Genomic DNA, 144179 nt, shown 5'->3' on the forward strand with positions numbered 1-144179 from the left:
GACTCCGGGTTTACCGTAGCTATTCGCACCTACTGCTGAGATAATTCAGTACAGCGTATACTTTACCCAGCGTGGCTGCTGCTGATGTCCTGTCCCGTACACACTTACTGCTTTCGATGCTTCCCGGACATACCAAGCAGAACTTGGGGGCTTTGCCAGATTTGTTGGTGTACATTGATTAGTTCTAATCAGCCTGTAAATAATGTTCCTAGCTTCAGTTTGGCTGATCATTAGATGTCATGTACAATATCCTAGTATTACCGACTAGTTTGCATATTAATGTAAATACTTTAATTGTTCCCGTTTGCGTCATTCTTCCTGTTGTCATGATACAACAAACGTACTGTGTGAGTTGGATTCAAGATGTCTTCTTACATGCCAAAATAACAAGTGAAATAAAACGTACTATAATTTCAGACATCGTACAATAAAGTAAGCCACAGAAAAATGTGGCTTACATTATTTTTTTTAATTTTTTTTACCTGCATCCAATACATGACAGTTCCCTGCACTGCCCGACCTAAAAAAAAATAAAAAATGTTGATATATTTAAAGGTTCAACCCAGGAAACAATGAGGTAACACAAGTCTTCCCACCACTATTAAAACCCTTCTCATCCCCATGCCTGTTTATGCCAATAATGAGCTAATATGAAAAGCAATTTTAACCAAGCTCCAACATAGTAAACACTGTAATTATGTGAAATTATATAGGAATATAGGCCACAACCTATATGCAACAAGTCAGATTACATGGTGTCTCTATAGTCGCAACTGTCAGAAAGATCAACATCTGTAATGGAACGGAGTAAAGATTTAAGACCTTAATTCATCCGTCAGTCTTTCCATGTGTCTCTCTGTCTCCTAAGCCTGAGGTGTGCTGTGGCATGCATGGTGTGAGAAATCAAGTCCTGGCGATCTGCCAAGCCTATAGTCAAACAAAGAATTGATGCAGTGCCCTCTGGGCTTTTCCTGCCCCTCACCAACGAATACGAAACCTTTTGCAGCCAGGAAAGATTACATGTCGTCTTTAAAACCTTCCTCTGTCTCTGCCAACTGCTACAAAAACACCAGGCTGGGAGTTTGGGGGAGATGTGGGTGGATGTGGGGTTGGGAAGGGGGGTGGCGGTTGGTTGGCTGATGACAAAATGCTTTGTTAGAAACACATTCGGAGTTAAGCATCATTCCCTGTAGGAAAACAAACTCCTCTGCCCCTGAATGACAATTTAGATGGGGAATGTTATTTTATAGGGGTGACAAATTGCAGGTATCTCTTGTGGCTTTGGGTGAGCGTTTCAGGGCGGCTTGCCAACGTGCTGAGGGGGGAGCCAGAGCTTTTGACTGACTGCTGCACCTGACCGTGCACAATCCCCGAGATCAGCAGCAACCACAGCCTCGTCCACCAATGAAGAAGGGTGTACGCGCAGGATGTCCCGCCCACTTGGCAGTCTCATCCAATGATGACTGCAGAAAGTATGCCCAGCCATCCCTTTTCTTCCCTCTTATGAGCCTCTTTAATGAGATGATGAATGATGTGGTATCTCCCAGCAGGATGCCCACACACACAAACCTACCACGCAGGATTTATACTTTCATTCCATCTAGGCTACAGCCACAAGTGCAGATTGTTTTTCTCTGATACTGTACCTCCTGTTTATCTACAGTTTTCCTTTCTGTCTCTGTCTCAAGTGGTGTTTTAATGTTACAGGGAGTTCTCTTTGTGGATTAAATTAGTTTCAGCTGTACTATGGAGACGGTGCAGCTGGTTATACTTGAATTACATCACAGAGACAAATTTCTGATAGTCTGTCGTTTTATGGTAAAAACTGTTTTGTTTTCTTTGGATCTTACTCTCTCTACGTAACCTATGTCCACATAAATACATTTTAGATTTAAAATGATACTCTAGCATTTCAGCTCCGTTTCAGAAGTAATCTCCGTCCATACTAACTTGAAGTCATATTGATGACGTTGTTTGACACGGGAGTTAATGCAAATCGCTGAAACAACACCTTGTTTCCAGTGCATGTAGGCACTAGCATTAAATAAATGCAGTAGGCTATTTAACTGTAGAACAGCGGATAGCATAGACAACAAGGTCTGCAATGCTGGTAATTTGATATACGTTGTTTTCTTCTGGAAAAAAGTTATGGGATAGGAGTGCAAGCAATCAGGGAAGGACACATTGTGAGGAATAAAATTGCATCTGAAAGTGAATGTGGATGTCTGCGTCATTTTCAAAAGTCTCAGTTTCCTCCCATTCAGACTAAAATGCAATCTTTGACTTTTTAAACTAAAACTGGCTCAGAAGAGTTTTCTAAAGTGATTTAGCCATTTTAGGGAGTAAAACGACAGAGTAGCGTGGATGCTAAGTGTAAACGTAGCAAAGGACATGTATTTTAAAACTAAAATGTATTTGTGTGAACGTAGACTTACTCTGACGCACGGATGAAGGATCCTGGACATGTCAGGGAAAAGTTATGGACGTAATGTTAGAATGTAAATTTTTTTTTAGAAATCAGACAAAATACTTGTCGGCTTGGTTATAACTTTAAGAAACTGTTTGCACAAAGCTGAAATCTCTTTGATTCTTTTTTTTTTTTCTCATCGTATTCGTTTACTTATTCGTGAATCTTTTTTAGATGCAGTTTTAGTTATAGACTCCTTTTCTTTTTCACGTACATTAAGCCAAAGTTTTACATTGTATTTGCCGGTAGCACACGTCACACAGACTGAAGGCACAGCTCTCACTCATGAGGTTCACTCAACAGGTTTTACATGTCAAAGTCAATTTATCCGTGACAGGCTGTAGTCCACAGCCTCTTTAAACGGCTGCATTATGTCTTCTGTGGCTCTGGAGGAGCGTTGTCAAATCAAGTGACTTCACTTGAGTAATCTCAGACTGGGCTTTCTGAACTTTTTCTTTTTTTGCTGTGCTTGCTGTGCGGCTCCATGGATGTCAATTTCAAGCTATAGTCCAGACTGAAATAAGTTAACTAAGAGTTTATGGATGGGCATTAAATATATTTAACATGTTCAAGTCAAATTTTAACTTTTTTTTTTTTTTAATGATTAAGTACCTCCAAGTTAATAGTCTCATCAGGCTAAGCGGTAGCCTACATTTAAAAAGCAGCAGTTCCAAACTCTTGCCAAACATGTTTCATAATTTGTAAAATAAGAGGTCGAGTGCTGTTTGGTTAAGTACCAGCGCACACGCATGCTTAACCTGTGGCTCCTTTCTAACTTTGTAAAACTATTGTCAATAACGTATATTTCCTTCATTTTAATTTAATAATATTAAACAATATGATCATTCGATTTTCATCAGTCGTTTTCAATTGATCATCTATAGCTTTATTGTCCAATTTCAGTCACAACACTAAGTTCCTGCAAATGTTTCACAATAAAATCCTATTTAAGAAATAAGGGGTTCCTGTCTACTAAAACGTGAAAGAACGATAATATTTTGAAATTCTTACAGAAATTGTTTATTTGTATCAACAGCGTAGTGCAGCAACTTTATCAGGGCAAACATGAAGAGCTCCAGAGAAAGGCAAACATTTTATTTCTTCACTTTGAGAAAAAAGGTGGTGAAGCATCGCCCTGGCAACACTACGCTTATGAAGTCAATGCCTTTAAAGGTCATAGTATGTTGTGGGATAATTTTTATATTTGTGTTTGTCTCTTTGTCAGCGCTCCACCTTAAAAGTAATTCTCCTTCAATGATTTAAATCACTGCATATACAGTATGCTGATATATCTGCACCCTCAGATTTGAGTGGCATCAAAGTTTAGGTGTGGTAATACTTATATGAAAAAGAGAGGATTCAGGGATAGTAATACAGTACTGTACTAATAATCACATCAAACGAAGTCTGATGAGGTTTGTTTGTGGTCTGAAAGTACATGGAACAAAAACTGTATTTTGTGATATTGGATCTGTGATTTTAGCATGACTTCAAAAGCTGAACTACTATTAAGTCTATTTGCTACCTGTGAAATGTTCACTGTTGAAACAGCAGAAATCTCCTGATAAGAACCTTCACCCGATATAAAAAAAAATATATTTTAATTTTAATGAAGAGTTTTAAAAAAAGACTTCAACACAGGCGGAATTTAATTAGAATTTAATTTATAAGTATTTAAAAATACCAAGAACAAGGGAAAATACAATCCAACAATAAAACATAACCACATTTCCTGAACTGATCAATTCCGTAACACCACAAAATAGTCACCAAGGTGAACATAAAGTTAATTTTACAGCTTTCTAAAACAGTTTCAACATTCGTCATTTTAGCTAGCTTAGTTGTAGCATAACGTATAATGTCAAACTGGAAGTTGATATTTGTGCCAAATACTAGCTGCTATAAGTTGAGTGAGTAAGAATATAAACTTGTCAAAACATATATATACTGTGTGTCTAATCATAAAGGCAAAAAACACTTCAACTGTACAGTCTTTTCTGGTGTGGACTCTGATGCGTAATCAGCAGGTCTTTATTTGTGTAAAACTCTCTTGTGTTTCTTGAGTTGCCATTTATGTGCAAAACGATTCCCACACACATCGCAACCACGTTGTTTCTCTCCTGTATGGCCGCTCGTGTGTTCCTTGAGATTCCGTTTAGCTGTAAAAAATTTCCCACACACATCACAACCAAATGGTTTTTCACCTGTATGGACTCTCGTGCGTCTCTTGAGAGGTGCTTGCTGTGTAAAGAGTTTCCCACACACGTCACAACCAAATGGTTTCTCTCCTGAATGGACTCTCATGTGCTCCTGCAGTTTGCACTTCTGGCCAAATAATTTACCACACGTGGAGCAGCTAAACGATTTCTTGCCAGTATTACAGCTTCTATCATTTACATTGGCTTCATTACTATTCAGAATGTTTAAACCTGCCTCAGGTGCACTTGTCTCTTTCCAACCGGTATCACTGCCTTCAATCTCAGGATCAGAACCTGACAAAGGACGTTGCCATTCATTATCACCGTCTTCAGCCACAGAGAGCTCTGATGACTGCTCTTCTTTTATCGGTTGTAGATGACGATGTGAATCGAAGTTCTTGGCGCATTCTGATTCTCCAAAGTCCTCTCCAACGGCTTCTGTTTTCGTGCACTCAGCTGAGCAGCCGGGTAGAGGCTCCGCCTCTTTGCTCTCATCAGTCATGACACCGTGAAGCTGCGAGGACTGAGATTTCTCTTCAGTGAATGGAAACTTGATAGAATCAGCGCGCACCAGCTCTTGAAGCTGCTTTCCTTTCAGATTGCTCCGGACTTCCTCCTCCTTTGGGTCCCCCTGGTTCAGACCTGGGCTCGGCTCAGACGGAACCTCTTCCTTCACCACCAACACCTGCTGGTCATCTGCACACACATTATGGACAAGTGAAACTTTATTATTACACAGATATGACTAATGGGGGCATTCACTCTGCTTCTATGTAAATGAAGTGAGAATTCTAGGTGACATTTTACCCATCAGGTAATGACATGATATGATCTGTAATAGGCCTGGAAATTTAGCAGGACAAAGCCAAAGCCTCAACACACTTGACATCTTGACATCATTAATTGTGACTTGTACACAACTGAGATTGACCTTAACCTCTGATGTCTACAGCACATAAATGTGTTTAAAGCTGCAGAAAAAAAATATGTTTCAGAACTTGCCTGAGAATCATCACGTTTTCAGTGTCACACTATTCCATTAATAATTGTCTACGTGTTTATATACATTATAAGGAGACTCTGCAGATAATTTGGCATATATATAATGGTGAGAACTTGCCAAAATGTAAATAATGCCAGCTAACAAAAAAGGGCTCAATGGGAATTCCAGTAACGGACATTGAAACAGACCATTTGACAAGACCCTGCCAGATTAACAAAAAAAATGTTTGTCCCCCCCCCAAAAAAGGACAAACTGCTTTTTCTGAGGGAAAATATTCATAGATCCAAAGCTGCAAGTATTACTGCAGGTAATATATGATATGATCGGCCAACATCCCCCACAGACAGATATTCAGTCTGGATGGCAGCAGTCATGCATTTGCACACAAATTCATGAACTTCAGCAACATACCTAAACGGGGAAATAAGTGAAACAAAAAGTCAAAGATCATCAAAGTTATTTCTTTAAATGTTCTGTGGTCCGTCCAATAATTCTGACAAATATCTGACAAAACATAAATGCTAGTTGCTATAAATTAACTATAAGACGTCCAAACCTGCGTGGCACAACTGATGTTCAAAATTGGCTTGCGGTTGCTGCTGTTGTCGGCCGTTGTCTCGTAGAACTGAAAGTTCCTCCTCGTAGTCTGCTATCGCTCTTTCAAACAGTTCACTGATATCTCTTGCAGCGGCAGCTAGTCGCTGACTCACTAAAAATGTCAGCATTTGTCGGTCTGACATTTTCACACAATGACAACGCAGAAAGATTTCTCCTTTTAAAAGCTATTTAGCGTCACAGCTCATCTTAATCCCAGTTCGGTAACTTTCCAACTGGAACCAACTGCTGCGGCGTTGCATGGTTACGGCGTGAATCAGCTGCTGCGGCGTTGCTAGGTTACGGCGTGAATCAGCTGCTGCGGCGTTGCTAGGTTACGGCAGGACTCAGGAATCCTGTCAGTTAGATGCCAGTTAGCATGCTGAGCTAACTTTATGCATTGCCATTGCGAGCATGCCTTTAGCAGCTCTGTCCAAGCATGCAGAGCTGCTCGCCTGGCTTTACCCCCTTTTTTTTTTTTTTTTTTTTTTCTCGTATTCGCTGTTTTAATCTGCGCACTCCCACCTTGCTGCCGAGGCTTCGTTCTGGGTGGTTTCTCACTTTGGTGTACGAGCATGGCATGCATCAGTCTCTGAGTTCATGTGGGCAAATCCTCATTCGTTTCTGTCTACCTGTGTTTAGTGTTGACGTACATTGAGGGCCTTCAACACACAGGCCTCCCCGACTCTGCTGGTTGTGACTTGCAGCTGTAAACAAAGTCAGTTTGGGGATTTTCAGTGTGTTCACACACACACACACACACACACACACACACACACACACACACACACACACATCATGGATGGATGGATGGATAGATGGATAGATATACATACTTTATTGATCCTCCAAGGGGACATTTTTTTTTTCCATTACAGCAGCATGGAAGATACGGCAAAAGCAATACAAATTACAGAATAAAAATAGAGGTAGTAAAAGTAATGTTGATGTAAAAATGCACAGTATATACAAATAAAATAGAATTAAATTAAATTAAATTAAATTAAACAACAGTGCAACAGTGTTAATGGTGAAGGACAGATTTGGCCAGAGGTGAGTTATTGTACGGTCTCATTACAGCGGGCAGGAATGATCTCCTGTATCTGTCCTTGTGACAGCGGCGCTGGATGAGTCTGGTGGAGAAAGTGCTCCTCTGTCCCTGCAGCAGGTGGTGGAGAGGTTGGTCAGGATTATCCAATATGGATACGAGTCTGTTCAGCGTCCTCCACCTCCACCACCTTTTTCCAGACTGTTCAGTTTGCAGCCAATCATGGAGCCCAGCCTTCTGAACCAGTTTGTTAAGTCTGTTGGTGTTGCCGGCTGCGATGCTGCTCCCCCCAGCAGACGACGGCGAAGGACAGAAAGCATGCACGCACTCAGTAGTATATGGTGCTTGAGTGATGTCTTGAGCCCATCTGTGTAATGAATAAACCAGAGATGTTCAGTCTGGCTTGCATGCTAATTGCCTGTGGGAGTCTTCCCCGTGCAGCGCTCCTGACTAGACCACCCATGGCGAGGAAAGGGTGCATTCGTCTCCATTCCAATAAAGCGTGTCATTATCTCCTCGTCTGTGATGTGCCACCACACCACTAAAAGATAAATGCTGTAATAATATGTGAGACATCTCTAAGGTAACGTGATTGATGTTGCTAACTTGCTGGATACACTCAGGTGTTTTGAAAGGTGTGCTGCCGCATTATTGAAAGTGTGTGTCTTGTGTTTTTCTGCGCTGAATTAAAGTTATATTTAGACCAGACCTCGTCCCTGCTCGGTCTGGCCCTGCCGGTTTTGCAGGCGTGGGGAGGATTTAGGGGTAACGCATGGTTGGAAGTAGGTGGTGCTTGATGCTGGAAAAGCTGCTGCTTGAGTGTGAGCAGACTTGCCTCCTCCTCTGACCAAATCCCTCTTTGGCCACGGGCTCTCCCCCTGTGCCAAGACCTGCTGAGAAGGGCCTGAGCTAAACCAACAACTGGGCAGCTTGATGAAAGGGATGCGCAGCAGGGGGGCCACGCCATGAACCCGGTGTCATCCCACAATCCTGATGACTCTATCCCCGGTTCCCCTTTCACTGGCACACAGTATTCACTACCAAAGCATAAACCTCACCACGGGGCGCTGATGTTCTTTTGACATCACCGAGCTAAACTGAGCAGAACTGTTGAGACCTGAGCTCTGCTGTACTGTCCGCACTCATCAACACAGTAGTGCATAGCGTGTGCGGTGTAGCTGGGAAAAGAATAATGTCATCTGACACAGAATAGGTGGTGGTGAGAGCCGTGGAAAATTCAGCAAATTAAATTCATTTTAAAAGAGGCCTTTTCTTGTGTGAGACGTGCCTTTGATGAACTCCGGGCTGAGAGCTGTTTCAGGAACTGCAGACGAGCCCTCCAACTTTCTATGTGGAAATCTTGTTCGTCTCGTTTTTCATTTGTGACGTGTGTCAAGAGGCAAGACCGAAGTCATCTTCCCCGCCAGCCCCAGTGACCCAAAACTTGACTGTCAACTGTTGAGATGTGGGTGTGGTTGGGCGACAGGAGGCTTTTTGTCTTATACAGATACAGTGTGACGTGAAGGTGTTTGTCTTCCATGCAGATCGTGTTTGTGTGGGGAAACAGATGGTTCATAGCTGAGACAAAAAGACACAACAGGGGAGATTAAAAAAAACAAAAACAAAACACCACTCACCGTCACCGTGCTGCAACGTGTGAAACAGTGCGAGTGGATAGAAGGCATAAGGAAATGTAAAGTGACCACCCAAGGTTGAGAACATAGCTGCAGGGAACAACACAGATTGTGAGCAAGAGCGATCTTGGCTCCTTGACATGTCGCCGCAGCCGGCTGGAAGACTTCCTGAAGATAAGACAAAGCGTTCCTGCAGTCCACCATAAAAGAAATAAATCATCTGAAAACCAGCTTTTTAGCCACACGTGCATTTTTGAAGGCTCCCATTTGCTCGTGCGATTCCAATGAAAGCAGCAGAAACAAACACAGCCTTGCACCAGGACACACTATTTGTTTTCCTTCTAGCGCACCACATTTTGCACTGCTCCTCGGGATGTGAGGCGTGACAGAATATACATATGATATTTCTCTGATCACGGCCTCTTTTTTTTTTCCGCCTCTCTCCTTTTTTTTTTTTTGCATATGGAGCTCATCAAAGACGAATGACTTGTTAATGTTGGGATTGCTCAGCTGGAAAGTTGTTTTCAAGCTCTAGCCCCATTGAAGCAACACAATGTAATAAAACACCAGCCGGAGCCGCTTCTTTTGAGCTTCAGAGCTTTGCCCCTCCACAAAGAAGTCAATCCTTTAAAAAGCTTTTGCTTGTGGAGCGGAGCACAGTAAAGCTTCTCTCTGCATCACCGTCGCTCAGATAAGGATCAGGGGACGTGATTGTTACTGCGAGTTCTTTCGGCGTTAGCGTGTGGGCGACCTGCTGGCCCTCGAGTCAACCTGAGCACGCAGACTGAAGTGTCTCAGTTTGCCCCCAGACATGTTTCAGCACTGGAAACTCTCAGGGGGCTGCATCATGGTGGTCTACATTTAGCCTCTGGAGGCCACTGTGCTTATGTGTAATGGCAAACTGAGACGCATTGTCCTTGGACAAAAGTGTTTGTGTCCCGTTCCCTCGGCAGCTGCCTCATCGACGCTCTTCGAGCAGATCTGCGAGCCATGAAACATTAACAGAGGGTTTTGGCGTGAGAGTACGGTTGTTGTAGGAATGCTGCTGTTGTGGGGAGTAAAAGACGAAAGCGCGTGTGCGGCTGCACCTGGTGCAAGCTGGCCTCCGCCGTGTACTGCACGATAAGCCGCTGTGAGTTTCACTGGAAGTTCTCGTTTGTGCAGCTCTGGGTGTTGTGGATAACTGACAAGGGGATTAGGGCGAGCGTGACCTGCTCTATAAACAGAACCCACATCCCCACATCGGGCTTTCGCACACGGCATACTCGGTACACGACGAGATGTGCACATCAGCACACATTAAACAGGTGTAATTACGCTTGTGAGCCCTTTTTGATTCATGGTGTGTTGCGGATTCGCACAGAGCTCCTCAGCATTAGTGCCGAGCAGCTGAGTTGCCGATTCACCGATCGTGTTACATGCTGCAGTCGGATTGTCAGACAGAGACACAGTGGGAGCTCAGACTCGTGTAGCAGGAGACAGAAAGTGGGAGGCCGACTTTCCTCTGTTGCAGCTCACCGGTCTGTTCTGGTTCGTGCGGTTTGACACAGACTGAATCCTGGGCGGTGATATATAAGTGCATCGGAGCAGTCAGTCTTAAGCACTTTTCTACAGCCAGTTTTTTTCTTGTCCTGAAATCGCTGTTTTAGAATTTGAGACTTTTAAAATAAAGCGTACGTTGTTTTTTTTTACGAGTCTGTGTTAAAACAGTTGTCAGGTGTTTATATGATCACTGAAACAGGTCTTACTTGCTGTAATCATTCCTCATTTTTATACTGGCCATTAAGAGAGCCCCCAATAATCAAAAAAAAAAAGTGATGATCCACAGTCCTCAGTCAGACAAACAAATTACATGTCAGTTATGAGTTGTGCTTATCCTTCAGTGTAAAATTCACAAATGTAAAAATGATTACAAGTGAGGCTCAAACCAGAGCTCGGATTTCTACGCTGCATACTCATGCTTCTGCACAGCCAAGTACATGTTATGAATGGCCACAAGCATTCACTCAAATACCCTCACACACACACACACACACACACAAGTCTATATACACACTCACACTCTGTGTGCAGATTCCCACTAATGCACACCATATAGGTCGTACACTCCCACTACTTTATCTGCTAAAACAGACACACAATAGATTTTTGTCCTAATGTGTCCAATTTGGAGCAGATCCACGTGACAGCCTGAGAGCAGAAAGGCACTGTACAATGAGGAATGTTTAGTTTATGAGCTTTGAAATGTTTCTCAGGGAAAGTGATGGCTGGATGTGCGTTTTTGCCAGTTTAAACACATTACTGTGAGTCTGCTGCACGCTGCCGCTCCCTCGAGGTCCCCCGCAGGTTTATTCAAACATATTATGTTTACAGAAAGACACTGACATCATTATGATACAATCTCTCTCAGGGGAAATTGCATTCACTCATCGCTCTAATGCAGCAGCTCTGATCCTCTGACACTGGTAGCACTTCTCGTGCTTTCCTGGACAGTGAAGACCTCATAGTTTTGCCCAAGGGCAGCCAAATGGTTTCTTTGTTTTTGCTTCTCTCTCTCTCTCTCTCTCTCTCTCTCTGTCTTATAAATGTTCATTAGAATATTTGGCAGCTGACTCATGACGGCTGCACTCATTCATGCTCATTCACAACGTCTTGATCGTGTGTGTATATCACCTGCTTGGATGACTGACAGGTCCGAGCAGCAAGGCTGTAATTAATCAGAACAAAGCCGTGCTCGGCCTCTGACAGCTGTGATAGATTGGGGAAGTTGCTCAAGCTGACTGGGTTTGTCAGGTCAAAGTTACGACTGTCATTTGGAATGGATGAAAAGAGGCAGTGACAGCGCACTGTACCTGCGTGATTGATCACACCATCGCTAATGGCTATTTGTCGCCCGATCTGGAATGTGTCGGCCCCGAAGCACAACGTGGTGTTTACTCACAGTCTCGACCTTTCAGAAACGTCAAGCGAGGAAAAAGCTTTCCGTTTCTGCCACTCTTTGCTTTTCCATGATGTGGCTAATAATGGATCTCAGCGGTGAGACGTTAGGCAACTGCAACGTGAGCTTGACAGTGCACTCCAGACTCATTTGTCAAACTACTTTTGATTGTATAGAGATTACATTACAATGCACCAGAATAACAAATTAAGATATCAACACACAAGCCGTGTACACTTGATAGGAAAATCTCACACCTTCCCGTCCTGTGTGATCTCTTTCTTCCACTTCGGAATTGTTCCCAAAAATAACTTCTTCTGTCTCACTCTTTCACACATTTTATTTCCCGTTAAACTTGATTATTTCTGCGTTTTCTGATTAATAGCTGTGTTTTCTTTATGATAGACTCGTGGGGGGGTTGTGTGCCGAGGAGGAATGAGAAGGGATGGGTGGGGTGGGATGGGTTGCAGTGAGCCACTCTGTGGTTCTCTGCCAAAGTTAACAGAGAGGTGATCTCTCACACCATCTGTTGTCTCTGATCTGTGACTCATGGCTTTTGGACCGCAGCCAGCAACTCTACCTGCTTGACTGATAGAAATGTGATCTTTGTTTTGTCCCACAAACAAAAAAATGAAAAACCTTTCTATGCTGAATTTATTATTATTTTTTTCTAATACGTCCATTAGGCAAGGTCTTTAAATGACAGTTTATATTACTTATGCCTAATTACAGTTGTTGTTACACTTAAAATATGTACAAATCTACTTCTGAAATGTACAAAAGTTAGATTTTCACCTATATTTTGGCTACAGGAACATCCCTCTTCTGTGTCCAGCAATCATCTGCCATCGTCGATTGGCTTTTCTACGTCCATGTGAGTGTACTGGAACCAAAACCAACTTTAGCTGATTAAGACGATTTGAAAACATATTTGGATTCGGCGTGCAAAAATGTATAAGGATCAGAGATTTTATTAATTAGGACAATTTCTTTTAACAAGAATGCCACTAGTCGCCTCGGGAAATAAACTCACAGATATGCCACAGACGTGAGCGTATTGTGAAGTCATTTAGTGGTGAAGCAGCAAAGGTTAAGAGATCCTTTGAAAACACAACAAGCATGGACCCATCTGAACAGCTCTCCTTTCTGTTCCCAGACTCAGAACTAAACATGGAGAAGCAGCGTTCAGTCTTCATCCTCCACATATCTGGAACAAAGTCCCAGAAACCTGCAGGTTTACTGAGACCTTCAGCTCCTTTAAATCAAGACTGAACACTTTTCTGTTTGCTGCCTTTCACTGAACCAGATTTGAGGATGTCTTAAAATGCACTGTAACTTTTATCCTTTTATTTTTAGCTTGCTTAATGTTTTAATCACTGTTTTTATTTTTTAATCACTGTTCTTAATGCTTATATTTCCCCTGATGTTTTGATGCTTTTAATGGTTTTATGTGAAGCACTTTGAATTGCCTTGTTGTTGAAATGTGCTTTACAAATAAACTTGCCTTGATGCATTGCAGTTATTGAAAAAAATTATTTACCCTCTGCAGAGTGTTTTTTTTCATAATGCTCAGATTGGAACAGATCAACATTTTCATGCCACAACTACCTACTAAGATGCAAAAAGTTAGCTGGCATTGATTCATTTTTTTATTTTTATGTAAATTGTAGAAATGAAAACATTGAGTTGGCTCTACTTTACTTTGGAATGACTTGTATTAAAAGGACATATATAGCTGTGGCCATCTGAAATTAGTAGGCTTCAGAGTCTACACTTCCCACAATGCAACTCGCTAGTGCCTGGCAAATACCCTTGTCTTTCAAACTCCACACTAATGAAGGCTTGACGGTATAAATATTCACTTCAGTCTCTGAGTTCAAGACAAACAAAGGGGGAAAAAAACTTGACGACATCACTATGACATCATCAAGGCTCTTTTTTTCTGGCTGTGGAAAGCTCTTCCCACACTTCTGACACGAGAGGATATTTTACCCCTTTAATGAAGAACAGTGGCAATATTCATCCAATCAGAAGGAATTAATCCTCCTAGAAAAATAATTCAAGTCACTGAAGTATGGCTACCGTTATTTGACTGTTTCTAATTTGTACACATCACAAATCGGTCCCCAACCAGTTCCACCCCTTCCTCCCCCTCCTCCACTAAATTTAACTGCCCTCCAACAACCTTCGAACTCACATCTGACTCGTAAACACGATTGCTCGAACATGAATTAGCTTTAAACATGTCTGGCCAGGTTTAGCAGCGACCCTTTAAAAACCTGAGCCAGATTTACAGACAGCGTAACGCACACTCAAGTTAAAGGGCAATACCACACAATTTGAGATTTGATGATTTCTAATGTCAGACTGGTTGCTTTTCTGCAGTTTAAAAGACTGATTATAAAAAGTTTTTTGAAGCTTCATCAAGATAAAGAAAATAAGTTGTAAAACTAATATTTTTGACAGAGAAATCGTGTGATTAAAAGAGACAGCTCATCTGATACAGGTTGTCTAGCTTTAGGTGGTCTGCAGGATGCCAACTGACATACTGTTTATTGCGTAGTTGCCGGTAAATTTTGTTGATACTTTCATCATATAATCTCTTATTGAGGCAGTTTGATGTTTGAAGCTCTAAGTTTGAAGTGTTGATATTTGTATTTCGTCTCATTTTACAGGTCCAGGTTATCAGCAACAACTGTTGGGTGTCCAGACTGTCTACATCTACAGTCTACATCTACATCTGTCTATTATAGGGCAACAGAAGTCCTGCTGAGACTTCAGGATGTGACATCGCTTTGATCACCTACACATCTGTAATAGTAAGTGCTGTGTTTATAAAAGTCTCTTTTAATTCCTTGAACGAGGAGAATGTTTTTATTTTTTTACAACACAATGCAACATCATGCAGCAGTGCACATGTTCCTGGTAGATTACAAAATATGAAATACCTGCCACCGTGATAGTTTTTTTTTAGAGTTATTGTATGTCATTGCACGGTCTCTTGGTATCTAAAAACCTTCCAACTAATTGAATTATTTCTTCAACTGGACTTCCTGGATTGTGTTTCTTTGTCTCCCTGGTACCTAAAACAACATCACCACTCCAACCTGACCTCTTGCATATTTTAAATGCCTATACCAACACACGCAGTGTCCACTCGGGATGTTGGGAATATCAATGTTCAGCAGAATATTTTTATAGTGCTACAGCTTTTTGTATATAATCAAACCCACTCCTGTGGTTGTGTTGCAGCTCAATTGTATCAGCTTAATGTTTTAGTCTTAATGTTTTATATTGTTTTATTCTTGTACATTCGTCTGTGGTCGGTTGTTTTTGGCCGCTCCAACCCCGTTTTCCTATCAAGAGGCTGAAGGCCAATGTTAAGGCCAAGGTTCAGCTGACAGCACATGTGCTGCTGCCGTGTCTGCTTTGTTCTGCCCTCTCTACCTCCAATCCTTCACACCACTGCCTTTCAATGGCTGGGTCAGCGGATGACCTCGCTGTTAAGCCACAAGCTTTATAAATGGACACGCTAGTTGAAGAGACGGAGTCGGGATGGAAACGCACGCTTCAGAGATAAACTCAGATGAAACTCAGAGAACGATCAAGGGTGGCGGTGTAGATAATTAATGATTTCTCTTTTTCCGCGCTGGAAAAAAAAAAAAATCCCCTCGTCCCCCCACCCCCTCCCGTCGCTACAGCTGACCAACATTAGTAATAAATTCCTCATGGTTTGACAACATGTGGGGTGGACTTTCTTTTTTCCCGGCTCAAACTCAGCGCTGTATAACCCCTCATTGTCCCATAGGTTTTACATTACAGTTGGGATTGAGTAAGTCCCAGAGAGATCAGGATCCCACGTTAACTCTCTGTCTCTCTCTCTCTCTCTGTGTTGCACACAAACGCACACACACATATTTTTCCCCCTTTTTTTTTTTTTCTGGCTTTGCTCCCACACACTGCTCTAAGTTAGAAAAGCTCATCTACAAATCCAGCCTGTTAAGAGAAGAAATACAAGCTGCTATTGAATTAGCACTGCGTTTGTGTTCACATCACGACGACATGTTGGCGCATGTTGTCCTCCGCCGAGTAAAACTGTTGGCCTCAGTGCACCGCCGCTGCTGAGGAGATGAAGATATGGAAGGAGAAACGTCACCAGATGTTATTTTAATGTGATGCTAATTTCCTTTTTTCTGTATCATCTGTCTGAAGGTGGTCGTGATAGAAAAATGCTGTCAGTTCAACTTGTTTACTGCTTTATTGTGTGTCATAATTCTTCTTATGACTTAAGACTTTAAGGTAAAGCAACTACATCTGTGTACAAGAAATAATAAGAAAATAACTTTTATTTATTCAAAAGATTGTATTTCAAAGATTGGCTGTAATATTATATTGTAAAATTCGGTGGTTATAGTGAACATTATTATTCCATTAACTTACTCATTTTCAAGGACGGGCACGTCATCTTAGTTGATGTTGGAAATCTGTAATCTTTTTTCCAAAGAGGCTACAGTCGATATTGTCTTTCCCACAACTTTGCTGTTCTGGTTGACTCAGCTGTCATACTGCGGGGATTTTTTCCAGCCACAACAGGAAGGTCTTTTCAGTCAAAACCCACCGTACATTATTCGCACAGCACCATCTGGCAGGCAAAGTTAGCATCTATCTGGTGACCATGGAGGAGCAACTGTATCCCTCAGGATGTAGTAGGAACCAAAAGCAGAGCTAAAACCAAGTAAAATATGACTCGAAACCTAATATTGCTCTGTGTTTACTGGTTGATAAGAAGTTTGTCATGTTAACCTAAAAATGTTTGTGAGCAACCTAACATTTTTTTCTGTTTTTCACTGGCCAAAGCACATTCGTCCCAACTGGATCGAAGTCATTTCTGAATGTGGATCTTTTCACAGTTGTACTCAAGACTCTGGAAGAAAGGAATAGCTTGTTGTTAGTTTACTGATATGAACTATATTCCTTTCTTTGCTATATCAATACCACACTGGCAGCTTTTTCCTCTGCATTGTTGAGTATGTTCAGTGAAAACGACAGAGCCAAATTCAGCCCGAAGCCACAAAGAGGCCATGAGATTGAGTCATGAGCAGAAGAAATGAACGAGCGCCTCAGTTGCCGTCATTCTCCGAGTCGTTGTCATTATCTCAGCCAGGTTTAAGAGTACACTGTTCACATTTACAACTGCAATCAATCTCTCAGCGCCTACTGAGGGAAGTGGAGGCTGCTGGGCATCCAGTACAGTAGGCTACACCACACTCTTTCTGTACCTGGCCGAGCGCCATGCCAGGCTAGCGTTGTTTTCATACAGGGACTTTATGTCATGCTTTAACTTCAAGGTGAAAGGCAATAACTACACTGTGTTTAAAACAAATGCACATGTCTATTTGAACTAAGTCGCTCTGCAAGATATCAACAGAGAAATGTCACAGTTGTTGGTTTCAGCCCGGATCTGTTCTGCTGACTTTGCTTTAAACACTGCTGCTGCCATCCTCGTCATGATTAGTTGGTGGATGTCAGTTGGGAATCTGCTTATTCTTCCCAGTTCGCGAGACAAGATAGTTTATAAGTCTTGGCCTTTATCAAACATCTGACAAATGTGAAGCTTAAAAACTCCCTGAATCTGACATTTACAGTAACATTGTAAAACTGTAATTTATGCGACTGCACGACCTGCAGCTTGTCAGAATTGGCAGAGCATCGTGAAGAGTCGTGTCACTCGGAGTTGTGCCAAGAATCTGATGAATTTAGACTCGACTGCAGCTCAGTTGCTAACACACATGTCATACAACTGCATTTTTCCCTGCTTCATTGCTGGACGGGGACCCTTTGTTGCATGTTATACTCTTTAGTGCATATAATGACTTAGCATCATATTTACTGAACAGTACTTTATCTTTCACCGCAAACTTTTCAACATTTTTTTGATTTTATGAAGCACAATAAATAAGAGTAATTCAATTTGATTTTAGAACCAGCACTAAATTGACTACTTGCATAAAACGTGCAAAATATTTATTCAGTATTTGTAAAAGCAGATTTTCACTCAACTTTCTGGAGTTTGACTGAAATTTATTTTACTCCTCAGAGTAAAAATTGACCCTCTAGATTATGCTTATTACTTGTCACTTGTATCGTTAAATTAACTACTTTATTTCCTCATTGGGCAGAGAAATGATGATAAAGAAAAGCTTCTTCTCCCATGAGTAAGTGTAAGTTGTCCTCAAGGTGAGTGAGGAGGTATATTTATAGGTTTGCCTTCATACCTTAGTGATGCACGTCAGGTTAGAAAAATAACTGCTTTCACATTGATTTGATGGATTGCCAAGAAGAGCTTCTGCTGTTTCAGTCCAAACAGTCCTAAATCAAACTTGTCACAAATTTCCGGATTTAACAAGAAGACTCAAACTGACGGAGACAAAAAAATCTGTTATGAGCTAACCTCCTCCAAAGGTTGTTTTTTAAATCTAAGATAAGGATCGAAGAAAAATGATCGCGCTGCTCACGAATGAACAAGGGGTTTGTGTATTTTTAAGATATATTTGACCTCATCTGATAAACAAACACTGTGATAATAACAAACGAATGGAGAGAATTTACAAAGGATTTTGTAGTTTTACCATGAAAAAAAAAAAAGCATTTACACTGATTCCCTCTGTCACATTTTATTGTTTTGGAAATTAAAAACTTTTCCCAAATCTTTTGAAAGGCAGACATGTTGTCTGTTATGTTCATACTCCTTATTAGAAAGCCAGCAGGGAAGAAGGTGGATGTGAATGGTTAGAGATGACCAATGTGTTTCCTGTCAGGGGTTCATAGAGGTCAAGTCGAGGCTCCTCCGCTGGATTTATAAACCAGCTGGAGGTTTTGGTTGTTTAAAACTCCCCACTTTTATTTTCACTACTAATAATCTTTTTGATTAAACACATACAGAACTTCATAGTTTGGAATGATTATGTAATGCTTCAGGAATGTAGACTGTGTTGTTCATTGTAGGCTCAATTAATTTATTTTTCTTTGTTTGTTTTTGTTTGTTTGTTTGTTTGTTTCTCTGTTTTTGTTTGTTTGTTTGTTTGTTTGTTTGTTTGTTTGTTTGTTTCTTTCTTTCTTTCTTTCTTTCTTTCTTTCTTTCTTTCTTTCTTTCTTTCTTTCTTTCTTTCTTTCGTATACTATATTATTAAACCCATATAATGTGCCCATAATGTACAGAAAAACCCACAGAGCCATATTCTAAATTCTAATCAATGTCTCTGACTTCCCAAAGATACAATACTGCATGATACAGCAATGAATGACTGAATGAAAACTGTCAGGGTCAAATAAGATCACTTTAGCAATCCTAAACTGACATTAGAGTGTTAAAAAAAACACTTGGTTAGCATTATGAAAAGATAATGGTGTTGGTTAAAACAACCACTTGAACCCTGTTATGCATTCAGGTTAAAACATCCTTAAAGTTATGCAACCTTAGTTGTCATGGTGGCAGTAAACGCGGTTTTAAATAACTTTCTCGCTCCTGTTGCTGGAAATCTCCTGCACCCAAGTCCAAATATCCACCCGACCCACTTCCTCCTCATCAGGAAAATCCCGCATTACATAGACTTCACCTGAACTACGTCACCATTGTTGTTATTTATACAATTTAAAATTGTAACTGTGATTCATAATTGCTGCGAGCACAAAAAACATATGGTGTCATTTTGTTTTAGAACAGTCTCACTTTTGAGTAAACTAAAGGGGAAAATTTGTGCTTTATATGTAATGATGTCATGCAGCAATATTAACATTAACTCTCTCAAATACACACAATAGGTTCATCTCAGCCTTCTATGTTTTCTAAGGTATTTTAATGAATTGGTTCACAAAGTTTTCATGTGAAAACTGCCATTAAAGAAAAGTTATTCTCCACATTGTACCAGCAGTATCTTTGAGACAATGAATGATGGATTTCAGATTCACTCACTGATCTGCAGCGTTTCAGAGCAGAACATCTGAAGCTACCCCTTTCTGTCCACCTGGAGCCCATCATGGCTGCCACTGCAGGCCTGGCAGCTGCAGCACTGCACCCTGGGATACCGGACACCCCGAGTGACGACTCTGATGAATCTGTCTGCTCCTTGCCCTGTGGCCCCCATCAGATCCATCCTACTGGGAAACAAGTGTGTCTGACTGACCCAGACCAAACACGCTCCGCACACACCGATTCAAACACACCCGCAGTGGCCTCCTCTGCATGCCACACCATTAATACCAATTGGCCTCTCTTTATGGCTACAAATATTTTTCACATGCTCCGAGATCATCTTGAATCGCCGTGGCCACAACAAAAGCGATCAGCTCCTTGTACTCTGGGGTGAAAAACCACAAGCAGCTCAGCTCGGGATATTTGTTAACATGATTTGTGAAAGTTTTCAGACCGCAGGGAAAAGAGTGTGTGTGTGTGTGTGTGTGGGTGTGTGTGGAGAGACGAAGTCCGATCCCCCGTTCTGCAACGTTTTGATGCTTCCTTTATTGTGTCTACAACACAGCCAGCAGGGGAGTCTGTTAAATGCCAGTCAGCTGCACACACACACAGGCTCATTGTCAAAATAACGCAGAGCGATCGAGGTGTTTGCTGTCGACACATCAACAAACAGAGCTGAGAGGACGTCGCCGCACGAACGACGACCGGCCTCACGGCACGGGACGGATCTGCAGGCGATCAATGAAATAATTACCGAAACACTGGAACAAAACGGTCCAAAAATATGAACGCGATAGGAATGATATTTATCAATTTAGTCCATCATCTAAACTTTTGCATCCAGTCTTTTGTATTGCGGCTCAGAGTGACGGTATGTTCGATATCACTGGTTACTGGGTTGGGACTCCTCATGCTCACAACAAGATAAGAAAACACATTTTGTCACTCAAATTATGCATACAAGTTTATTCTTGACCTTTTAATTGATCCATATTCTACATGTAGGCCGATATATCTTCATTTCTGCCTACTCTTTACATGTATTGCATGTCTGTCTTTTCTGGAGGAGGAACCCGACTCCAATCTTCTTGCTAAAGTTTCAACCTTCTTCTTTTTCCTTTTTTGGCTGATCTGCATCGAGGGTCTGAGGGATCGAGTGTGTTGCGGGAAACGACTGTAAAACCATTTGAAGCAAACGTGCAGTTTTTGGTTTTATGAAGCTGACTGGACTCACAACTCAAAGGCCAATGCAACTTCTGTCACGGCTTTGCAAGCAGACGCTGCTTCAGAGGTAAAAGACGACATTAGATGTTATATTTGCATGTAGAGCCGGCCTCATTGGATGAATGGGACTAACACACCTCTAGTTTCTCTGCTGTAAATCATTTTGGCGTATCCCAATCTAATTGCTAACAACAGAACAACAACAGAGCAATTATAACTCGTTAACACTTGTTCCTGTTTAATGTGTATGACTGTCTTATACAGCCAGTAATCCACCTCCTCCTCGTCCTCCTGCTGCCGGCCCCACCCCGGGATCCTGGAAGCCTCCTGGCCCCCATCTTGTTTTGAGTCAGATGGTTTGTCAGTGAGCGGGAAGCCCTGATGCCACAGCGCCGTGTTTACTTTTCACTTAGCATATTAGATACGGCTTCACTCTGCCCTGATGCTGGTATCAGCTGGGCATAAGTGTGTGTGTGTGTGTGTGTGTGTGTGCGCGCGCCTTTTTGTGTGTGTGTGTGTGTGTGTGTGTGTGTGTGTGTGTGTGTCTGTGTCTGTCCCATTTCCCATGCCATCCTGCTGCCAAGACTCACATGCCACAAGAACAGCGCTATGATGAGTTTATCAGATGGGACTTTTCATGCCAACCCCCTGAATCCCATCTCCTCTTCCTCCTCCTCCTCCTCCTCCACACAGCACGTTCATATTTACATTGGTGTCTAGCACAGATACAGATCCAAGACTGTCGCTGCAAGGTTTATCGCTTTCACTATAAGCATCAAAAAGACGCGAATACAACTATCAGTAGATGTGTGAGAAAGTCCGACACTACATGTAAACAAAATGCATTCCACGCGATGACCTCATCCGATTCTTCAGGTGCATGTGCAAGCATATGATGGTGTGGTGATATAAAAAAAAAAACAGAATCGTCAAAACAAGGAATTAATAATGTGAGATGCAGGTTATTACTCCAGCTGGGGGGGGGGGGGGGGGGGGGGTTGAAAAAAAGAAGGCAGGTGAAAAGGTTAAGTCGAGAACAAAGTTCGCAGCAGGAGGCTCGATGGGTGAGTCTGAAATGTGGTCAGGGGATGAGATGGGTCGAGGGGCAAGCAGAGGGTGTGCTGGGAGTTTTTTTTTCTTTCCTATAATGACAGGGTGCTGGGCAGCTGGATCCTGTTTTCCAGTGCGATCGGGAGCACAGCAGGCATGGACCGCGTCGTCTGTGGGCCCTGTGTTCATTAGTGGAGCAGCACTGCAGCACTGGGGGTGATTCACAAGCATATCAAGTTAAAAAGAAATGCCTGGCCACAGAGGGATTTTCCTGCTAGGCCAGGGTACGTGTGTGTGTGTGTGTGTGTGTGTGTGTGTGTGTGTGTGTGTGTGTGTGTGTGTGTGCATGTGTGTGTGGGGGGGAGGTGGTGGAAGAGCGGAGTAGGATGGGATCAAGGGGATGGAATTAGTAAACTTCAATTGGAAAACTTCCCCGCTTCCAAGGAGACACTTAAAAGTCATCGACTCTCACAGCCTTCGTTCCTGTTCTATAAAACGTGCCGAGACATTTTTGCCCGTGGATCCAGTGGTGTATTCATTTTACTTTAAGGTTATTTTATGTTTTGTTTTATCTGGCCTGCTCATCTTGTGATTATTTGGAGACCTGGGGTCCTGTGCTTGTGTATGTTTGTCCTTGTTTTTCCCCTGACGCTGCTCGCGCTGCGCCGCCGCCGGTCCAGGCACGGTGCCAGTCGATCAGGTTTCACTCTGCTTGTGTTTGCTTCTCTGACTGGCTTGGCAGAAACCAATAAACACCACACTCCCACCCCTTATACCTCCTTTTTCTTCGTCTCGCACTCAAACAAAATACCTCCAAAAAAACCGATTCTAGCCCTGCCAAAGCACATAAGGCGCAAGGGCTCGATACGATTTTCTTTTTTCCTGCCTTCGGTTCTCTTTTCCTTCTTCGTCAAAAAATTCCTTGCATACTCAAAAGTAGGCAGTATGCAACTCAACCGTTCAGAGTAGCCATTCCACATATCGCTGAAACCGGATCTACTTTTCTGTGATGCCACCGAGCCTCAGCGGTACATTTGTCTTGAGACCGCAGGGTGACTTTGGGGTGGTCGTTTCGGTGGCCACCTTCCACTGAGTGTTTGAATGTGGACATGTCTGGACTGAAGTGGTGCCCTGCCCCTCTCCCTCCCCCCACACACCCCCCCCCCCCTCCCACCTCCTTTTGTTTCATGTGGTTTGTAACTGCAGCGAGGCACATGTGGCTCATATTGTTCTGCTCACAGTCTGACCCCCATCAAACTCATTATCAGAATCCAACTCGCTTTAATCACAAGTATAATAAATAGAATCGAATTTGTCCTGATGGTATCAATGGCACCGATGTTGCCTAGGAACAAACATGACTGACACATGGTGCTAGTTTTATCACCAAAATATACAAAAGCTCCATATTCTCTTTCAGCTTCCAGGCCTGTTGTCAGAAAGAGAGAAAATGAAGTACACAGGGTTTACAAATTTGAACATGATGGCACTGATGTTGCCGCAGAAATTTTATAAAAAAAAAAAAGTATAAACTCAAAATGAAGTTTTGATTTATTTTTGACAATATATAGCCGATGTGTTTATTTATGTTGTCTTGAACAATCTGTGAATCGGGAACTTCCAATGTTACTCTGTAACCAAGAGCAACCAGTGCTGACATCAGCAACTAATCTAGTTAACCTCACCTTTAGGAAAGGAAGCCAGTTAGCCGAGCTGGTTAGCGTTCGCTTGTATCGGCCTCCACAGGCTAAACAGGACTCCAACCTGCTCCAGTTTGTAGTTTGTTGCCAAAGTTGGCAATAAAGGTTTTATCTGCTTTAGAAAAATACAAAAATTCATCCAATAGCTATAGTATTCTTATCGTAAATTGTAATCAGCGTAAGCACAGTGCTGAAGTACTTTATTTGACTAATTTCACTCTGTGTTACTTTATATTTCTACTCCATTACATTTTGGAGCCAAATAATGTACTTTTCACTCCACAACATTTATCTGACAGCTTGAGTTACTTTTCCAAGTCGGACGAACAATAGAGAATATAATCGACGAATAAACCATCATGTAATATGATCATATACTTGATAGCGTAAACTACCTAGCTGTGTGTAAAGTACTTACAACAAGCGCCTCGTTTACCTTCTGCGACATGAAAGTTATGAATTCATCCTAGTTATAACCCAAGAAGAATATAATATATGCGATTGATTAACGCAGGACTTTTACTGTGTACCTGTCCCACCATTGATAAGTTTGTACAAAAGGAGAGACGCAGAACTGATGTTTTGGTTGGAGCAGTTCAGTTTATCCTTCTGAAAAACCACCAAAACCAGAATTCAGCAGTATTGCAGCCTCCTCAGCTGGACCTCAGTCATTAACTATCACCCACTCACTTTGTTTTTGTGTGCAAGCGTTCGTGCTTGTGTGCACGCATGTATGCGTAAGTATATGTGCTTTTTTTTCCCATCACGTCAAAATGCTCATGCCTAAATGTGTCACCTCCGCACGTGAAAGGCTGCGTGCCCTCATCTTTTCTTTCTGTCTCTGTGCAAAGAGCTTTTTATCTCCCTCTTTATCTCCCCTGACAGTACACCACCATGCCTCCATCGTGGCATTTTTACCAAAGACGTCAGTGTTTTGAGAATACACAGCTACGGACCTGTGAAGCTGTGCACGTCTGCTGCAGCTTGCCATGCACTGCAGGATACAAAGTTACTACACACACACACACACACACACACACACACACACACACACACACACACACACACACACACAGAGTTAGCCTAAATAAAAATGGAACCCTACCAGTCGGACTTTTTGCTTTCTATAAGCTCCAACACAAAGAGTCTGTCACATGAAGACAGTATAGAGGATCATAGATCTTTCCCAGGTCTGGTACGGTTGCTTTATTTGACAACATGCAAACTATGTTTATCTTACTCCCATGCAGTTATGTCTGGCATTCGCAGAAGCATGATACTGACGTTCAACATCCAGCAAACCACCAGGCGAAAAAACACAACAGAAACAAAACCGTGTAGACGAATTCACTAATGTTCCTTCGATATGATTGCACGTCATAGCGGATACGAAAGACTCTTTTTTTTTTTTTTTTTTTTTTTTTTTTTTTGTCTTGAATAAATAATCCTCATTAATGAATTTTCTGGTGATTATTTAAAGGCTCACGGTAGCTCGGCCTCCTCTCAGCGTCTCATTCGCACCGTATCACCGTTCCCCTCTTCTCCACAAAAAGCCCCATAAATCACTTTCCTGTAAACAGTAGTGACACACAGCCTGATGTGTACTTCGATATATTTTTAGGAGACCACAAGGCCTGAAATCTGAGCCCGCTTGTGTTTAGGAGACAAACTGTAGGGAGACTATGGCACTCACATGTGTTTTTGAGGCCCCCCCCCCCCCCGTCCTCCCCATGTGTGTGTGTGTGTGTGTGTGTGTGTGTGTGTCTGGGGTTTATGTCGCAGAGCTATAAGTACATGCTGTACACAGATGGCATTGAGCTAATTTGTTCTTATTGTTACAAATTATGTTGTCGCGCTTAAGCGTGGTAATGCTACCAGTAACAATAACACAGATTCAGAGCGGGCCGTGGACCGGAGCAGCTGCGTGACGCCGCTCCTGGTGCGGCTCTGGCTGCGGAGAGTTCCTCAGTGGGAATGGTTCATGGTGTAAACACACTCTTGGCAGGACATATGCCACGGGCCTGAACACAAACCTACTGGAATGGTAGTTAAATAACATTCACCTCATAGCGCAAATAACTCTGAGTTATTATGCTGCTTGGTAAACATCTACAACTCAGACACGTTGGATTTTCAGATGTGGGTGATCCTTTTATCCAGACACAAAGTACAATCAGATAACACTGCAGACTGTACTGCCAATAACACTAAGTGCTGGCTCAAATACTTGCGTGAACCCACAGTAGAGAAGTCCAGGTGAGCCAACAGTTTAATTTAAAAGTCATGACAGCACTTTCGGCTGGGAGGACGTGTTAACATTTCCACAACGCTGCCAGCACGGCACATGTCTGAATCGACTGCTGAATGATTAACATGAGGGCGCAAGGTTAAAACACTTTGTCACTTTTACTTTAAGTCACTTTAATAAACCATAAAACACATGAATGAAACAGATTTCACAAATTTTTAAGTAAAATCACACCTAAAAAATACATTTGGTCTCACGGTGTGGGGCTAAAGAAAACAAACAAACAAATGAAATGAAATGATAAATATCTGCCAATAAACATACAGCATGTAAACAAATTGGAGTCCCGACAATTCAGCAAATTTCAATGGTCATTAAAAAAGTCCCGATCTTCGTGACGGAATCATTAACACAAATTCAAGCAAACTCCGCAATATTTGCGAAAGCTTGCAATTTTTAAAAATTCTCGGTTTTAAAAACTCACTTAAAACTCTCCAAATTACGTCGCAATTTTTGTGAAAATTCACCACAAAATCAAGCATTTTTTTATAAAAAGGTAAAAAAGGGGTAGTAGAAAGGTACCGTGAGAAAACATGGCGATAATAACAATATCAGCTCTATGTGGAACTTTTTCCAATATCATGTCCAAATGAAGTCGCAGCACTTGTAACTAGCATGTATGTATATCTAAATGAAATACTATCACTTTCACAGCTAGAAATGTTGTTTATTCCGTGTCTGAAAACCGCCCGTGTAGTTAATCCTGTCTGTGTGTGTGTGTGAGATAAATACCAACAGAAGCTTTTCATCGGGTGCTAGCTGGACCTGGGCCTGTGTCGCCCTCTCAACACCGGATGACAACTGGAAACCCGGCTCCTGAAACCCAGGAGAAGCACTGAAAAATGTCTCTGATTACAACACATTATTAATTGTGGGAGCAACAAGCAGAGACCAGAGAGATCATTTTTCTTTTTTTTTTTTTTTTGGGGGGGGGGGGGGGGGGGACTTTCTGTTATCTTCCTAATCCCATCTCATCCCTTTCCTGTCTGCGTTACCGAAGTATTGTTGCTCTGAGCTTGACCCAAAAATGGCAAAAAAGAGGGTAAAATAAGGGAGGAAGGAGGGTTAAGTGGGGAGTGAATAAGAGGCTGGGGACAGATTTAAGGGCCTGACTGGCGGTGGCCGTGAGGAGGTTCCCCATGGATCAGTGTTCGGCCCAGGTGCAGGGTTTTAATGAAGATGGTGGAGTTTAGAAAGAGAGGGAAATATATTTTTGAATACCCCGTCCCCATGTGAAGGCTCACTCAACACGGTGGCCCTCTTTGACCTCGGATTAGTTTCCTCTTCCAGGTTTAGAAGCAGGATGCTGACCTCCGGCTTTTCCCCGCCTCCGCTACCTGAACACGGAGATAGCCTCGTTTCCCTGGGGACAGATATCGCTGTTGCGCCTGTTGTCTGGACTGAAGCCAGCTTGGGCTTCTCACAACACCAATGGTGCCCATGTGGCAGGGCGGACAGGAAGCTTTTTTTCCTCCGTCCTGACCGTCTGTCCTGCCCTTTGTAATACAGTGTGTTCTTCATGGTAGGTTGCATGTTGCTTGTCTCACTTTATTTTTTCGCCATTTTTAAGAGCACATGTTTTTGTATTTCTAGAAACACCCCGCATGGATCACCTCCATCATTGATGGAGCGTTGATCATATCTCTCATGCATTATCTAATATTTCTAATGACCAAGTGAAACCCATCCTCTTTCCAAAAGCACAAGCCAAAACAAACAAAGATGAACTTAAACAGAGCAGCCCCATTTAGCCTTTTAATATTTAAAGTAATGTTTGCTCTGCTTGCATACTGCACATGGTGCATCCTCTTTGCATGAGTTTATCTGATGTAACCTAATAAATTAAATTCAATGCAGACAACTGTTCCAGTGTGTTTCAGAGTGTGTCACTGAGGCTGGGTTTAACTCCGGGGCATCGTCACTGTTTGTTCTACATCGCTCGCTCGTTTGTTTGGGGACCTAAACGTGTGTCAGTGAGAGACTGGGCAACGGCTGGCTTAATGTCCTGCACTAATTATGCTGGACCTGGCAGTGTGCATAGATCCACAGAGCATCCGCCCTCTTCAGATCCGAAGGGAGATAAGTGTGTGTGTGTTGGGAGGTGAGATTGGAAGTGGTGAAAGGGTGTTTGCAGGCTGAGAATGTGGCTGCGGTTGTGCAGAGTTTTTTTTTGTCTCCTTCATACTCTCTTCCTGGGTCGTTTGAGCCGCCAGCCGCTGCTATCTGTCCTCATATCTTCATTGGCTTCCTAACACCTGTTGATAAAAGACATCCTCTCCTGTCAGCAGCAGCCACCCAGACACTCGTTGGTCTGATTCTCAGAGGAGCCGAAAACATTCACCACTCTTCTTCTCTTAATTTAGCCCTCTTATTATCTGGGCTTTCTCATTTTGCTTTTTTAAATTAACATGTCCAACCTCTATGAATAATTTAGAGGAAGAGATAAGATAGATCTCATTATTATATTCCTCCGAGGGTGGTCATTGCACCAAATTTACACATAATTTTATGTTTTCATGGAGAAAATAATAATAAAAAAAAAACAACAACAACCTGATGGTATCATATTTCCTATCTCATATCAGCTTTGCCTTTTTTTTTTTTTTTTTTTAACCTAAAATTGCTTCTACTAATTGGGGTCAGCAGAGAAGGTCCAACAACAACATGCTGCATTGTGGTTAAATGTGGGATCCAGCAGTTTTACCTTTTTTATATTCAAAGAGTTTGTGGGGGTTATCAGTGGAGAGCAAACCAATAACACACCGTCATTTGAAGCAGCTTGACCGTGTTTGTACTGCAAACTGAGGTGAGCCCCCTTGTTTTTCATTGCTGGTACTTGAAATGTTTTTAAATTGAGTTCCAGTTATTTGACTTTGTCATAAGTGACACTGACAGCTGCGGCAAAATATTATTTACCCTCATTCACTTCCAGTGATGATCACATCAATTAACACAACTTCATGTGTTGTTGTTCTATATACTGTAAATTCATGCTGGCAGTGCCTTGATGCATCACATTTACCACATCAGTTCCCCACATCTTCCTGCTGAAAGTACCTTGACTACCTGTCTGTGTGGTGCATTAACCCTCAGGTGAAGAAGAGTGGAGAGAATAAGACCAGGCTGGGGGAAAAATGATCTTTTTCTCATTAGTTTGCAGGTAAATATGTGTCATGTTAAATCCCCCAGTTTTATTAAAAAGCAGCAGCTGTGTCATTCATGCTGGAATTTTTTTTTGTATCCATTCTTTACACATTTTCTTCTACTTACTTCCATCTCTTTCTGTCTCTCAACCCCTGATTCCTTTTCTTTATATATTGTCACATCCTGCAGTGCTACTTCCTCTTATAAAGAGATGCAGCGGAGCATTAAGAAGAAAGAAAAACACCTGAGAGACATCGTCAGATCCAAGATTGCCTTTTTGTGAAGCAGAGTGCTGTCGGTGTGTGTGTGTGTGTGTGCGTGCGTGTGTGTGTGTTACAAGACGACAGTGTGTTAAAGACGTGTGTCACCGAGGTGAATGGAGGTGGCAGGGTGCTAACAGCTGGAGACAGGTTGCAAGGCAGTGAGGTTACAATTAGTGTTAATAGATGCCTTCCTAAAAAGCAGATCACAATACACATTAAACACACACACACACACACACACACACACACACACACACACACACACACACACACACCGTTCCAGCACTCATTCAGCTTCGTCTCTGCCGGTCTGGAGTTGTGATGAGTGGGTTTTATGTGACAACCACTAATTGATTGAACTTATTTTTTAGCCAGCGGCGACTGAGGTTGCAGATCAACAGACATTTAATCTGAACAATATGTTGTATATGGCGTGTGCAGTGTACAGTTTGTGTTCAGTGATAAAAGTTGGGAGAAACTGATGATGCAGAGATCTTCGGGAAGGAAATAAAGATCAAACTACATACGACATTAAGCCTGATATAATTGAAAAAAAACATTTAAATGCCTTTTTATTGCAAACACAACAACCGTCAGACTCATCGAGCTCCTTTACTGCAAATTTCTTGTACGTTGATTAACGACCAAATACCTGCAAAGCTTTTGACATTCCCATCAGCCACATCTGTACTATGCATTTAGAGCTAGTCAGCAAGTGTTAGCATGTTAACAACTAAGATGGTGACCATTTAACTGTTAAACATCAGCATTGTCACTGTGAGCATGTTAACTTTCTGAAGTCAGCTTTAAGCCACAGAGCCAACATGTGAAATGCAGGTTGCTCACATGGTCGAATATGAATACGATAAACAGCAAGATATAATATTTGTTTACATCATAGTAATTAGACAAATGCAGCCGATCAACCGGAGAAAGCTACACAGTGCAATACCAGCAACAGTGTGCAGAAATATGATTCATATTTTTGGACTCATGCAGTTTTCCTTATATGTTCTTAAGCTGCTTGCATTGTAACAGCTCTCCATCAGGGTTTCACTAGTGCATGTTTTACATCAATAAGATTTTATATACTGCATATAAAGCAAATATGAAAGAAAGAAAAAATGTTTGCAGTATAAAATATGCTTTGCCTGTGAGGACGTTGTCAGAGATATACTGCTGCACCACAATAAACTGCATCACAGATGAGTGACTCCAACTTAGCTAAACAGCAGCCCAGTGTGTATCAGTCTACTGACTACAGACTGCTGCATTGTGTGTCACTGTTTCCTGCAGGTTCTGGTTAGGCGCAGCCGGCCCGGCCCGCTGCTTCGACCTGTGCAGCTGACACCCAACCACCTCTGGGAGTTGACAAATGGAAAAAGGCCCTGAAGATGAATGAAGCACAATTACCCAAGGTAACAAATGTTCCTAATGATTTATGCCCGGCTCGGGTTGCTTTATTTTCGCCTGCGTACACTTCAGCGGGAGGACAGTGGTGGTGGTGGTGGTGGTGGTGGTGGTGCAGACCCCGGGGCTGCTCTGTGCTGATGCTCAGACAGCGAGCTGCAGACATTGAGTAATGGGCTATGTGAGACCACCGCCATTGATATTTACCTCATTTCTCCTCGCCCGAGCACTGTCTCAACAACGTCAAGGCGAGCCATCATCCTTTTGAGTTTCTTTTTATAAGATGAGGTATGGGTGATGCCAGCCCCCCTCCCCCTTGCTCACTTCTCCTAAAGGCCCACCCATTGGTGCCCCAGGGCAGAGCAGGGAGAAGGTGAGAGGTAGATGAAGAGGGGAGAAGGTCAGACTTAGAGCTTCAGGCGTTGTTAAGAAACATGCACTTCTCTGTGTTTTCACTTGTCTGCTTGATGAAGTATCACACTCACTAAAAAAAAAAAAAAAAAAAAAAAAAGTTTTCACACTGGTTTTAGGTGTGATGGAAATAAATTACAGTCATAAAACACCCTCAAATATGGTTTCTGCTCACTTCTTTTGACACCTGAGATCCAGGTTGACTTGAGGGCATTATCACTGTTTCTTTAAAGGTTGAGTACCCCCATTTTGATGTTTATGTTGCATTTTAAGCATTCCTGAAAAGAGCATTCATTACTGGAATTACAAAAGCACTTTATATGAATGTGACCAAAACTGTGAGATTGGTTTTTGTAACATTTACAGGCTAAATCAGCAAAGAAAGGAAGCAATTTCTGTTGGTCATAAGTCTTTCTTTCACATGTACACTAGTTGGAGCCCCAAAGCCATGTGGAAGTTCTCACCATGCTTTTAACGTACGATTTAAGTTATTACTTTGATATCTTGGCACAGAATTATGAGATTTGAAACACGAGTTCTGTGCAGAGTTGAAAAACGATTCTCTGGTTACAAACGTCTAGCCCAGGTGGTCCCTCTCTCAGACTCCAGACACTAAACTTAACCACCATCCTGAGAAATAAGACCCACAATCCATATTTACAGGGAAACACTCAACTTCCCTCACTGGTAAGTAAACGGCCAGAGTAACATCCAGATCAGATTAATTGCAAAATAAAGCAATTATATTTTTAAACACGCTTTGCAAGCTCTTCACGGGAGGTACTAATTTCTCTGTTCAATGAAACTAATTGCCTAATTGAAAAATGGCTCCACTGAGACTGGAGTGTCAACAGAGGCGTGGCAAAATGATATAACAGATTATTCAATTGAAACCATTAACCAAAGCAGCTGTTATCATGATAAATCACGCAGGAAACCTAAACAAGCTCAGCTCACTGGTTCACTATTAATGAATATTACCCAGTTTTAACCTTTTGTGATTTATGCCTTGTTTGGTAATTATAAGAGGTGCAACCTCTGAAATGTTGCCTATATATTTAAACTTGGATCGGGTTTCTCAGAGTGTTGCTCACTGTGCTCTTTGATGGGTTAAAGGTGCCACTCGCGGCATTTTGTATTCATAAATCATGAGCACATAATTTGAGACATACTGTATATCAGTACTGGACAAACTGGGCCATTTCTGGTTTAAATGATTTACACTTAATTTTACTGTGACCTATATTGTTAGTCATATTAGTGTTGTTACAATGGGGACTGTGGTCTCTATATTCTTACTCTCTATACTGCCAAAAAAATACTGCCAATATTATGTAAAATAGAGGACATATAAAAAGAACAGTAATTATTTGGAAGTATTTATTGTTATTGATTTTATCTGTATTAATTGAGCCTGATTTTATTTGCTTTGGCAGTTTAACGTTTAAATCCCGTAAATACGATACGATACGACACGATATGATACAATACGATACTGTATGGTACAATGGGACATTTTTTCTTGGTCAAGTGTTGCTGCATTTGATATAATTCTGCATTTTGGACATAAATTTAAAATATTCTTAAGAAACATACATTTACATGTATGTGCCATGCAAAGCACTTTAAAACTTTGTTTTGAAGGTATGATCTAGTGATTTCTTTTTTTGTTGACTCTTTATCCAACATATGTCAAACAATATCAGATAGATATGATATGACATGATGTTAAATAGTACATCTATGCTTCAATCCATCCAAGTGCCACACCGCACTTTCAGGGGCCCAGTAATGACTGAAGTTAACCTAGGGTATTTCTCTTTGATATATGTCCTCAAACACACACACACACACACACACACACACACACACACACACACACACACACACACACACACACACACACAGTCCCATATGCTCACATGCACGTACAGACGCATTCCAAAATATTACACACGGCACTTACAAATAGAATTCATACATTCAAACATATTTGACTAATGTTTGGCAGTGATATGTTTCATCCGCAGGCCCCTGCGAGCAGCTGAATTGTTGGGGGACCGAGGGGAGGACAGGGAAATGTGGGTTGAGCCTCACCCGCCCTTTCATCTGCAGGTCCTGTTCATCCTCACTCCTCCTCCCTCTCCCCTCCGCCATTCGTCCGGGGAGACGCCTGTCACAAATTCCTGCCCCGCATGTCAGAGACACCCGTTTCCCCGTGCAGCCCCGGGGCCGGCCTTACAGACACGACCCAATAGTACACTCACTTTGCAGGGGCTGAAGTTGACATCTGGACCGCAGGGACAAAGGTGAAACACGGGAGAGCAGCGATGCATGCTGGGTATTGCGGCTCATTTCATCAGCAGGCACATACCGTATATAGTGTGTTACACAACAACTAAGTATAAAAGCCGACAGACATCATTTCGTCCTTTTGCTGCTCTGTAGGTTTGCATTGTTGTTTTAGAGCTGTCACATTGAAATCTATTCGAAATACTTGTTTGGGTAGTCTAATTGATGACAGACCTATTTCCAGCAGCTCCTCCTCTTCCCTTTTTCCTCCTGAGTGAGAGCCACTCATCTCCTCTCTCTGCTTCCCCTTCTCCGATTTAATGGGGGATCGAGTCGAGTGAAAGTAACATGTGACCTTTCCAGCCAAGTGAAGCAAGCCTGTGCTACTGCAATGGCTGCTGCCTGCGGGCAGTCTTTCTGTTTGTATTAAAAAATACCCAGCTTCAAGGCAAAAAAGCTGCAGAGGCATAGACAAATATTGACCATGCAGCGCCTATAAAAGTTTTACTTTGCAGAGCATCTCATGTGCACATACAGTACTTCTCCTGCCTCGTCCCCTGCAGCTACACGTGTTTAAATGAGTTCATGTGCTAGATATAATCAGATGGAGCAAATTTAGATTTATTTTCGGTCACATTTATATATATTTTTTTAAAGCTACTAATAGTTGTTTCTATTTTCATGTGGGCTGTAAATGTCTCTCTAATTCAGTTTCTTTCTGTTTTTTTTGTTGTACAACACCAGGAACACTCCTCGCCGAAAAACATCTCCTGCCCCGAGGGAAACTGTCTCAGTTCCTGTGCAAATAAATAACAGCACATGCAGTCAAGACAAAACAGCAATTATCCAGGAGAGAGAGAGAGAGAGATAATGTAGTTCACACACTATTTCCATGTTCACCGCAGTTTCTGTCTTTACATGTTCCCTGCTGCTGTTTTTCGTGGCACAGTTGGCGGCTCTCTCCTGCTGATAAATGTGCTGCGGATTTGCGTCGTACACGTCTCCCTGCAGTCGGCCTTGTTTGCATAAATACTGTTTAACACTTTGATGATCACGAGGCCTTTATGGACTGATCCCTCAGCGAGAGACTGCTATTATCCCAAAAGACAACAGGAGTTCATTTTGAGTTCTGTTGACACTAAAGTCTGAGCTTGAAAACCGTGTCTGTGTGGTTTTTCTTTTTCAGCTTCTGTCCTACGAAGCAGTCTAGGGTACAAATGCAGGCATGTTTCTCTACATGTAGGAGTCGGTGTATAAACTTACCGTTAAGCCCAGCTGACAGCACAATTTGATTTTTTAAGATGCCTGGCATGAAAGGCTCTCCACCCTCTTTTAAGTAATAAGAGATTACAGGTAATCTCCTGGTAAATGGCAGGTTTGCATTCCTCTATAGCAAGAACGTCTGAGGCCGCTGTGGGAGATGTTTAATCCTTTCTCAACATATTAATTGTTTCTTCGATCAGTGCAGAAAAGATCATGACTATCAAGGTCTGGGTGGCGTTTGTGTTTCTGTGTGTTTTTACATGTGAACATGTAATTGGGCACTTGTTTGCAGGGATATGGATTGACTTGCAAGCATGTGGACAATATATGTGCATGCATCCACAGCCACTGACCTCATGAGTACTGTTGTTTTAAATGAACATTGTATCAAACTCAATGAGGTGCATGCAATTGCCAGTTTGGTAGAAAGCAAGTTGAAGAGCTAATCAAACTTGTCACATACAGCTATTATAACGGCTCTAATTCATCTATCAACAAACAACAAACTTAACATGTTAACACGGTGCCTGAGCTAGCTGCTAAGCATGTTAACTACAATTAGACCTTTGTGCAATACAATACATAGAGGTATTTGATGTGAAGTCAGCACTGTCGTGTCTTCAATTTCTGAATAATTTGACTTTTTTTGTAAACATTTTATACTGAAAATCTTCCATATTGCACCATTCATAGCCGTCCTTCTCGTTCTAAAAAATACTCAAAGCTTGTAAGCATTTCGACTGACTTATATCGTGAAAACAATGTGCAACTCATAGTGACTGTTTTCCTGGCTACATGCTCTGCTGTGATTTTTGTTTTGTTTTTGTTATCTTAAAATGTTTTTCATCTTTTAAATCATGACCCTTTCAAATTATGTTTTATTTAATTCATTATAAAACGGTGCCATTCAAAACAGAGGCAGACTTTTTACTCGGCCACAATCAAACTTGACTCTCGGTTGTGATCGCTGCTTACTCAAAAGACTTATTAGGTTTTTCTTTGGAGGAGGACAGTCACTACTCAGAAGATCTCTCCATGACCTGTAAACAGATTTTGATATTCAAAATTAGTGGCGTTCCCCTTTAAAACTAAATCTTTTGAGTTTATCATCACAAGTAAACTTTCAAAAGTGAGTTTATGGTGGAAAGTCCCCTTGTCATAAGATGAGACACACTTCTCTCATTTGTTTGAGAACTGTTCCACTTTATTACAGTTCATTTCACAGTGGTCTTGTTCTAAAAAAAAAAAAAAAAAAAGTCTTTAAACTACATGACACTGAGCACAGAGTTTTTCTGTCAGCAAGCAAATTACCTGTTTTCTCACCCTGCTGTGTAATTTCAACTTCCCGCAACAGGTGGGCGACATGTTTTGAAAGGCCTGTCTAATGATTTGATTTAAATAGCATATTGTTAGAAAGACTGTAATAATTTCTGCTTTGGTAACCGGGATGCATAGTGGGTTATGATGATGGGGGAAGGCGTAGAAGCTTTCCAGTAAAAATGTGTGTGTGTAAACTACACAGCCTGTTTTCCACCTCATTTCCTCTCTGCCATCTCCCAGCTAACCTTTCACTTTGATGTGGCAAATCTTGAAGGAAATAAATGCAACAGCGACACCCTCTAAGAAACGTTATTGAGCTGCTCTCCTTCATATTACCTGATAATGTTTCTGTGGAGGGGAAAGCCGAGCGTTCCTCCGAGGTCCCTCCGTGGTCTCGGTGAGTGTTTGTGACGTGTGCCGAGCTGTTGTGCAAGCTCTCTCCAGTCTGGGCAGATGTGAAGGACGGATTAGCTCCCATGGCTGACAAATCAGTTGTATTTTCAGGGTCCCGAGGTGAATGGCTGTCCGCAGTTAATGTAACTCCCTTAAATTTGATTGCAGTTGCAGCGTTGCTACTTGTGAAAAAGAGCCTCCGTGACCTTTACACCACAAAAAATATACTTCCTAATGAATGGCTCCTATGTGTGGGCTTCACAACAGGAAGATGGTCACAAGCTCTCACATTAAAACATGGCATCACTGCTGTGTTTATTCTGTATTATCACGAAGGCAGTTTCAAGTCAGTAAATGTTCTGTTGTCTTTTGTGTGTGATTCACCTTAAAGGTCATAAAGCCGCATGTCCAGTCATTGCTCAGCCCCGTGCTGATTGGCTGGTTGGCTGCTCTTCATTGTTGGGTGCTTATACTGAGCACTGGGCTCGCTGTTTGGAGAAGATTTAGACCTGTCACACACACACACACACATGCACACAGCAGGTTTAAGGCAGTGGGGGTTACGGGCTTATGAAGAGGAGAAGTGAAAATTCCTGTTTGGTAGATCTGCTGAGGCTTAAGTTTCCCCATCGCACATGTCATGGTGGAAAAACTCCCAGGAGGAGGTGGGGATCGAAGCGTCAATCCCACACTAGGCTCACGGTAAACACAGAGGTATTCAGTGACCCAAATAGTGCTCGTTAGGGTTTCTTTTAGCCCAGCTTGTGTTTCTCGCTGTGTCGCTCTGAATTGTAACGTTGCCATGCAACCGAATAGCCAGCGCTTGCAGCAACAACACACCTGAGTATTTTTTCTTGACATAAAAGCCTGTGGATCATATGCTTTTTACAGTCATCGCTCACTGTGACTAAGCTGCAAAAACCCAATCCTTAGTGTAAATCTCTTTGTAGAAATGAGTCTTAAATCCCCATAAATCTACAGAGACCTCATGCTTCATGTTAATCTCAGTTTATAACAGGAGAAATGAAGTGTAGGATGAGAAGTTTGGAAGCGAGCGGTTGTCACAATAGCAGCTAAGAGTAAAGAAATAAGACTACAATTCAAATTATGCAGCGATGCCGAAAATATTTGAACCAGAATGAACATTTCATTCACCACATATTCAAATGTTGATTTCGGAGACGGCTTTATGTCGACCGCATCCCTGCAACGTCGGGGAGATAAAGCGTTATAAACAGTATCACTCTCCTCCAAGAAAAGCTTCCAGTTTTGTTTGGAGAGCGCCGCAGCTACAAGGAAACAAGCGTTACAAAGCAGGAGCACTTGAGTGACTAAGCTGGATGTCATCATCTGAGAGGGAGAGGAGAGAGGGAGAGGGAGGGAGAGAGCGAGAGAAGGAGGGAGAGAGCGAGAGAAGGAGAGAGAGAGGGGGGGGGGCAGGGGAGAGGAGAAAGGGAGGGAGAGAAAGAGAGAGCGAGCGAGAGAGAGAGAGAAAGAGCAAGAGCGAGAGAGAGAGAGACGGGCCTGTAAGAACAGAAGGAACAACAGTCAACTCACCAACGACTGTCAGCCGCACAGTCAAACTGAAAGAGGTGCATGTGTCAACACCTCCAGGAGTCTCTGCTCCTACTTCTGTGTGTGTGTGTGTGTGTGAATGTGAGAGAGAGAGTCTGTGTGTGTGTGTGTGTGTGTGTGTGTGTGTGTGTGTGTGTGTGTGTGTGTGTGTGTGTGTGTGTGTGTGTGTGTGGTCACCTGAGCGTACAGTTCAGACAGCAGTGACTGATCTGAGGAGCATGAATCGGTATGTTTTGGTGGACGTGTGTGTGCATGTCATCAGCTACAATTTCTTTGTGCGTGTACAGCAATTGACACAAGAGCACTTAATGTAGGACAAGTGTCAAGAAAGTTATCCAGCAAGTTTTGTGCCATCACCTCTCGATGTCTCGGAGAGTCGGAAAAAAAAACAACACAGACCAACATCAAGCAAGTACAACAGAACAAAACAAAAAAAAAACAACATTGATGTATTTCTGAAATAACTCTTTCCCTGACATGAAAAACGGGGGTGCAATGAGTCTTTTTCCCAGTTTACTTTAGTTCTCACACTTGCTTTCTCTCTGTCTAATTTTCTGCTTCATCATGTTTTTAACCACCAGACGCCTCTTGTGGTTTCTGCTCAGGAAATGTTGCTGCCATCGAGAGAGTGCTGCTATCCCCACACCCGAAATCTGGCCAGGAAAATCACCACAGACACGCTAAAGATTAAAAAAAAAAGAAAGCATATAATCAGAGTGGAGTTAAATTTTGTAAAATATCTCAGATTCTGACTTCCAGCAGCAGACGAAAATGTCCAGAGGTGAAAATAACCTCCATGACTCCAACCAGCACTTTTGTTAACCTTTTAACATGTGAAACATTTTTTTAAAAATACAGAGAATTTAACGTACGCCCCATTTAACACCACCGAAGCTGAACAACAAAATTCAACCACCCATGATAATATTTGATTCTGCAGCTTGTGGCAGCGGAGGTGACGCTGAGATCAGCATTCGGCATGCGGTTCCCCGTCAGGTCGGCCAGAGTTGAGCGAACGCAGGCGAGCAGAGGGAATGTTTGGCGAACGCCAGTGGCTGCAGGCGGAGATCCTCAGGTGAGGCGAGGGGCAGTCACTGGCGTTAGCGGGAGCCCCGACTCTTTGAGAATGAGGTCACGGCTCCGGCGTCCCCCCCCCTCGGCTCTTATCGAGGGGGCCCGAGGCTCCCTCACATCTGTGGGCTGTCTGACCCGGCGGCGTGCAGCTGCTCCCTCTCATTATACCTCCTAATGGATGGATCCGTTTTCCCTCTGACCTCATCCTCCCTCGACAACAACATCCCTCCGTCGCTCCGTCCCGATGTGGGTAGTGCTTCAGATGACTATTTAGTCTCTCTGGTAAAATACGTAGTTTACCTACATGCAAGTACAAGAAGAGATAACAAGCGCCTCGGTAGGAGTGTTTAGTGAAGAAACACAAATTACACTAAGTATTATTTTGTGTTTATAAAGGGACACAGTGATCTTACTAAGGGCTAAAAAAAAATCTTGTACTTTCTATTTCCATGCACGTCCTCCCATGTACGTACTGTACAAGTCCACCTACTGAGTATTTCTTTGGTCAGGTTTGTGCGTACAGACTCGTGCCACTAGCTTACATGTGGTTTAAAGGGTCGTCCGTTGTAAACTAACCAAAGTCAAACTTTATTTGTAGAGCTCACGCAGAGATTTGTTCTGTTTTACAGCAAACGCGTACAAAAGTTGCAGCCCTGCTGTTATAAACATAAAATACGTGTTGACGCACACTCAAAGACACTCGCACACATTTTCTTCTTTCATTCTTTTTTTTTTCCCCTCTTCTTCACATTTTCACCGTCTTCATCCATCGACTCTTCCAGTTCTTTTTTTCCTCGTTCACGTCTTCATCCCTTCGTCATCTCTCCACAGTTCAATCAATTACCTCAGCAATGCATAGCTGTGAGTATTTTCACCTATAGTGGCTGGTTTTGTGTTTGTGTGTGTTTGTGTGTGTGTGTGTGTGTGTGTGTGTTTGTGTAGCTTTCATCTCGTGCCAGGTCGATTTGAAAGGGGAGAAGAAAAGGTTCTCGGAGCACTCCACCTGTGTTTGCCGCTGAGTAAACAGGAGCTGTTGTCACGAGCGGCAGACAGCTTGCGGTTTGCTCTTTGGAATTGGATTTCAAGTTCCCTAGGCTCTTTTGATTTTCGCTGCAGAGGGCGAAGCCAGCCATCAACGGGGCCCTCCCACCGTGGCTTCTTCTGAGGCGTGATGGATAGAATCAGTAGTGCCTCGGTCTACCCCAGATATCTGTCTTTATCATTGACACGGACCCGCTGCGTTTGAAGGAACCTCCGAGAGGCAGCCTCTAGACTATTTATAGGCCGGGAGGCTGTTTTTCAGCGAGCTCATCTCCTCTCATCTCAACGTGGCTCCTCTCTCAACTCATCTCCAGACTTGCTGAGATGCAGATTGAGGAATTGCTCTTTTATCGTACGGCTCCTTGCGTTTATTACCGAGCGGCTCTGCTCCGTCGCTCCCGTTTGGTTAGCCGCATCTCTCAGAGCTGTCAGTCGACATGCGGGGCTGGCTGGGCCCGCTCGGTGATCAATGTCATAAGAGAGGGGAGGGAAAAAAAAAAAAAAAAAAGTAGCAGAGGGATGAAAGATGGAGAGAAAGTGAACTGTAGTTTATGACCATCTTCTCTGGAAAAAACAAAGGAAGTAGGGGCGAATAGTCCTTTTTGATTATCCAAAGGAGATCTTTGATGCATTTCAGTGATGCAGTTCCTTGGAGAGTAGTGTGTGTGTGTGTGTGTGTGTGTGTGTGTGTGTGTGTGTGTGTGTGTGTGTGTGTGTGTGTGTGTGTGTGTGTGTGTGTGTGTGTGTGTGTGTGTCGACGGTGGGGGTGTGGGGCAGACAGAAAAATGATGAAATAAAAGTGTACCAGCAAAACATTTGGTTGCCAGGCAACACAAGCAACGGTAGCATTGAGTTGTGAAGAATGGTGGTGCATGACTCGACTTCTCCGATCTGGTTTCAGGACAGTGGTGGGGAGGGGCAGCGAGTTGGGGGTCGGGGTGGGGGGGATGTCTCCACCTGTCCGGATTTGTCAGGGCGGTGAACAATGACACTGGCCAGTACAGACTGTCGGGCCCGACCCCGGAGTATCAACATGGGTCCTCAGACTGGGCTTTAGAGGTCTCTTGTTGGTTTTGGGGTCCATCCAAGTCGTTTGCACAACATGTAATCTAAAGATGAGCTCATGACATTGTTTTATCAGATGTGTGTTGGAGGGTTTATAAGCTGAGAAGATAGAAAGGCTGAAAGTTGGATATGAAGAGTCCAGCGGTGGAAGCAGTACTCGTGTCGTTTCAAGTAAAAGTACTAATTTCCCCACGTAAAATACATTACATGTAGAAGTCGTGCATTCAAAGCCCCACTTCAGGAGAATTACAGAAGTATCATTAGCTAAATATATTCAAAGTATGAAAAGTAAATTTACTCCATCTGCAGAAGATTGATCTCTGAAGGTTGTATTAGTGCCTGTGACATTATTATGTCATTTTCCACCTCGACCTTCTAGTTTACCATAATAACCTTGGATGTTACTGCAGCACCTTAAACATGTGCAGTGCTTCATAATCTGACATCTTGGAACAAAAAACCCTGGAGAAACGTTTTAGTTACAGAAAGTGTATATATAGTGTCATGAATACAAAGTGCTGCTGAGAGGAATCAATATTTGCCTTTGAAAAGAGATCCATTTCTGGGTGTTTCATTGTTGATCGGAAAAAACAAATTGAATTCACCTGACAATACATAACCTTTACTTTGCATTTTCATTTGAACAACCGTAACATTCGCAATTTCACAGTTTTAGTGTGCAAGCTGACTGATAACGTTTTTGGCAAGAAATTTGAATACGTCCTTGTTTACTGGGCTTTCAGTGTTGTCCGCCTGCTGTGGTGGACCTTCAGACATGTCCTCAGGCCACGCCCCCACAGCCTCAGAAGCAGGGGGAGACTGCTCAGTTTCAAAGCCGAATTTAACATACTTGTCGGTGTTTTTATTTGTTCAAATTTGGATGGGTAGTTAATAACACATTCTCCTGTGGTGTAAAGAACTTAAAACTCATTTTCATTTTTACTTTACACGCTCTTTAAAGCACTTTATTTGCAGAAAGTTTCAAAGCGAAACATTGTTTGCCAAAGCATCAAAATACAATATATTCAAATATTTGGACAGCGCACAATAGTTATATGATTATTAGCACAACACGAAGATTAATTAATTAATTGTATTCGATATATACAGTCTATCATATGCATGTATTGTAGCGTGAGCAATGAGCTGCATTTTGTTATTGTTCTATTTGTAGCAGCTTGGAACATTCTCACTTTGTGACATCACCGTGACATCACTGTGACATCACAACATTCCCCTAATTGCTACACAACACACAACTCTTCGTCGTAGACTTGGGAGTGCAGGGGAAGGATAGAGAAGACATACACCACTGAAGAAATCAACAGTAGATATATTGTAAGATCATTTGTGAGACGGCTCATAATTGCTAGTGTTGAGAAGAGAAAACATCAGGTTGGTAAAGTAAATTCGAGAGAAAGAGGCCATGGGGCAGAAAAACAGCGCTCTGTATGGAGAAGTTTGGGAGCTGAATAGAAATCTGCAAGAGCTGAAAAATTTTCAACTAAGCTATAATGGAGTGGAACAAGACAATCAGTCTTTAGGTGGGCCAGATAATGCTTTCCTACAGACCCCGTGTGAGCAAGAAGGAAGGTCTCAAGATGAAAAAGATAACATGACACAGCAAAAAAAGACTCTGCAAAAAGGCCTTCATCAGGCAAACAAAATGCTGCAAGAGCTGAAAGTAGTTGAGCATAACTATTTTGTTACAAAGCAGGAAAATGAGTCTTTTAAACAGCAAAATGTGTCTCTGACAGAGGAAGTTCGGGAGTTTAAGAAAAGATTGCATGATGCAGAGAAGGCCATGAAAAAAATGAAAGAGGCTCTTGGAGATCAAACTCAGACGGTCAGAAATAACATGGAAGAACCCAAAGGCTTTGAACACAGCTGTGGTGGACTGAATAAAGAAAATGAGTCCTTGCGTCAACGAAATGATGCCCTGCAAGGACAACTTGAAAAAGCCAACAGAAAGCTGTGTGATAATGATGAGGCTGCAAGAAGAAAGCAAGAGGTTCTGCAACAACGATTGCAGAAGCTTAGAAGTATTCTCAAAGACTGTCAACAAAACTGTGATCTGTTGAAGACAGAAAACGAGTTGATACACCAACGAAATGAGGTGCTGAAAAGAAAACTTGACAAGGTCAACAAAACGTTGCGTGATAGAGAGCTGGACGTACCAACAAATATCAAGGCTCTTCAACAGGACAGGCAGGCAGTCAGAGGGATACCTGAAGCCCTTGATTTTACATGCCACAATAATGCAATGACAGCACAGAATGAGTCTCTCAGGGCCCCTGTGGAGGATGATGAGGATAGCCTCACAGAAAACCTGTCCCTTACACTGAGTCCAGAGGAGCTGGCTTTTAGACTCAGGACCGTTGCCCTCTGCGTCGATGAAGGGCGCCTGGACCAGCGCCAGCAGTGGTGGATAACACGTTGGCTTCCTTCTTCTGCCTCTCTAACTGCTCTGCTACCACCTTGGACCTCCCGGGCCTACGACCCCAAACCGTAATGCTCTGCTGTCTAGAGCTTTAACATCCTCAGTGAAAAGAAGAAAAAAAAAATTCAGTGACTTCGTAGAGCAGAATGAGTCCTATCATAACTGGTCATTTTTGAACTGTCTCCCCTTTGTCCAATAAACTTTAAACTTTTGCAATATGGACATATTTACATTACCTTGTGTTTTTTATTGTTGCATTTTCTTGATACTGTTCCTGTTTTGTGTTTTTATTTTCCACACAGTGGGACTGTGAGAAACAGTTTTTCGATCCATCTGTTTGTCATATGGTGGATTGAAAGTAAAGAAGTAGAGGTTTTTCAAAGTAGCCTGTAGACTTGGGAAGTGAATAATTATCCCAGACAAACAAGGTGTTTGTCAGGGTACATGATCACAATCGCTTGCTCTTATCTATACTGTGTGAAGTATGTATCACGAAGGTAATAGTTGTAGGATGAACTCATTGTTGCCTTCGGTCTTGTCATGTCATTTGTTGACTATCAAAATCGGGAAATCCTCTGACTAATCTTTAAACAAGTGCTCTGCATGCTGCTTTCTCTCAGTTTCCATGTATTCAATCATATAAAACGCTGCCAAAGCTGACCGAGTAGCAGATACTGTACAGTCCTCCCACACTGAGGGTTCATGTCCAGGGCTGCTACTGTTGCAGCCTGAGGCCATCTGGTTTAAACAAGGTAGCAGCATTTGAGTAAAAGAGTGGGCAGAGGATCCCTCGGATGTACAGCTGAAAACCACTTCCTCAGATAGCCGTCCAAATAAGAGGTTGAGCCTTGGAAACAGTGTGCGCTCCTGTGCTGATTACAGTGACCGTGCATACCAGATGGGAAGCACACATGTTGTACTGTATCATGCAGGGTACTGCTTGGTATTTTGCACTGATCTCCAGCAGTGGATTCCAGCTTTTAACGTTTTCCTTCCGCTGAGCCTCCAAATGACAGTGTGTTGTAGAAGAACACCGAGAAGGCAGCAAATGTTTGTTGCATGTTGGCATGTTGCGCAACACTGCTAAATAATTATTAGAAGGAGGCTCGACATCCACCCGTGTCTGCTATGTGCGTCTCTGCTATGTGTGTGTCTGCTATGTGTGTGTGTGCTACGTGTGTGTCTGCTATGTGCGTGTCTACTATGTGTGTGTGCTACGTGTGTGTCTGCTACGTGTGTGTCTGCTACGTGCGTGTCTGCTATGTGCGTGTCTGCTATGTGCGTGTCTACTATGTGTGTGTCTGCTACGTGTGTGTGTGTTTGCTTAAATGTGCAGCAGAAAACTCGTATATCTGGTGAGAACACTTCAGTTCTGGTGGTAGAAAAGCTTAATGCAAATAATAGACATTTATTAATACTTATCTACAACCAATGAAATATACAACAACTTGGGTTGTTCAAACAATTACATTATTATCATTATTATAATAATAATTATTATTATTATTACCTATTATAAGATACCTGCTGTGCAAGTAACACTTAAAATGACAGAAAAAAAAAAAATTCTACTATGGTGCCAAAGCTATTAATTAATGACATAGAAGGAAACCATTTAAACAATGTTGTCATTTCCATAGCACCAAATTACATCTGATTACCTTGTCAGAAGCTTTTCCATACATTTTTTTAATCACGTCAGTAAATTCGAAATACTGAAAGTGTTAGTAAAATGTTGACAGACAATGTACTCTACTCAGCCATCATATCTGATCCTGCGGTCAAAAATATCCACTTGTAGTAACTAATAAATCATTATTCAACTATTAATAGTTATGTTTAGGCAATCGCTGCACTTAGTTAAGGTTTGGGCTAATGTTTGAATAAGGATACATGATCTTGAATTCTCATATTCTTATTTTGGCATTCAAAAAGAGGGAACGGCTGTAGTTTTCTCCATAAAGTGAACGTGGAAAGCCCTCAGTAATTTTCTAACAGTCGCTAAACCATATAAATCTGTACAGTCCGTGTTCTGTACGTCCCTCCTTCTGTCTCTCCTAAATGTGACGTTCGGTAACAGCGAACACTCAGACCTGCGTGGCATACACACAAGGAGACTGTTTCCTAACGAAAGTGAGGTTCGGAGACGGCTAACAGTTCCTTCCTTCTCTGAGTTTCTGGGCGTCTGGACGATGTCAGCGGTACGTGGCAGACTCAACACTCGCCGCGCTGACAGCATCGAGCCTTGTCTGATAAGACCAGCCTGCTGCTCGCCCGGGCGACCCCGTGCGGCTCCCCTGGCACCTGCTGCAAGCTCTTACTCTGGGACGGTGTCAAAAGCCCTACAGAGATATTATCTGACCAACATTTCCTGCCATAAATGCAAACACGTTTTGCAGGCGCGAAGCCACCGGAGCGGCGCTTTTGAGATCTGAAACTCCCAAGATGAACTGATTATTGAAGGGTGATAGCGTAGACGGGAAATCGAGGTCTTTTCCAAATGTAGGTCAGAAATAATTAGAATTATGAAAACCGGGAGTTCCCATGTCAGTTGTCTTTTTTTTTTTTTTTTTTTTGATTTGCCATTGCATGGAAAGAAAAAAAAAGAAAAGAAAAAAAAAGCAGTGTCATCCCCGAAGCTCTTCATTCTTTCTGCCTGACAGAAGCTTCACATTTCAGTTCTCCTCTCAGGTTCTCACTATCAGCGCTTCATCTTGAGCGGCTAACTGTCAAAAGCCTCAATTTCATCCATGACTGACTTTGTCAGCTCAGAGTCAGAAGACAGATTAATCTACTGTTTATTTAGCTTGCCAGGACATTCTGTCCCCTGCTCAGCAGCGAGTGACATTGGATCCTTTTCGCCGTACATACCAGTAATGCCACACTGAAACTTACTTGTCAGGTGCCTTTGTGTCCCTTTTCATTCATTCATTCACATGAACTAGAGTGAGTGTAGGAGAAGCTTCAACACCTTGTTCGGTGACATTACAAGCAGCCGAACGGGTCACAAGAGTCAAAAAGGCACAGAATCCTGACAAGTGGACGCAAACCTGATGCAAGTATTCGTCAACGGGTTGTAAAACTCGGTAGAAGCTGATGCGTCTACTCGGTTGCTTCCTTTAAGAACTTGGATGGTAACTTTAAAAATGTTATTCTTATCATTTGCCCGACTGTCCGCTTAAAAAAAAAAAAAGCAATATAATTCCCTCGATTTCAGTTTGATAGCGTAACACAAATGTTTATTGTTACTTTTATATAAAAAAAAAAAAGTGGGAGTTTGTAGTTACGGACACTTAATTGCAACTCAAATATCATAATTTTCATGTTTTTTATGTCAATATTACATTGTCTTTTAAATGAGCCTAAAAAGCTTTTATCTTGCCTCGAAATGGCACTCGTGAGCTCGAGGTGACAACACGCACAGTCATGTGCTCTGTATGCTTGGCGTTCAAGTCTTAAAGTGACGAGAACAGCGCTGCTAGGCAACAGCAACACGGCTGGCGTCTAGAAGCCACGGAGGCTAGCAACTTAGCAAGCTAGCAGGCGGGTAACATAATGCAAAAGATGAAAATACAAAATGCCAGAGGGAAAAGATGAGGCTGTTGGAAAAATGATCATTTGCCTCTTTTTTTAAATTACGAGGACTATATATGACGAAAATTACACAAGCATTAAACTCAGAATGGAGAGTTTAATAAAGGTTTCAAGTTGTATTGTGGGACATGTTGGATCCCGAACTTTATAGAAGTGCAATAGTAACTCACTGGAATGCCTATTTAAACTCCGTTTGTGCTTGAAATGTGTATTTCAGTTGATCCTTTTTGTTGTGTTTTTTTCCCCTTTTGACAGCACTACTGTAAAATCTAATTTTATATTTACCCAGCTTTTGTAACTAGATAACTTTGAACTTTGTTAATATTATCCAATAACAATAACAACTACAGGATGCCACACCTGTAAAAGAAATACCTCCGAGCAGTAAAGCGCTGCCAGCAGTGGCTGTAAATACATGAAGATATTTTATTTTTATCTGACAGCTTGAATTTGAGCCAGCGTATGTGCACATCATGAGTAACCAGGTGAGGCTCATGCTGTGCTGTGAGCTGCGATTTAGGTTTTGCTCTGATGTTAAAAGAGTTCCAGTGGAAATAGCTTGCTCTGTCAGATCCTTCTGTCTCAAAGGGTTTTGCATATAGTTCGATGTCAAGAAATGACATGCTAGCAAAGAGCAAGCTTGCTCACGCGACCACAATGATTATATCTTTCCTTTGTTAGCATTAACCCACAGTTGCTCACTTGAGGATGTGGTGGGCAACTTGTTTCTCCAGGGCAACTGGGGGACTCGACCGCAGGATATCCAAGTAAACAGTTTAACCAGAATGAAACGCGTGGTGAATACCTGGCCAGCTCCACATGTGCAGGGCTTTGCTCTAAAAGGAAAACTCCTGCTTTCAAGAACTAGGCCTCAGCTGCCAAGGTTAACAAAGACCTACGCCATGTTCCCTAAGATTAGCCAAGCGCCGACCCTCCTCACTCCAGTGCACAAAGTTGTCAGAGCGAGAGAGGCCCAGAGTGCTGTCACTTTGAATGACTCCATGAATGGGCTCCGTGCCTTTTAGAGCACGCTGTTTGGCTGTAAGCTGTTTTGACATTGGCCCTAAAACCTCGCTCACACTTGGCCAAAGGGTTTTGGTTCAGAGTCCTGTTCACGGGGGAGGAAAACTGCAGAGTTTGGCAGCTCAGACGCCGGAGTAGTGCTTTTCTGCCTGGCTGAGAGGGAATGACTGTGGCAAGTGGCCCACACAGGGCTGGACGGCTGTCAATCACTGCTGCTCATCTCCCATCTCCCACCTCTGACCATCTGCCTGTCGATCTGTCAGTCTGTCTGGCGTCTGACTGACTGTCGGTTCTCCTTTTGCAGATTCTTATTTCCTACTTTTGATCGCTTTCTTAAAGAGAGTTTTATGACAAATCTGGTAAATACAAGGATAATGACTAGAAACAGGGTGAGCCTGGGACTGTCCAAAGGAGAACAATCTCCTGTAATTACACCTATTGTACTTTTTACTGTTTGTTTCATCCATAGAAAAACAAAAGTGTATAAAAGTCTAATTAGACTGGATGTTTCCCTTTTTTTTTTTTTTTTTTGCCTTTACGCTCAGGATCTTGCTTCATATTTAGCATTTAGTTACTGTGTTTTCTCCAGGATGAAGTTGTAGCAGCAGAGGTGCAGCACATATATGTGCAAAAACTGATTTTATGCGCTTAAAAAGTGCCCTTCTGGGATATTTCTGTGTATCTGCTGGCACCAGAAGCGCTCTCGAGGCCTACGTCTGTACTGGATAAGTAATGAGCAGAGGAACTGTCTGTTTCGCTAACATATGAAGTGTCTCAAGATTTTGGGGAAAAAAAGTATAATGCAATTTTTGACATTTATTTCATATATGTCAACAAACACTCATATACAGTAAAATTGGGATTTGACTAAGAAGCTATTCGTTTTTGGTTGTTGACCGATATCACCAACTGGGGTGACTGTTTATATCAGCTTGGTGTTAGCTAGCCGCTAGCTAGCTGTCATTCATTCTCCCACTTCTTTGTTTTCCCTCAATGGTTCTTTTTTCCAAATGACCTGCATTACTTTACTCATCAACAGTCTCCAGTTGGTTATACTGAAACTCATAATGTTGGCACATTTTTGTGGTATCTCTTTTTGTTGCACTTTGCAGACGGTCCCTGCACTCGTCCCACAGCCGGCTCCACATAGATATCGGTGTTACCTGCTCTGCTCTGAGGTCGGCTCGATTTGATAAAAATAATAGTTTGTGGCCCTCATTCTACCTTCCTGCGGGAGGAATGAAAGGTTTGTGTTTCAACAACATACAGACAATCCTGAAACTATAATCCCCTTCGCTTGATTCATAGTTGACATCGACCCGATGCTTGTTGATGCAACCTTTGGGCGCTCATTATCAGTCTGGATCCCCGAAAAAAAACTGAAGAACTCTTGTCTCAAGCAGCGTGCATGAAGCATGTTGGAAACTGAACATAGAGATTCTGTTTCAGCCCTTCAAACCCACTTTCTCGTAGTCGCGACTCATTTAAATGGTGAACTCTTCCAATCATAATATTATCTTACCAAGTCCTGGTGCTTTTGAGCTGACATGAGTACAGTTTCAAAAACTGCGCATAAATGTGTATTTGAGCATAATGTGTTCTGTCTGAGGGGGTTCTCCTGTTGACGTAAAATCAACATGATTTCAAATTAAACTGTGACAGAACCGAGGTTAGAAGTGGGGTCCGTGACGGGTGAAAATTCATGCACTCATAGCAATATAAAGAAGTTTGGATAAGCACATCCACCAAAAAGCAACTGCTGAATATACAAGTTGGAAAGACATAAATAGGCTGGCAGGTTGAGGCAGCAGCTCGCCCTAGAGGTGAACACACTGACTAATAATCAGTGATGTAGTAGAGGATAGAACCTGACATATAAATTTATTGTCCTGACATTTTTACTGGCAGAATAGAGTTTGGTCTGACATTAATTTGCATGACCTCAATTCAGATCTTATGCAGAATTAACCGTACAAGAATATCAAAGTTGATATACATCAGATATGACGAAATGTTCTGTCATGGGAATTTTTTTTATAATTTTCATATATCTATATTCATGTCAGTGCATATTTTAATTCCAAAACATTTTCACGTATTTCTTACTGCGCTTCATATTTATTCTTTCGTAGCATATATATATATATATATATATGTATACTTAATCGTTTAAATTCTTCCTATTTTGTAAAGTTGGCTGAACATCTTGATTGATTTGTCTTCAGCAGTGGCAACAACAAGGAAGTTGGTGCTTTCTTAGATATAACAAATTAATCAACCACAAACACGCAAGTAGCGACTTCCTGCCAAAAACGCAGCAGAAGATTTCACACCAACAACTATTTACAGCACGCACAAACAAACCTTGGCCTTAAGGGGATTTTTGAGTCGCACATAATAATAATAATAATAAAAAAAAAAAAATAATAATAATAAAAAAAGACTCACCTACAGCAGCGCCTACTGTCTTTTGCATAATGTTCAATATGTGCATGGTGATTATCTGAGAAAAGGCGGACCCACCCGTTTTGATTAAAGCTCCAGAGAGGCAACAATATAAATGTAAATATATTGAATTATGAAAAAAAAAAAAAAAAATGTAAATCTGATAATAATTAAAAAAAAAAAAAAAGTGTTTCCTAAATTAGTGGCCCTGATTAGGTCAGATAACGTTTGGGTTAAAATGATGAACTGTGTGTTAAAGTTACAACTTCCTTTGTCGTAATGACACCTGCGCTAAAATCTGATGTTTCTGTATGTAACCATCAACTCAAGCCGCCTCCTCCTAACAAGCAATCAATCAAACTTCATTTATATACCAAAATAAAAACTCACTTTATATCGACGTCATCTGATCTTCTGCAGGACACCAGATTGTTGTTATTTACAAAACGACTAGAGGTCGCTTCACTTCAAAATGTAACTGAGGATCATATTGAGAAGGCGTTTCAAGCAATAATACTTCCCCTCACCGACACACACACACGTACTCACGTGCGCCGTAAACTCTGGCTTAACGAATGCCATCCAACTTCTAAAACCGTCGCCTCGGACAAATCTGGCGAGCGGCATGTCTCGACCTTTGCCTTTTGAGATGAGGGACGTTGTTTGTGCTGCACACTCGACATCAAACTCAGTTTTTCTGGGCACTGATTACTGATGACTGACGACGATAGTCACATATACGCTTCAATTTTTTTTTAATACTTTAATGACTATATTACGATTAAAATTATACATTTTTTGGGGGAGGATGTAGCCTCTTCATTTTAATAGTCACTCAGAGAGTCTGCATTAACTCCAGATGGAAACATCCAAATCTTTTACAGCTAAATATACTAGCTAATTGCTGACTTTGTTGTTTGGTATCTTTTGGGTAGCGTGCAGAGGGTTTATCGGCTATTAACACTGGTGAGACCTGAACAAGAACAAAGTTGCGGGCAACAAAACCAAAGTAATTGCAGATACTAAAAGGCTCTGCAAAGCAGAGAGGAACTGCAAAATTGGGTGACAATTTTCTGTTGGTTCATCACCTTGAGCAACCGCTTTCACGTTATTTTCTCGTCATTATATGCATTGCTGATATAAAAATATTGATTAGCGCTTCTTCATGCTATTACTTGTAATCTAAAGTGTACATATATATTCATCTGTGGTTAATTTTTTACACACGAAAAATTTACGAATAAAGTATATATATCTAATTGCTAACTATTGTATCCTTTTGATGTGCTAGTCGAGTTGCCTACTTGTAATTCTGCAGTTACCATTTAATTTTTGCCATAGCATGACACTAACGGCCGTTTACGGTGTAAGAAAAGTGAACCTACCTGGGAGCCAGTATGTTGAGAATGAACGAGCAGAGCGTCAAACTGTGAACTCTTGTTATTATAGAAATAATCTTAAATAAATAAGGGCATGAGGCTAAATCCTTGATAGCAGTGATAACGTGGAGTAATCTCACTGCTCAGGGAGAACTACGGGACGCTGACGTAACACACACACACACACACACACACACACACACACACACACACACACACACACACACACACACACACACACACACACACACACACACACACAGTGAGCAGCGCCTCCAGATAAGGCTGGTTTGATCCACCGTGTGCTCTGCAGACCAAATGCCCTCTGATGCTGCCCTGTGTTGTCTTGCAGATAAAAGCCAGACCACAATAAGGCCCCTCACACAGTGACTTATTCCCTCTGTCAAACGTGTTTCTGCTGACTCCCTTGTTTGTTTATCGGTGGCTTGTCCCTTTGGAATATGAGATGTGGTCCTACACTTACAGTAAACCCTCCAACAAAGCAGGGGGACTGTTCAGGTTTTCCTCCTTTTGAGTCTTTGTCTGCATTGCACAGGTAAAAAAACTGAACATGAGCTGTGATTATTGATTAGCTTTGATGTTGTGTAACTTTCTGTTTCCGTTCGTTTATGCATTTTCATTCTGAACCTCCCAATAAGAGACGGTGTAATTTATTTTATGAGTTTTTGAGTAATTGCAGTGACAGATTTCCAGATTCCATGACATATCATACTTCAAAAAGCCTTTTTCTCAAGCCAACACCGACTGTGCATGAGGTATTTACTGTTATCTGTACCTTAACTGGACCCAAACTAAGATGTGCTGACTCAATCGCTGCTTTAAACACACTGAAACCTTTCTCTGGCTTTCCAAGAAAGCAGAAAATAACAGCTCTTATTTCAGGAGATGGAACGGCTCAGCTATGCATTACTGCCATCTAATGGTCGGGGAGCTATAAAACAGTCACTTTACACTTAACACCTTGGTTACAGAAGTAAAACCCTAAAAAGATGTGATGTTTTTATATGCACAAGACACCTATGTCCACATTTGTCGGAATTACCTCAAACTCTTTGCTGTTTTAAAGAAGTAACGCCGACAATCAAAGGCCCGATCTCTTTTCTTTCCTTTCCTTTGTGTATGATGAAGGAGTTCCCAATCCTTTCCTGCTAAGACACCTGCCTAAATATTGTTTAGTAACCATTAAAATCATGAGCTGATTCAGCCGTATCTGATCATGCCACCCTGCCTCCTTTTGTTGCCGCAGCTTTAAAAGCTCTTAAGTGCGTCTTTGTGGCTTAATTACAGTATCAAAAGTCAAATAATGGCTGCAGCTGGCTCGTGGCCGTGTGTACAGTGTAGTAACTCATAAACACAACATTGTCACAAAAGCAAAAAAAAAAAAAAAAAAAGAAAGCACAATGGGCGATGGCAAAGAGTATCGTTTTTCACAAGCACTGGTCAAACAGAGCTTCGAATGTAAGGAAATCCTGAGCGAGCGGCGGCGGGGACATAAACACACACTTAAAAGCAGCACGTTGATACACTGTATCTGCTGCCGGGACAATTCACCTGCAGCCGTCTCTCAGCGCCGCCATTCACCGCCTCGCCATGTCTTTTCTGCCCGTGCAAATTGACATGTCATCACTTGACTATATTGATCAAACCTCAGGTGCAAAGTGGAGGCCCCGCTGGACACCTTACCTAAGGTTTTTTTTTTCTTTTTTTTTTTTTTTTTCCTCTTCTCAAAGCCTCCCCCAGCTCTTCGGTGACGTGACGGTCTCCGCCTCTCTGGGCGTTCAGCGTCGGTAAACACGAGGCTGAAAGGTGCCGCGGGCTTCTTTAGAAAACACTACAAAACATGCTTTAACTGTAGCTCGCCGGCTTTCAGTGCCACACAAACACAGAGCTAATGTGATCCAGGGCTAACCCCGGTGCCCAGAGTGGTCACACTAGTGTTGCCTGCTGACAGCTCCTGTTAAGACGCTATTGTGCGGACATGGCCGTGGAAGACAAGAGGGGTGGTAGTTAAAAGCACAAAGGGGGACATGGGTACACACTCCTCTCTTTCTCTCCCTCATCACAGCTGCCTTTTCTTCTGGCTGCTGCTCTGTCAATCAGGCCTTGAATGAATGGGGATCCGCGGGCCTCTCCTCAGCTCCTGAGGATGGAGTGTGTGTTTGTGTGTGTGTGTGTGTGTGTGCGTGTGTGTGTGTGTGTCTGTGTGTGTGTGTGGTGGGCTTACCAAACTCCTGGACCGCCAAAGACAGGTGCTAGCCAAGATACGAGAGGCTCATAATGGTGCTGACAGACAAGTTGCTCACGGAGACGCTGGACGAAGCTCGGTCGCTTCCTCGGCCGCTCCGGTCCCAGTCTTCCCTCTGGTCGTTTGTCTCGGGCTAAACTGCTGGAGCAAAGGTTCTGTTGTGCCTTGTCACTTTGCACATCTTCAAAGCGAAGCAAAGGAAAATCCAAAAGCAGTAAGGATGTATCTGTTTCCTTCGCCTTAGGTGCAATTCACCTTACTCCGGGTTAGTCCCGCAGGTTTTGCAACTTTCATCTTTCGTAGCTTTTTTTTGGGGGTCAGAGATATTTTTGTCACGATTGATTTGTTTATTTATATTGAACTTTTTCCACTGTTTTTTGCTTACCGCAGTGGCATAAATAAAGTAAGTTCTTGGCACTCGTGTACTTGCAATCACTCTCTCAGGCAAAGTCATATTCTTGTGCAACTCCCTCCCCCTCAAACCACATGTTGTTTTTATAGTTTTAATTACTTCGATTTAGAGGTGTTGGCTGATTTTTATATATTCAGACAAAGCTGGGCTACTTCTTTCCGCCTTATTTGAATCTTTATGCTAAGCTAATTTAACCATCTCTTGACTCCAGCTTCATTGCTGTCCTACAGCCGTGAGAGTGTCATCAAACTTCTCATCTAACTCGCTGCAGCAAGGCAAACATGCAGATTTTCCAAAAAGTTAAACAATTGCGAAACCTACATTTGTCATTGTTGAATGAACAAAAACAATGCAAGAAATTACTCTGCAGTAAAATCTTGTGGTTTTATTACAATATGTCAGGTCAGAACTTATAATCTTAAAATCAACACATTGTTTATTGTTTATTGGCTCATACTACACTGTGTTTTGACCTCTCCAGGAAGTCCTTTATAAACACGTACACGGTGGAGCTTTGTTATATTTCTGTGTTTTACACGTCTTAGATGAGTCAAGTTTTCAAAAAATATCACGGCGGAAAATGTTATCCAACTGAACTTGTCCCTATAGTATTTCAATATACACCAGTTAAGTTGTAGGTGCAAGTCGGGAGCAAACGTGACACGTCATGCTATTAACACATTCAATTATTTGAAATTAGTGTATTAAATAAAAGCTGAAAAACATGCTTATACAGACATCAGTTATTTTAACTTAAAACGACATGAAATAAAAATGTAAACTTGTGACAGAAGTTAGAAGAACCAAAAGTCTAAAACTTAAATTATAAAAATATTCCTGACTGTGGACCGATAATATAATCAGAAAACTGTCAAACTCGCTGCAAAAAAAAAAAAAAAAAATCGGAGTTTTCTACATCGCACGGCAGCAGTCATAAAGCTGTTTATATCTTGAAGGACGACCTCATTACCAGATTCTCTTTACCAAAATGTTTCACGTCCTGTTTTCGGAGACTCAATCAGGCTTTCCATATTAAAAAATGCTAAAGGTCACTGAGGTCACAGAGACAAAGGCCTTTATAAAGGGGGTGGGGGGCGGGAGTGGGGGTGGAAGCCCTGTGTGCCAGGGATGACAGACGCCGGGACGTGATTGGCCTGTTCCTGCGCGGATGGGATTTGCTGTCAACAGGTCCCAATTAGTCCAATCAGACTGGAAGGAAACGGCACAGAAAGGATACTTTGTTAGTGCCGCTGTTTGTGAAGCTGATAGAAAAACAAAACACAATCGGCAGTTCTTTCTTCCCGCCCCGCCGGGCCGCGCCAGATTCTACGGGGGCAAATCAACTCGGGTTTTTTTTTTTTTTTTTCCCACTTGCCGTGGCGTCGCTTTGTTGACACACACCGCAGTCCGGGGGCGACATTGTTGCAGCCTTTAATGTCGCTGTTGATGTAAATATTGCCTTGTGCGTTGCTTTTGTGTTTCTGAATAGTATTCAATGACCGGAGCTGCTTCCCGACAACAAATGTGTCATCAAGAGCCCTTTCAGATCTGCGTTCAGACGCAGTCGCAGATCCAAGCAGCGGGCTGCACTTCACATGAAACGTTATTCATGTGAGGGAAAAATGGAGTCGGGGCGGCAGAGGAGGAGTAGACGCTGCAGGAAATGGATGCCGGAGTCATGTTTGAAAATAGAAAACGTGCAATAAAATTACGAGAAATAGTGAGAGGTTTTGAATTGGACATAGTAAAGCATGAAAAAAGTCTTATTGGAAAAATATAAATGCGGAAACGGTGATACTTTTCTTTAGATGACTAAAACACATAAAACAAACACAATAGATACGCTCCAATGTGTCTCTATCATCTCGCTGAATCATATGCACAGAACAGAATATGCATTCAGAAAACAGGAAATCACATCAGACCAGGACTCCTTCAAGCAAATAACCATCCTGGGACTTTGACCTGACTAACTAATCAGCCAGGGTTTAGTGAGTGATGGGACATTGACCTCTGACCCGAGGAAGTCATTCAGATGGAGAAGCTCTGACGGTCTGATTCATGGTCAGAATATCAGGAGAGTCTTGATGCCGCGGATGGCAGAGGTGAGGACGGACAGGTAATTGGGGAGGTGGAGTGGGGACGTCTCGTTGAACTGGACCTGCCGCTTCCAGTCTCGTAAAGATATTAAGGAAGAAGGGAAATTTATGATATGAAGTATTCATTTTGTAAAACCACTTCTAACAAATTCCAGAAGCTCATTTTGAATTTCATGCCAGTGATGGACTATTATTGTGAATTTTCCTAAACAGTCCATCTGAGAACGTGCTAGATTGCTGCGGCGGTCACGATCATGACATTTCGTCAGTTAAAATGTACGATTAATTTTCATATTTGCATTTTTCGATTCACTTCATTCCACTATTAAAAATAATCATAGTCTAATAATACACATACACCTTATGAAGAAGAGGGGACCTATGTCGGCTGTAGTGTTTGGCTTTGCAACTAAATCCATGATGTAAATTTGGAGATCGAGCTAAATAGTTGGTGGTGATAGTTATCGCCTCCTGCCATTAAACCACAGCAGAAGAAGATGGCCGATGAGATTATGTCATTAAAAGTGATGGAAATATGACATTCCTGTTAGCTTCATCCAGCGGATGTATCACAGATGTTCAGCTGAAAAAAAAAATCAGGTGACTTTGTAATAATTGTGACAGGCCTAATCGATCCATCAATGTTCAATATTCAAAACTCGTATTTTAGGAACTGATTTTAATGTGTGAGTGTTGTTTTGTTTATATATTTTCAATGTTTTTTTTATGACCATTTAAACTTGAGTGCTCTGAGAAGTGTGCTACTATTATGATTATTATTACAGTAACTAATATTGACATATTAGACAATCCGACTAGTGTCTCATCTCAGTAAAATTCAAAAACTCAGTGTGAGATGCCAATAAAGATCCCTTTGATCTAACTGGCATCTCACACAAAGAGAACGTATTCTGTCAATCTCTCCACTCGGGTTTGGAGGTTCTGTATTATTTTCTGCAGCTTAATATTATTTCGGGACTGTCTGAGCCATTTAAAAATGCTCCCACTAATATTATGACAGGCGTCCTATTGGAGCGTATTGTTGTGAATGGCCAGAGGAGCAGGCGGATGCCGGCCTCCCATGGCCTGGTCCTGGATTCCTCAGATATGTTTTTTCCACTGGACAAGTGTACCATGACACATGCTGACTACCACAGTGGGGCATGTTTTTCCACAGCATTGTGAAAGTTTGGTCTGGTTAAAGCATAAATCTCAAAAGTTTATTGCGCGTGCGGCACAACAGTAGTCCAACTTTACTGCCTGATTGTGAATGCTTTCTCTTCGCTTTTATGATCACAGAGTGTTTTGAAGACATGACAGATTTTGCTGCGCGTTTCACCGCGTAGACAAAAAAAACAAAAAAAACTCGTGATAAACAGCCTGCAGGTACACAGATATATTAGCATCAAACTCACTTCATTACAGTGTTACATGCCTGTTTTGTTTCTAGTTTTGTAACTTGAATGTCTCACTGTGTTTTACACTATGGTTTCACATTAATATGCTGAAGGAGGGAAGCTTTCCATGTGCTCACATTATCTGAAAGTTTTTTTCATTTACATTTTGTGACATTGCGACTGGTTTGGAAACCAATCATGGTTCAGTATCCAACATTCACAAGTGTTATTTGGGCTCCACTGCACTTTTCATTGAAGTAGAGGACGCTTGAAGTAGAAGACTACTTGTGTCCAGTAGTTTGACTTTTGAACTGAACAACATCTGTGCATACTCTAAATCTAGATTTTGTAATCATAGTCATAGATGTTTTTACATGTATTTTTAGTTGCCGTAAAACATATTGGGACTGTAGTTTCAGGGATATCAATCAACAATCGAGCCCATGCAGTACACTTTCTATAACAGGACTAATGTCAAGGGTAGGAAACTGATCTCAGATCTTTTAAGCGCTGTAAACACATAAGCACTTCAGCATCACAGTGGCAGACACGTTCTCCCGTTCCTGCATGAAGCAGGAATTATTTAATCATACACAGCTTTCAGTGATTTGTCACTTCACACTCGACAAGGCCAGCTGGGCTCTTGAGTGCCATGTATGTGCCAGTGATCAGACAAACATCTAACTGCTCGATTCAAGCATCACAAATGGAAGAAAGAATGAGCAACTGGAATGGAAAAATAACTTTTCTCCTTTGATGGACGACTTTGCTAAAGAGTTTCATCTCAGGAGTGTATGGCTGCCTGAAAGAAAAAGTAGACATTGTTACTTAGTGCCAGTCACTGGTTTCAGTCATCGTACAGTCTCGTTGTAAGAGGATACGCTGAGCTTGGAGGTTATTTTAGGGTTCACAATCACATCTAAGGACCTCAAAGATCTCTGTTTTTTCTTTGGTATGGCAGAAGGACGACACTGAAGAATCTCTTTAAGATCAAAGCGTGGAGATCAAACACACTGCATCCATAGGAGAGGGGACGCAGTTCATATAGGTCTCAATCACTGTCTGTCCCTGAAACCAGCAGGCCTCGAGAAGCACCTAGAGTGCCATATATAACCAGTCTTACAGGTCCTGCTCTCTGTCCTACAGAGACTGTGGTACAGGACCACAGGTTGACCCCTTGAAGCCCCGCCCACGCACTTTTTGTTCCCAACGATATTAATCAGCTGTCCTGTAGGGGCCAGTCACACTGTCCCCCCCGTCAGCTCCAAATTCTGACAGATCGGAACCAGGTCAGGACTAGAACCAGACCTGAAGTGTCCCAACTGCCACAGGATAAAAGGGACTGCAGGACAGGAGTATTAATTATCAATGGATTTCAGCTCAAGGCATTAACAGTCAGCTCCATAAAGGGTTTTTTTGTCCTCTTTTTCTAAAACATTAAGCCTAAGGCATCTTTTCTTATGGGCCAAACACACAGTCTTACACAATGAGGCAGAAATGTGTACGAGCCCTCTGAGATTTCCCCTTAAGGCAGTGTTCTAAAAAAGCTGGTGGACTGGTGCAGGAAAAAAAAACTTTTAAGAAAGACGTGATCAGTCCACAGTCAGGAATGGTTCATTTTGCATGTTGGTGGTACAAGGGGACAGACGGTGTTTGGTTAAAACCTGAAAGTGTCCTCACCAGGAAAACACACAACACTGGGTGCATGTTTCGAAAGCTTAAAACAACCTATGATTATGTTTTCCTGACTCGTTGTGGTCATGCTGACTGACTGTCGGAAAGAAGTAGCATAATGTTGTTATAATGCCGCACCACCGCAAAGCCAGGCAATTTGTGCAATGCGACACCAACGGATGATGTTCACATCAGGTTTTCTGTCAACAGTCAGCGATGGTTTCTTTTGTAACTGACCAAATCTTGAACAATAAGTTGGACATTTGGGGCAATATGTCTTCTCTTTCTTGGTGAGAGTTAGATGGGAAGATCAAAACTGGTCTCAATTATAGTGAGCTCAGCAATTAGCTTATTAGATGTACCAGAATTAGCAGGTCGTGGTGTTCTGTGACACTAAGTATGTCTCAAAACATCATGTGACTTCTGTCCTACAGACACAGCAAGATTGTGCTTTTGGTCAAGAACAAAAGATGCCTTAAAAGATGGTTTAATGTTTTAGAAAAACTGAGAAAAACATCTTTATGGAGCTGATCGTGCTTTGAGCTGCGGGCCATCGATAAGTCATACTCTTAACCAGCCGTCCCTTTTATCTAAATGAGTAATAACTCATGTTTGAACAACCTGAAAAATGCATTCTCAGTTGTTACGACTCCTCCCTTTCTGCCTGCTATCAATACTATAAATACCAGCTTGATTTTATTGTCTCTCATATGCTCCACATCCCCCGAGTTTGGTGTGTTTGAGCTTTTCTTTCCATCTTTATCATCCATGCATTCCACTCACCACTGATTCAATTCCTCTTCACACTCCAAGCGCGTTTTTAAGTAGTGCAGTTTGTTTATTTATAATAAAACCCAAAATTGGCACTTAACCTTGTCTCGTCTCTCCTCCTCATTGTCACTAACATTGGTCTGATTTGTGACAAATGGAGGCTCGCCCGGGATCATCTGTTGTGAGGAGCGAGGATGTGAATTTGCTACCTTACAAGTCACAGTCTCGCTTGTATTACCTCTGGCTCCCTCCAACACTGGAGGGCCTTTTTACAAAAGGAGGAAGTAAAAATAACTCTATCCTGAAGCTACATTCCTCCTGTTAGACTGACTGACTGATCTGTTGCAAAGAGACCTTTGATGACAAAACTGATGCTCCAACTAGCTTCCTCTGTTTAAGCATTCAGGAGAGGACTCAACATAACCACCTGCCAGTCAAACTTAATTTAGTGGAAGAGTCTATCTGGCCTGAAGCAGGGGGAGCTCCCAGCGCTCGGCATACCTGTCCAGCACTGATTGAAATAAAGTGAATCTGAGAGCTGAACAGCCCTGATGGAGCTATGAAACAGCAGGGAGGTAGAGTCACATATATACAGCTCAGGTTTGTGCCAGTGTGTGTATGTGTGTGTGTGTGTGTGTGTGTGTGTGTGTGTGTGTGTGTGTGTGTGTACGCAAGACAGTTTGATGTGGGCTGTTAAACCTCCACCGCAGTGAACGACACACCTTCGCAGTCTTAATAAGTCCCAGCGTGCTGCTAAACCAGCAACTGCTCTGTTATTCTTCCAATAGTGTTCGGTCCACGCTGACAGGACTTCCTTTACTAGCCAGCTGGCCGTGGCACACAGAGACTGACTAATAATGCACAACAGACATACAGGTATACTCTCACCGGTTTGGAGACACGTTTGAGGAGATTGTTGAGTTGGGATGGCAGCCATCGACGCAGAATAGGGTTCGACCAAATGGGATGGAGGTTTGGATGTTTGATTTTCACGGAGAAAAAAAAAATACACATGTATGTCTTTCAATATGACTCGGTGCGGAAATCTCTCTTGGGATATAAAACCGTACGGGGGAAACTCAAAATGCGTATGAGAATAAATGTGTAACGTAAACTATATGCACATTCTTGTAATTCTATGGTTATTTAAATCTCAAGAGTCGCAGTAAAGGCCACTATTAGTTACACAGTAAGCCTGTGACAGTAAATGTCATACCGTAATAAAATACGTCTGACTAATATAAATGATGGACTCTATTAATGTATTGGCAAGAAGACAAGATTAGTGTGCAGAGTCAACACGTCGCGGTATTAAAGTATCCCGCACAAAGATAACCTTTGACCCAAACCACTCTGTTGATACCCCTCTCCTCCAATGTATTCCCAGCCAACTGAATGAGGTCCCTCCGGGAGGGCTCCAGTATGTAATTTACGGTCAAACAAAAACCGTTGAGACAAGGACTTATGGCCTGTGAATTGTTTGTGTTAGCTGCCCCATAAAAGGCATCCACTTGTCAGCTTAGGCAACGCGCGGACTGAGAAGTGAACGAGGCGGAGTGTGTGCATGAGCGTCCCGGCCGGAGTTGGAAAATGAGCTGTGTTCCAGGTGGCCTTTTTAAACTCGCGTCTTGCTACATCTCCGACCCGAAGCCAGACGGACAGAAAACTATGAATGTCAAATAAGAGTGTGAAATTGGAAAGAAATAATCTTTCTCTTTAACAAGAGTAATGTAACAGATACTGTTGCAGTACAAGGAATCCTCAAACAGCTTTAACGCTGTTAACATACCCATATCGATGACATCATGGAGATTTGACATATTGATGTCAGTATTTTTTTATATGACACATTGGGTTTGATTTGTCATGGAAGGCAGTTGTTCATCGTGTCTTGATATTTCTAATACAGTTTGATAAATCTTAAACAGAGGTCCACTTACTAGCTTTTTTTCAAGAACTTTATGTTTCAGGCATTAAGACCATATTTGACCAATCTGTACCACATCATTTACATCCACAAATTAATGGATGAGTGTGCCTTTAAATTTATTTAGACAGAAGTGAACGGCCAAGAGTGTAAATTATGGTGCTTGAGGTTCACAGCGAATGACCAAAATGTACTTCCTACAATTACAGTTCTACCAAGTGCATATCCATTTACCATAACCAACCAATCAGACTTTTCATAACCTCAACCAGATCCTATTTTCAATGTAAAGAAAAGGCACAGAAAAAAAACAAAAAAAACTGTTTCCACTAGAAGTTTACAAAAAAAAAAAAAAAAAAATACAGACAAAATAAACTTCTGTCTTTTATCCACAATTTGACAAAATTGTCCAGTTTCTCGTGCGGTTGTCATTTTGGGATAATCCAGAAAAATTTAGCAAGAGTTGAAACAAGAATAAACTTTCCTGCTTAATCAAAAAGTGCTTCTAATGAAATTACCCCAACTACTAATTTCCATGACGAGTATTAAAACAAGACAAAAGCTCTGTAAAAACGTTAACAAGTTCAATCTTAGCAAGTGTTTTACAACAAAAACCTTTAAAGCCAGTATTCCTAATGTCTAGCAATGTCTATAAATGTATCTTGTAGTGCGATAGTCAGGACACGGAGCCAACAATGTGGGTAACTATATCGAGAGCTCATTTCCCAGTGTGGCCACCCACACTAAATATATACGTAGTCAGTGTGTAATGTAAGGAGCTTTAGATAAAAGCACCAGCAAATGGCTTAACAGATATTATGAGCGAGACACCTTCTCTCGTGTCAACATTAACATGATTAACATGCTTATCTGTGCCTGCTACTCTCATAAGTGCTCTAATCAAAATGGTATTCTCATCAAAACAAACCAGTAAAGTTCAATTTGTGGATTTACCGCAAAATCCGTAATCACCGCTAACTCTGAGGTAATTCAACGCCTCCCATGAAATATGGACGGCCGACTTACCACCATGTGAGATGGCAGCATGTTTTAGCTTGTTTCCCAGGCTGTTTTTAGATGTGTTATGGTTGCGGGCATCCGTCATAATGCCAAGGTCATGGCTTCTAGACGGGTTTTCCACTATTAGAACTCATTATAGCTCATTAGGCCTCAGCTGCTGGTCCCTTCACCGCTCATAACACGCTCACACACACATTTATACACGTATGACCCCTCGCTCCGGATGGACAGATGGACAGTCGCACACACACACACACACACACACACACACACACACACACACACACACACACACACACGAACAATACACAAACACAAATACAGCCGTGCTCTCACCCCCCACCTCCCCACCCCCCTCCCACTCCTCTTTCCATGCCAAATGGCAAATAGCGTTGGCTGAGTGTTCCTAGAAACTGATGTTTGGTAAACGGAGAAGGCTGGGATTCGGGGAGCGGGAGTGGGCGAGTGCAGCAGGTGGTTCAGTTTCAGGTCCCACAGGGCGCATTCCCTCACTCTAAACCACAGGCCAAGGTAGCATGGCTGTCTGGAAAACAAGTTCATCAACAGCTTCTGACACACTGCTCCTGGACTGGGAGCAGGCGCTGTGTGTGCGTGTGTGCGTGTGTGCGTGTGTGTGTGCGTGCGTGTGTGTGTGTGTGCGTGTGTGTGTGCGTGCGTGTGTGTGTGTGTTGAGGGATCAGAGCTGTTGAGGGCCAGAGACCCATTAAAGGCCCAAGTCAGGCTTTTTCTGTGCCGCTTCTCCCCGAGCAGCGCCGGCCCTCTTCTCTGCATGGACCGGTGGGTTGCGCCATTAAAAACAGCACAAGACCTTTTTCCCTACTTTCCACGCACATTAGGTGGAAAGATCACATAAACGAGGGATGGAGGTTCCTGGAACGCTAATTACCGCCTTAGTTGCACCTTACTAGAGGTTTGCGAAGGCCGGCTCCTCACGTCAACCAAAGCAACAGCTGATTTAAGTGTAAAAAAAATACGTGCCTACGGCCAATAAATTGGAACAGCAGTCTGTCGGGATGAGAAGTCAGCTGATAATACAAGTGAGGTGGAAGATAAAAACCCCAGCAGACCGTAAAATGATCCCCAAAACTGTCGGCTGAAACATCCCACGGTTTATAGACCAACATCTTGATGTGTGTTTTAGGCACCAGATTTGCCGTAGCTTTACACACAGCAACAGCAACAAGGGATCATTACTGGTGCGAAATGTTGGTTTTACCTTCTTACAACCTGTGTGAACATCTGACTGCTTGTCTCCTTTGGATTACTGTTGTGATCCATAGAGACATATCTCATTATTACCATATTTTGTCCCGTGAATACTAATAACTATAAAAAATATTCAGAGACTGCTTCTGTTGCACTTAAACGGTAAAAAGCTATGACCTTCACGTGGACGTATTCCAAATTTTGTCATCTGATCATCGTCGCCACCTGTTTTCGTGAGTGCTGGTCTGGGAGAATGAGTAACAGGAAGTCGATACCGGCGAAGAAGGGGGGCGGAGTCATCAAGGAGCCCATCGCATCACGGTTCAGGTGGTTTGCAGCTAATGTTTTCCCGAGTAGAACTCGGTGTTGACAGTCTGACTCTCGGGGACTGGAGTACTTACTCCAAACGTTTATAGCTTTTCTGTGCTACTGTTGCACATCACAGTGCTGCACACCGTTCACGCGCAACAGGAACAGTCTCCGAACTTTTCGATCGACCCTCGTATCTATATCATAATGATAGAAGACAACTTAAAAATAATAATTTAATGTTTAATTTCCTTTAACATTTAACAAACACGGGGCGTTACAGATTCACACTGGAATGAAGTCGCATGGTTTAAAATATATTTTCAAGTAAAAAAAAAAAAGTGCAAAAACTTCCGGTCATCACCATGTGTTAGAGTTTGTTTGCTCAACTGCAGCAACTGTTGCCATCGTGTATTAGTCCAGTATTTCTTTTTCTGACCCCACTTCACGTTTCTTTTTGCAACTCTCTGCCGATTAGGTCAGACTCGGCTAATAGAACAATTAGGGCAAAGGTTACAGTGGAAGTGAACAGTACAACTTTGGTCTTAATAGCAGTGCTTCACCTTTTGCTCCGGGCTGACACCAGTGTCTACAAACGTGCACATCCTGACAGCTAGAAAGCTACATCGCTGCATCCCGCCCCTGTTTCCCATTAAGGTAGAGGCAGGGAGGGAGATAAATACTGGGGGAGTTTTTTATTTTTTTATTTTTTTTGACAGGTTCACGGGTCAGTGGTGTGGATGTCCTCCCCCGCTGGCAGCCATGTGCCGAGGTGCATCGGCCAGGAACGGGATGCTGAGAGAATTGGGGAGGACGCAGCGGGAGACGGATTTTTAGTGGACCGAAAAGCTGTTACAGTCAGCTGAAGTGCAAGATGAGAACAGCAGGAGATAACGCAGCAGTATCTGTCTTCAGGGAAGTGGAAGTCATGAAAGATTCAATCAAAGCGTTGAGGAAACATTTCATGCAGGAGGTGAACTTTTGATGTCTTGTAGAATCCAGCCTGTTTGCAGTATTTTTCTTTTACATTAAAAACATTATAATAACTGGACACAACCTCCAGAATTATGGCCGATTATCAGAGCCGATATTTAGCATTTTTCTGATTATCTTTCTCTGTATTTGTTTTTATTAAATCGCTAATACATTTTTTTTTTTTAAGCGCATGCTTTAGCTCTAATGCAGCATCTCTCTCGTCTTTAGTGATCACTCTGCGGTGTTGAGCAATGTCCCGCCCACAGGTTTATCTGATTGGTTACATCTCATGAATAATAGCCAATCAACACTGAGCACTTCTCTGTTATAATCAGTGTCAGCCCTGAAAAAGCCATATCGGTCGATCCTGTCCAGCATATTACAGGTCTGTCTTTGACTCTGAAGTGCAGTAACACTCCTTAACAAGCCTGTTGGTCAGCTGGTCCATCAATTCGTCCTGATTGAAATATTTAACAATAACAGAACGGATTGCAGTGACGTCTTGCACAGACATGATGTTTTAAAGCAGTGATTCCCAAACCGTGGTTTGTGTATGACCTGTGGTACGCAAAAGCTGTACTAAAAGGCCCAGCAATCGTGTGCTTTAATACTGTTACAGGCATACCTAATACATATACACTTCACATTGCAATGATATAGAAATCAGTTGTTAATCATTTCAATATAGTAGAAATACAATATGCCTGTGCTTTGCCACGTAGCTTAATGCTAACATTAGCCTGACGCAGTCACATACCCATCCTCTGGGGCGAATGGAACTGTTAAGTTAATGCATTTTATTTTGTGAAAAAGAACTGTTGGCATTATTCCCTAAAAAAAAAAAATGGTTCGGTGGCTCATTGTCTGAAAAGTTTGAAAAGCTTCGTTTTGAGCTGTAGCCCGTTTGCTGTGTGCCTGACTGTTGACTGAAAGTAATGAGTCAGAGCTTCATGTGGAGCAAACAAGACTTGTTTAAATCCCACAGTGAACATATGGGATACAAATCACCTCCACGGTGAACATATTGACAGGCTGCCTCCGCCGTCTGCTTCTGCAACACCTGTGATGGTTTTACAGATGACAGGTAGCTCCTCCCACAGAGCTGCACGCTGCTTCAACGTTTACGTCTAATCAGGATAAGTAAGGAAATACGCAGTCAATCGGCTTTGAATGAGGGACCCTAAACATGACTATTAATATATGGTGACCAAGAGGAATCAAACTCCACTCGGACTAATTCACCTGAACTGATTCTGCAGTTTTGCTATTGACATGTTCAACTTTTGTCTCTCATGTCCCAGAGGAATACGTTTAAGAAACCAAACCTGCAACCTCATCTTCGACCACAGTAATCTCATCCTCCCGTCTTTTGTGATCGACACTGAGTGGCAAGTGGCGCGAGGTTTGTCGTGTAAGAAAGCTGGTTGGATATCTCTTTGTCCGTGCGGGCGCTCGCATGCTAGTACAGATGGATATATCACCTACGTACAGGCCCCCGTATTGTACATCTCTGTTCCACCTCTCCACCCGTCACTGTCGAGTATCGGATATGGACCCGGACTATGTATGAGGCTACAATGGGTCCTGTCAGGGTGGCTGAGATTAATGATGCTTGTTTCTGTGGCTGCACATGTTCACCTTGGCGTGATTCTGGTAACCCCGGGCTACGCATGGCTGTCCTGCACACGGCCTGTCCGCAGCTCAGCTTACAAAGAGACCAGCATGACATTAGCACAGGTTAATATAATAAGATCATTTTACGTGTATATGTTGTGCACAAAATTAGTAATTACCGTGGGTTTCAGAATCGTTTCATTTCTTTGATGTCTTTTATTGCTGCACAAGGTTACCATCCAGTTATTCACTCTAATTTCAAAGCATTTAATGTTTGAAGGAAGTGAGTTACAAAGAAAGAACAGGAAAGCGTTCTCCTCTGTTGATAGTGGATGCTAAGATTGTACAGACAACAAACATCCGCTGACAGCGAGATGATGCCTATCAGTCCGTTTGTGTCTCATTAGACGGATTCTTTCAAAGATAAATAAGGGATTTTAATGTGAGTCTCTGATTCTCGGTCCTGACTGCAGCTCCCATCCGGAAGTGACCAGCTACATCAGCGGTACAGCACCCCGTCATAAATCACAGGTGCTTGTGCCCAGGGGATGACCACACAATGCCAGACATGCCGTGAACTCTCCCCGTCTCTGTGAACTCGCCCCCAGGTGGCCCTATCAGATGTTTTTTAGTTCCCCACGGGGAGGCACAATGGTCCATATTAGCTGTCGCTGTCAACACGTCAGCTCGTCACATGAAGGATGGCAACTTCAGAAAAGAATGGATCACCTGCAAGTTCGCACAATAAACCCGGCCTTGTCCCTCACACTCAGAGGATTACTGCAGGGAAATTAACTCTTTATACCGCTCCCGCTGGTGTTCATGTAATCCTGTCAATCAAGTTTACTGACCGGGCCATCTGACATCAGTGGTCAACGGTTAACTGCTCGGAGGCTGATCGATTTGGAGTTTATTGTCGGTTCATTCGTTGCGAATACAACAAAGATTTGCAAAATGAAAGCCGAGCAATGAAAGACCCACCGAGAACTATCAGCGAGTCGTCATCCTCCCTCATCAATGCTCGATGCTCTTATCATCAACACATTTTGTAAATCTGGTTTTCATATCAGCCAGTGAACAGTTGCGTTTTTATTCTAACTGTGTGTGCTTCAGATTAGTACCTGCTTTGCTCGTAAAATTGTGGTGCCGTTTTATCATCAACCATTATTATGCAAATCTGGCTTTCCTGTGTGCCATTACCCAGCTGCTGTGTGTGTGTGTGTGTGTGTGTGTGTGTGTGTGTGTACTATATTTGAGAGGACCGGTTTTCATTTGAGGGTGAGGACATTTTTGGCTGGTCTTTATTGTCTCACCTCTTCAAAGGGCTGTTTTGGGGTTCAGACTTGGTTTTAGGATTAATGTTAGTATCAGGTTTAGTTTGAGGTTAGGCTCAAAGTAAATTGAGTTGAGGCTCTTAATTGTGATGGTTAAGATTAAGGCAACAGAATCGGGAATGCATTATGTCAATGAATGTCCTCAGAAAGATAGCTATACAAACTTATGTGTGTGTGTGTGTGTGGACCCTTTATTATTTCTGTTTTCTTACCTGAATATTATTCCCTTCATAGAAAAAGGGCCATAATTATGTATGTAAGAAAGCAACAGTTATTTTTTTGGTATGGGTGTTTAGGGTACCCCTCCCCCCCCCTCCTGCCCCGCCCCTCAAGGCACACCCTGCACTTGAAACCCGTTCCCACGGACGTGTCCTGAAAACCTAATGCTGGGCGTTGGTGTTTGTTGGGACAAGACTGTGAACAGGCTGTTGAGTGTGTAGCATCAGCGACTTGCATGTTTGGTGACGAGAGAAGATCACACTCTCAACATTTCCCCCGACACGCTAGCTGTCAGTGATATTTCTTATCTCTCCGACGGCCTTGTTTAAAGAGTCCGGCGGCCTCACAGCACAATTAATAACACTTCTGAAGCTTTTTTTTTTTTTTTTTTTTTTTCGCCGCGCGCACCAACGCTCTCGGTAAACTGAAACCTCATACCTCTCTGTTCTGTTCCAGCTAAAGTTAGCTGCAGATCCATTTTCCAGATCTATAATAGAGGTGATATGCCATCTCACACTGTGCGTGCTCATTCAACCATCGTGTTAAGTGCAAGTGTTTGAGTGTGTGTGCGTGTGTGTGTGTGCGTGTGCGTGTGTGCGTGTGTGTGTGTGCGTGTGTGTGTGGATGTGTGTGCGCAGCAGCTCGGCGGGTGTGAGATGGCTATCTGGGGCCATACATCAAGCCCGGTGTGGCAGTGGGCCCGTGTAATTATCAGGTCTCAATGGGACGCTGTGTTATTTTTGCCCAGGGTGAGATGCTTATCTGGCCCTGTCAGCAGCCACCTGGATGGATGAGCCCTCGCTCCTCAGAGCACCGGCTCACCTTCCCCGCGCTCCAAAGACAAACTGGCGACCACTTCTCTCATGCAGACCACAACAACCTCTGCTAACGTCCGAGACAAATCAGCGCTGCCAAGAGACTGACACTGAAGCGGGCCAACAGAGAGCCTCCAGAGGAGCCGATTAGAAGTAAATCTAAGCTGATGCTCGCCTTTAATTAAGATGCACGAGCTCTCAGTGCCATCAATCTTTGATTAGAGTAACGTCTGCCTTTGTTAGAGTTCTTATTTACTGTATAATTGATGAATTGTACATTCATTTCAGTTATCACGCTTATTATTGTCACGGACAACTTGTCAAGTGGAGCGCTTGAGAGGAGTAACAATCTGGACGAAATAACCTGCATCAATACTGATGAAAACATGCTGCAACATTGTCCCTTGATTCTTCAGTCAAAATGAGACACGTAGTGGCCACATTATATTACATTACACAACGAGCGTGTTAAAATGTGCTTATGTGCACCAAATTAGTTAGTGCCAGCTCACAATTTGTACATAATTGGCCGAGCGTAGTTATTTAAGCAACGTCGTCACCATTTTGTGTAATCGTCTACAAAAACAGCTGCACGAAATGATCAGAAAATGTCATACTTTCATCGATGTTTCCACGTCTTTTTCCATCCGCTGAAGGTTGACCGTTGCTCTTTTAACGACATCATCCCAACCTGTCTTCTCCTTCTGCTGCGGTTTAAAAGCACCGCGTGTTTATCTTGAGGCGTCTAACTTCAAAATTTGATCTACGACACAGATGAGTATTTATTGACATTAACATCATGGATTCTGTTGCAAAGCCAATAAATGTCTTTTCCTCCTTATATGGTGAATGTGTATTACGGTGTATTATTAGACAATGATTAAACTCTTGCTAGAATAGTGGCATAAAATGAACAGAAAGAGACATAAATCGTTAAGTGCAATTTTGCGTGACAATTAATTAAAAATGTCATGAATGTTAGGGCCTCAGTACCAGTTTTGAAAGGACTGATCATCAAAACAGACTTGATGATGGCTTTAGATGAAAAGTTGAGAAATCGCCTTGAACGGGACATAAATGCTCAGAAAAGCTGCCGTTTTCAACTTCTGATGTTGAGATATTTTACTGGATAAATGAAAGATTTGTTCTCATAGTGGTACCAGATAAAAAAAGTCAGGGGGCTTTGTCTTTTAAAATATTACATCATTTTTCAGCCATCCACGGACCCATACCGCTCGTGTGGCTAATTAAAAATAAATTTCCTTGGTATTATGGGACTCAGGGCTTCTTTGAGGGAGGACTGTGGGTGTGTTGAGGTAATACCAATACACTGCCTGTATAGTGAACTGTTATAAGTGCTCATGATCCGACTGTAGGCGCTATATGGAACGAGGATCAATCCTATTCCGTCATATCCCAATAATTACATCCCGCTCCTTCATATTGTATGTTCTTTCATCTGGTCTGGATTTCCTTTTTTTTTTTTTTTTTTTTTTTTTAATGCAGCCTCCGAACCTGCTCGTGTGCGGCGCCTGGCAACCCATTCATCTGCTCTCGTCAGCGTCTGCGGCGTTGCTGGTGTGCGAGTGTCGAACAGTTATGTCCTTTCGTGAACCGTTACGCATTTTTCATTAGCGAGCGTCTTTGTTGGGCTTCATGCAAACGCTCTGGTAATTTAGGAAGTGTAGTGAAATGAATCTGCCTCTAAGCTCTGTGAAATATCTTTTATTGGATCACGCAAACAGAAAAACACACGCGCCAGCAACACAAATACACAAACACTCGCTCTGCAAATACTCGCACGGTGTCTGTATTGTGGCTCTGGGCTGTTTCCTGTTTTTTTTTTTTTTAACTCTGCGGTCTAACGGCGAAAAAAATCTCTTTGGTCCGATGAGTAAAAGCATTAAGTGTTAGTGTGTGTTTGGGACGCTGTGTCAGTGTGAGCACAGTTTAAAAGTAGGAAAAGTTAAAGGGAGCTGCAGGATATTTTGTCTGGGAGAAAAAAGAAAAAGGTTGTTTGATAGTTGGCCCGCTGGTGGCACAAAGCTTTGATACGTCTCTCAGCACCAACACAGAAGCCTTTCATGACCGGCCTTATCCTCGACCAAAGCCCTTTCCTGCTCGCTGCTTCCCAAGCTCTGTAACATCCAGTGGCGGAAAGGTCACTTTCATTATGCAGTACATGGGATCTGAAATAAACTATTCCCCCGTGCACCTCCGAACACAGATGTTTTGTTGGCGCTGAATACCGGAGCTTAAAGAAAGAAGAATAAGAAAGGCCACAATTGGGTTTCTATTTGTGAAGACATTTGTTCCAATTTGCTTTTTTTAAATGAAACAGAAAATTGAAAGTGCTTGCATCGCTTTGGGAATCATCCTCGTTGTATTTTCGGCGTGAATAGCATTTAGGAACGCTGAAATATTTGCTGTCGTTAAATATAAGAATATTGTGATTCATTACTTTGACTAGACAGTGAGATGAGACTTTGGACATCTCCAGATGACCCTCGTTGGTCTGCAGGTTCGCTCGTCACTCTGCTGCATTTGCCGCAATTGCTAATTGCTGACGCTAATTAGCCAAAGCATGTTTGAAAAGTTGTTCAATTATGTTGTATGCTAATTTGCATACCTAAGACATCAAACCAGAAGAGGACAAAAAAATGTAGAAGAAAAATGTATATAAAAGCTGATTAAATGACCATAATTTGCTTTATCAGTGGTTATTGATACGTGTTATCCTAATAATATGCATTTAAATCCTTTGTTTTGTGTCGTGTCATGACTTAGAGACTATTCAACTGAAAATCTGCTGCTCGTGAGGTTTTTCTCAGACTTAACTTTTTTAGCTTAATGCTAATATCAGCCTACTAACATACTCACTGATGTAGCACGCTAACACTGTCTAAACAGATCTAAATAGAAAGTGCTAGTTTATCAAGGGATTCATGAGAAATACATGAAAAATCAAGGGATCACCATAGACTGTATATTATCATGGAGGTGGTGTTTTAGTGCAATACCAATGAGGGCCACTAGGGGCTGCCTCAAGGAACTCTTATCATGAAATAATTTTTTGTTTTGTTTTTCTGCAAGTCACTAAATTTGTTTCTGGTGATCCTTGTGAAAATAATTATATTATCGGTTAGATATTAAGCCTCAAAGGGAGGTACTTTTAGGGGCGTGTCTGGTTTAATTGACACGCTTCCGGTGCAGTCAGGTATCTGGTTTCGGTGGGCGGGGCATAATGTCCTCGGATTCTCAGTGAAATCCACCAGTTTCTCCTCCCAAGTTCATCCAAATATCGTCACTTTTGGCTAAAAAAAACAAACCCAAACGAACAAGATGGCGGCCAAAATGGCAGAATCAAGAATTCAAAACGTCAGTTCACGAGCCATCGGTAGTGCTGCCGCCTGGGGATCACCAAAGTCCTCAGCATTTAATACACGTCAAGATGTTTAAGTTGAGATACTAAGCTGTATATTGTAATCTCGTTACATTCAACCACCTCAAATACTCACCTGGCACCTGCTGATTGACGCGGCTGTAATCACATCAAAGGGCGGCTTATTATTAGACAACATGCTCGCTTCAGTTCAGAGGCTGGAATCAAAGGCACTTGTCTTTGAGGATCACTTTACATAAGCCAGTGCTACAAATGCCGTTTGTTTGCGATGTGTAGCACGGCGCACGCTTTCAGATAGTATCAGCACTTTCCCCTTAATCTTCTGCCACGATGCCGTGTCACAAATTAATCCTTCTCCTCGACTTCAGACTGCACAAACATCTCATCGCGAAACCCATTACGGCAACAATAAAAAATGAGATTGTAGTGTCAATGGCATCAGTTCTGCTCGTCTCCCGCTGTCATTCCATTCAAATCTGTTTTATTTGGATGCTGCCAAAGTCGAATATAAAAACAAACAAAAAAAAAAAGATTATCGACAATAAAACAAAGGAAATCAGTTCAAGATCTGCTAATTAAAAGGTATTGTTCAATTGTAGTCATAAACATGGTTCACACACGTGAACGATCACGAACCAAACGTGTGCCATCTTCTCTTCTTTGTAACTGAGAAGGTTTTGAATACTAGTGACACTCGGCGTTGTTGCATTTCTTAGCTTTTATCCAGCCCATTAGGCCCCGGTGACCTGCGCCTGGACGCTAACACCTTACACCCCGGTGACCCCGCCCTTGACCTTTGCCTCCTCCCTCCCCTCCCAAACCCCCTCCAGCTCAACCCACCGTTCAGTCCCCTGAGAAGAAGTGGGTGCTCTCCCAGCGCCTCGGAGGGAGCTTGGGTTACTGGAGCATGTGGATTCATTAACGAATATCTGTCTGTTTGCTGCAGTAATGAGGGAGGCAGCCATTTAAAGTTGATAACAGCCGCCTGGAATCCCAACAGGCTGCCGATGTCAATCAAAAGTTGAGGTTCACCGAGAGGACATCGGCAGTCTTACCTGCCTCCATCATCACTAATATACATACTTATATGGACGTGGGTGAGGGTGCTCCGGTGATAACCCCTCACAGAGGAACAGGTCAGGGGTAGAGAGAGGAGAGTCACATGGGGCTCTTGCACCCCCTTCTGGTCAGGGACGGCAGTAGCTGGACTTTGCAATATTTATTTAATTATCAGCATTATCTGACTCTTTTTTTAAAATTATTTTAAGCCTTTCTTATCTTTTTTTTTTTTATTATTGTCCTGCCTTTCCACTTCAGTCCGAACACACTGCAAACCGGTTTATACCTCGTTGCCGCAGTTTATACGGTGATTTGTTTCGATGTGTTATCATACGATGTAATACATTAATAAAGTACTGATTCTCTACCCTGAGTTGAGACTCCTTGCAGCGCCACCATCACAGGTTAAATGTCCATCAAGTGCGAACAGAGGCATTTTCTGCCTCGTTTCATGAATAATTATCAAAGGCTTGAAAATAAAAAAAAAATGATCGGTAACAGTCGTTTGAAAAAGTCAAAATATGTTTTCTCCTTTCTTTTTTGTTAATATGGAAGCACATTAGTGCCACATAAATAAAATTGACAGCCTAGGTTGTTTTTTTTTGTCATCATTAAGCCTTCTAATTAATAATTATGTAGTAATGAGTTCTTATTAGAAGCTATATTGGAGATTTTGATGGAAAAAACAACAACTAAGTAACACATGCCTTATTATGATTGTTATGACATTGAATCAAATTTCCCATAATCACAACTCTCTTATAATTCTCCTCTCAATTAAACACGTTGCTAGTTGCATGCGAGCAACAAGAGATTTAAACCATTCAGCTGCAAATGTCTTTATTGTAAGAGAGAATCTGTCATCGCTGTTTCTTGTTTATGACGAAGAGGTAAAAAAAATGCAAATGACAGTGTGTTTGTGTGTCTAGATTTTTTTCTATTTAATTTCAGGACAATAACGTGCAGTACAATCTGTAAACGAAGCCCAGTGTTTTATGTCGAGTCTCGCTCTCCACACGCGTAACACAATATCAAGTCCGTTAATATTCCAGTTTATGTTCCTACTAGATTTACACCCGAAAGATCGAATCAACTTCGTCTCCAGAAGAACTTCGCGCGCCACGCAGTTCCCGAAGCAAACATTTTTTTTTTTTTTTTTTAAAGAGGATTAGACACTTAAGTGGGGCTGTGAATTATGTCGTGTTGCATGTAGTAGTTACAATATTGTTGCGCTGCAGTGAAGCGAAGCCCGGGTCGCTCAGTCAGCTGAGCTCGAGGACGGTAAGCCCGAGCATTTTCGTCTCGGCGCTGACACGCGGACAGATGGACAGACTGATGGAGGGGCTGACGGAGCGCGGTGGCCAGTGAACCGGCGAGCCAAAACCCAGTCCCGCTTTCCAAGTCCACTGATGCATGCTGGTGCCGATCTGGACCCCTGCTAGCGTGTCAGATTCTGTGTGAACAATTTGTGCTCTGAAGTTTGTGCATCAGTGTGCGAGTCCGTCTATGTCGTGTGTGTTCGTGCGTTGGTCCAAACGCTGCATACAGTGTTTTTAGTCCGCACGTGCACACACATTTCTGTTTTGTGGCCGCCGGCACCTCTTGCGCGCACGCGTGCGTGTGTGTGTGTGTGTGTGTGTGTGTGTGTGTGAAGGTAGATGTTTATTGGTGCGCTATCTGATCAAGGCCCTGTTAAGCCCGGGGGAGTGCAGCATCCCCCCCCCAAACAGCCTTGGAGCTGATGCAGCCGCCTTTGCCGAGTAAGTGTAAACAGCTAAAGGCAACAAGTGTCTCGATCAAGCAAACAGATAGCAACTGTGAACAAGGACTCTGACTCATCGCTTCCTATCAGATAAAAGTGGACATGTGGCGCTTGTGGGGAGGATAACGCAACACGCAGACCCAACTTTTGTATCTTAACTTTGTATATTTGTATGGTTAATTTAGCACAGCATCTTGTCTAAGACTGAAATCCGTGTTGCCACGGCAGTATAATGATAAGCGTGTTACGGAATTACACGAATAGTCTGTGGAAAGATGCTAACCTGAGTTAAACCTGCTTTAGTTATGCATAGATGTTTATTTTTGAGTTAACATTTGGTAAAGTTGTGAGAAGTTGATTTTTCCTGCACAAAGTCCAGTAAGGTTTTTAAAAATGAATGCAAAAAAAACCCCCTTTAAAACAAATATGGGGATTGTCTCTTTGAAGCTGGTGTTTCTGTGCTGCTCTGCTGTTTCCTCCTTATTGACACACTTGACAACATCTTTTCAAAGTCGTCTCCACCAGACAAACAGGACATCGTCACACAGACGGAAACCCAAGGGGCATTTCAGAACTCCCATCTGCCCGACTCCTATGTTATTGGACTGTCAGAGAAAAATGTGCAAAGACAAAGAAACTCCACGCTAGGGATGGGTCGTGATTTTACAATTTTCAAACAGTCATGAAAGTATAAAAAAAAAAAATCAGAATAATATATGCGATTGTTTTCCCCCCCGTCAGAAAGTTCTGAGTAGAATTCCTTTAAAACATAAATGATGATGTCAGTCCATCACAGATCTGCACGGTCATCAAAGTGAAGCACCGAGCAACGGTCCATCCACTGATCAATAATCAACGGCCGGGCGAAGTGAGTTTGATGTTGGCCATGCAGCACAAACACGAAGTTGGATGGATATTTATTGAGTTAACGTCACAGGTGAGTCTCTGTTTCTCTTTGTGTTTGTTTGCGGGCGGTCGTGGTGGTGGACGGGGAGGAGATCGTTGATTAATAATCAAGTAGTTCTGAGTGAATTATGAATAGTATCTTCGCTTGAAAATGCTCATCCCTGGATATATTATGTAGCATCTTAAAACGTGAATGAGGATAGAGAGTTGTTTGCAACCGTTGCATTTTTCCGGTCATTACGAAAACCTCGTTAAGAGCTAATTGGCTGTTGCAACTTGACGAGCCAGGTTGGAGGCAACGCCGTCTGCTGGTTTGTAGTTAAATAAGTGAGTAATTTAGACTTCCATTTTATTGTCACGACTGAGTCGGAAAATACTGACGTGCTGTTTGTGTTTTCACTTTCACTGCGTTGGGGAGTGAGCTGTTTGATGTGTACCGTTTAAAAGTTCCTCATTTAAATTTTTCAGGAAGCTCCGCCCCCTTGCTTTTCCTGTACTTCAAACACTGGCGTAGCTTTAGCGGCGACGTGTGTTGGTCCCGTAGCCACACTGGAACCCATTAACACAATTTATACGTTAAGCGTCACTAAGCAACCAATGAGCTACTTGTTGCTCTTTTGTTTTTCAACAAATATGACAATTTTCCGTGTCCCATCACCTAAATTTTGACGGCCCCTCTCCAGCAGTGTTACGATGAAATATGAATGATTTGAACCATATTTTCTTGGCTTGTGCTCGCAATATGTTTGCTTTACAGTGGATCTCAATCGTATGTTTTAAAACCGGGTAATATGTGGTCGGCATTCAAACACGACCCATTCAAACACCCGGTCCAGCTTGTATTAAAGCCTCAGGGCACGACGTATCTTTAAAAAAACAATTATCACATGACAGATCAGAACAGCTCCCGGAGGCATGTAAAAATAGACCATCCGATAATGTGAGGAGGAAAGCTCGTCGGGTTCCCGGCGTTGGCGTGCTGTAGGTCAGAGATGAATGGTTAATGTCACACTAGGATACGCACTCGGCATCAATCCTGCACCGTGACTCACTGGCCCCGACCCGGCCAAACTAAACCAAATATTTCATTTGCAATGTAAAACACGCTCGCAGCCATAAACACGCTTCAGAGCGCGGTGGGCTGTTGCCTGAAAAATGATTTTAACCATAACCGTAAGCGCTCCTTTTTCTCTCTTGCCTCGTGAGCGTTTATTTATGTAGATTGGATAGAGTGGTGTATAATTATTCCGGCGCTGCCAATGTCTTTTTTCTGTTCTTTTTTTTTTTTTTATTATTTATTCTTCATTTCCTCTCCTCTGCAGGGCTTAGATATTATCTCGGGATGAGGGAAAACAAGGAGCACACGTCTATCTTTAGACACGCTGGCCACTTGTGCGTGTATCTGATTACAGGTTTTAATTATTTGAAAGTTCCTCCGCAGTGAAAAGTCCTGAGGGGTGACTTTAATAGCGTTGAGTGTGTTTTCTAGTTATTAATCACAGCTCTCAGATCTAAATTCGGTCCATTTGGAATTTAATGAAGAGTGTGTGTGAGTGGCTGTGAGTGTGTGTATGCTTGTATGTGTCTTTTGGTTCAGAACGTTGAACTGTGTTATCGCATTGTAATGTGCCTGTGTGTGCTGACTCGACTGGCAGCCTGAGCATGACTGTGTGTGTATGTGTGTTTTTCCATTTCCCTTCTTGCCTTTAAATAAGAGCAGTGCCTCCGAGCTGTTTATTGGCTCAAGGTTTCGGCAGCGGTAATGATGCATGGAGAATGATGTGGGCTGAACTGGAGACTGGGAGGCCTGCACACCCTGGCCTTTCTGAAGTTACATTTAACCCAAGCAAAAAAAAAAAAAGCTTCAAAGACTGCCAGGGAAACTCAGTGTGTGTGTGTGAGGAAAATTATGTTTTTTTTTTTTTTTATCCTTAAATGTCAAAATGTCCATAATTCTGGTTGACCTTCTTTCATGTATAAATCCAGAGTGGTTTCATTCAATGGGCTGGATTACAGCTGTTAAAATATGCATTAGACCCACAGAGGGAGTTTTGCCTGAAGTAAGAACATCATGTTGGTGTTTTAACTGCTAATGTTGCCGACTGTGCACTTGCAGCATCACAGGATTCATGACCTTTAGTGAGCAGCGACGTGCGGGACTTCTTTTTGTATACACAATAGTTTTGGATAAAAAACAAATGGATCACAGTGTTAAGATTTTCTTAAAAAGACAAAAAACAAACACATGTAACAAGGTAAAGTAAAAATCTGCCTTTTTTTGTTTTTTTGGTGTCATTTTAAAGATCCCATATTTGTACAGTCTTCCAGTGTTTTATTTTCAGTCTGGATATCCATGAGAAGATGTATTTGTGGTTCAAAGTACCAAAAACCATGTCGACATAGTTTTACATCTCTTCCATCAGCTTCTCAGGGGATCTACCAATATATCAGTATATCAATGACCCTCTCTTCTGATTGGCTGAATCTTTTCTGAGTGACACAGTCAGGCTCAGGTTTTCTTCTACAGGCAGAAGACATCGGCAACAGTTTGTGACATCACAAACGTATGGAAATGATCCAAACAGCACAGTTGCTGAATACAGGTTGTGTGCATTTCTCTATGGACTCAGAGTTTTTAAATCTTTTGCAGTATTTATGTAGCACCTAGAGCTGCTTTATAATCCAAGAATAAATGGAAAACTGAATTTGTACAGCAGGGACCTTTAAAATCAAGCACGAGTTCTTCTCAGACTTAAAAGATTTAATTTTACGTGTAAAAGTAAGTCTGAATTTAAAAAGTATTTTTTTTTTTTTTTTTTTACAATTTTATTTCACAAATCCTCTAATCTAATCTGTGGGTCCCACGGTAGATTGTTGGAAATCATGAAGTAACACATTGCAGACACTAATAAAAGGGTATGTAAAAGCAAGAATGAGGTTTTTACCCAATTTACTTCTAAGAGAATTTTTTTTTATTGCATTCATTAAGATGTATAAAAACTTTGTGCCTGTGAATCTCAGGTTTTAGATGGTTCTAATACAAATACTAACTGACCAGAACTGATGATAATTGAGCCATTACTCTTCTACTTTAAAGTTGGCCACCTCCTTCAAAGATCCATCCATTCACTTGATGGATTTTCCCGACATTTTATCTGAAGCAGAAACCGTGTTTAGACCCTTCAGACTAATGAAAGAGCAAAGCTGTATGTCCCTGTCCCCCTACTGATGAGACGAGGCCTGTCCTTCATCAACAACAACGTCCCCTCCCAGTGAAAAAGAAAAGTTACCATTTGTCTCGGGGAAGGTGTGTGTGTGTGTGTGTGTGTGTGTGTGTGTGTGTGTGTGTGTGTGTGTGTGTTGGGGATGGAGGGGGGGCATCATGGTTGTCCTTGTTTGTCAGAGGACGGGGGAAATGGCCTGTGATGTTGTGAGACACACACAGGTGTGTCAGAGTTGAAAGCATTAGGCATCCGAGTCGATGGCTTCCTGATAACGGTGGTGAAATGTGGCCTCGTTTAGCGCAGCAGAGGGCCGGACATTAGAGAGGGTGATGACAGTAACAGTTAGGAGGGTCAGCCGCACTTCAACACGCACGACACTGAGACACTGACGGGAGAGATGAACGGACTTGTTTACACATTTTAAAATGAGAATTCATAGATTGGGCGTGACCCGCGTGGTGACTTCTGTGCATCGGTGCAGAATTTGTCTTTGAGGATCCTGAAATGCTCTCGGTAAACTACGCAATATGCTGTTATTACCGTGTGATTCAACGCTGCTACGACTAACATGTCTTAATACTGACAAGTGGAAAGGCAAAACTGGTTGTCTAAATAAATGAGATGGTTTTCTGATTGGGTGCGGAAACATTAAACTCAATGTTATGCACATAACCAATGTTCCCCGAGGGAAGGAAGTGATGCCCTGAATAAATGTTTTATTGAGTTGTTTTAAATTCAAGGACTTTTGATTGGAGACCATCACTGGAGCACCAGCTCCTAAAGACTCCATTTTTAGTTTAGCAGTCGGATTGGCAAAAATGTAAAATCAAAGATAACAGTTCTAGATTTTTGTTTTTGAACATTTACCTAATTTAAATATATTAGTTGCCATCTTTTACATTTTCTGAATTTCAACCACCCGTGTCCTCAAAGTTGCAAAAACATTCCTGAGACATAAAAGTGCCGTAGCTTCAAAGAACAAACAAGGTGTGATTGCAGTACAGTGCAATCTCTTACAACCGTGAGGGTTTATAAAACTCTAATATAACATGCGCTTTATGATCAGACTGATGTCGGGCAGTGCGTCGATTTGTAACCTAATTTTTATGATAAGACCACGTTTCCCATGAGCCCCGTCACCTCTGGTTTTGCAGGGGTTTTTTTCTGGTCCACCAGGATGCGGTTTGTTTGGATGATGAGAGATGTCGTTGAAGCCGTAATGCTCTCGGTGGACGTTCCATCGACGACCTTCATTGCGGAGAGATTGCGGGAATTTTGCAAAATTTGCGAGCTCTGGCAAATATTTTGGAAAAATTGGTTGAACTTGCATCAATAATTGTGATTGCAAGATCACGAAGTGGTCTGCATTAAACGTTTTCCGGAAGTCCAGTATAAGTTGTGAGCAGATGTGAACAGGTTGGAACCGCTACTGTGACTGAATGTCAAGGTGAAGAGCACAAAGACGGCTTGAAATGTGCTGACGGCTTAAGAAAATGATTCTGACAAGAGGCCACCAGTGATTAAGTGACTAAATTAACACAATTCATTTTTGATGACCTCATCAAAAATGAATTGTGTTAATTTAGTCACTCTAAAAAAACATTCATACATTCTCCACTGATAACAGAATCCATCTTTGTTGATTCTGTCTCATACTGAATCACTTTAATCTATTTGCTTTGACAGTGAGTAGCTTCAGGGTGTCTCTGGCCCCAACCCGACTTTGTTATACTTGATATTGAAATGTAACTTTCCATAGAAATTTAAATCTGATTGGACTTGAAAAGATGACGTCCCTGTCATCCTGGTTTGAGTCAGTCTTGACCTTTTATTCCGTTTGTCTGGTCTCCCCTGCTCCGTTTCTTTAATCATAGAAAGAAAGCAGATTTGCAACAGTTATAAATAAATCTTTTTCATCAGTGAAAGGAAAAACGTATTCGTATCGTATCCTTCGCATTCGTAAAAAAATAACACCCTGTTCAACTTTTCATGGTACACATTATAAGTAATGCGCCCAAAGCATTTCTAATAACCTTGGAGGTTGCTTTGGTTCCTCAGTACACCTTAAGGGCAATTTAAATCTGCACTTTCGTTCTTTTTCCTCAAGCTGCACGTTAATGCGAGTGGAAAGGTTCTGTGTGGTTTCCCTCTAAAGCAGTACAGACTCTTATGGATGCTCCGGGGGCGGCGGCAGCAGCACAAACCGCGGTGAAAGGCTGTCAATGAATTCTCCAAACGTCACTGGAGACATCAGGGTTGGCAAGGTCATTCTTTATGCTTGGCTAGGCGCATGCATGCACACACACTCACACACAGGTGTTCATTGTTCAGTCAGGCTGCTATCATCCTTCACGCCCGGGGCTATGAATCAGTTGGAGAGAGAGTCAGAGAGGGCTCTTTAAAGTAAACAGGGGTGAGCACAGCTCCTTTTTCTGGTCAGATTTATTGGTCTGGCATTCGACCCCAACTGCCCCACGCATGAGTGGGCCGGGGTGATGGGCCTGGATGGTCGTGTGTGTGTGTGTGTGTGTGTGTGTGTGTGTGTGTGTGTGTGTGTGTGTGTGTGTGTGTGTGTGTGTGTGTGTGTGTGTGTGAGTGAGACAGTGAAAATGTTAATTGACTAGTAGTAGGAAGTATCAGGTCAACCGCAGGTCACTGGGATGGGCAGTGAGTCCTTATTTACAGACCCTTGTGTGTCATTGCTGGACATAAATTAAAAAAAAACAAAAAAACATCTACAATATGACTCTGTCCTACATTTAATAACTACAGACTACCTTTAGGGGAATGAGGAGGCAAAGTGGATGTCAGCGTGATTCATTATTGGAGGTGCAGTAGGTAAACCAAACAAACAGGGCGCCGTTTCAGATGATGTTGTTCAGTATACCAAACAAGAACAAGACTTAAAAGTGAAATAATGGCTCACGCATCAATAGGCTGCTCAGATTTGGAGACGGCTCACGTTGCCGAACGTTCATTTCAATGTTATGATTTATGAAGTTTATTCTATTTCCTTGTTCCTTGTACTTGTTGAAGTGTTTTATTTTCTCTTACTTTTTAATGTTTTTAAGCCAAACATAACCCGAAGAAGCTCTTCTTCTAGCCTGTCAGGAGGTTGGCATCATGTTCTTTTCCACCTACAGATACCAGAGACTGTAATTTCTATAGAAGCACATGGCAGTCTGTTGGATGTCCACATCCTTCCTGGAGTATAATGAAGGATTTTGAGTGTAAAGCCATGTAGAGGTTCTGTTTTTAGAAGCAGCAATGCGTGAGGATGAATGCCAACGTCATCCGGCCAATGTCCTCACAATGACAGCTTCAAAAACTTTTTCTTTTTTTTTTTTTTTGCAGGTAAATGATGTTTACCATTGTAGTTTATCATATTAGCACGTTTACTTTTGGTACTGTTATTAGCAATAAAGACAAAGTGATGGGAATGTCATTCCTTTTTTAGATATTTAGAAAGTATTGGCACAAATTACAATTTCTACCTGCTGATGGCACTTAAATAAAACATTACGAATGTTTTTACAACTTATCCTGAGAGGTGCATGAATGGGAACCCATGCAGTAAGTGTTAAGACTTCTCATTTACAATCCCAAATGTTTACCACCGTGTTAGCTTGAGAGGAAACCTCCGGGGATTAAGCACATTACCGTGTTTTACGTTCATCCATCGAGTAGGTTTTGAGAAATTTCGCAGGATGAGAAACTTTTGACTTCCTTGTCGCACTACAGGAAACAAATCGAGGTCGTTATTCATCCTGAGGGCACGCTAATATATGCACCAAATTTCATGCCACTACATCCAACAGTTGTCAGGACTTTTTTGTTCTTTTTTTTTTTTTTTACAAATGTCAACTTGCTGGAGGCGCCAGATTGAAAATCAAAGGGGTCACCAGAGTCCAGGAATAAACCAGTGGGGGTCTATATGTGTGGTCACAAAATGTAGTGTAAATTCATGCCGGTATCATGGATAAAAACTATAATATCATCTTGCATTTGCATTGACACGCTATCTTTCTTTATTCCTTTATTTTTGTAGTTTCTTCTCTGGAAGTTAATTGAGTTCCACTTCCCTGCATCAAAGAGCTTTCCTCCACCCTTATTGAGGCCTGGGCTGTGTTTCACTGACAGGCAAATTGATTCTTCCATGGTGGGGGCGGGGGGGGGGGGGGGGGGGGGGGTTAATCTGGACAGGGGAGGAGGTGAGTGCCCCGTGATTAAGTCGGAGACATTGCGAGGGCGCCGCAATCGAATCTGGCCACTGAGATTCCTATCAGATAATAAGCTGGATATTTAGACGAGTCTTGTGTGACGACGGCACTCCTCCCCGCAGTCGTTTAATTCATCATCCAATGTAAGAACAAGAGGAGTGGAATGATGAACAGACCCGTTGTCGCAGTAGCCTTCATCCAAACCACACGCAAATAACACGTATGTGGCCCTGAGGACTTACAGCATCGAGGGTTAAAAATCATGCTTCGATTGAGACGTCGATTATGATGTTGATTAAGATGTTTGGACTGGCGCTGTCAATATTTTAGCGCGACCGTGAACGTGTTTGATGTTTATCATTTTCAATTAATTCCACCAATTTTTACCCGCTGAAATTGGTTTGCACAATATCAGTATATCTAACTACGATTCACATATTGCGTTGCTGGTGTACTCTTTCAAAATCGTCCGTCAAATGAAGCCTTAAAATTGAAAACTTAAGATCTGTAGGTCAACTAGAGCCAAAAAGCTTCCCATGCAATCTAAACCCAAATGTCTCCACACGCATAACCGCCCAGGAGTATGAAAATACTTACTGCCCAGATGCAAACACACTGTACATACACAGAGCCGGCAGCTTCGCTCCATAGCGCTCACCATTATTTACTGTGTTCCAGGGATGGGCTGTTTGCCTAACAACTCGACCTTGGTAACCCCGCGCCTGTAAATTTTGGAATCACATTGCCGTTTGATTCCTCGAGGAACGACTTCGGCGTTGTAGCTGTTGATGCATTGCTTGCCAAAGATTCTCAAGGTCGCCTCTTCTTCATCTGTCAACTTTAAATTCTCGATAAACTGTCCCGCACTGCTGAATTATGTATGGATGTGTTTTTGGTCTATTTTCGTTGTACGCTGCAAGAAAACAGAATGTCTGCAGGGCTAATTTGTCTAAGATGCAGGTGGAAAAGTAAAAAATATGCAGCAACTAAGTAAAAAAAACAACAATAACAAAGTAAATATTGCGGAAAACCAATCGGCTTTGGTGCTGAGACTTTGACTCCTTCCCTTGTCAGTACTCTTTGCTTTTAGCGCTGTTGATTTGATAATTTAAAGTTATTCAAAGGACTCCAGCATCAGGTAAATACGTCAAACGTAATGTGTAAACGTCTGGTGGAATCTGCATTGTGATACATCTTGATTTAATGCTTGCTGAGCTCTCAGGTTTGGACTATCATCAGGACACACAACACCAGATGCTTTGTTAATGGAGTAAGACCAAAAGCTCTGCAGTAAAATGAGATGCATTACACTGCAGCTGTTAGAGTTCAATTTCTTTCTTTGGCTGACAGTTTTCATCAGTGAAGAACCTCTTGTGGAATTTAAGGCGAGTGCAGTTTGCTAACTTTAAAACGTTCAGTCACAGGAGGTCCTTTTTTTAAATTTTTTTTATTAAATGTCGCGTGAGGTGGAATAAGGCCGATGCCGCCTTTTTATCCAAATATTCAATGAATGAAAGATCTATTGTCAGCTCTTTGTCTGTCTAATTAATAGCTTCAGTGTGTAGTTTATTGTGTGGATTATTTTCATCATCATCTGAAAATGAATGACCGTCACATAAACTCAGAGGATTACTACTCACGAGTTTTGGTGTCTTTTATTTGATTGTTTTGGTGTTACGGGCTACAACTTTAATGTTGTGGTTCACTCTAACCCCTCTGAGTAGTTTTGGACACAGTAACCATTTCATTTTTTAAGTGACATCGTACTAAGCAGCTAAAGAGTTGAATATTTCCATAGGAGTTGGTGGAGAACAAAATGTTATACCCGTCAGATCAGAATCATGACTCCAAATGAATGTAAACTTGCTAATGTGATGCTAATGTTGCTATCGTGTTGGATGAATGTGTAAACCGGCATCTGTATGTTAATGTGTTCGCAGCTGTTACTCGTGACCTCCGGTTGCAAAAACAAAAATGAAGTAGCTGTTTAAATCAAAGTTACAATTAGGTTCAGAAGTCATCGTGGAAGAATTAGAGGTTTCAGTGATGACCTTTAGCAAAGCATTCCCTATTGCACCCTTCAGTGCACGAGCATTATTCTAAAGACGTCAACCCAAAGACATCTGTACTTGCCTTCAAACTTTCAAATCCTGTTGTGTAACTTATAGTGGACCTGCCGTTTGGATTAAATTCAGTGCACCTGAAGTGGAACAATGTAAACTCTCAGTGTGTGGTCACTGATGATAGCCAGGGGGCAGATAAATCAGGGGAATGATGGTAGCCAAGCAACACAGAGGGTGCAAAATGTCTTCAGAAACTACAGGATTTCGTACTTTATTTAGATACGTGTGTGCCGAGCAGAGAACCAGAATTCCTCTGGCCAGCCCCCGGCAGTAGTGTTAGTCAGTTTCTGTTCCCTGCAGATAAGCGCTGGCTGGCCTCTCATTCACCACCAGCATCACCTGTGGTGCTGCTCAGTTGCCAGCAGCGAAGGACCATAGATTTATCCAGGAACCCTCCAGTGTAAACGAGCATATTTGTACTAATCTGACGTTGGGTGGCAGACAAAGAGCATGTACCTTCCGTAAATCCTTCCCTGGGGAGGTGGAAGCTAAAGAGCAGAAAAGGACCTCCCTGGACCGCCGTCCGCCTTCCTTTACCCATCAGAGCTGCCTTCCCAGGACCGTCTGATTTACGCCGCTGTGGTTGGAGCGATGGAGCTGGACAGTCGGATACCTCATGTCAGGACTCCCTCTCAACCGTTGCCTCTGTCTTATTTATTAGGCCGGCAGTGTTCGGCTCCGCGGCTGATCATTTTTCCATGCAGGATAAGCCTGCCTCTGGATGTCGGACCTGTTTGGGGGAGGAGATAGGAAGGACTTCAGTTCTCAAGCTTAATGCCAGGTGAAGAGGAAAGGGTCGATGGTGTCCACGCTCCTATTTCATCTTGAGTCGCAATTTGATTAAACTCAGTTTATTGATCGGAGTAAAGCCTAATGCTTTTTAAATTTTTTATTTCACTTTGATGCCTCACTGTCTCATTCTCAAGTGGGATAAAGAATAATTACCTGGGCCTGTCATGCATTTTTTTTTTTCATTCAGCGAAGCTCCTCCGCACTGCTGTGCTCTAAAATAGAAACCTCCGAACTTTCACCGTCTGACATTTGAACTGCAAGGAGCAGATTCCCTCCTCTGCCACACATGTTGGATTTTCACTCCGACTGAGGAACCGCATGCTGCCGCCTTTCACTTCTAGTCTACTCCAGTCTCTCCCACTTTACTCTGCTCCACTCTACTGCAGGGAGCTCGTGCTTCATTAGCGAGCATCGGAGGTCACCCGGGCCCGGTGTCATTATTCAGTGACTGACAGACTGACAAGCACCTCTCGTCTTGGCCCAGTCGGCTGCAGGTGACCCCAAATAGCTGGATCGTGATGGATGGCGGCTGACACGGGGCTGACAGCGACTGGAGGGAGAAACTGCGCTGACTCGAGTGCTCTACCGCCGGTGGCGGCAGGGAAACATTTTGGAGGTCACTGCAGGAGTCTGGATTTGTGTAAGCAGGAATCCGCGTCAGCTGGTGAAGTTTTATCAAACGAGGGTGCAGATGGCTGCGGCCATTGCCTCGAGGTGAAAAACAGGAAGGGCGGAGGAGGGGCAAATGTCGATGGAGGGTCAGCAGTTTGACTCTCCGTGCTCTCTGGGAGGACGTTGACAGGGAAAGTGTATGAGTGGCACGCTCCACTCCATCAGCAACCGCTGGTCAAAGTGCCTTTGAGCAAGTCAGTGGCAGAGGCTTTACCAGTTCTCAGTGTGTGTGTGTGTGTGCGTGTGCGTGTGCGTGTGCGTAGCATCACTCGAACACACTGAATTTCCTTGGGCGACTAAATAACAGAAATACCTTTCTGTGTGTCTCTCTGATCACAGAGTCGGGCATCGAGATCAGGTTTCGGACCTTTATAACTAGCAGTCAGTGGCACTTCTGTGAGTGACTGCGAGATAAGATCAAGAGCTGTGTGTGTGTGTGTGTGTGTGTGTGTGTGTGTGTGTGTGTGTGTGTGTGTGTGTGTGTGTGCGCGCGTGTGCGCGTGTGCGTGTGTGCGCGTCCACTCCAAAACTCGGGCCATGAACCCATCCATCAGTCGGAAGGACAAAGGCTCGTGTCAGGGTGCAGTGTGCACTTCTTCGGCCGTGTCACCACACCTCTCACATGTGCACACACAATACGACCCCCTGGTCAAATCTTACCGACGGGTCGGTCAACCAGGTGATCGGGTCGGTTCGGGGCCTTTGAGAGCGCACAACGGTCGTCTTTCTGATAACATCACAAGGCAGATATCATCACGACGGACGGCTTTCAGTGCGTGTTTTTATTTCTCTGCTGGAAATATATTTTTGTGGTTTAATTGGTTCAGAATGTAGTATTTTATGCCTAATTTATTTCTGCTGCTGTGACTGTTTTTGTTGTTTTAGCATCTTGCATGTATTTATAACAAGGCATGTATTTGCAGCAAAGGAGCAATTTGGGTTGCTCCTTTCTGCCCCCCCCCCCCCCCCAAACCCAAAGCCCATAACTTCTACAGTAATTATCAAGTAGTCCTTCTTCTTGTTTTAGATTATTTTATTTTTTCTCAGCAACATTTATCCTGTACTGGTCTGAAGTATTAACTATTATAAAACAAAAAAAGAAAAAGAAAGAGGTTTAACCATATTAGGCAGTGTGTCCATGGATACGCCTTTTGAGGTCGCTGCTCGAATCCTGACAAAAACAATCTCCTCTCAACCTTCTTCCATCCGTCCATCCATTTTTTGCTGCTTGTCCATGGCCGGTTCACGGTGACAGCCGGTTGAATAAGACTAGCTTAGGGCCTCATTCTCCCCAGCAACCTCTTCAAGCTTCTCTTGGGGGGTCACTGGGCTTTCCAAGGCCAGTTGGTCGTGCCTGGAAAACCTCCAAAACAAAGTGCCGAGGTGGCATCGCAGTTTTCTTGTGAAATTACATTCTAGTTTTTTCTCGGTTTCTGGTTTAATCAGCTTATATAATCAGGCTGAACGGTTTATTATGTATTTTGCCCTGCTGGATTTTGTCAACATTTTCAATTCAACTGGCTCTTGGACGCTAAGTAAGCAGTGCCTCTACTCCCAGCTAATTCTGGATGTTGGAGCTTCTTAACCTATCTCCCTCTTTTTTTTATATACCTATAGATACCTTTGGAAGTTCAAGCGTTATCAAGCAATCATTTTGAAGGCAAACACTAATTCAGAACATATCAAGCCAATATTCAACCGTGATCAAATCGAGTGCTACCAGTATCCCTGACCTTGTGTCATGAAGAGCAAGCATGTTGGATAATATGTTCTCACACTTTAATCAAAAGATGTGTTCCAACCATTCACTCTTGTCTCATGACTGCCTGCAAACCACTCTTCTTTTGTGAAACATCTTATGCTCCGATTGAGCTAAAATACCGTTCTTTCTCTTGGGCTCGATGCTCTTTCTAGGCTTTAGCAGTGTCAAGATGATTCAGTATTATTGTTTGTGGAGTGGGATGCTTTTAAATACTGATGTGAAGACCTATACCGTGTTAACGTTTAGACAGTCTATTAGCAGTTCCCACACAAAAAATATGAGCATTTACCAGTTATAGCCATGTGCAAATGGTTTTTCTTTCTTTCTTTCTCTGAACTAAAGCACAAGTGTAACCATGAATGGTAAGAGATTTAGTTCTCGTCCTTTTCTCACCGAACTTACCTCTTCTGACCTCAGCTTCTCCTCCCGTCGCCTTCCAAAAACGCCAAAGCTCGTCAGTCAGTGTCAATTAATGGGGTGAAGTTAAATCAACAGTTCAGAATCCTGTCATGTTCTCGTGAAAGCCTCGACTGACGGCCAAAGGGGGTCTGAAGCTGCCAAACACCCGTTACCCAAGTGAAAATATGTCCTGCACACACCCAATGAAAACACCAAAATGGAACCATGGAATCACACAAGTGGGGCCCACAACCAATAAAGTATAAGAAAATATTCTGTGGGCCCTTAAAGTTTATGTCACAGTGATTGGAAAAACAGGCACCTTTAACTCGGAGTTTATGATCTCACCTCCTGGTCAGCAGGAGGTGCAGCGTGTTCCTTTGACAGTTTGGTTTGGAAATCTCAGAGACGAACATGAGTACGGTCATGCTTTGTGCCTAAATCTGGCTGCTGGTAGAAAACTGCTCCACCTCTCCTTCTCCATGGAGCTCACAGTGTGTTGAGAATCAATCAAAAAAAAAAAATTATAATCCTTTTTTTTTTTTTACTGCTGAACTCATGAACTCTGTCACTTTAATGTCCCTGCAATGAAGTCAAGTTTAACACTAACAGCTAAGCAGCTGTGACAGTCTGTCACATTAGTACGTTTAAACCGGTTTTTATCTATCTTTCTCCAACATAAGTACCTGGATCAAGCCTGTCATGCTTTTTTTTTTCTCCCCCCAAGTATAGACGTACACAATAAAATCAGACCTTCCTTTTTACCGAGGCTCAAGACAATGCAGAATATGTGGTAATGCGTTGAGCGAGATGCAGCGTGATTTGTTTTTGCTTCCACTTGGTCCTCGGTTCATTTTCTGCAGTCACCTAAAACAAGATAGCTTTATTTTGTTTTTATTATTATTATTCTGATAATGTAGCTGGATGGTGTTATCATATCTTTTCGGAGGTAAAAAGTAGTGGGTTGGACATATTTTAAAAGCTGTCACTACTACAATACGAGGCAGTGTCAACAGCAGTTCTCCAGGGCAGTGCAATACAAGCAAAGTGTTCAAAGCCTTTTTGTGTGTGTGTGTGTGTGTGTGTGTGTGTGTGTGTGTGTGTGTGTGTGTGTGTGTGCAAATTAGCCCTTATTTCTGTGCTCCAAATCTTTGCTGAGTCCAGAACATCGCACGCTAAGCGTTATCTCGTACTGTATGCAGGCCGGCTGCTTGACCGTGGGAGTTTTTCTTGTCCGTGTCACGTTAGCTGACTGCTTTGCTTATTTTTCCAGCTTCGGCGCAGAGATAGCATGAGGTAAAGAGCGGGGAGTCGCACAAGCCCTATTAATCACAGCACAGACTGGGCTTCCCCAGGCAGGGAGAGACAGGATCCCTGCCTGTGTATTTATTCATCTCTACATGCAAGCATGCAGCTATACAACATGTAGGGAACAGTGTTGATATATCTGTACTTGTCAGTTTATATGTAAGCAGTGTGTGTGTGTGTGTGTGTGTGTGTGTGTGTGTGTGTGTGTGTGTGTGTGTGTGTGTGCATGCGCGTGCACGTGCGCGTGTGTCCGTGGTCCCCCTGCAGTACCCCAGTCCCGCTCCCACCTAACAGGATACAATATCTAAAATCCATTCGTCAAAGTCATAAAACAGGCTTTTATTACATCAGTGTGAGTGCGTGTTAGTGTCTGCATGAATGTATCTGCATTTGTATATGTATGTACGGCGGAGTCTGCCCATTTTTTGTTTATGTTCTTTGGGAGAGTGAACGGATGGAGGGGGCGACTGATTTCTGCGTCCGTGTGATCTGTACCAGAGTCTATGAAGTGTGCATGCGTGTGCGCTCCGTTTACCGGAGCAGTGTGTACGCGGGTGTTAAATCGCACCGTGTGTGAGATTATTATGAGATATGACCTAACGGGGATCAGGTGCAAGCTGTTATCTGCGGTTTGTTTACGTACGCGTTGTCACGTTGTTTGTGCCGATTGCATGCGTGCACATGTTCGTATCGGCCCACCTGTCCGGATTTGCGCGCCTAGGCGAATGTAGGTTGTTTGTATTAGTGTGCGCTCGTGTTTGTGAGTATCGCTTTGCATGATAAACTCCAGCGTTTGTGGATAGTACCAGACCGCATGCTCCAATTGTCAGCAACAGATGGGCTGATAAAATGCCAGAAAAGCAGCAATTACCACCAATAAACTAGCCGGCTGTTCAGTCAGTATAAGGTTGCCAGGTTTGAACACACACTACACTGTAAAAATGCATCTTAATAAGACCATTGATCTGATGTCTGTCTGAGAAAAAAAAAGAAAGCAAAACAATCCTTCAATCAATGTTAAAATGTTTGGAAGCCTGACGTAAAAGAGGACCAATGTTGATGGGTAAAATGTAAAATGGCAACTCTCCAGGAACCACAGCATTGGTTGTGACTTCATCACAACGCTATGACATTATACATTGGAGCTTGAAAATCATTTCAGACGACAGCAGCTAATCTTGAATTTTTAGGTTTAAGTCTGTCAACACCAACAGTATCAGGGAAATGGATCGAAGATGATTTACGGAGCTTCACAGTCGTCAGGGCAGGCACAGAGTCGGCTAAAGTCACAAGCCCCTCCCCTTTTTAACGATACGCGGGTCACAGTTTGAAAGCAAACCTGCCCGACCCGGTGTTGCACTACGTTTTTCGGCTGTTTGCACAAACTTTGGCATAATACATGGATCGCATGGCGTATTCTATTGAGTCTATGCTTATTCTTATTACACTGGATATACAACATGTATCCGCGTCTCAGTTGGTTTTAAAAGGCTCAAGATGTTTAGACATTGGCGCCATCGGATTTTCATCAGCATTGAAATCATTTAAGAACATGAATTAGGTAAGCTGTGACTGAGGACATTGTTTTCAGCGTGCGAGAGGAAATATACTGCGGTGCCTCCTTCCTCGGTAACTACCTGCTACAGATTGTCTTCCGGGAGTTGAGGCTCATATACACGCAGGTATAAAACTCTGAACAACACTATTGACCGGTTTAATATAAACACTTGGAGAATGGAGTCTCAGTGTTTATCTCTGAAGACATGTGGAATCACTATTCTTGGAGCGAACGCCCTCTGTGGTGCAATAACAGCCAATCGTGGAGATAAAAAAAAAAAAAAAAAAAAACACACACAGAAGGCAGCGCGGCAAACAAACAGGAGACGAATGTGAACGCACACACACACATACACATATTCCCATAAAGAGAGAGAAAAAAAAAAAGGGTGAGTTCATGCTACACCGGTGCACAAGACCTCTCACAGATATAATGTCGCTCATGCAGGTTATGAGCTCTGCTGCAGTATCTGATATACGGCGTACAGACGGAGGCGGTGCAGGGAGCTCTGAATGAAGCATTAGTCGGCGGAAGTGAACACCCACACACAATAGCATGTTCCTCCAGTGGAGGGCCCTCTGTCAGCGGGCCGGCTCTCATCGGCCGCCCAGGAACAAGGGCCTCCTCTCTGATGGCAGGAGAGGAGCACTCCACTCCCACCCTCCCACCCCCCCCCCACCCCACCCCACCCCACCATCCCCCCACCTCACCCCCAAGTCCCCTTCCTTTGGTTTACTGGATCCTCCTGCTGAGTGATGTGGGCGAGGGCTGAGCACGACCGCCTGAACACTTGTGTCCATTTACTGAGTATCAAACCTCAGTGACTTCCTGTTCATCATTCCACCATTGATGCCCTGCCCTGTTATGTGAAGGAATACTAGGATCGTATTTAGAGCCCCACTACATGTTTTGAACTCGGCTTGAAGATGTAGGTGGCCCTGTGAGTCTGTTTAAACATGCGAGCTTCGGCAAACTGACAGCAGAAAAATTGTGCCAAAAGAGATTGTGATTTTATTTTTGTCTTTGTATGACTTTTTTTTTTGTAATTGTAAAATGCTATATTTTCTTCTAAAGCGTGATGTTTTTGAAATATGTTGTGTATTTGATTGATAGATATGTTTTGTTTTGTGTTAGTTCGGTAACCACACTGTTTGCTGGTAAACCGTTGGGCATTTGTAAAACAAAAAGTTTTAGCTTCATAGATTTGATACGTTATTGGTGTATTACAATATAACCTGTGCGGTGATTCCCATGTTGATGAGTAGAGTAGGACTGGGAGATAAAAACAGTATCAAGATTCACCGCAAAAGACAATTAGTAACCCAATAAAGTCCGATAGCTTGACCTACTTCGAACCAATCACATCACAGCATTTTTTTTTTCCTTAAACACAATCATTCGGCATTCTTTCAGGACTACATAGCCCTCTTCTCGAAATATGCAGAGTAGGATTGCTCGGATTTGCCAAAACACATGCTAATAGATGGGAGACAGAATTTCTTTGTCTTAATGAAACATTTAGATGTAGAGAGCTGTTTTAAATAAGACATAACAAGATGTCAATGATGTGGCGACACCCTGGCTGCTTAAAGAACCCTCTGGCCACCGAGTAGTTGATACAGTCCCAAACGAGCCTCGACTAACACTAACACTGTCTACTAGACTTTGCCAGCTTGGACTGGCCAAGTTTCAGATTAACTTTTAATGAATAAACTTGATATGGAGTCATGTTGGCAAGAGATCTCTAAATGGCCAGTTTGAACATGAGGAATGATTACAGCAAGCAAAATCAGTTTAGATGATGATATCTACACCTGACTATTATTTTAAGACAGTATTGAAATTGTTTTTGAAACTGTCCTTTTAATGGACACCTTAACTATGTTGTTAGCTTTTATTAGCAAAAGGTATTTTATGTAATGCATGTAAATGACCCGAGATTGATGTTCCCTGTCTGAAAACATTTCAGGGCTCTTACAAACCGTTAGATTTTTCAGGTTTTGGATCTACTGATATAGAGAACAGAAACGGCGACACAAGAAAAACATTAATATCATAATGCTTTGTTGTATCGACCATCCCTCGAGTTGAGCCGTCTCTATTAATATGAGTGATTGTGGCAGGAACATGACATCAGTACAGATTCAAAATGTATTTCATGGTGAGATCCTTTCATTTTTACAGAGAGAAGAGTCATTAAGATGATTGGACACAGCCTCCTGGCTCTGCTCTTATTAAACTAGATTTGACCCCAAAAAAGCTGCATGATCATCAGTTTACTGGACTGAGCACCCACGGCTATCAGCTGCTAATGAGCCTCATCATTTCACGGTCAGCCATCTTCCCACAGTTGCGTTCGGCATACTGCTCTGACCCGGGATCTGCCAGCAGGTGGCTGCTAAATACACTCATTCTCATTCACCTGTTACCATATGAAGCAATGCCAATGTCATGAGAGACAAAAGGCTGCTATGTGCTCATAATAACTCTGCCCCATTGCTAATAGATATAATATTGGAGGGAGGAAATGGGCTTGTAATGAACATCTGTCCCTGTTGGCTGACGAGGATATGAGGGAGGAGTGGCCCTCGCCTACCCAGGGAGGAGTTGGGGTAATGACTCCAGCTGGTGGGGACAGATTTCTGAGTGGGGGCGGTTGGGTGTGTTGGCTGGGATGGCTGAGATGGCTGGGACCCATGAAGAGACTCAGCTCAAGCCTATAGGCAATAATCACACTGAGGAATGCCTCCACCTCAGATGGGAATCACGGTAGATTTAAGTTTTGGAAAACGCCGTCTATAGCAGTTTCCAAGTTGCACTCATTTGCATTTTTACTGCTCCATGAGAAAGGCAAATTATCAACAAGGGGAAACCTGATTGTCACTGTTAATCATTCAGACGTTATGTACAACTACGAGAGTTTGAACGTGACCGTTAAACTGTAGTTGCATTCGTTTGACGGTTAGTCCGGCGTGATGGGAGTTCATCGTTAACCTTTGACGAAATTGAGGTCAGACAGATAGAAAATTAATGTGGCTTTTCTGAATCCGCGGAGGTAAATTAAGAAAACTTTGATCCTGAGTGTGAGAGAGGTTAGATCTCAATATTAGGTCTCCACTATCGGTCGGAGAATGAGCCGATGGGCAGCAGGAGAAAGTGTGATGAAAAGTCGTCGGAAGTGCTGCCGCTAAATTACCTTCCATCGCTCTAAGGTCTTCTAGAAAATTAGGTGCATCAAAAAAATATTCAAGCCGGAGATGAAATGTGGGAAGTTGGCCTCAGTGAAGCAGTCACAGAGTGAATAAAACTTTGAGGCACTGCAGGGAGTTTCAGAACGTGAGTGGCAATGTCGAGCGATATGTGGATGATACTGCAACCCGGGAATCAGACATTTGTGCCCACTTTGAAAGGGTGCGCATACATAAGCAGCAGCCATTAATGGTGGTAATGTGTCATAAAAGGTAGCAAAGGAGCCATAAAAAGGTAGACTGCAAGTCAGGGTAAACATTAAGGCTGGCTTTTTATGGCATCGAACAAATTGCTTCGGTCCTTCTCTCCGATCTAAAAACTGCTTTATGAATTTCGATACCCACACGGACGCATTTTTGATGTAAAATTCATAATCTTTTGCCATGTTTATGCTTCTTATCACCGTCAGTGCGTCACAGAAGGCATGTGCATCTACTGTACTGATAGCATGTCGCCTTCAGGGAACATCAGTAAAATGTGACGTCAAGGCGTTTAGTCGACATTTGTAGCTACAGAAAATAAACCTGGGTTCTGCTCTCCTCCTTTAAACTGCATGAAAACGAAAGATTTGGATCCTGTATGTGTATGTAGTTCTCTTTTTCTCAAAATAGATTTCATTACATCGATATAGACAAAATACTTCCACATGCTGGCAGTCTTATCTGATGGCATTTACTGAAGCTGCAGTACATCACACAAAGACATGAAATATGACAAATACCACAAGTGTGGTTATCGAGTGAGACCAGTTCCCGCTTTTAATGAATCCATCTGCGTGTGTGTGTGTGTGTGTGTGTGTGTGTGTGTGTGTGTGTGTGTGTGTGTGTGTGTGTGTGTGTGTGTGTGTGTGTGTGTGTGTGTGTGTGTGTGTGTGTGTGTGTGTGTGATGGACATCAATTGCCAGCTTTGTCATGTTTAGTTCTCGGAGTGATACACAAACAGAGCACCGTGTATAAAAGCGAAGCAGAGTTTCTCCACGACAACCCGTCGAGCTTTTGTTCTGGAGCTGTCAATCTCAGGAATGACAACATTGATGTCTGGTGCCGCAGTATCCATGCAGGGAAGAATTAGCATAATACAGTGTTATGGGAGGCAAATGATACGGTGGGAGGAACAATGAGCAGCGAGCAGCCTGTCTGATTGTCAAATAAACAAAGTAACGATGCACTCTGTGTCAACACCACAATCAGCAGGGCTGTGACAGGGAGGAGGGCTCACTGGGGTGTCACGGTTTGATTGCAAGTTCAAGTATTGTGTGGAAATATTTAATAAATCATGTCCTCCATCTGCAGCCGCATAACGCCTTGAGTATCCACGCCAGACGCCGACATCAGGAAATATCCCCAATTTTGTAGGAATGTACTCGTGAAGTTGAAGTCTTTAAGGGAGCTTTGACACCTACCTCATTTGGTTTGAACTTTTCAGTTTGGTCTGAACCAAAGCAGCAGGTGTGAAAGTTGCCTCGGACCACAGTCCAGACAGGATGGAAACTCTTTTTAGATGGCTCGGACTTTCCCACCAATTACAGGAAGTTGAAGCAGACTATCGTCATCCATTAAAACCATAGGAGAAGAAAACGAATCAGTAGGTGTGAAAACTCTTAGAAAGTCAAAGCCTATTAAAATGACTGCATAAAAACGGTGTTGCAAAGTTTTACTAATCGTTCCTCAAAGTATTTGGATCGGACGGTTGAATCAAAACACCGCATTAAACATTTATTGCCGAAAACTAATTTCCAGCAGGTGTAAAGCCTCAGCAGTCCGAGCAAAAGCACTCCTGAATAATTCAAACCAAATAAAAGTGCACGTAGCGCCGAGCTATTTCTTTAATGGCTTTTTATGCACTAATAGAATATCGTTTTTCATGCACTGGACGCTTTCTTCCGTGGTGCATCCAAAGATGCCAGATGCCCTCCTGCATGAGAACTACAGAAAATGCTGCAATGTTCTAAATATAATAGACAGATGTAGACGATGCAAGGAATTCCCATTGATAGATTTTGTGCCACAGGGAACCTGCCTGGGTTTAAAAAAGTGCGACAGTTTGATTTTGCAACGCCATCTCTTGCTGTTGTAGAATAATGAAAGTGATGGTGCAGGAATGTTGACCACTTCTGCGTATCTACAAAGTGCTGAGCAAGCGAGCCTTAGCTTGCAACATCAAACATATGAATTTTAAAGGCGTTTTGCTTTGATGGAGGGACAATAATTCCTCAGTAGCACAGTTCGGCTGAAACAGTGGCCAACAGCTAAGTAAATAGTTTGACCCCACGGGGATAATGCAACAGCCTGTATGGAAACAAAGGCCTGTTTACTCCATCAGCAGCCGCAAAGTAACATTAGCATTCATTTGAAGTGGTTTCTCTGATCACTTGATGAATAACTCCAGTCGCCCCCTTGAGCATTTTTCTCGATCTCCACTAACGAATGGCGGCTCTTTAGCCTTGCCACTGATGTGTTCGCAAGCAAGCCGCTAGCCGACATTTGCAGTTTGCTGCTGGTCAGGTCGGCCATAGTATCCGTCTCCGTCGTCAGGAGAAAAGGTGGATCGGAGCCGTGAGAGTGAACCGAAACAGTAAAGCAGCAGCTTAAAAGATGCTAAAAATCTCTCTGTAGCAGAGCTGAATGGTTAATAATAATTCTCTATGAATTCATCACTATGAGAAACCCCCTTTTATATGATGCGAGGTTATTTTATCCATTGTTCATGTTGAAATATAGATGAGAGCAGCTTTAAAAACCATCTCAGAATTGGAAAAGTGCAATTTTCTTTCCCTGTTTCCTTAAATTGCAATTACTCAAGTACTGCTGTCAAATATATATGTTTAAGCACTTGAGCTCAATAGTTCCTTTTCTTATGTTACTTCATAGTTTCACTCCATTACATTTTGGAGGTCAATATTTTACTTTTTTCACATTTAATTAGTTACTAGCTACTTTGCAGATTAAGATTATGAATACAAACTATAAACAGATTAATACATCATCGTATCATATTATATTATATTATATATATATATATATATATATATATATATATATATATATATATATATATATATATAGTACTGTATTACTATAGATGAAGCTTCCAAGCAATCATAGTATTTGAAATTATCCCCTCATATATTACCTGTAGCATCACGATTCTTACACAGTATTGCATCACTTATTAGAATATAATATTACAGGCAGTTCTGCATAAGGAGAAATTTAACTTTTGGTACTGAAGACTAACTTCATTCAGATTTTAAATGGAGGCCTTTTTCTTGTAAGTACGGTTACATGTCATGGTATTGCCACTTTTACATAAGGACTAGATCTCCATCAATCTTCCACCACTGCGTACTGGGAATGATTTCCCAACTAAACTAGTAACTTCCAGTTTCACCCTAAGAAAAGCATTAAGTTACTGGTAAACATGGAGAAAAGCCTGCGTTTGGAAATTAATACCTTTATATAAATATTCTACGTCCCACTCCTGTGGTTAAACTCCACCTACTCCCCTCCACACGAGGCTAAAAATATCCTCCACCTGTTTCCACAAGAACAGAAGAAGATCAAACCGTATTCCCTTTACTGCTACTGTTTGTCCAGCCCACACGTTTTAATCTTTGATACTCAATGCGTTAACCAACAACTGTCTGTGCCCGTCAATGAATTATCTGCTAATTTAAGGATGTCACTAATAGGAAGAACTCTCTCATTTCGCCTCGTCCCGCTTCTGACCACATAACGACTCGGTGGGAATATTTCGACATCTGCGAGTGTGGGATCAAAAGGAGACCTCCTCTCCCTCTCGGAGAGAAGAAGGCGTGACAGGTTCTGACTGCAATATCTCAAAGAGACCACCCTGCTGAGAGGCTCTTATCGCCGCTGCCTCAGACGTCTGTCGCCATCTACTGTGAGTGCCGGTAAGAGCGTCTCAGCGGGGGGCCGCGGGCTTTGGGAATTGACTCTCTGTGAGCGAATTCCTCTGGAGAATACTAATGTAAAGTGGACTGAGGAAGCGCTGCATCCTGAACTCGGTGAGAGAAGGCTGAAATGGACCTCTTTCAGCTTTTCTGCTGCGTAATTGCAGAGTGCATTTTACATCAAGACTCATCCAGACATTTACAAAATGAGACGTGTTTTATTTTGATGGTGCCTTTAATGTTGCTGTTTTTAAAATGATCAGAACCGCTTATTTACTGTCATAGTTGATCATACATTATAGAAAAGGCTGGTTTCTTATTAGAAGACTGTGGCTATCTTGGAAACTTCCCAACCTGCTGAGTAAATGTCAAGCAAAGTGGTGCACAGGCAGAAATATTAACAAAATAAACAAGTTGAAATGGGCACTGAAGCAGACCTTCACCTCCTCTGCCTCTGGAGCTGCTGCAGGGTCAGCGGCCTTTAAAAAAAAATTACTTTTTTTTTTTTTTTTTTTTTTTTATCTTGCAGCTGCACTTTACCAGTCCTCCACAGGATGGGGTTGCCGTGCTGCTGCAGAGTCAAGCTGACCAACCAGAAAGCCGGTAGCAGTCACTCAGCAGCCCGGCCAATTGAATCACAGGGGCCACATCAGCACTCAGGAAGCAGCTACCTGAAACTGCCTGGCTGATAGTCATCTCTTTCTGTACACACACACACACACACACACACACACACACACACACACACACTGACACGCACACACGCACACACACACACACACACACACACACCTATTCACATTAGCAAACAGCCTGTGCCACATCTCATTATTCCCTGTTTAAAGTCAGTTCAGTGAGCAGCTGCATTGTTTTCTTCTCCTCACCCTCTCTATTTGCTGAGCTTGAAAGTTTGTAATTGTCCAGCTAATCGGAGCTAAGTGTTCAGGGCTTTGACACACTCATATGACTCCACTGACGCATGAGCATGCCTGCTCCCGAGGCTTCTGGTAGGTGAGGCACAAAGGTACAGGAGACACCGTGACACACACACACACACACACACACACACACACACACACTTCTCTCTCTCCTCCTTCGTGCCCCTACCAGTCAGAGGAGAAGATGTGCCGATATAAGGAGGAGGTGGAGCGACTGGTTCGGCCGACAACAAAGCCACCCTCTGTCTTATTGCTGCAGCACATGCACACCAATGATTCTTGTTTTCCATGGTGCTCTGTTTGTTGTACGTGATTGAGTGAGTGAGTGAGAGAGTGAGAGAGGATGGGAAGGGATGGATGTTTGTACTTTGCATTTAAATCATAGCCCAGATTGCACATCTTTATGCACAGTACACTGGTGAATTTGTAATGCGAAATAACAGCGTGCCCTCTTTTCGTTCCATCAATTTGCTGGTCTGCGAGAGTTCGCTGCTGCTGCAGAAGCGGGGCATCGACTTTTGAATTGGGGAGGGTGGGGGGATTGGGCACAGTTTTAAAGAGAGGGGGGGGTCACATCTGTATAATGAGAAAAAAAACAACTCTAATTATACTCAATAGATTATACATGATACATGATTAATACTATTTATTCTATGTAATAAATTATGGCCAAATCAGCAACTTTGAATATTTTCATATGGAATAAAACCAAGAAATAGCTGCTATTTGTAACTCAACATTACCCCACAACCTGACTGATTTAATTCATTCATTTGTTTTGTTTTGTGCCTTTTAGCATCTTGTTTTGGTTACTTTGTGCATCGTTTTGGTTGTTTGTTTTTTTTGTCTTTTTTTGGGTGCTCTTTGCAGATGTGCGCGTCTCTGTTGTCGTTTTGCATCCCATTTCGATTCTTTTTGTCCCGGCGGTCGTTGTTTTTGCATCTCTTTGTAGCCGTCTGATTGACCTGTCGACAAGAAATGTTAACAGCCCGTTTCCCGATAAGCCTATTCAGTAATCCATCAATGGATACCAACAAAACAAAAATACCCACCACCGTCCAACCCTGGTAGTGGGGCCACCTGTCTGATCCTTCCCCCCTTGCTCAGTTCAAGCACCGAACTCTGGCTGCTAAGCAGTATTGTGAACAGGTACTATAACACACACACACACACACACACACACACACACACGCACACACACACACACACACACACACACACACACACACACACATAAAGCACACCGATGTAATCCCACAGTGAATACCCCCCACACTTTTGATGCTCACCCTCCCTTCAACATAAGAGAAGCGGGGAATTCATTTAAACAAACGTTAGCCTTTGAAACTCAATCCCACCCCACCCCCTCTCCCTCCACCCCCCCCCCCCCCCCCCCCCCCTCCTCTCCCATCTCCAGAAATGTAATTCAAGGAAGGACATCGCTGCAGGACATTTTGACAGCATCCCAACGCTCTGAGACCCCCTTCTGCTGCGCGTCGCCACGTACAGTGGCCTTTATGCACGGGGAAGACTTGATAAATGACAGGGAGGCACAATCTAATTTAGGACAAACACATCACATCTCTCGTGTGAACACACAATGTTTATGAGGAGCTGTGATTGATGATTAGATCCGAGCAGAAGTGACAGTGGAATAACATTATTCACCTTAGCTTTGTCCTCCTCGGGGCACGACGGCTGGTAGAGTTATCTCCGTCGTCATTAGTCAAGTATGAAATTGTGGCGATTCTTTACATGAAAACAATCTAGACTGCGAGAGTGTGTAGATGAGTAATGGGAGATCGGAGAGGGGGTTTGTCGGCAAAGAATATTCTCTGGCCTAGTTAAGGTGTCATTTTTTTCTTTTCTTTTTTTCTTCCATTAGTTTTTACCTTGAGTCAAATAAAACTAGTACAAAGGATTTCTGCTGAAAAATATGGAAAGCCCATGAGTGTACCAGCAGATATGGATGAGCGCAAATTCACCAAAGTGGATGTGGGAGATGGCGGGGAGGGGGGGGGGGGGGGGGGGGGGCTTTTTCTGTGTGTCAGGCCTAACTCTAATTATGGCTTCGTTAATTAGTGTATCTCAACGCCGACTCGCTTGGAAGGATGCCACTTAGCTCAGCTTTTTCTCTCGTCCTCATATCCCTTTCCCTAAATCATGGTTGAGCTCCTTCCCTCCTCCTCTTTTCCTCCCTCATCATCCTCCTCCTCCTCCTCTCGCCATCCCGTCCCATTCCTGTCCACATCTCTTGACAGCTCACAAGGAAACGCAGCATATCAAAGCAGTCTGTGCCATCGTAGGCCTTAACCAAGCATCTTTTGCTTCAAATTGCTTCCTGAGGAGGGGGTGGTGGGTGGGGGAGGGAGTAAGATAAGAAAGCAGAAAAGGGAGAAGAGGAGGAGGAGGATGAAACGGGGCCATACCGAGCGCTTCTTTTCCAACAAGACGAGACGAGAGGAAAAGTTGGAAAGTGTAGCGCAGGCAGTTGCCCTCATTCCTCCGGGGTGTTGGGCTGAAGTCCCTTAAAGCCGAGGTGCGAGACATCAGCGTTGCACCCCTCCGACCCCCCTCCCCCTCCCACCCCCTCCTATCCACGCAAATTAAGTCCCATCTCAGTGACGAGATCGGGGAATAAACACATGTCACTCTGCTGCAAATTGAAGTCCTCAGTCTGTATTTACTGGAGCAGAGCCCTCGGCACACACAGGGCTCTGCGCACACTCATGCACGACCAAGAACAACCCCGCTTTCCAACTCTGAAAAACGAACCCCCTCCACCACCACCACCACCACCACCACCACCACCTCCTCCTCAAAACTCCCAAATTCAAATTCTTGTCGCGGCTGCTATTCAAGCTCAGCAGCACTGCAAGATGCTGCATAAATTAATTCGCTGGAGGGAATGGAGACGAGGAACAAGCACCGTCTGCCTCTGCCGGATCGTAATAACTCCCGGGGCCTCGTTGGCGAGCAACACTGTCGAGACTGGGGCCACACCTTCCAATCTGCGGGTCTTCATTAAGGTCCTCCAACTGTCTCAACTCCCCGGCACCGGAGACGGAACAAAGTAGACTTTGTTTATCGCCTGTGTTTGCACGCTAATGCATAACCAGGCAGAGCCAGCTCGTATGAGGCATTGGAGACGTGCAGGTGTTTCATTTTTTGGGGAGGGGGAATTACATTTGTCTTGTTTTCTGTATGCCTCATTGAAGCGATATTACACGAGAGGGTGTGCGCCTCGGTCCTGACGGCATCACCGCCGTGCCAATAATGATGTTAAACAACACCCTCGAGTGCAATATCACTATTATACAAGAAGTTACCAACTAAATATAGTATGTAAGCAAAAAGTGTTCATATGTGGGGCAATTTGCTCTCAAAATATTGTTAGTACGATTGCCGTTTTCTTGGCAATACATGGCGTACGACTACTAACTGGAAAACAATCAGTCGAGTCAGTAGACTCTTATTTAATGCATGCAATGTTTCCCACAGGAAGTAGGCCGACCCTTAGCAACGACGTAGCAACAGAGACGAGATCTAGTCCGTTTTATTGCTTTCTAGAGATCGTTTCTCAAACTCAATAAATACAGCACACAGAAACACTAAACTGCTTAGCGAGCAGTGAAATGACCAAAAAGACCCGATTTCGCCAGATAGGTCACATTTAATAGACTTATAACAAATAAAAACAACTTTATATTACATATTATATGACATTCAATTGTAATTATAAATTGCCATTGAGAAGGCGGAGTTATATTTTCTAGTGATGAGCAGGGTGTGCTGTCACGCTGACTTGAGCACGTTCCAAATGTACAGTCGACACAATCGGATCTCTGGGTCGGAAATACTTGTTTAATATATTACGTGAAGGTGGCAAAAGTTGGTTTAGGGGAACAGGGTGGTGTGCTGTTTGGATGCCCCACCACCATCATGTCAAAGGAAGCCTCAGTGTGAGTGGTGCTGACACCTCTCTTCCACCTTTCGACTCGTCCCGCTGCTTTGCAGACACAAGCACTCTGAGGCTGAGATTGTCTCCATTCGCTTGCTGCCTGAGTTATTTTCTGCAGCCGCTGCTACAGATACTATGGAGGAGCAAGAAAAAAAAAGTTGTGGTCCTGATCATGGTGCATAGTAAGGGCAGAAGCGATGTAAGGGGTGGATAGTGAAGGGAGATCTGGGGGGCGGAGGGGGAAAAGGCCGGGGGGGGGGGGGGGGGGTAACAGGATGTGTGCTATTTCAGACACGATGCTTTTCAGGCCAACTGTAACCTCATTGTTCTATCACTGCCGGTAATGACTTCACCGTAGCTTCCTGTCACATGATAATGACTCTGCTAACCCCGTATGTGATGCAGCCGGTGACCCCGGTCCGGATTGGATGGATGACTTCACCGAGATGTTTGACTCCTTGAAAGGCTTTTCTCCCTCAGTGTGCCTCAGGGGCTTTAAGGCACTTGAGAAGAACTTTATTTATAGAGACCTTAACAGGGGGGTGGAAGGAGGGGGGGCAAACCCATTAACCAAACATGCAATAGAATTTTAGCACATTGAAGATAAGCTTGAAATTTGAGCTGATTTAGAAGTGAAACAGAACAGACACATACAAAAAAAAAATGTACGACCTTTATGGAAATGATTTGCTGACTCAGAAAAATGTATTTCTTGATTTCCCTTCCTGATCCATTATTAAAGGTCAACGGAGATCTCAAACTGAATGAGTAGACAGCCTCCGAGTCTGAGCAGGGTTCACTCATGGTTAAAGAGCTCCACTGCCTTCACTACACCGACAATAAGCCATCATCAACGCATCCTGATTTAAGCCCCTGTGTGCAAGGTGCCCAAATATAACAGGATCCTTCATTTTGACCTTCTCTTTTTGGAGTGACTCTCGGCTCTCTGGGAGCTGGACAGCCAATGTTTGGAAAGGTGTTTGGGATTCTTTTTCAACCCGTCTCCGCTGACAAGAATATTTGGACAAGATGCTCTGCCCCTTAACCCTGAGCTATTTTTTGGGATTTCCACCTGAAAAAACATCCCCCGATTTCAGTTGGTAACAGCTGCAAATCTGAAAAGCTGCAATAAAAAAGAAAAAAAAAAAAACCTGGGCTCTCCGGATAAGAGACACTTGGAAGAATTTAGATTCACAAGAAGTCGCATCTTCCCCATCAACCAGGCCCGAGTGGGTTTTAAAAACTTTTTCTTTTTTTTTTTTTACTTCAGACCAACAAGCACTGCAAATTAGATGAGTCAGTAAATAATTGATGATATTGAACTGGTTTTAAAGATTCTCAGCCACACTAGGCAACCTTGGAAAAAATGACATTTTAATAACATACATTCTGGTCCTGGTACAGAGACCTTCAGTGTGGAAGGTGTTTATAAAAAGTAGTAGTCCATATCATTGTTTCCCCTCGTCAGACAGCCTCGGGAGGGCAGGGTGGGTCCTCGTGAATAAGTAAATAAATAATAGTTACTGGACGTAACTGCGGTTCCACGAGTACATTTGTAGTTTCTTTCTATCTTTCTTTCAAGACGATGTGAGGGCATATTTTAAAGGCTGTTGTGGTTACAACAAAACTGTGAGCAGTCACTGAGGAATAAGTGAGGAAATTGACTAATAATTAATGAGTCATTATTCAGTAGGTCTTCAATAAATCTGTGGACAATGTAGTACATAATGAGGAATACTAAACTATAAAATCATGGAATGATACATTTTTAAATACCTATAAAACAAACTATCTTTATTAGTTGTTTGTGTAACTTAGAGGTTAAACCCAGTCAACAAAGCAGCATCCTCAGCTCCACTCCGACTGGAGATGTTTTCTTGCGTTTTTCTCCACTTTTATTCTGTCATTTTTTCCTCCTGGCACTGTTGAATGATTAGAAGGCATAAAATTCCCTGAAGCTAAATTTGTCTGCCTTAATTTTGTTGTTATAGTTGACAAAATGCTTGCGGCTGCATTCGTAATTTCCCCCTTTGGACTGATACATTTCATATTTGGTGTGTGATACTTTTGTTAGATAAAATCAATAATAATCCCACCAAAAATAGAATAATTATTTCTTGAGTTAGCCTTATGACATAAGCGTATCCTTAGCTATCGCCTGTAAGGACGGTGGTGTACAGTATATTCTTTTGCATACAGAATATCCACAGATGAATGGTATTTCTGCATTCTTGTATTCTCCAGAGTGTATTTGGTCGTGTTAATGAAACGATAGACGGTATACGCACGCACACGCTGACACACAGATGAATAAAACCAGCGCTTGTCTACCTACCGTCTCCCAATGCCCAGCAGCAGACTGCAGCTTTCTTCTAAATCAGAGGATCAGATCAAATCTTGTCATTAGGCTTTGTTACCAGGACAACAGCCCAGCTCCCAGCTTTCTCCGAGCCAAAGTCTGTCAGGATGGCAGCGGCAACAACAGCAGCGGCGACAGCGAGAAATAAACCCTATAGATGAAAATAAAATAAATTTGGGGCCAGAATTCATGAGAAACCTTCTTTTTGCTGATGACCTGCCGGTTTACTGAGACCCGGGCGCCGGCGCTATCGACTGTGGTGGAGTGTGATGAGCCTGTCAAGTGGAGTGCGCTTCTGTAGCCTCACAGTGGGCAGACACACACTCTTGTTTTCTTGCCCCTGATATTATGTGAGAAAGTCAAGGCTCCGAGTTCACAGCTCAGATAAAGACCTGAATAATTGGCACGTGGTTATGTAATGTGAGCAGTAGGAGTCCAAACAGCAGTGTTGTATAATTCATTGCACTAGTGGAATATGTAAAAGCACTGCTCCAATCCCCTTTAGGTCTAATTAAAAGACTATCAGCCTTTTTACAATGAAAACTCCCGGGGATACAGTGTAATCACGTATTAATAGAATGATTACTAAAGAAATAAAGCGCCTTATGCAGATAAGAGCTGCTGAATTGGTGGCACAAAACCACCCTTTGAAAAGAATTCATATAAATGTTAGTCCTGTGATCTGAGTTCAGCTCCAAATTTGTGACTGTGAACAAGCCTTTGCCAAAACCCCAAAAAGAGAGTTGGATCCCAGTCATGAGGATGCGGACTGGAGGTCGATTTTATAAATGCAGATGGGGACTGAGGGCGTATTTAGACCCGCAGAGCCATATTAATTTGATCAACTTAACTGTTTGCACCACAATCACACGGGGCTTTTCTTGGGGTGTAGAAACTGCAGACTACTAATGCAAAACTTTGATACCACTTGAGCAATTACAGGTTTCATCTCTTGATCAGATCACAGCTTTCTCTCTGGAGAGACATCCTCGCTCGCAAATACACGTCTTACGGGCGTTTAAGCAGCTCTGTGAGGAGTTTAAGCTAAATATTAAAGTCAGCACGCACTGATTCACAATGTTAACATTAGGGATGGGTATTTCACACAAAATTTGTATTTGATATCCGCTGAGAACTACGTGACTATTATTTAAAGAAGAGACAAGGAGGCCTGTTTGTGCCGTAAATTTGGGCTCAACAAATGCCATCAAACTTGGAAAACGCTCTCGTTGGTCGAAGCTGAAGCTCATCTTTGAAATGAAGGCTGTTCTTTGAACATCTTCTGGTTGGCAAAGCAAACCAGTGAGTGGTGATTGTTGAACGCATAGTTGAGCTCGACTTACAATATGCTAGCTGTACCTGGCAGTGTTTCACACGCAATGTTTTGATGTAATCTTGGCGTGTTTCTGTTGTTTGTACCGTGGCATCTAATTTCACAACGCCACACATGTTTTACCGGAAGCTGGCAGTAATGTGTTCTTTTTCTCCTCTCTTTGTTATCGAATGGCAGTTGGCAAACAGCTTTTAGGAACAATACTGCCATCGTCTGGTGGTAGTAATCAATTACATTCCTGGTTTTTTATTTTTTTATTTGTATTTTTTTAATGACTACTAAGACATTTTTAAATCATGATGCATCCTAAGTTAACATGCTGATGTTTGCCAGATATACTTGCGTAATATGTTGATGTTAATTAAGCAGCTTTATTTAGAGTTTTATTATCACGAAACATACATCAAGCACATATGAAGAAGAGTGTCACCAGTACGGGAATTGGTGCCAATTAAAAATTGTGAGGATCATTAAAGTCAGTAATGTTCATCCTGACAGTTTGTATAAAATATCAAGGTAGTACTTTAATGTACCCCAGTGTTATTATGATTTTTGACCAGCTGACTGACAAAATGAAGATTTTCCTCTATCTTTGATTTTCTCTGTACATGGGTCGTCATCAGTCACAGTCCAAGTCAGAATACTTTGGGCGGTGACTTGTGTGGACTTAGAGTACTAAAGATAAGAATTAATTTCACGCCAAACCCCTGCCATGACAGAGATTTTAAACCATTCTCAAAGCTGTATAATTTTCATCCCAGTGCTGCTGTTATGTCATTTTCAGTTTAAATGTTTTTTTCTGGAAAGAAAGTTCCCATTTAGATATTGAATATGTTCATTCGAAAGAGCGTCAGCCAAATGATTTGAGGCAGATGGCCAACCACCTCCGAGTCCAGTTTGATGTATTCTGGAGGAATATTTCCCAGGTTTCTGGTTTAATAGTCGGGCGACTGTTGGCTCTGCAATGGAGCCACATGTTGGATCAACTTCATATTATTTAGTATCATTTACAAATGTCGCAGTCTGCTTCTTTTACATTTATTTTGATCACGAATATGCCACAGTATTAGCATGAAAAGTCATTGGAAGAAGGATTGTTGGGCTGCAGGATGTCGAGCCAAACACAGACCCAGTTGTATCACTGTAATGTATGCCGTTCGACATCACACTTCAGTCGTTAGTTCGAGTTCAAACTGAATTTATTTCAATCGCATCAATTTTATACAACCACTGTTCAAGTGATGTACAGGGTAATGAAACATTAAAACAAAAAAGGCAAAAGAAAAAGAGGGAGGAGCACAAATAGTGAAAACACAAAGAGAGTGAAAATAGAAAGGAACAGCAATTACGTAAGAGATAAATACATTAATAATACATGTCAGAATAGATCAAATTGTGTCTGAAAGCTGCTGTTAAATGACCACAGTGCAGGTGTGAGTCTTAGATCGCCAGGTTGGCTGTTTCATGCTTTTTAGTTGTACATGTACTGAATGCAATCTCCCTCGATGAGCTGCAGGGACATGAAAAAGGTACAGTAAGTGCCTCGAGACCCAAAAGATACGCTTGGATTTTAAATTGAGAGCATCTTTGATATACTCTGGAGCCGACCACGTTGGCAGACACGCAGTAAATGTTTCTGAGGAACAGAGAGATGTCTGACTTACTTCGTCCTTGTTAACACCCAGACTGCTGCATTTGGCTCTTTCCTTATGTAAGTTTATTGCGGTTACCAGACAAAAGATTTGTCTCGGCACGTACTTACAATTTTTATAACAGTATGGAAACCTTGACTTCAAAACTGGATCCTGCACAATGCTTTTTTTATGCCAATTTAATGAAAATTCACTCAAAGGAGACAAAAATGACATTACACATTACAGTACAATATTTTTCATGCAGTTTAGAAGGGGGAGAGTGTAACCGAAGTCGTTATAAAATAAGAAATAAGGCCCCTAAATGCCTTAACTATTGCAAACTATTGCTAGATACGACAATTTTCTCAGCCTCAGAAGGGTAAAATAAGACATCTGAAGGTAAGCTAAGGAGTGTAGACACCTTAAAGTGCCCAGTCCATCACTGGATCAACAGAGTTATCACAATTCAACTTAGTGCCACAGTCAGTAGGCTCCGTCAGGCACCAAAGATATCTTCATCAAATCTTCTGGTTATCAATGCAAAAATGCTGAGTATGGCATTTTACTCAAAACCAGGAACATCAATCTCATGGTGACGATACAGGAACAGTCCTGAACCAAAAGATGAGACGAACATGCATCGTCGTCCTGAAAGTTGAACTGCATATTGTGTCTAGAAATCTGAATTGCGGCGACATGGAACCCAGTTGAGTTCAGACGATTGAGCCCTTCTCCAAATCGAACGGGCTGTCAAATTATTTATGGCTTTTACATTGTTCTGACATGCAACGCACAGCTCACCCATCACATTAAGTGACAAAAAGTGAGTATGGAAAGTGATTGAAGGAATTATGCTGCTGATAGCAAAGCGGTTCGCTGGTTTCTTTGAACATCCACACACTACAGACCGCAGTAGGTTGCTTTGAATTACTTGCATTATGAAATTGAAGATGCTGTCTTCATTCACGGGAATAAATATTGCATTGCTTAATTACAAAAACTGTTTTTAGGTGCAGTATCAATATAATTGGGCTCATGACAAGCATGCTTGTTAATGATTGATTTGTCATTCTAGTTTTACTTGACTGAATGCTGTGAACTAGATCTTTAAATGAGCTTTAAAATGACAGAGGGGAAGATGCCTCTTTTGGCTACAGATGGTCTGTGTTGTCAGGGAATCAATCGGAGAGAAACCCAGACTGCCGCCCGGTTTGCTTTGCACCCCACCAGGACTCTTATCCCTCATGCCCTGCAGTTGGTGGGCCCCACGGACAAAGGCCTGGTCACCTGATACTCGCTCGTCCCCTTCGAGGTCAGGCTGTAGGAGGGTTCCCCTGGAAGGCAAAGCTTTCATCGTACCAGTCAGTCTACGCGCCGACCCTCACCTTGCGGTCGTGAGCTTCGACTTCATCGTGAGTAGAGACCGAGAGAGATCGCGGATACAAGCAGCGGAATGAATTTATTCCACGGCGTGGCCGGGCTCAGCCTTCGAGATAGGGTAAGGAGCTTAGACATCTGGAGGGAGCTCAGAATAGAGACGCTTCTACCCTTCGCATTGAAAGGAGCGAGTTATGGTGGTTCGGGCATCTGATTAAGATGCCAGCTGGGTACCTTCCATTGGTGGGACACTCTGAAGCCAGAACATGCTGGAGGATTTCTATATCTCAGCTGGCCTGGAAATGCCTTCTCCCAGGAGGAGCTGGAAAACCTTTCTGGGGACAGGGACATGTGTGCTAACTTGCTCAACCTGCTGCCACCTTGACACGACCTCGAATAAGCGGCAGAAAATAAATAAATGAATGGATGGTGGATGGCTCTGCGTAGTCATGGATACAGAAGGAGAGGAGCAAAAACGACACGTGATCTTTCTGATTGAACCGAGCGGACTGAACTTGATTTAAACTAAGTTAATGACATTTAAAAAGTTGCTGGTTAAAACACGAGCCGCCTTATGACGCAGGAAATTGTTACTATATTATACAATTTGGCATTGAATTAATATCTTGGTGACACATTAATCAGATGGCCCTCCTTATTGATGAGCTGCCTGACTAACCTCACTCGTGGCTGCAGGAGTTCAATTACAATGGTGTGACAGGGCACAAATAATGAGAGTGCTCTTGAAAGGATGAAAGTGGCCGGCACTTCTATCAACTGCAAGAGCATGAGTGAATGACTAAATGTCAACGTGATTGAAGACATGAAGTGTTTTAGATATTTTACTTTCCTTGCATGTGCAGACTTTTTAGGGTGTGTGTGTGTGTGTGTGTGTGTGTGTGTGTGTGTGTGTGTACACACTCGTAAGTGAAGACATGACGGTTAAAATGTGCTGGTTTGTGTTGTGTTACTCCTCAGGTGCTTTGAGCTTCAGCTTGTGTTGGCTTCCTCCCACGTTTTAGACCTTTTACACACCAGCCTTCGCTCATCGCAGCAGGAAAAGCACAGGTGAAATGACTAATATTAATGATGGCTCTGTTCCATTGCGAAGCCTTTCCAGCGAGCCAACATGTACAATACCGAACCCTGGAGTTGGCCCGGCGAACTGGAACGCAGCCATCGTTATTGTTATCAATTACAGGTGTTTTTTTTTTTCTTTCCTACTCTGACATCTCTGTCTATTGGTTGGTGCATTCGGGGGACTGCGACCAGTTTAACCGAGTTTATAGGAACGGCCTCATCATGTTGTATTCACGACTTCGGAACGAGAAACTTCCTAAAAGCTTCGAGTTCACAAGTTGCGTCGTGTTTGCTCATTTTACGTTGAATGCAAAGCTGATATATCGTATTTTTAGTCATGTAGAGTTCGTCTTCATAATTTAGATAATAGCGGACGTCTGAGGGAAAGGTTGATTTTGTTTTTTTTCCAACGGCCTCATCTTCTCCCTCCGTGTATTCCCTGCATCACGTTACTTGCATGTTAGCTTGCTAAATTGTTAGCCTCTGTGGCTCTGTGACGCACGGTTGGTTTCCTTTTTTTCACCACCCAAAGTTGGTCTCGAGGAAATTGGAGGGAGACGAAACCGAATGTAGACAAGCTATCAGTTTTGCAACTTTTTTTTTTTTTTTTTTTACCAAATAAGAACACTTAAGCTGAACTTCAGAGAGAGTCCCGATTCAAATAAAGAACAATGACCCTTATCCAGAGATAAAACCATAGTTACTTAAAAAAAAAAAAATAGCAAAAAAGAAAGTTACAGTGCTTAAACGACTGTCTTGCTAGATTTAACCAGGCAACAGCATACAAGTGACCTTTTTCCCTGCAGGCGCTTTGACTTGTCACAGCAGGAAATGCGCAGCAGGAATTAATAGCATTATTAATTGCTCAGTTCAGTTGAGTGTCTCACGAAGTCACGACTGTGAACCAACACACACGGTGGGCAGCTGTGGCTCATGGTCGAGTGGGTTGCCCAGAAATCACAAGGTTGGCGGTTCGATACCCAGTTCTTCCTGTTCACATGCAGAAGTGTCCTTGGGCAAGACACTGACCTGAACCTGAAGCCCACAGAGGCAGATTTCAGGGTTGCGGTGAGTTGTCATAGTCCGGGCTACTTTTTGTATCATTTGTTCAGTTTCCACCAACACAATTAAATGACTATAATAAAAAAAAAACTCCCCTTCCTCACCTCTGATTCATTTGAGAGGCTGAACCCTTTTTTTGGTATTGAAATAGTTATCCTTTTATAACTCTGATGAAAAAATGAATAAAAGCTTATATCTGTTCAAACTCTTTTATGATGATTGATGGGTTCCGGTTTTTAATTAGGCTTGCGTTTTTTTTAAGTAAAATTGGACAAAACCCTGATACAAGCGGCCAAAATGAGTTTTCTTGGCGGGGTTGCAGGGAGAGCCCGGCCCATGTATGGAGAAGAGCCAGTTGAGGTGGTTCAGGCATCTCATTGGCCTCCCATTGGAGGTCTACCTGGTACAACCGGGCCTCGACTCTGAAGAATTTGCCTGGGAGCGTCTGGAAATCCCCGGGGATGAGCGGGGAGAAGTTACGGGCAACAGGGATGACTCGGCCGCTCTGTTTTCCTCGTTGCCAGGCGAGTAAGTAGTTAAGAAGACGATGATTATGATGAAGTTTTTATGCGATGGAGTAGTTTCAATTAAGAACTTTCCAAAGTGGTGGCATCAGTTCAATTCATCAGGCCACTTGATACAAAGGTGTTTGGGGAGTTGACGGTGGGTGACCATGGTAACGACTTTAGTTTTCTGCGTCCTTGTCAGCTGGTTTTACAGCTGTGTGGTGAAGGGTGCAGTCTGGCTAATGTTAACCTGTTAACATCGGGCATTTGTGTGTGTGTGTGTGTGTGTGCGTGTGTGTGTGTGTGTGTGCGCGTGCGTCATAGTTGGTTGCCAGTTGTGCGAACTGGTTGCCATAGTTGCAGGGGTTGAGTTCAGGTCCTGACATCTCTTCATCAGATATACTAATTATGAGTTGAATGCGAGCTGAAACAGTTGTAAAAGAACAATCCCGACACGTGTATCCCCTATCGTTTATCCCCCCCCCACGTTCCCCCCTCAGATTTTCTCACGCACACACCAACACCGACGCTCCTCTCACCCGCCCACGCATGTGGCCCCGCAGATCCTCCACCGCTCCTCACACCCCAGCGCTCGTGAGTTAAAACCCCCCAGCCCACATGGACGGAAGAAAGGCCGGCACAGGTTTCATAATTGCGAGGGAGGAGGGCGGAGGGGCGGGGTGGGGTGGGGGGGGGAGGTAGGAGGAGGATGCAATGCAATCAGACTTGGAGACTTGAGACCTTAATTAGACATTCTTCTCATTCTATCTATAGAAGGCTTTCCTTTGGAGCTCATCCCTCCCGTCGCCTGGAAACCTACAGTATCGCTGAAATCTAATTAGAGAGCACTTGATGAGAGCGCGTGTGCTCACCGTGGCCTAGATAGGCCGACTTCATCGGTATGAGCCCCGGGTCTCTGGTGCGGTCGGTCCCCGCTGTGCCATCAAACGAGAGCTCCAGTCTCTGAGGGGTGCTGGAAAAGGGGGAGGAGGAAGGAGAGGGAGGGAGGGAGGGAGGGAGGGAGAAGACACGGTGAGGCACATTGAGAGATAACAAGACTGGGCATCGCCGGAGGTGTTAAAACAGGGGAAGAGGGGTCTAGATCTGAGAGGAGCATTAGTGAGGCTGCATGCATTTGAATTTTTTTGTGCACGTGTGCGATTGTGAGAAAGGTGACGTGAACGTGGGGACGTTGTGCGTGTGTGTGTGTGTGTGTGTGTGTGTGTGTGTGTGTGTGTGTGTGTGTGTGTTTTGAGTAAATCTCCTGCGGTGTGAGGGCTGATCACAAACAACAAGGCTCGTCCATCTCACCGTGGAGAGTGAGAGAGGGTGGCTCCCTCCCCAGAATCTTCCACTTCCTGGTTGGATCTGGCCACACCTCATCTGATTGGTCCCTTACTGAAGGACTGACGTCAGCACACACTGAGACGGTTAAGTGTCTTTTCTCTCGGTCTCGGCCCGTTTGTGTGACCCACACTTGAGAGAGAGAGATGCCGGTTCAGTGTTTCCTTCGGTCACTGGGTTTGACTGCGAGCTTGATCAGCAGCAGCTTTGCTAACGTTGGCATCCCTCCTCCTTGATGCATGTAGAATGCGTTTAAAAAAAAATGCTGATATTCTGGTTTGATTTTCGGTGGAGGTTTGTCCATTGATAAGCTTTTTTTTTTTTTTCTTACAGTCACGTCACAAGTGCAGCCGGAGTAAGTTCGCATTTTGTTCGTTGCTTTGTTTGTTGTCATTTTTTTGCTCTTCCGGCCCTTCCAAGACAGCGGTGGGCAAAACACCGCGGGTTTGTTGTCCGGCAGAAAAGTTGAACATGGTTTAAGTTCTGCAGCAACGTAAGGCGACGTCTGACGAGGCGCCGCCGCCACTGAACTCCCAACGTCTCCAAGCGGCGCCGTCGCTGCAGCACTAACTCCAAAAGTCGACACGCCGTCGGTCCGCAGCTGGTGCTCATTTTGTTTCACGGTGATTGTAATTATTTTGCAAACAGATGTGAAGAAAGATAAAGTCTCGGTAAACCGAAACACCCAGAATCCATTTCGGTGTGGATGTAGGAGACGGAGCTTGGATCAGATTGCTGCAATAAAGTAGGTACGCGAGAACATCAAAGCCGTGATGGAAGAAGAGATGATGATTTGAAGGGAGCAACGCGACCTTGACGACGAAGAGGAGAGGAAGTTGTGCAATTTCTCGTCATCATTTTCAATTCCGCCACCGTCTCCGACTGGATGAGCGTTCGAAACTTTTCCAATTTCATCTGGAAAACTACAATTAACTCGAACGAAGGAGCTAATAAGGCTCGGTTCTGAAAACATCTTGTGCAATTCGGCATCGACGTGGATGGAAACAAAAAATCCGGCGTGACCACATCTGGTTGTGTCTGAACCAGATGTTAACTGTGGGCTACTATTTTGATTTATGCTGACGATAAAAGACGCACCAAATGGATTTATCCTCTTTTCTAACGTGTAATGACTCCGTTTGGACCGGAAACTTTTGCCGCCACGGCCTCGCACGGACAATGCATCTGGAGACAACCGGGAAAATGTTCTCACCTGTGTAAAGTCATTTAGCAAGCAGCGGCTACAAGCTATTACGCCTGAGCTTTAGCCGTGACAATAATAATAATAATAACGAGGCGGCTGGAGCTGAAGAATCGAAGCGCCCATTTAGCAGATGAGCTTCCAAATGACCTCCTGAAAAAAAAAAAAAATAAGAGAAAGAAAATGGCACCTGGCCAGCAAATGTGTCAGCGCTCTCTCTCTCTCTCTCTCTCTCTCTCTCTCTCTCTCTCTCTCTCTCTCTGTCTCACCCTCTCACCCTCTCACCGTCTCTCTTTCTGTTTCTCTCACCCCTCTCTGTCTCTGTAGTACATTCGGTGTCAAGCTTTCTCACTGTCAGTTTGGAAAAGTGGCAGACCAACACACGCACACGCATGCACGCACACACACACACACACACGCACGCACGCACGCACACGCAATCCATTTCTACATGCACATGTGAAGAGTCACAATCTTCTTGTCCGTTCCCACTTCTGAGAACACACAAACCCTCTGATTTGAGCGAATCTCTCACACCCCCAAAACACAAAATGCCCCCCCCCCACCGCTCTTCTCTTCCTGGTGTAATAGCACGCTGCACGTTGCTTCATCCTGTGATGTGGCTGCAGATGAGTCTGCATCACACTAACTACCCCCCGCAGAGGCGGCGGGATAGATGGAGGAACGAGGCAGAAGAAGAAGAAGAAGAAGAAGAATGGAGGCTAAATTAGGGAGGAGAGACAAACACGTTGAGCGAAGAAGATGAGAGATTTCTCGTGTGTCCTGTATTTATTTATCACAGAAAGGGAAAAGGGAGTGGTTGAAGTTAACGCGTGAAGCGTCTGTGATTGGGGGTGGGGGGTGGGGGGGGGAATAAAAACAACACAACCCCTCTGTATTATTTTGAGGAATTTGTTTGAAATGGCTTCATAGCACATCTCCTCGAAATTACATCCCCATACAACTAAATTGCAACGGTAATTACATTTTGGTGAAAATGTTATTTGGCAAGCCTGCCGAACGTGTTTCTTTCTGCCAAAACGTCCACTCGTAGTGACGTCAGCATTGTATGTATATATTATATGTGGTTATGTTGGAGCACTGATTAAGGTCAGAGAGAAAGAGTGTAGTCTGGTTTTACACGTTACACATTATTTACATTTAATAAAGAACACAATATTTTCCTCTTCTCACACCTGCAAGAACTGATTTGTTTTTTGGGATGGTAAAACAAGCTGTGATCACCACACTGACATCGTTTCACCTTTTATATTTAGATGGAGTATTGGCGAGCAAGCAGTTGCTTATTTACCCGTCCGGCACTTGAAGAATATCACCATTCATTTGGAGTTTGTTGTTTTCAAGCCCAACATTCACTCTCCTTTCGCTCTGTCTTGGTCTCTAGCTGCTCCTGAGGGAAATATCTGTCTATTTAACTATCTAACTGTGTTTGTCTGTTGTTTGGTGCTGGAAAGTTTGAGAACGGGTAACGAAACGGACATTAAGGAAGCTGTAAAAGTCAACCGACGTCCATTTTCATTATCTGGAGCAACAGCTGTCATTTGATAAAAGATTATCAGATACAGCCACTTTGACTGAAGGGCTTTGGATCCTTAAACCTAATCGCAGACAGGTCTCTGCACGCAAACCCCGCTGAGAGTCGAGCACTTTGTTCCTTTGTTATAAACCCTCTCCACCTCCTGCTGAATCTAAAGCACTTCAAAGAAGTGGGTCTTTATTCATAGAAAATGTTCCACCGTGACAAAATTGGGAAAACAAATGAGTCAAACATAATTTCTATGAAACAGGTTTTCAATATTTGATTCTTGGACACAAAAAGTACATTATGAGGAATTTATGGGTACTATTGTAACCATTTCTTCTACATTTGCAAAAAAAAAAAAAACCCTCTCATTTAAAGGACCTCTCTGAATTTGCTGCGACTCGGCCTGCCATAGTTATTACATAATCGCCTGATGGCCAATATTTGAGCTGACCGCAATCATTCTTGATTTTTTTTTTTAGATCGCTTCCATTCCTCTATATTAGAAAAGCTGGACGGAACTAACGCTGTCCACATCATTTTCCACCGCTCGAGCTTTGACTGCTGCTCTTTTGATGACATCATCGTGTTGCGCCTCTTTCTTCTTCTATGATTTAATCGTACGGGTCGAAAATTAGCGCCACAATGTTCAACCTAACCTCTAATGTTCAACCGACTACATTTTTTTCCGGACATCTATTGTAATTTAGCCAATAAATGTCTCTCCTTCTTCATGAGTTGTACTATGTAACTATAATTAATAAAATGGATGGAAAAAGCCACTTAAATCCTTAATTGCGATTCATTTGTACGACGATTAATCAGCATTTAAAATGTCCTGATCGTGACAGCCCAAGGGGCGACTCTGTCTTGTCACTGTGTCCCCACATGTGGTAAATATTGAAAAAGTCAACACATTCTGCCCTCAAGTTCACCATCTTCACATCTTACTTTTACAAAGAGATCACAGAACCTAAACAAAGAAAACAACACAGAAATGTGATCGCGCTGTCCGAGAAGAATAAACACGATACAGTTTTAGCTTTATTAGATACTCTATCAGGGGTCGCTGGGATATTTTTGGCAAAAATGACATTTCTTCACATAGCTGAGCTTCACCAAACCAGCTGAATAAGCTTCTTCTTGGTAAACAATAACAAATGTATACCCAACACACACTCAACCAGTAGCTACTGGATGCAGACGCCTGCTCTAAATACTACACTCTCACTTTCTTACTGAACTTGTGGCGCTTAAAGTCTTTGCTCTGTTTTCTGTATATAATATACAGAAACAGTTGTACAGCTTGTGTACCGCCAAGCTTACAAAAGTAACATTTAAAACCACCAGCTGACTTTTGAACGTTGTTTATTTTGGAGCGGTTTGGCGATACGTTTTCTGAAGGAAAAAGAAATGATCCCAACAGAGTCGGCAAGTGATGGAAAAAAAAAAGAAGAAACATGACGAGTAGGAATGTGAACGTGTGCTTAATGTGTTTTCTGCACGGATGGGAAGACGGGATGGAGGAAAAGTGAAGTGAAAATGACACCCGCACACACGGGAGAAATATAAAGAGAGAAAAGTGGAGGGAAAAACACGCGGAGAACATGACAGGATAAAAATTGTGAGGCATAAATTACAGTAGAGGACAGGTGCAAAACTACATGTGGACCGCGATTAAACATGAGAGAGAGGAAACGGGGAAGGGGGGGGGGGGGGCAGACCTGAGCAGGGTGATAAATGATTCAAGTGCTGCACGGGATGCTCTTGGCTCTTCATCTTACGCAGCTGACCTTGGGCTTATGAGCTGTAATAAAAACGTGGCCAAGCACTCCTGAAATTGGTCCACTCAACGAAATGCTCCGCAGCCTTCTGCCGCATTAGCATACGGGCTTTTATAGAGTACAGCACATCAGACACATACAAATACTGCGCCGCGGGGGCCGCGGGGGGAGATGATGAGGGGCGATGATGGGGATGATGAAGACAAGGAACGCAGCCAGGGGTCGACGGCGATGATGGGCGATGAGGAGACGGGGGTAGGACGAAGAGGGAAACGTAAGAGGAATGTTTAAGTGGGAAACGAAAGCAGAGCCGTGATTACTGTGATGGCAGGAGTGGAGGTGATGATGGAGAAGAGGACGATGAAGTACTGTAATGGACGAAGAGGAGATGATAAGGTGAGCCAAAAACATTGAGGCCAGGGCGAGGTAGATTGATGGCGAAGAGGAGGAGGAAACATAAAGAAAGGCTTGAGTGGAAAATATGCCGAGCGGTTTTCCACGATAAGTAATAATCATGCGGTCTTAAACATCCCCCCCGCCCCCCCTCGAGTTGTCGAAGCGCTCCCGAAAGTTAACAGCACGTTGTTGCCGTCATATCAGTCAAGATGAAATTTGAAATGTCACTTCTCAGCACAACATGTTCTGTTCCTGCAGTGGTGGCAGCTGTGAGTGGGAAGATGAGGATGAGGAAGACCAAGCACAAGATTATTCCATCACTTTTTTAACACCTTCAAATTTCAATTCTGTGGTCTCTACACCGAGCCAGCATCCACCTCTCCATCATAATCACCCTCTTCTTCTCTTCTCTTTGCAGGGACCCCCCCCTCCCCAAAAAAAAGCCGCCATCTTATTTTGAGGGGCAAATAACAGTGGAACAAACAGCATGTGTCTCTCCGGGCCCGGCTGGTATTATCTTCAGCCCTTATTATATTTTTTCGCGAGGTCTCGGTGCTCCTCTCCAGAGGCTCCTGAGCATGTAATGGAGTTGTGGAAAGAACCAGTGCTTTCCCGATACAGATGAATTGCTCTATTTGTTTGTTCGGACAAATGATCAATTAGTTCTGGTGTAGTCCTGATGAAGTGAGAGATGAGAGGATTAGAAAGAGAAGAGAGGGATGGTAATGGGGAAAAAAAAACAGATAAAGGGTGTAATCTTCCCATCGTTTTCTGAAAGAAGTAACGACGGATTGAAAAGAAATCCAACTTTGACGTTGTTTCTAAACTGTTTAAGAAAAATGTGGATATGAAAAGTGGCATGAAATGCCTTTTTCTTTTGAAATCACATTTTAGAAGCTAGGGTGGAACGTGACTATTGGATGAACTGCCATGAAATGATGTACAGACATTCATGGTCCTCTGTGGACACCGTCATTCACTTTTTTTCTTTTTTTTTTTCTTTTTTTTAGGAAAATGCCTCAACCACTGTTGGATGGATTCCATGACATTTTCTACATACCTCTTACTCAGGATGACTTGTAATAGCTGCGGTGATCCTTCATCATCAGCTCAAAAATTTCAGTTTTGTTAAATACTCCGTGACAAAAGACTCCAAGCATATTTATTCCATCTGGGTCAGTCAACGCTCGGGTCACACTAAGAACAAAATAGAAAAAAATTACTGAAACTGATATGTCGCGCTCTTCAAAGACTCCAGAGTCCTTTGTCAAAAACAATCATTTTTACTTCACAGACCACAAGAGTTGCTGCTCTACTACATGTAGAGTTGCTGCGGACGGTTCAGCAACAAAACATATTTTAGCCACCTTAACAAAGGTTATCTTCCCTTATGTCGAGGCTATATTAAAATATTTTCACAGCTTTATCTTGCCATCAGAAAGACCTTTGCAACATGGAACTGCGCCGTTTTATCGCTGTCTTCAAAGAAACCAGACTCCTTTGACAAAAATAGTCATTTTACCTTGCAGAACACGAGTTGCGGGTCTACGGCTACCTTCATCTGTTTTTTTGTTTGTGTTATTATGTTTTAACACTTTAGTTTGGATTCAAACGAACACCAAATGATCTTCTTCAAAGTGTCTTCATATTGTGTGTTGTAATCTAAATTGCAACTTCAAGAGGCCCCCGGTCGGGTTTAAGACTTAGTTTTGTTGTTGTGACAAAAGACTGCCACGCTAACGTATCACGGTTAGTTATACAAAGATTCAGCAGGATTATGCAAGATTCAAGTTTTGTCTTAGGAAGCCATGATAGTATGCCAGAATGCCCAAATGCAAGACCCTCTCCCGAGTGGATTCAAGCCATTATTAATACACCTGTGCTTTCCTTTCTTGACCAGTCAGTATGTCTGCTGTGAAAAAGGTCCACAGTTTGATCTAACACGCAGGGTTTTAAAACTGGCTCCTGAATTGCATTTTATGTGTTTGCTACTTAATTTTTAAAGTTAAAACTGAAGACAAATACCAAACTAAAATCTTCTCCGTCGGCTGTAACTGTTGGATTTTATCACTCTAGCAGAGATTTCCACTCTGGCGACTGCCGTCAAGGACTTACATAATTCATCAATACTGCTCTGGTTGTGTTTTGGAAGCGCTGAAGCGATTCCACAATGCACAAATGTGCTCACGTTGTTCATATCATTGCTATCATTATTATGTATTTTGCTGGGTATTTGTTGGGTATCAATGTCCCAAGGCTGCCTAAATGTTATTACTGAAGCTGTTCTGCTCTCGCACATTAGAGCAAACAATGTACTCCTTTGCTGTGTAAATGATCAGAAATTTGGGCATCAGCAGTTTTACTTCAGAGATATTTCTATCTGGATTCCAAAACTCAATATAAAGTATTTTTCTATCAACTACTGTGGTATTAAAATGAAAAAAAATAAGAATACAACAGCATGTGAGGAAGTAAGGTAAAAGGGTGAAAGACCTGTTAACAGAGCAGTCATGACAGAACAATCTAAAAAGCAATTACAAAAACCACATCGTGAAGACAGAAAAATGAAGTGAAACGAGTGGAAGGAGGAAGACACATCATCAGGGCCATACAAAGTAATAATAACCCTGTTTAACTTGGAAAAGGCAGTGGGAATAGATATGTTTGAAGACCCTTTTTTTTTTGTATAACTCAACAGTGGGGCCTGTGCCGAAAGATAAGTGGGGTTTTTAGTTTTTGGATGGGGCCTCTAAGCTTTGCACACTTGGAAGAAAGAGTCGACAAGTCACGCATAAAAAAAATATGCCACGTCATGTTAAGACTTTTTGGTGATTAAAGGAGTCTGAAAATGCTTTGCAATCCAATGTTTTGACTGGAAAGAAAATATACTGTTGCACTAATAAAAAGAGAATAAAGGCCTGTTTACGTACTGTCAGATTATTTATGTTACTGCATTAATTGTCAACAAATTAATCAACGAGACAACCTTGGACTTCAACACAAATTGTAAATCATGGCTCAAACAGATCACTTAAGAGTATGAGCTCAGGCTTTTTAAAATAACTGAAAAAAAAAAAACGAGGAATAGGAATAGGAAAGTCAAGTATCTAAATCATCCAAGAGTTCAAGCTGAAATGGAATAAACACTTTCTAACCCAGTTGTTGGTGGGTCGGAGGGGTCTGTACCTGCCTGAAGGAAGCATTCATATTCAGAGTAAAGAGCATTCGAAGTGTCAGATACGTCTTGACGAGCCCTCCTGGTCTGATCTGCATATTTACTGTATCTGACATTTGTTTAGTTTTTTTTTTGGTCCTCCAATAAAATCACTGTCTCTCTTCACATTTCCTGCCAAGTCATGGTCTGTTTTCTGTTCCTGTACGCTGTACGAAGCTGACGCAGTAAAATAAATCACACTTTTAATAAAACTGTTATAAATTCTGATTGTAAAGCTCACACTCCCAACTCATTAATTCTGGACGCTAAAATCCTCTGTGACTTCAATCCACACGGGGCTGCAACGGTAAACACTTGACTCTTAGAAACAGCTGTGTTTTTAACCAACAGAAGTTGTCACCTACCCAACCACCAATTTCGAATAGTGACAAAGTGTTGCTTACTTTAATAACTTTAGCTGTAAAAGCCCTGATGCACTCACTGCTGACTTTTTTTTTTCTTCTTTCTTCTGTACAACTCCAAAACCTGAGTGCTTGACTTGCGTGCTCACGATACCTGCTCCAAGCGACGCACTGTCCTCGATTCCTGTGACAGACAGATCTGCTAATAATAGGCTGAGGAATACTGAAGACATTTCTTGGGGATTTAAGACAGCAGATTGACTCTAGGTACAGCTAATAGTCTGGATACTGGCTAACTGAATGAGGTTGGCAAGAACTCTTTTTTTTTTTTCCTCCTTTATTAGATAGTTACACACGAGATGGACAGGGAATGTGGGGAAAAAGAGCAGGGAATTGACATTCTGCAAAGGTTGGGCCGACGGATTCAGCTGCAGAGGACATTTCTGTCCATGTGGTGTGCGCCGTGACCAGTTGGTCATCGGATCGCCCTGCAAAAACCGTTGCAGTTTACTTGAGAATTTCTTCTTTGGAAAAACACTATCTGCAGTCTGTCTAGGTGACTTTTATTGCTCTCTGAGGGAGCGGTAAAATCTTTAATAGTGTTAAGTTGAAGAGCCAGTTTCAGACCTTGAATACAGAAAGTTTAAGTTCAAAACTATAATAGTTAGTTGCATATGAAGCTGAGTGACATCAGCAAAGAAATATAAAGCACATTTAAATTACAGCGGACCCACAACTGAGCCATGAGGTATCCCGTTGGTCAGAGAGGGTGAGGAGGGTGCGTAAACAATTCTCGTGTCCTTTTTTAATCATGCTGCTGATTACTGCTGCATGATTATTACTTCAACAGACAGACATAGTCTGTGAATATGGATGTTATCAGTCGAATTGCACTGAGCTGAAATTGCTTTTCAAACAACAACATTAACGCTGCGCTTTTGCCTGACCTTCACAGTCTGAGAAACAGGTGTTGTGAGGAATAACGGTTAGCTTGTTGAGCACAGTAGGAATTACTTGCTAATTTGTTATTAAAATGGTCAAACTGTCTAATTTCTTGCATTATAATCAGAGGGAATGCACCGTTTAATAAAAATCCAAAAGCGTGTTAAAATTGAATTTGGGCCAGGAAACGTGGCACCAAGCCAGAAGGAGATCATGTTTGGGGGGAGATGACTCATCATCCGTAGACAGAACGCTTCATTTTTTGCGATCTCTGGTCGACATGACATTGAAAAGCCATGGAGACATGAGGATTTACTGGAGATTTACCAAAGTCAAAATATAATTTACACAAGATAAGACTTGTGGCTTTCACTTTCTGTTTTTCCAAAGTAAAAATGTCTTGCAGGTGTGGCGGACAGAACAGAGAAGATATGGTATTTAGATCGTTTTTTAGATTATTGCCTTAACTTGAATAGCAAATCATGGCGATATTTTCAACTCATAGCCACTGTTACAGGATCTCCTGGATATGTTTATTGGTGCCTAAACAGCGACATCATTGTACACACTGTATATTACAATGTTTTATAAAACGTTCCGAGTTCCACTCAGTAACGGAGGCTACGCCTACTTCCGCTCTCCGATTTGTTTGTAAATCGGAGGTGGACATTGATGGAATGAAACTAAAGACACCTTTCTTGAGAATAGTTTTGTGTCTTTTGCACAGACTGGTAATAATGTCGTGTTGTGCATTTTCAAAGTGAATACGTCATTATCTGACTATCTGAATGCGTGAATGGTTTTTTTGCTGCGTTTTAAGACTGCAAACTTGGACCGTTTATGTATTTACATGATCAGAAGAGCTACTGTACATAAAGTTGAACGTCTCTCTTTTAGGTCACGTTTGGGCCTGTATAGTAAATGTAGTCTCTGCAACAAATTCAACTTGAAATTGATACAGTTTGTGTGTGTTTGTGTGTTGGTGTTTACGCATTGGTTTGTGTGTGTGTGTGTGTGTGTGTGTGTGTGTGTGTGTGTGTGTGTGTGTGTGTGTGTGTCAGTGTCGGTGAATAAGTGTTGTTTGTGATAAGTCCTGCTAAATAAGCAGGAGGCTCACAGTCACACATGGCAGCCTGCCTTCCAGAGGAGGTGTGTGTCCATCACACTTTCCTCTCCGGCTGCCATTGCCAAAAGACACAGAATTTCACACCAACACAAATAAGTCCTCTTTAGTATTCCCACTGAAACACTGCAGAGACGAGGGCTCATACACTCGGCACACCTACGTGTCAAGCGATGCGGCCGCACTTTCACAGGAGGATTTCGTAAGAATCTTTTAGCAATGATCACTCGGGGATGAAACTAGTGAATTGTAATTATTAATGCGATGCTGAGGTACTGTTTTTGTTTCTGGCAGTGAATAGTTTTTTTTTTTTTTTCTTTACTTGAATACTTTTGAATAACTATATAGAAATAGTCTTCGCTAGAAAATTGTGTAATGTATCAAGTTAATTCAACTCAAATGCACAGAGTGGCGTGTTTTGGTTAAAAGCAAAGTGAAGATCAGTTTTTAAAACCCAAAAAACTTCAGTTATTGGGAGTTTATTATGGTACATCGTAAGCTTTTATCAATTCAATTCAATTCGCTTTATTGGCACGACGTTTGGATTAAACATGTTGCCAAAGAGTAAATTCTTACATAAATTGTTGAATATAAATGAGAAAATGATGAAAAAGGAAAGAGGATACCATAAAGAGATTTAAGATAAAGATATTTATCAACCACCAAGTTTATTTGATATTTGATCACGGCTGTGATCATAATTTACAAATTATTTGTTAACTGTGCACTACATATCAGATGAATGGAAATATGTGTTATTCTCAATAATCTTTGCATTGTAGCTGGCATTTTGTCTTTCCCAAAACGTACACACTGAAAAGACAAACATTTTGAATTAATTTTCAAAACATAGAAAGTTTGGGACTCATCAGTCAAAATAGGAAAACAAATGTTTTGTTGAGGAATGAATCAGGCAGGATTCTCTTATGTATAGTATTTTCAATTACCTTTCTTGCTAGCACACAGCCATTTACCGGGACACAGTCTGAACTTGTCTCTGCAAATTGCCACCAGTCTGGAGTGAAGCTGATGTTTACCTCGGCTCAATTGCATATTTGGTCTCAGGGGTTTTCACTATTTCCCTTTGTGCCGATATTCTTTGCCCTCCATCCATCTGTTCTTTAAAAGTATTACTTTGAAAAAAAAAAAAAAGAGCAAACAATATGAGCCTCTTTCACACAGGACAATTGTTTATTCTGACTTGAAACTTCCCCTCACCTCAGCAACTGTTGTTAAAAATTCATGCAAGCCCTGCAGCCAAATCTCTGCTTTTCAAGATAAAACAGGTAACTGTCTGTGGCAGTTTGCAAAATGCTAAAATTACAGTGTATTTGTTACATTATAAGTTCATATAATTTTCTGAAATCGGCTTACACGGAGACAAATTTGTTTCATTATAATTTTGTTTGGAAGGACAGCCACAAAAAACAAAAACAACAACAAAAAAAAGGCATGAACATTTTGACAGTCCGATGGAATAAGAAATATGAGCAGTCTCTGCTGGGTGATGCTTGGACTTTAAAGAAAGGAAGGAAGTGGCCAGATAAATAGGTATGAACCTGGCAAACAAGAACATAGTGTGTCTGTTTGAAGAGCAGATTGTGTATTGTACTCACAACATTTCGTCCATCATGATTGACAAAAGCGATCGAAATTAATCTAGCAGAAGTAAAGTTTATGTTTTGCTTATTCCAGGCACTCTCCTCTCCGCCTTTTTAAAAAGCCGGTGCCTCCACAGAACAACTCCACCGCCGAAAATTCCATTTAGAGAGTTAGGCGTGTTGCGTTAGTAAAAGCTAATGTGGCCTCAAGCTGCCTGCATCGAGTACAGATGGAGAAACGGACTACAGAGGACTTGGTTAGCTCACTTTCCTTCTTAACTCCACACCCCCAGACTTTTTTTACTTTCAAACTTCAGTCCTAACTGTGGCTGCCTCAAGTGTCACACAGGAGGCAGGTTATCTATATTTCAGGAGCCCCCCCCCCCCCAAAAAAAAAAAAAAAAAAACTTTATACAATTTTTTTTCACAAATGCAGTACTTTCTCAGAAAAATAGTTAGAAGCAGATTTGGACCTGTGCAATTGTTGGAGTTCCCCTCTGAGATATGGTCACGCGACATTTCTGTTTCGTAAAATTTTCCCACACCACTCCCAAAAGATTGATGTGATGACACAGCTATTATGTGGGCAATGTTGGTCAGAGCATTCATGAAACGTGCCAGGAAAAAAAAAAGATTTCAAAGTTATCGGCCAATCTTGAGTTTCTGAAGGGTGCCGAGCGAGTAGCTGCGGGAGGTACGACGTGCTGGCGGCTGCAGATAGGCTGGACGATGTGGGCAAGACGGACAGAGTCGTGTCTCTTAAAAAAAAAACATCCGATGCACTTTATTGACCAACTGCTGGGTTAAACTTTGACCTGTTGTGGTTCTGATTATTCACTGGGCCGAGGCGGTGAACCGGTGACGTAAGGACGGCAGGCAGGACGGCAGGAGGAGGGTTTGCTGACTGCACGAGTGGGGCTGGAGTTGAAGCAAGGGTGGATGGCAGCAGCGGAGCAGGCGTGACGCAGAACACAAGGAAACGGAAGTTAGTTTACAAGACGGGAGGAAATAACTTGGAAGTGACTTTCTGAGCAGCCCGAGAGCGAACGGGCACCACGGACTCGGCGATCAGGCGAAGAATGGGTGAAAGTCCGGGGCGCATTAGCAAGGTGAACTCGATGAGCTGATTGATTGCAGGTGCGCTGCTTCGGGAGTTGGAAGAAGTGGTGAGGAACGGGTCAAGGAGAACCAGAGGGAACCGCCGGACCGTGAGGCACACGGACGTAGAAAGAAAAAAAAACAGACCAGGAAACACAGGAAACACTAAGAAACGCTGAGGAAACGGGAGTACAGCAACAAACTATTACCAAATAGATGTTCAAATTATATTACGATAATCTTTTTACGATGAGGATGATGAACAGAATTGTAATTTCACACAATCCAGACTTCAAAATTCACAAAACTGCAGTTACTCTCCATTGTACTGCTGCTATTCTCTAAAATGCCCAATTTGTATTTCTTTCCTTTTTGGGGGGTGGGGGGGGGGGGGTGGGAGGGGAGCCTCTTAAAACTAATTGTGCCTTCATCGCCTGCACACAGCAATTAAATGAGGAAGAGGCTGAGTGTGAGAGATAATGGAAATTTATTCCACACAGTAAATTGAGAATTACAAGTACGTGTGCTGTGCTCAAACGCGACGAAATAGAAACGGACATCGGCATTTTGGAAGTGAGTGCACAGTCACTTGAAGGTTCGGATCTCACGCTCCAGTGATCTACCGCTAATGCCTTTGCTCAGACTGTCAACTCGGCGACTCTGTTTTAACCTGTTGGAACAGCAGAAGACGCCGAGCAAACTCTTTGTCCGTCCTCCACAAAGGCACACTGCTTCAATTTGGTCTTTTCCGACCTTGAAGGAAGTCGAGAAAGGCGGAAACCTGCGAAGCAGCACACACACACACACACACACACACACACACACACACACACACTGGTCCTAAACATATATACTGTATATATTTTAAAGCAACACAGATGCAAAGATCACACTCACACATATTCACTCATGCATATGTTTGACTTGGACCCATAAACAATGCCCCAGACTTTACATACAAGTTGGGAAATACAGCACATCACTATGCAAACCAAAACAAGGATGCACTCGCAAGCATATAGACGGACACACATGCGCGCCCACGTCAGCTCAGTTCTCTGGGAATGAAGACCGTGGAGGGCGTCACAGATGTCAGCAGTGACTGTCACGCCCCAGGGGATTCTGGGAAAACGAGAGCGATAACTGCAAAAAAAAAAAAAAAAAAAATTCGGGGGAGTGTGCCTTTTTGCAGAGGAGAGGGAGATGTGACTACAAGCCAAAGAGTAGAAGGTGGAGATGAAAGCGAGGGAGGAACAATCAATTTCCTGACATCTCTAAATGTGCACTTGATGATGCATACCTAAACAGGCCCGAAATGGTCCGCGGGGAGAGGGGAAGGGAATGAAGGAGGTGAAGGATGGAACGGCGGGGGAGGGGTGTGGGTGTGTGGGTGTGTGTGTGTGTGTGGAGGGGGGGGTGAGAGACGAGATTAATGAAGAGAAATTGGGAAGGAAGGAGATAAAGAAGGAACTAAGTTGGAGAGACCGTTACATCCGTCCGTTTTGGGCCTTAAACGGCAGTCGGTCCTCCGAGGACCCGGTTCTAAGTGAAGCGGTCAGCCTTGCAGGTTGTTCTTGGGGTCCGCAGAGAATGAAGAGGAGGAGAGGAGAGGAGGCGAATACTGATGAGGAGGAGGTAAAGGAGCGGCCAGAGATCGGCCGTGGGACTCGTGAAACGCTCTCGCCCTCACCACACTCCATTAACCACGAAGCTTCGAAGAGCTTCCGGTTACTCTTTATAAAGACGGAGATAAGAAACTTTGTGTCAGCCAATTTTTCCTTATGATTATCTCTGAGGCATTTTCTATGCTTTAAAAATAATATGGGGGGAAGGGGGGGGGGGTAATGTAGTGATATTCATCTGAGTTCATTAAAAACACACACAAAGTGGTAAATTATGGATGAATTAATGTCGAGTAGCCCCTTAATTGAAACGAGTGGATACTCGACCTTTCTGTAATAAGTAAAACCTCCGTTTTATTGATTGGATGACGGTAGTGCTCTCAATAGCGCCGACGCCCCTCTGGTCGGGCCTATTGTCATTCCCATGGCGTCAAATTTTGTCAAAGCAGTATGTGTCACGAGGTGACGAATCCCTCCTGTCTGTAACTTTGGGCACGACGTGGACCGGATAGTGATTGAGGTGGACGACCTTGATGGGATCGAGGCGGGTGTCCCGTCACCTCCAAAGACCTCAGTTCGGTCCTCGTCCGCTGCAACAAAAAGAAACCTGACAAAGCGTCTTCGTCCACGGGTTTGTTTCAAAAAGTACGCGGAGTTTCCCCAACCTACACGTCCCGTTCCACTTACAGCGTCCGACCTACGGTTTGGTCTCCGCCTCCGGGCTTTCTCAAGCCGTTTTGAGAATGGTCGGACTAGCGTTGGTGTTTCTCGGTCCGGCGGGTGAGCTGGTATGACAGCCAACGCGCGTTCGCCCGGGGCGTCATTTGGAGACGGCCGGTGGTGTTTGCGTACACTACAGGGTTTGCCCGACCACCTGAGCCTCCTCAGGAGTCACCCACGGTGTGCAGCTATGCAGCTAAGTTTGAAGAATAACGGTTCAAAGATACAACTCGTCAAAAACCGAAGCTGTGAAAAGATATTCAAATCAAGCACGTTGTGTAAATTATGCCGATCAGAAGAAGCTGAAAATACATCATGTTGTCGTTTTTGCTGTCCTCATCACGAAGAGCTGAGAACATTTTGAATGAAATAAATATCTGAAGAAATGTTTAGGTGACGTCAGCGTCGAATGGTTGTTTCATTTAAATATTAATGTCTGCTGCGTTTTGGTTCGAAGGCTCGGGAAAAACGTCAGAGTGGTTTATTTGTTTCGTATTATTTCTAATTTATGTTGCTACTCTGGTTCCCGTTTTCCTTTTCTGACTAATGGCCTTGTGAGAATGTTTGGTGTGGCCTATAATTTGTCCATAACACAATAATGAAATCAATCAATCATTTAGTTCTCATGTCTTAAGTCATCAAGTCACTTCCCCGCAAACGCCGTGACTGTGGTCTTACTAGATTAGTCATGGGTAGAAATATTTCTGTGACGTTTGCTGCATGGTACAAGTCTGAAATGGAAAATGTGAAGTTTGAAGCTTATTAGTGTAACTGACTGTCTCTCCATTAAGGTCTTTAATCATGTCTGATTACCTTTATATCCATTCAGATTGTCCTCTGATCCCTTTCAGAGGAAGTCTCTTGTGGGTGAGAATTAATTTACAAGTGTGGAGGCAGCGTCGGCTTTTTGTGGGTCTGTTTCAAACCTTTGGATTGACTGTCATTTGAATTTTTTTTAATTATATACATATATATATATATATTTTTTATGCCACAGATCGTTTGATCACCTTTGAAACCCAATGTGATGGACTCAAACAAATGGCAGATCAAAACTGACAAGAGAAGTAATCTCTTGCTAAACGCAATATCAGCCCACTGAAAGCAATTTTCAATATTTGTTTTGAATTATTGAAAAAGCTAATTTTCCTTTTGGGGTTGAAGTATATCATATATAATATATGTGTGTTCAAAGGAGGATCAAATGTTTTCTTGTCCAAAGCAGAGTCTCCTGTTAGCAGAATGGCGAGTCTGTAAACCTGTGTGAGACAATGGAAAATAAAGATGTCCAACCTGATACAGTTTTTGTAAATTCATATATAATTTGTTGTTGTCTTCCCTTTCAGTATTTCATATAAATACCATATTTTGCACGATGTTTTATTCTCCCTCCGTACCCCCTGTTGCACCGCTTGCTTTGCTGTGGCGTTGCGTCAGCTCCGACTCGCTGCTCGGAAAAGAAATTCTTTTTAACTTTGTACTTCACGCCGAAGTAAAGTATGATGAAGGACCTTAACTATTTTCCCCCGGCCGTCCGGGGTGGAAGGGAAAAGCTGCGACTCCGTCTTCATTGCAGAGAGGCAGCGTTTTCCGTCTGTGGCTCCTGCCGGGGACTCTGAAATATTCATGGTATAAATGTTGCAGGGCCCCGCGTCTAATAAAAGCGCTGGTCTTTATTAACGAGGTGACTGAGGGATCCATTGATCAAGCTTTCTGTTTTATGTCGTTGAAGATTTTCTCCTCCGCCGCTTCTCTCTTTGTCTCCCTGTTCCCACACTTTGTACATCGCTCTTGCTCTCTCACGCCGGGCGACTCTCTCACTAATACACATATTTAGTGGCGCTCAGACATGCGCTCGCCACCGGGACCCTGCTGGCTGATTTGCAAGTCGTGTTTCTTTTTTTTTTTTTTAATTTTTAATATATTAGCGGATGACCCTTCTCTCTTTGTCGACTCTCAATCTCTTCGCGCTGGCCTCGCTTCTTAGCTGCGGCCCAATTGGCCGGCCCGTCCGAAAGAGAGCTCGCGCTTTTTTGATTGGGCTAAATGGTCGACATGTTGGTCTTAATGAGGAGCCCTTAAACATCGGTGTTCAGCGGCGGAGAACGAGACGCGCTGGAGGAAGATGAGTTTGCTGCTCGGGGTGTCTGCGAGCTCATTTTACTGCAGTAATGGTGAGTCGCGGGGAAGTTGAACTGTGACCTTTACTCGGAAAATGTGACGGGCGAGATATGTTTCACCAAGTGTGCCGCAGACTCACTGCGTTGAAATCACCCATTTTCTTTCTACCTTGTACGTTTTTACTGTTCTCCCTTTTGAACGATTTGAATTTCGCAAAAACAATTTAGTCACCTTGTTATTTGACACAAGTGAGTCGTACGAAGTTGAATACCAATTAGCAGAAGGTGTACGTTTTAATAGAGCTGCGATAATCACTATGTTTATAAGCCAATGGAGAACAATGCACAAATGTAATCTGATTATTGCTGTGTTGCGAGGTACTGGAAGGTGAAATTATAAAAGCAAAGACAAAAGATGTTCTGTTTTGCTTTGACATGGTAAATCTCTAGCACTGCACGTTGTACTTTTTTTTTTTTATCTATTTATACACATACAGTATACTGGAAATATACAGTACATTTACCATTTGGGTCAAAGAAGTATTTCAACTGAAAAGGCTCAATGACAGCACTGATTGTACTTTTTAATTGTAACCAGTCGTGTGAAATGACTCGTTATTATTTGCATATTTTAGTTTAGGTCTCCTCTGATAGTCCTCCATGTCTACCACCGTGATACCGAACACATTTACTGTCCTGGATCAGGGTTACTCACCCCCCCCCCCACCCCACCCCACCCCACCTCACTTCCTCCTTTGTCCTCTTCCTTCCTTTCCTTCTCCCTCCCATCCTGCACCGTCATCCTCGTCCCGGCAGATTGCATGTCTGAGACGTTTTGTCGTCCCACAGAAGTCTGTCAGAGACAAATTACCCTCATCAAGGATAATCCGCTAAGTATTCATTAAGAGCTTCCTCCCAGTATGAAGCGGCCGTCTGTCATGTTGAAGCAACTGAGAAGTGCTGGAAAGTGGAGGGGGGGGGGGGGGGGTGCAGGGGTCAGGAAATCCATCACCATATGGACTTTGTAGTCTTTACAATAATGCTCACCCACATACATATACAATCCAACTGCGGCTACACTTTCTCATTTCAAACATTTTTGTTATTGTGGTTGTTGTTTCTCTGTTTTAACATCTTTTCTTCTTTTTTTTTCACACAATTTGTGATTCAATTTTTTTTTTTTTTTTTTTTGGCACTTTAATATTCAAGTTCTCTACATTACCATGACATCTTCAAACACTTAAAAAAAAAAATTAAAAAAAGAATATAACTGCCACGTAAATAATCACGTGATTTACCTCATAAGTTGTCATAAAGGACCTTAAAAATCCGGTGACATTTCACTTTCAATAATGCAATGAGAACAAAGAACATGTTAAAGAGGGGAAGATATTAATTATGTTCCACTGAGATGTGAGGTCTCAATGTAAAATTTAATCCAACCCTCTTTTTATGAATTTTGGTTTTCACTTTTTCATCTTTATTTATGTCGTTTTTGAAGACAGATGTTCCATAATGCATGAGTTATGCATGCAGAATGTCTTGACCTCCTTTTAGTCTTCGGAGCGAGAAGACAAAGTAAGATGACGACGAGAGAAAAACAAATCGGCCTATTGAAAAGAAATTGGCATAACAATTCCTTTATAAATGAATCACACTGAAAATAAATATCTGCTGGAGGTGCAAGAAGAAATGTTCAGGAATCCAAGGAAAATGACGGTAAACATGTTACGGCTGAGAATGAAAAATACAATCAACCGAGGAAATTACAATCTCCTGGTTCTGATGCTGAAACGGTGGTATAATTCCTCGTTTGAAAGGGACGTTATACAAGAGGATGCTGGACCCGCAGATTGCAAACGTTTCATCAGCTGTGGGTGCAGAGGCAAATACAAAGCAGGAGATAAGCTGCAGAGCACGTCATCTCACCTGTGAAGCGGCCTTGCGGATGCGGCATGCACGGCTGCCTCCGGACCTGGCTCAGTGGATTCCACTGATGTTACCGATAATGGCAGCCAAATGAACTCTGAAGCATCCAGAAAGATCTTGTCTGCGCTGTCACATTTAATTAAGGAGTCCACCGGGAAGAAAAGATGGAGAACGTGGGCCGAGTCAGTTCGATAATTAGGGCCCGAGCACCGAGCGTCGGTGCGAAAGCCCGATTGTATTTCGTCAAAATGTTCTTGGTAGTTCCGTCGTTCTTCTCCTTACGTAAAGTGATTTGCCTTTTTTGGAATCTTTATCATATTCAAGAAACTCATGAAAGTGGATACGCATAATGTCTCCCGGCGAAAAATTTCGTATTCTGGTGGAGTCGCGAGTGGGCGCGGCCAAACGGCTCGAGAGCGCCCCCTGCTGGAGACAGGAAACGAGTCAAAAATAGCAACTTTAAGCGGGTATACGCGGTCCCCCCGCGCGCTGCACGTCGGGGAGGGGGCTTCGGGGAGGCGGCGCGCCGGAGTGCGAGGGCCCGTACATCACTGCTTGCAGTTTTAATTTTTTTTTTACTTTTTCTACTTTAACGATATAATGACCTGTTTTAGCAACACACCAAACTGAACCAGAGTAAATCTCAAACTGGCTCTTCGTCGTTAGCTTCTGAAATAAAAGGCCTTGTGAAAATAAATGACTACGAGACAGACGCCAATGGTGGCCCTTACTGTTGGACTACTAAGTCCAATTAGCTGGTTTGTTATGTTTTGTCTTGCTGCACTTGCTGCTGTTGTCAACTTGCTTGATTTTGATCAGAAGCCAAATTAGCCCATTCAGGTTCAGCCGCTACCTGGACGTCCCACGTTGACGTGAGCAAACTGTCAGATAACACACTGGCAATAAGTGCTCCTGGGTCAGTTGCTGTTCAGCTTCGTTGGCCATAGCCAGCGATGTTTGCGTATATGCGTGTATGTACGTTCAGTTTTGTCCACTATCTGGCAATGAAAAATAAACACTTTCGAACTGTCTTAACAACAAATTAAAATAGATGTCATTTTCAATGTCGCAGGCTACGAGGTTATTGTAAAAGCAATATGACAGAGTTGTCGTGTAGTAAACTGTTCAAACGTCGGAGAGTGAATTGTTCATTCCAGCACAGAGTACATAATTACAAGCACCCAGTGATTTACGAGCACATTGGCTCCGTTTCATAAGCTGCACGCACTCGGAGCTTCTCGTGGCCGTGTGCAGCTACAGTTATACAGCGGTCTGACAGTGTTTGGCCACTTGGAGTCATCTCGCAGCCATTCACCAGCACAGATGTCAAACCGGGACGACGGGGCCTTCGAGCCAAAATGGGGGCCACCAGCTGCTCGGTTTTCATAGATGCAGCTGAACACGCAGGCAGCACGCCGGACTCCTGCTGACAAAACTCCTGACTCCAAAGACCAGATTGATGTAGCCTCCGCTGCCCCCTTATTAGAAACTCCTTTTTCGGATGCACTCGAGTTTAAAATATGCGCTGGCTGCACAACAAAGTTCTGAGTCATAAAGTCTGTTTTCCACGTTGGTGTAAAGAGTGAATCCGAGGATGAGTCAGACACAGATGCTCTTTAGGGTCAACGATTTTCAAATCTCTGAGCGCATGTTTAGTCATATATAAGTTAGCTGTATGAGCTGTTCAGTAGTTGGTTAAATGCAGGAATGATTTATGGGGCAGGGTAAATGTTATGGATGGGAAATGCAGCAACGAGCAACAAGAAAAAAAAAAAAAATATATATATATATATATACATTCATCTATGTTGCATTTGTCTGATTGCAGACTATTATCCTTCTGTAAAGTGTACCTGAATTCAAAAGTATCACAATATCGTTTCTGGTGATTTATGGCTAAAACGTTCCAAAATGAAAAATATGCGTTTATGTTTACAAGTTATTACAGGGTATGATGTATTCTATGGCTTTGTGGGTGTGACAGTATGCTATTCTTGTTACTTAAAGAGGAGAAGGAACATTTATTGATATGCTGTACATGTATTACAGACTAATTAAATACTTAAGAAATTATTATATGATAATAATAATAATAATACATTTAATTTTATGCAAGGCTTCATCGCTTCTGCTACAAGTGTTAATTTACTCTTAATTCTGGGGTGAAGACCTCATTATTTTGACAAAGATCAACAAGTCAGCCGTGTTTTCCAGCAGCTGCAAGACAGCTGGATTCATTTGTGTTTGCTTAGCTCAACACGCGTCACGCATATTTATCATCTCATACCTCATTTACTATATCACAATGAACATTTGCAAATAATTGATATTGTGAGTTTCCAGTGGCAACAATAGAGAGCAAACGTCCCGCCCGCATTTAATATTACAGCCTGCTTTCTCAGAGTTTTCTTAATTTGCCTTTCTGTGATTTTCCATGCATATAAACACGCATGTATATGTAGTGCTGTGAGGACATGTGGGAGTTTGACTCTCCAGTAAAAACTATACATTGATATGCCTTTGCATATACCTTTTATTAAATATAAGAAGCCCAGATTGTTAATGCAAATGCATGCAAATTAAGGAATCAACCAGTCACAACTCCTAATGACAATAGTTACACCTGTTGATTGTTTGTATTTCTAGCCAACAAATGTTATTTGAAAAAAAAAAAAAGACTTAAAAATTACAAAGGCTATGAGGATCGCGCCTTATAGGTTGGTGGTAGGTCCCTCGTTGACGAGCAACTGACGAGCAATTTGTTTGTGACTTTCAATTAATAGTTAAATACATATTTAATAAGTACATCCGTGTTCAATTGAAGCCGGTCTGTTTGTTTTTATTCCAGTATATTCGTGTTATTTTCTTCACTGTAAACGTGATTGTATTCGGTGGTATTAATAGATAGGGAGACAGAGACAATGAGAGACTGACAGGCAGGCAGAGAGAGAGAGAGAGAGAGCATAATACGGCATTCATGAAGGCCCATCGTGTTTCCTGAAACCTTGATAAAGTGCGAGGCTTGGCGTTTCGATACGGCCGTTAATTAGCTCTCTGTCCCTCGTGGGGTCTGGCTGATTGAGCGACTAATGGTTTGCTTTAAAGTGCTGAATGAACAAATGTGTGTGTGTGTGTGTGTGTGTGTGTGTGTGTGTGTGTGTGTGTGTGTGTGTGTGTGTGTGTGTGTGTTTTTATCAAACGACTGTGCATGTGTTTCAATATGCTTTGTTTATTTTTTTTCGGTATGGCTTATTTCCTAATGTGTGTGTGTGTGTGTGTGTGCGTGTGTGTGTGTGTGTGTGTGTGTGTGTGTGTGTGTGTGTGTGTGTGTGTATGCGCGCTGATGGGAGTGTCTGTCTGTGTGAATGCGGAGTCTGTTCTTTGCCCGTGTCAGCGTTTCAAAACGCTTCACTAAGATTGTTTCTGTGAGGTTATGATGGCGGAGGATTGGCACGGTACACCTTGAGTGGAATAATCTTATGTTTTCATTTAATTGCTTTGAAATGGATTAGTTGTGAGGGTGTGGGCTCGCCACCCCCCTTCATGATCACACGGCGACAGCGATGGTCAGAGATTAGGCCTCTAAATCTCTGCCTGCCAGTGGTAGTGCAAACACAGCTGCCATGTCATGTTTGCTGGGTGCATGCCCATATTTTTTTTTCTACAAGTTTTGGCTCATGTTCGATCCGCTGTAAAGACGAGCTTTCGTGCATTTGTAAAAATAAAAAAAAATAAAATAAAAAGTCCATTAAGGGTACCGACATCTCACAAAACATTAAAATACTGTCTGCCTAAAAGCAGACTTAAAAAGTCTGCTTTGTGCAGATTGCAAGTTTCTGCAGTGAAATAAGCTCTATTATAGTTTCCAAACACTATTACCTGTGGATAATCAAATAATTCTTTCTGTCATCTCAAAGGGATTATTAAAGAGATTTCTCTTATCACGTTAATGACCCGAATATTGCTTTTCGCACGCTACGTGCTGTACTGGGATTACCGCGCGTATGTGAGTAATCGGCTGCCGTCTGCCCAATCACCTTATTAAATTACAAAGATTCGAAAGAAAAAGAAAAAAAAAAAAAAAAAAACTCCATGTCAACAAAAAAGCCCATCAACTATAATATTTATTATGCTGTTAACGCCTTAAAGACATGAAATAATATGATACGAGAAAAGTGTTCATTCTCTGCACTGAAAATAAAGCGGAGTGTCAGCGAGCGGTAATCAAGTTTCTGGAAAGAATATAGAATCGACGCAGGGAAACCCGATTCAGCACATTTTTGTCACCCATTTAAAGTCAAACGAACTTTCTTGATTTGAAGCCTCGCCACCGTCCGTTTGAGCCGTTGTATATAAGTGGGCGGGCAGCTGACGAAGACGAATTGCCGAGCGGTGAAGCACATGCTATCGCCGTCGACCCGCACATTGACGGTCGCTGCGTTGGTGAGGGCGTGTTTGCCACGGGACCATCGTTCCGACGCTTTTATTTTGAGTATTTTAGTCACATTTATCAGATTTAATCTGAACTGCACACAGGTTTCGATTTCTATGAGGACACGCTCGAAGCTTTATAAAAGGGTTTAATACCCTCGCAGTGACCTATGCCTGCCTACTGTTTTCATCGCAGAGGTCAGCAGAGAGTTGCTTTGACATAATGCTTGTTTTTTTGGCCTTTTGTGAATTGCGGGACCTTTATAAAAACACGTGTTTGCGTTTCTTTAATTAATGTCCAGTCGGTTCACTCATCTCAAGATTATTTAAACCGAACACAAATCACCTGACCGCACTTTGGCGACCCATAGCAAAGGCTCTGAACACGATTTGAAACCGGAGATGTGTTGTTGTTGTTTTTTTTTACCAAATAAAGTCCCTTCTTCATGTGGAGTTTCTGTATATTAAAACTTGTTTTCCCTCAAATGCCAGACTCCTCTCTCCTCACTTTAAACTGCCTTCTGCTTTTAAAAGGGGACGACATCCCGCTGATGTGATTGGATATCATTTGAAGCTCGCTCCGACTCCATATGCTGGAGCCAAGTTATTCCTCTTGATGATGTATTCGGTCTTTTCGCCACATTGCGTAGTCTCGGCGCTCTCCAAAAAAAAAAAAAAAAAAAAATATGAGTCGGTCACAGTGACATGCGCTGGCAATGGCTCTCACGCTGAATTTGAGGAAGCGAGATGTCTCGGAGTCCTTTGGTACATTGGCTCTCGTGACAGGACGCTCCTCTCCGGCTCTTTCGGGCACCAACGAGCTCCTCTGTAATGGGGAGAGCGTGACTTCACACTCTCTCCGCCCTCTCTCAACCTCCCGCGTGCTCTCTCTCTCTCTCTCTCTCCTCTCATCTCTTTTAACCCCTCTCCGTTCTCTCTTAACCCGTCTCTCCGAACATCTCCAACTGTCTCCATTAGCTTTGTTCTCGGCCCGAAACCTGTTTTTGTCTCTCTCTCTCTGTCTCTCTCTTTCTCCCCCCCTCCATACTTCAATACTTCCAAGCCTCCCCACTGCCTCGTCTCATAATCGGTGAAACGGAGAGGCTTCGCTGGAGCCGGTGGGCACGGCAGCAGACCTGGCCGTTCGGATTCAGTCCTCCGGGCTTTCGGTCTGTCTCATTTCATCTAGTTTTCTGGCCGTTTTCTGGCCTCCCTTCTAAAAATCCGAAAAAGGAAAGTCTCTCTTTTTATTCTGTCAACCGGAGACGGCCATTTGGTCTTCATTCTTTCGTCTCACACCTGCCATTATTATTGTCTGTCTCCTTTCGCGTAATGTCCATTTCACCTTCCCAGCATCCCCTCTCCGTCAAACATGATTGTCCTCTCTTTACTTCTGGGTTCAGTTCATCACTTTTACTCAATTATATCCTGAGTGTTTTCATCGCCTCTTCCTTAGTCGTTCTTTCCTGCCATCTGTGGCCTCACTCTCCACTGACTCAGAGCACTATTTGTACTCTGGTGTTAAAAACTCCTGTCACCAGTGGAAATCATTTTTAAAGCATAGTTTGTCTGCTTCTGAACTCTTTTTTTCCTTTTCTTTTTGTTTTTTTTTAGTAGTAAATGGAATATCTTTGGGTTTTGGACAATCGGTTCACCAAAACACGCTCAATCTTGGACCCTGAAAAAATGTCATGGACCTCTTTCACCATCTTTGACATTTATAGCATAAAAATCACTTACAAATTAAATTAAAAAAAAAAATGGATTAGCAGTTTGGGAGATTTGCTTATTCCCTTTTTGCCCGGAGTTAGTCGATTAAATGTAACGCCACAGCTATTAGCATAGCTTAGCATGAAGAGCCTAGTCTCACTCAATTTACACAACCTTCGTCGTCCTGGCGACGGCGAACATGGTTTCAACTCGCGGTTGGAAACGGGCAGCGAACGGTCCTCCGCCCGACTCGCCACCTCCTAAAGAAAAAAAGTCACAACCGCACAGACGTCATCTGAACTGCGTCGCTTCTCCGGCTCACATTCGCGTCGCTGCGACAACGAAGGATCTGGATTTTCCCTAAAAATGACAAAAGTACTTCTCTTAATCAAAAGGGAATTGAATACAAAAATAATTAGTTATGGACTTAAAAACTGTACATTTTCAACACAACACAAAACAAACAAACAAACAGGGGTTAAGCCATAAATGTCGCTTACTAATAGAACTGGACGCAATGCTCCAAAATGGAGGAACACAAAAACTGCTTCTTGGGTAAAATGCACCGAAAACGTCGTTTAGTTTGCTGTGTTTTTGGGGCACATACAGCATGGACGTTCACAAGCTGAGGTAGTTGTCATCAGGAAGTCAAATGCAGGGGAAGTAACAGCGCTTTGCTTTGGGGTTGCGGCACAGATAAAGGACAAGCATTTGGTGGGATCCCCAATCTTTTGCACGCAACTGCATCCTCACCCGGTGAAGACTGAACCTCCTCACCCCACGACTGACTCCGTTCCTTTTGTTGTCAGTATTCTGCTTTCGCAGGAGCATCGCATTGCACAGCGAGGCAGACAGCTGACACGTAATCTCAGTCGACGGCTCCCCGCCGAGTCGGCGTCTAACTGAAGCTTTGGGTGGTAAAAGTGCAAAACACAGCACAAGAACTCCAAGACGTGCTGCACAGTTGAAATATGTGCAACAGCAACATGTCAGTGATATGGTTAGTTAGCCTACGAGCGCATTTCAATACTCATGAGGATCAAACTAAAAAAAAAAAAAAAAAAAAAAAAAAAAAATCGAGAAGTGTTTTGAAGGTGCAGTACCGCAATCTGCCTGAAGAGGTCAATAATTTACAACAGGCACCAGCAGTCTGTATTTTTTTTTTTGGGGGGGGGGGGGGTTCAAATCACTGCAGAGTCTCAAGGCAAATTATTTTTGGCCCAATTTCCATAAAGATATAATATTTCAACTTTTTACCCCTCCACTCCGGCATAGCAGGGAATTCAGTGGGTTGTCACAGTCACAGTCATTCTCCGGCTAAACTGGCTGACTTCCTGCTGGCATCCCACACACGAATTGCATTAAAATTATTCGTCCTTTTTTTTTCTTTTTTTTTTTCTTTTCATTTTACAAGACACACTGGTTCAAACACAAAGAGGTCTTGTAACATTCAGAAATGTATGTATCACTTTACAGCTTTTCCTTCCTTTTTTTTTTTTAAAGCGGTAATGATTGTATAGGGAAAGACTTATTGAGGTTTGCTTTTACCAGGCAGAAAGGCTCTAATGAGAGATGGTATTAAGTTTGCATTATGGGAAGTGTAGTATGCCGCATTTTTGCTTGTGGCTTGTTGTTTTTGGAACCCATGTTAAGTACTAATAGTCAGAATAACTTGGCCTCTGCTGCGTTGACTCCCACCAGTCCTCCAACTTGTTGGATGTACTGAATTACTGAATCTCTGCAATGCCTCTGTAACAACTTCTTTTTTCTTTTTTTTATATATAATTGAGGGTTTTATTTTCAGTGCAAACATATCCAAACACTAGAAGTTTTTTAGTGCATGCACGATGGCCGCGTGTCCTGATTAATTATGAGCTGTTTATTCAGCTCCTTAAACCACAAATGTGGATTTCTGTTGGTATAAAACAAGATTATCGAAATGACTTTAAATAGAATCGTCTCTTACTTACATTATAAATGCACAACGAAATAATCTGGTGTTTATATTTACGATAGGCCGTGATCACACGCATACACAGATCATTCAAGATGTTATGCTCTCTGATTTTTATTTACCTGCCACCCTTCAGAAGATCCAATTATTTGCTTTTA

The sequence above is a fragment of the Embiotoca jacksoni genome, unplaced genomic scaffold (assembly GCF_022577435.1).
Source record: "Embiotoca jacksoni isolate LCO1_2020_lvr unplaced genomic scaffold, fEmbJac1.0.p SCAF_8, whole genome shotgun sequence".
Classification (NCBI taxonomy): Eukaryota; Metazoa; Chordata; class Actinopteri; family Embiotocidae; genus Embiotoca; species Embiotoca jacksoni.